Source organism: Carya illinoinensis, chromosome 8, assembly GCF_018687715.1.
Source record: "Carya illinoinensis cultivar Pawnee chromosome 8, C.illinoinensisPawnee_v1, whole genome shotgun sequence".
Taxonomy (NCBI): domain Eukaryota; kingdom Viridiplantae; phylum Streptophyta; class Magnoliopsida; order Fagales; family Juglandaceae; genus Carya; species Carya illinoinensis.
In genome coordinates, this window is record NC_056759.1 from 8,805,790 (window position 1) to 8,917,285 (window position 111,496).

Sequence of the window (111,496 nt, forward strand, 5' to 3'; positions counted from 1 at the left end):
GGAATATTGAAGTTAGAATATTATGTATGTAGGATGCAACAAATATAGCAAATCAACATGAGCTTTTTAGCCTTGACTTGATACTAGCAAATATCAATGTAAGTTGTTTTTAAATATTTTATCATACTTAATTTTTACCTTTATTTAGACCCTACTAAATTTTAGCTAATATATCTTTTTATTTCTATTTTAAATGGGACTCTAATTCATATAAGTATAAGAAAAAATTTAGTTCAACGATTTCGATCATTGTTGAATGAAAGGTTTACATATGCAATCAATAATTTTGTTGTTGAAAAATGTAAAGGGAAGTATAGTCCGGCTGCTACAAATTAAATTTGATGAATATATATATATTTATATAGGCAACTTTATGGAGGTCTACCGCACTACAAATTAATGATGATTTTTATAAGAATATTCCAAAACCATCTATGGTGGTAGTTACCTCACAAATAGTCAAGACATTTAGAGGTAATATTTATATTATTAAAATGAAAAATCTTCATAGAAAATTAATATTACTTTTGCATTTGTACTTAAAATAATATTTTTTTAGGTGAGTTTAATCTATCATCAACAAATGCGACAAATTTGTACATAAACCTTGAAATTCTTGTCGTATCAAGAATTTGAGAAAAGTAATAATAACATTTATTACTTTTTATTCTCTAAATATTTAACCATCTTATTATTTATATCTATTAACTTATTTTGATTGAAATAGGTTACATGATGTCTTACAGAGGGAAGTCAAAAACATGAAACTAGAGCAAACAGTAATACACATCTTCCAAACAATAATAGGAAAACGATAGCTGAAATTAAAGAACTCGAATGTACTGCAGAGACGAAGGTATTGATTTTTTGTTTTCAATTTAATATAATATACTATTCTTTAAGATTATACAATCTCTATAATAACTAATAAAAATTTTGTTATAAAACTATCGAAAGGAGAGAGAAAGAGATAGAATTCAGAGAGGTTATGAAACTTATGAATTTCTTAAAGGATTTAACGATATATGTAGGAGTACAAAGAGGACTATACTTTTGACGACTAGCACTATGCATTCTTACTATGCTAGCACTATGCACTATGCACTATGTATTTGACGGTTAGCTCACTATGCTAGCACTATGCACTGTGCATTTGACGTCTAGCTCACTATGCTAGTATTATGCACTATGCATTTGACGGCTAGCTCACTATGCTAGCACTATGCACTGTGCATTTGACGGCTAGCTCAAGGTGGTCATACAATTTATTTTATAACAATGTTATTTTACAACACTCCCCCTTTGGATGACCACATATAATGAATATGTCTCGTTAAAACCTTGCCAAGGAAAAACCTTGTGGGAAAAAAACCAATGGCGAAGGAAAAAGAGTACAATATTCATGTGTACCGTAAAATATTTTAAGATTGCCTCATTAAAACCTTGCAAAGGAAAATCCAGTGGGATAAAACCTTAGCGAAGGAAAAAGAGTACAATCAGCATAAGTCTTCAAGACATTACTCCCCCTGAAAAGTGCATGATAAAAGGTCTTCAAGTCTTCGCATTCCAATGTTCTGCACAATCTTCTTAAATGTTGCAGTTGGTAATGCTTTTGTGAATAAATCTGCCAGATTATCACTTGATCGTATCTGCTTGACTTTAATTTCACCTTTCTCCTGAAGTTCATGAGTATAAAAGAATTTAGGTGAAATATGTTTGGTTCTATCACCTTTGATATATCCTCCTCTAATTTGAGTAATACAAGCAGCATTATCTTCGTATAAAGTTGTTGGACTATCATTAATCACTGGAAGACCACACTTTTCTTGAATATGTTGGATCATCGATCTTAGCCAAATGCATTTTCGACTTGCTTCATGAATTGCAATGATCTCTGAGTGATTTGAAGAGGTAGCAGATAGTGTTTGTTTGACAGATCTCCATGATATAGCAGAATTTCCATAAGTAAATACATATCCAGTTTAAGATCTACCTCTGTGTGGATCTGAAAGATAACTTGCATATGCATATCCAACTAATTGTGGACTTGAACCATGTTGATAAAATAATCTCATATCAACCGTACCTCGAAGGTATCTAAGGATATGTTTAATGTCATTCCAATGTCTTCGAGTTGGTGCGGAACTATATCTTGCAAGTAAATTAACTGAAAATGCAATATCAGGGCGAGTGCAATTTGCAAGATATATCAGGGCTCCAATTGCACTGAGATAAGGTATTTCAGGACCAAGAATTTCTTCATTGTCTTCACAAGGACGAAATGGATCCTTCTGCACATCAAGTGATCGAACAACCATTGGAGTACTCAGGGGATGAGCTTTGTCCATGTAAAAGTGTTTCAAGACTTTTTCTGTATAATTTGACTGATGAATGAGAATTCCATTTGGCAAACGCTCGAGCTGCAGGCCGAGACAAAATTTCGTTTTGCCAAGATCCTTTATTTCAAATTCATTCTTTAAATATGTAGCGGTTCTTCTGATCTCTTCAGGAGTTCCAACAAGATTTAGATCATCAACATAAACCGCAATTATAACAAATCAGGAGTCTGATTTCTTAATAAAAACACATGGGCATATTGGATTATTCTCAAATCCTTCTTTCAATAGATATTCGCTAAGGCGTTTATACCACATGCGTCCGGATTGCTTTAATCCATATAAAGATCTTTGAAGTTTAATAGAATACATACTTCTGGATGTACTCAGATTAGAAGCTTCAGGCATTTTATATCCTTCAGGGATTTTCATATATATGTCATGATCTAATGATCCATATAAATATGCAGTGACCACATCCATCAACTGCATATCCAATCTTTTTATAACTGCCAAACTGATCAAATATCTGAATGTGATTGCATCCATAACAGGAGAGTATGTTTCCTCATAATCAATCCCCGGTTTCTACAAGAAACCTTGTGCAACAAGTCGTGCTTTATATCGCACAATTTCATTGCTTTCATTACGCTTACGTATAAATACCCATTTATATCCAACAGGCATTACACCCTTTGGTGTTTGTACAATTGGTCCAAATACCTCTCGCTTTGCTAGCGAGTTTAATTCAGCTTCAATAGCTGATTTCCATTTTGGCCAGTCATTTCTACGTCGACATTCTTCTACAGTTCTTGGCTCAATTTTTTCATTACTTCTGGTAATGCCAAGAGTCATCTTATATGAAAATATGTTGTCGACAACAGTTTTATTTCTATTCAAAATTTCTCATGTACTCATGAAATGTATCGAGATCTCGTTATTTTCAGGCACCTGTCCCTCTTCAAGGGAAGATGTGACGCCCCCAAATCCCCACGCCCGAACACGGGGAAATTGAGACGTCCGGATGGTGACAACCCGGGTCACCATCCCATCGACGGGTGCCGAGTGTGTGCAAGGCAACAGATGTGTACAGAGAAACACGCAGCGGATAACGAAAGTCGTAACCAAGTACCAGAATTTTTCTTAACGTAATACCAGCTGTTTAAAACATACATAGATAAAATATTACAAAACACAAATACAGTTTTAAACAAATATAAAACACCGCATCAGCAGCCGGCGGAGCCGCCTCCTCGGGCTCAGCCTCCTCCTCTTCTTCGTCCTCTAACTCTGCACCAAAGGCTACGGAACCAAAAATGGTACCGCAGGTAAGTAAAACCTAAACACTACCAGATAAAAGCACATAAAACTCAAACAAGATGCATGATACATGCCCAATGCACAAAGCCCATAAAATACAAGTTTTCCACACACGCCAAAAATCCATTTGGCCCAAAACATATCCTTTCCGAAAAACACGCCAAAAGTCACATTTGGCCGCCAAAAGTCCATTTGGCCCAATATCTCGCCAGAAGTCCATCCGGCCCAATATCTCGCCAGAAGTCCATCTGGCCCACGCCAAAAGTCCCATTTGGCCTCTCAAGCCATTATCCAATTTTAACCGTATGCACCATGACCTTCCCTAGGGGTCATCCGCACACCCTGGCTCCAGTGTCACACCGTAGAGTACCACCACGCATGTGACACCTAACGAGCGATGCCCAGTTCCGCGCCCCGCGCGTGCGTAGCCAAGCATCCTCTAGCCCTCGCCAGCGAAGGGCCACGGAGTCGGTGAGTAGGGCGATGCCCGGTTCCGCGCCCGGCGCGTTCGTAGCCAAGCATCCCCTAGCCCCGCTCCCGTCATCGCTCTCGACAACTCAGGGGACATCACTCAGTTTATTCCGCTCCCGAGTGACCAGAGGAGCTCCACCGAGATAATAACCCATCCCGGCTTGGGCTCGTGATACACACGCACCCGCAATACACTTACGCCAATACACAGGCTTTTCACATTTAAACAAAAACACACGTGCATGCACCATGTAATGCCATAACAATGCATAATAAAATAATCCAACAATCATAAATCAAATAAACAGGCAACTCCGTCCTCCATCCATCCGACCCCCGAAACTCCTCGGACTCAGTCCGGAATCAACAACCAACAACAGTAAATAATTGAATGAGCAATATATATTAAAATCTGAAAATAGGGTTTGGAAAATACTTACAGCACTATATGACAATTTTAGAAAACAAGCAGCGTCGCAAACGGCGTCGGAAAAGCAACGTCACAGTGAAAATTCACTGTGGTCGTGGGTTTGAAAAACCCACTTTTGAACGGGGACAAACTAGGACACGAGATTGATAGGGAATGGTCTAGGGATGGTTGTGAAGCTATTGGAAGTGGTGGTTGGCCGTGGGTGGCGGCGGAATCGCCGGAAATGGCCGGATTACCCAAAACGGAAAGCTAGCTCGTAGGAGCTGTTCTGGTGGTCGTTGGAGGCCGGAAATGGGTGGGTTAGGACGGCAAGGGACCGGTGATGAAGTGGTGAAGAAATGGTGGCCGGAGGTGGAGCGACGGCGGCGGATCGGAGCCAAAACCGTGCGGCTTTATTGGGCTTTTTCCGGCCAAATGGCCGGCCGATTGGGGGTGAGCTTGGGTGGGGTGGTGCACCGGAGGGAGGGGAAGAGAATGGGACCGGTGGGGGGTCAAACGGTGGCTGGACGGCGGCGGTCTGGGCTGTTGAAGGGTCGCCGGCGTGAGGGAGAGGGAGGAGAGAGAGAGAGCTCGGGGGGGTTCGGACGCGAGGAAGAAAGAAAAGAAAAAAGAAAAAGAAAGGAAAAAGAAAAGAAGAAGGAAAAAGAAAGAGGAAAAAGAAAAAGAAAGGAAAAAAAAAAGAAGTGTAGGGAAAAGAGGAGATCTAATCCTCATCCGGAAAACAAAACTAAACCGCCAAAAAGAGATTAAAACCACAAAACAACTAAAAGAAATAAAACACAACATCAAATAAATTAAATTAAAAACCAATTTTAAAACGCAAATAAATTAAAATAAATAACTGATATATTAATTAAAATAAAAACAACCATTTAAGCGAAAATACACTTAAAAGCGGGTCATCACATCCTCCCCTCCTTAAAAACAATTTCGTCCTCGAAATTGCAAATCAACCACCAACTTAAAGCAAGCCACAAAAACGCTCATAAACCAACTGAGATCAAGATTAAAATACATACCTTCATCATTCAAACAAGTACGGGTACTGCTCCCTCATGTCCGCTGCTTGCTCCCAAGAGAAGTCTTGTGCCAACGGATCTCCCCAAGCCACTTTAAACAAAGGTATCGTCTTGGACCTCAACTGTTGCTTCTTCCAATCCAAAATCTGCGACGGAACAACTTCGTAAGTGAGATCCGGTTGCAACTGAATACCTGCTGGGTCGACGAAACGTGGCTCTTGCTGTCCAAAGCTCTTCTTCAGGGATGATACGTGGAAGACATCATGAACATTCCCAAAATAATCTGGCAAGGCAACTCTGTAGGCGACGGACCTTACTCTCTCCAGAATCTGAAAAGGGCCGACGTACCTCGGATCTAGTTTCCTCTTCTTACCAAAACGCTTAACACCTCTCATGGGAGAGACTTTAAGATAAACCCAATCACCAACTTCAAATGACAATTCTCTCCTCCTGGTATCAGCGTAGCTTTTCTGGCGACTCTGAGCTGCCGCCATTTTATCTCTAATGATCCGGACTTGGTTTTGCATTTCTTGAATTATTTCAGGTCCAATTACCCTACTCTCCCCAACTTCATCCCAACACAAGGGCGACCTACACTTTCTCCCATAAAGGGCTTCATAGGGAGCCATCTGAATGGTCGCATGGTAGCTGTTATTGTAGGCAAACTCAATGAGCGGCAAATGATTTTCCCAACTCCCTTGGAATTCCAGGACACATGCTCGCAACATGTCTTCCAGGGTCTGAATGGTACGCTCTGACTGGCCGTCTGTCTGCGGGTGATAAGCAGTACTGAACTTTAACTTAGTACCCAAAGCTGCCTGCAAACTCTTCCAGAACTGCGACGTAAACCTCGGGTCTCGATCCGACACTATACTCTTTGGTACGCCGTGTAGTCGTACTATCTCTTTGACATACAAACGGGTCAACTTACCCAAAGAGTCGGTGTTGTTAACAGGCAGAAAATGAGCACTCTTCGTTAACCGGTCCACAATCACCCAAACAGAATTCTTCCCACTAGGCGTTCTCGGCAAACCCACCACGAAGTCCATCGTGATATCATCCCATTTCCACTCAGGAATAGGGAGGGGTTGGAGCATACCTGTAGGTCTCTGATGCTCGGCCTTCACCTGACGGCACGTGTGGCATTTCTCCACATATAAGGCAACGTCCTTCTTCATTCCATCCCACCAGTAAGTTTTCTTCAAGTCTCGATACATCTTTGTACTGCCGGGATGAACTGAATACGGGGCCGCATGAGCTTCCGCCATGATCCGTTCTTTGAAATCTGAGTCCTTTGGGACCACTCTGCGATCTCGGAACCGAAGTATCCCATCACTATCCATGCTATAGTGCAACGGCCCTCGAGATTTTCGGACTCTTTTCCTGATGTTCAGCAGCTTCGGATCCTTTCTTTGGAGAGCTTTCAATTCTTCAAAATCAGTTACCCGAATATCAAGAAATGAAGACAAAATCTCTACTTGCTGCGAACTCTCTATAAGGAGCCTTCTCATCCCACAAAGCAACGATTCCAATTCTGACGGCTCGGCTTCATCTTCCAAATGAGACTTCCGGCTCAAAGCATCAGCAACTATATTAGCCTTCCCCGGGTGGTACTTGATCTCACACTGATAGTCACTGATTAGCTCCAACCAACGCCTCTGCCTCATATTCAGATTTTTCTGGGAAAACAAATGCTTCAAGCTCTTATGATCAGTAAATACCTCACAAGCTTCCCCATACAAGAAGTGCCGCCAGATCTTAAGGGCAAAAACAATCGCAGCCAATTCTAGGTCATGCGTCGGATAATTCTTTTCATGGTCCTTTAGCTGACGAGATGCATAGGCTACAACCCGTCCTTCCTGCATAAGGACACAACCCACGCCAAACTTAGACGCATCGCTGAAGACTACGAAAGGCTTATGCGGTTCTGGGAGTGCTAACACTGGTGCCGTTGTCAACCTGTTCTTCAATTCCTGGAAGCTTCTCTCACACTTCTCTGACCACACAAATTCTGTATTCTTCCGAGTCAAAGCTGTGAGAGGTCCGGATAGGCGAGCAAAACCCTCTACAAATCTTCGGTAGTAACCGGCGAGCCCCAAGAAACTCCGGATCTCGCGCACTGTAGTCGGGCGTGGCCATGACAAAATGGCTTCTACCTTACTAGGATCAACTGCCACTCCGCCCCGGGAAATTACATGCCCAAGAAATTTAACTTCTTCCAACCAGAACTCACACTTGCTGAGCTTGGCGTATAGCTGGTGTTCTCTCAATCTCTCAAGTACCAGACTAAGATGATACACATGCTCTTCAACATCTCGGGAATAAATCAGTATATCATCAATAAATACTACCACAAAGGAATCCAGGTAAGGCTGAAACACCCTATTCATTAAATCCATGAACGCTGCAGGGGCATTAGCTAACCCAAACGGCATCACCTTAAATTCATAATGCCCATACCTCGACCTGAAAGCAGTTTTAGGCACATCCTGGTCTCTGATTCTCAGCTGGTAATACCCCGACCTCAGATCAATCTTAGAGAACACGGCTGCTCCTTGAAGTTGGTCAAACAAATCATCAATTCGCGGGAGAGGGTATTTATTTTTTATGGTCACCTTGTTCAATTCCCGATAGTCAATGCACATACGGAGGGTTCCATCTTTCTTCTTAACAAATAAAACTGGTGCACCCCACGGCGACGTACTAGGCTGAATAAATCCCTTCTCTACCAGTTCTTACAACTGAGTTTTCAACTCTTTCAATTCAGCCGGTGCCATGCGATAAGGAGCTTTATGCACAGGAGCCGCTCCAGGTTCCAAGTCTATAACAAACTCCATCTCCCGAACAGGAGGTAGTCCGGGCAAGTCATCCACAAACACATCGGGGAATTCTTCCACAACTGGAATGTCTGCCAAAGACTTCTTCTCAGACGGCGTGGACACCATCTGCACCAAGAATGCATCTGCTCCCCATGCAATCTCTCGTCTTGCCTGAATCGCCGATATAATTATCGGTTTCTCTTTTAATCTACTCCCCACAAATTCCAGACAATCACCATCTGGAAGCTGAAAGCTAATTATCCGACTTCTGCAATTAATACTCGCAGAATATCGGTATAGCCAATCCATCCCGAGGATAATATCAAAACCCAACAGCTTGAACACCACCAAATCAGCATCCAAGAATCTTCCCTCAAAATTTAACGGGCACCCCAAAGCAACCTTGGAACACCACACCATCTCGCCATCAGGTAGAGCTACTACCATAGCCTTCGGCAACGGTTCCGTGACCAAGTTACACACCCGAGCAAACGTGGAAGATACAAACGACCGTGAAGCACCGGAATCAAACAAAGTACAAGCATAAAACTCATACAAACGGACTCTTCCTGAACCAAACACACAACCCATGAAATCCAAAAAAACAACGAAGAAACCAAATGCACCAAAATTAAATCCAACTTAAAAATTAAATTAATCCATACCTGTGATTACTCCAGCATCATGGGTCGCTGGTGCCTCATCATCCACCTCTCCGGGTGTGACAGCATAAACCCGGGCTTGCACTGCTTGTCTCGGGTTGGTTCTTCCACCGTGTCTACCTCCACGGCTTCCTTGAACTCTGACGGAGCAATCCCGAGCAATATGTCCCACTTGGCTGCACCGATAACACTGGGGTCCGCTACTCGTCCGACACTCGCCCTCATGAGCTCTATTACAAGCTCCACAAACAGGCATACGTCCTCCCATGCGAACACTTGAGGATGCTTGAGGTCGAGTTCCGGTCCGCTGAACAAACTTCTGAGGCGAACCCGAGCTGCTTCCTTCACTAGAAAAACTCCGCCTCTTTTGCCCTGGAGGGGAGCCCATACTCAGATTATTTTCCCGCTCTATAAGGGTGGACACATCCACTAACTCCTGAAAAGTGGATATCCGATGGCTGACCACCATACGGCGTATGTCATGGCGCAGCCCCTCCTGGAAACGATCTGCTCGCATCTCCTCAGTGGCGACAAGGTGAGGAGCAAACTGCTCAAGTTCTATGAACCTCCGGGCGTACAGCTCCACTGTCGCGCCCCCTTGGACTAGATTGGAGAACTCTCTTGCCTTTTGCTTCCTTACCGATGCGGGAAAGAAGCGGTCATTGAACTCCTTCTTGAAACGCTGCCAGGTCACCGCAGCGAAAGATCCCAGTTCAGATTCCAACAGCACCCTCTTGGTATCCCACCAATCAGAAGCGGTACCTTGCAAGAGATAGCTGGCGTAAAGTACTTGCTGTGCCTCAGTGCACCCACACACCTCAAAAGTCTTCTTCAGATCTTTGATCCATTTTCCAGCCTGAAGTGGATCCTCATTTCCAGTGAAGTGTGGAGTCCGATGCGCTAGGAAGCGCTCATAGGTGCATCCGGCTTGCACCATGCTATTGGACCCTCCTGGATACATCCAAGGCCCTCCCTGATATGGCCAGGGACCTCCTGGTTGTGGCCAATACCCTCCTTGTTGCGGACAAGGCTCTCCTGACGGTGGATAAGGCCCTCTTGATGGTGGACAAGGCCCTCCTGATGGTGGCCAAGGACCCCCTTGTGGTGGCCAAGGTCCTTGTGGTGGCCAAGGCCCTGCCTGTTGAGACCTCGCACTCTGTTGCATAAACTCCGTCATCTGCCGAATTGCTTCGGCTATGGAGTCATCCCTGGAGGTATTGTCCTGTGGTTCTTGAGTATTTTTCCTTGGTCTCCCCATACTCTTGTCACAACACCACTCTTGACCCTCCTTTAAGAAAACAAATAAAACCATCATAAAACCAACAAAAACAAAAAAAAAACAGCACTACACAGCAAGAAACAAAAGAAACCAGCATGCCAAAACATAACTAAATAAAATAAAAACAAGCAAACAAGCCCAAACAAATAAAACAAATAAAACAACTATACTTAACATAATTTTCAAAACGCAACTTTAAAAACATTCTGGTACTACCTACGGGACATGTGGTTTTACCCAGAGCCAAACCGCTCTGATACCACCTGTGACGCCCCCAAATCCCCACGCCCGAACACGGGAAAATTGAGATGTCCAGATGGTGACAACCCGGGTCACCATCCCATCGACGGGTGCCGAGTGTGTGCAAGGCAACAGATGTGTACAGAGAAACACGCAGCGGATAACGAAAATCGTAACCAAGTACCAGAATTTTTCTTAACGTAATACCAGCTGTTTAAAACATACATAGATAAAATATTACAAAACACAAATACAGTTTTAAACAAATATAAAACACCGCATCAGCAGCCCGGCGGAGCCGCCTCCTCGGGCTCAGCCTCCTCCTCTTCTTCGTCCTCTAACTCTGCACCAAAGGCTACGGAACCAAAAATGGTACCGCAGGTAAGTAAAACCCAAACACTACCAGATAAAAGCACATAAAACTCAAACAAGATGCATGATACATGCCCAATGCACAAAGCCCATAAAATACAAGTTTTCCACACACGCCAAAAACCCATTTGGCCCAAAACACATCCTTTCCGAAAAACACGCCAAAAGTCACATTTGGCCGCCAAAAGTCCATTTGGCCCAATATCTCGCCAGAAGTCCATCCGGCCCAATATCTCGCCAGAAGTCCATCTGGCCCACGCCAAAAGTCCCATTTGGCCTCTCAAGCCATTATCCAATTTTAACCGTATGCACCATGACCTCCCCTAGGGGTCATCCGCACACCCTGGCTCCAGTGTCACACCGTAGAGTACCACCACGCATGTGACACCTAACGAGCGATGCCCAGTTCCGCGCCCCGCGCATGCGTAGCCAAGCATCCTCTAGCCCTCGCCAGCGAAGGGCCACGGAGTCGGTGAGTAGGGCGATGCCCGGTTCCGCGCCCGGCGCGTTCGTAGCCAAGCATCCCCTAGCCCCGCTCCCATCATCGCTCTCGACAACTCAGGGGACATCACTCAGTTTATTCCGCTCCCGAGTGACCAGAGGAGCTCCACCGAGATAATAACCCATCCCGGCTTGGGCTCGTGATACACACGCACCCGCAATACACTTACGCCAATACACAGGCTTTTCACATTTAAACAAAAACACACGTGCATGCACCATGTAATGCCATAACAATGCATAATAAAATAATCCAACAATCATAAATCAAATAAACAGGCAACTCCGTCCTCCATCCATTCGACCCCCGAAACTCCTCGGACTCAGTCCGGAATCAACAACCAACAACAGTAAATAATTGAATGAGCCATATATATTAAAATCTGAAAATAGGGTTTGGAAAATACTTACAGCACTATATGGCAATTTTAGAAAACAAGCGGCGTCGCAAACGGCGCCGGAAAAGCAACGTCACAGTGAAAATTCACTGTGGCCGTGGGTTTGAAAAACCCACTTTTGAACGGGGACAAAGTAGGACACGAGATTGATAGGGAATGGTCTAGGGATGGTTGTGAAACTATTGGAAGTGGTGGTTGGCCGTGGGTGGCAGCGGAATCGCCGGAAATGGCCGGATTACCCAAAACGGAAAGCTAGCTCGTAGGAGCTGTTCTGGTGGTCGTTGGAGGCCGGAAATGGGTGGGTTAGGACGGCAAGGGACCGGTGATGAAGTGGTGAAGAAATGGTGGCCGGAGGTGGAGCGACGGCGGCGGATCGGAGCCAAAACCGTGCGGCTTTGTTGGGCTTTTTCCGGCTAAATGGCTGGCCGGTTGGGGGTGAGCTTGGGTGGGGTGGTGCACCGGAGGGAGGGGAAGAGAATGGGACCGGTGGGGGGGTCAAACGGTGGCCAGACGGCGGCGGTCTGGGCTGTTGAAGGGACGCCGACGTGAGGGAGAGGGAGGAGAGAGAGAGAGCTCGGGGGGGGTTCGGACGCGAGGAAGAAAGAAAAGAAAAAAGAAAAAGAAAGGAAAAAGAAAAGAAGAAGGAAAAAGAAAGAGGAAAAAGTAAAAGAAAGGAAAAAAAAAAGTGTAGGGAAAAGAGGAGATCTAATCCTCATTCGGAAAACAAAACTAAACTGCCAAAAAGAGATTAAAACCACAAAACAACTAAAAGAAATAAAACACAACATCAAATAAATTAAATTAAAAACCAATTTTAAAACGCAAATAAATTAAAATAAATAACTGATATATTAATTAAAATAAAAACAACCATTTAAGCGAAAATACACTTAAAAGCGGGTCATCACAGAAGACATTTCATGAAATACCTCTTTAGGAGGTTCTTTCTCAGGAGATTTACTCTCTTTAGGAGCATCAATGACTTTTATGGCCTGTGTTGGTATTGACTTTTCAGGAGTACCAAATTCATTTTGTATTTTCCTCTTTCGAGGAATTTTGTCCTTAGCACCAATAGGCCGTCCACGCTTCAGGCGTATCTTAGACTCGCCTATTGCTATTTTAGCAACTTGTCCTTCAGGGACTGCAATCCTTGCTGGAACATTAACAGCAGGAATATATGATTTTAGCACACTTTTAGTGTAAGTAAATACATCCGGTAATTGGTTTGCAACACTTTGCAAATAAATAATTTTTTGAACCTCTAGATTACATTCTTTTGTACGAGGATCAAATTGGGAAAGAGCTTTATTTTCCCAAATAATTTCCTGTCGTGCTTCAGGCACCAACTTCTCATTACCCAATGTTGGAAAAATAGATTCGTCAAAATGACAATCCTCAAAACGTGCCTTAAACATATCCCATGTAAGAGGCTCAATGTATCTGATAATAGATGAAGAATCAAACCCAACATATATCCCAAGTCTACGTTGAGGGCCCATCTTTGTACGTTGTGGAGGTGCAATTGGAACATATACAGTACATCCAAAAATATGAAGATAAGAAATATTTGGTTGATGACCAAATGCAAGCTGTAATGGTGAATATTTGTGATATGCTGATGGCCTAACTCGAATTAATGATGCTGCATGAATTATAGCATGTCCCCAAGCAGAAACAGGAAAATTTGATTTCATGAGTAAAGGTCTAGCGATTAGCTGAAGCCTTTTAATCAATGATGCAGAGCATGGATATTCATTGGGTAGGATAATCTTCTGATTCTCTAGGGGATGCCCATACGAATTATCAATTATTCGTCTCATCATTATTGATCCCGGATGTCCAAGGCGATCATGCCAAGTCATAAATATTTTGGGATCAATGCACTTCTGGTGCATTACAACATGTGATTCAATTGTTCTCATTTCTGTATAATACAATCCAGATGAGAGGGCAGACAGTTTTTCTAATACGAGCTTCTGGCTCGAAATTATTTTAGTAATGAGAAGATGCTCTTTCTTGTCTTCGTTAATGGTTTCAATATGACAACCATTACGACGTATATCTTTAAAACTTAATAAATTTCTTCTGGATTGTGAAGAAAATAGAGCATCATCAATACAAAATTTGGTGCCATTAGGTAACACAATATAAGCTCTTCCGGAGTCTTCAATTAGATTCGATGAACCAGAAATGGTATGAATATAGGCTTTATTCAATGTTAGATTTTGAAAATATTTTTTATCCTTAAGAATTGTGTGAGTTGTAGCACTGTCAGCCAGACATATATCTTTATTATTCATCTCGGAGATAGAAAGTTCATCAATAAGACTCATGATTCTACAAAATATATAAAACTTTCATTACTACAAAACATTGCAGAATATAAAAATATTTTATAATAATATAAAGGAAATACATTAATTAAAAAGGAACACTTCCATGATCAACTCTACTACTAGAATCCTCAAAGAAATCAGAAACATCATAACTTATAATATCTTCTCCATCTATAGAATTTAAAGCATATGATGGTTCAGCAAAATTTGTTTCAAATTTCTTTATTTTTTCTTTTATAGAAGATTGGTATAAGTCAACCAAGTGCTTAACTATACGACAGGTACGAGCCCAATGTCCAGTCATACTACATCTATGGCATCCATCTTCATCTTTCTTTACAAATTTGTTTTGAGGACCTTTGCCCTTCTCTGAGTTGAACCACTTCTGGTGGTACGGTGTATATCTATTATTATCCATTTTAGTGTGGTTACTTCTAGGACCTCCACCATAATTTTTCTTACCACGTCCACGCCCTCTGTTTCTTTGAAAAGATGCACCATTCGCTCCTGGAAATGATGTAAATCTAGTATCATTCACTTCAGGGAATGATATAGAACCAGTAGGACGTGACTGGTGATTTCTTAACAAAAGCTCATTATTTTGCTCAGCTAATAGAAGACAAGATATGAGTTCAAAATATTTTTTGAACTTTCGCTCTCGATACTGCTGCTGCAGGAGCACATTCGAGGCATGAAAAGTAGTATATGTCTTCTCTAATAAGTCATCATCAGTGACTTTTTCACCACATAATTTCAATAGCGAGCTAATTTTAAAGAGTGCAGAGTTATACTCACTAACACTCTTGAAGTCTTGCAACCTCAGGTGCATCCAATCATGACGAGCTTTTGGGAGGATTACAGTTTTCTGGTGTTCATATCTCTCCCTTAAACCATTCCACAAAATAAGTGGATCTTTCACCGTTAGATACTCAGTTTTTAATTCTTCATGAAGATGGTGCCGAAGGAAAATCATTGCCTTAGCACGGTCCTGCAAGGACCCTTGATTTCCTTCTTTAATTGTATCTCCCAGGTTCATCGCATCCAGATGGATCTCAGCATCAAGGATCCAAGATAAATAATTTTTTTCAGAAATGTCAAGAGCAACGAATTCCAATTTTGTAAAATATGACATTTTCTACATATATAAATCAGGAATATAAGTATATTTAACATTTCATGTTTATTTTGAAAATTATAAAAATATATTGAAAAACTTACTTGAAGTAGAGGACTACTAGCTTCAAAATCGTCAGAACTTTCGTGCTGATAACGTGTTATAAAACTATCGAAAGGAGAGAGAAAGAGATAGAACTCAGAGAGGTTATGAAACTTATGAATTTCTTAAAGGATTTAACGATATATATAGGAGTACAAATGAGACTATGCTTTTGACGGCTAGCACTATGCATTCTTACTATGCTAGCACTATGCACTATGCATTTGACGGCTAGCTCACTATGCTAGCACTATGCACTATGCATTTGACGGCTAGCTCACTATGCTAGTACTATGCACTGTGCATTTGACGGCTAGCTCAAGGTAGTCATACAATTTATTTTATAACAATGTTATTTTACAACAAATTTAATATTGTAAGAGTTATTAGTGACGTGCTTATGCAAAATTGTAAAGATAAACAATAAATTTGGATGGTATTATAGGTCATGCCTTACATGCAAAACAAAAGTTAAATTCATTAAAGGATCTCATTGTTTGTGATCTTTTGACATACTTTATACTTTTACGAATTTTGTTGATAATATGATCAATCTCTTTTAACTCATCTTGTACTACCAAATTTAGAATATAAGCACAATAACGAAGATGAAAGAACTCACTATCACAAACAAGAGTTTTCTTAATGTTCAATTGAGTTCTTAACAATTCTACTTAAACATCATTAGAAGAAGTATTGTCTAAAGTCAGTGCAAAAGTTTTGTGTTGAATTCCCCACCCATAAAGCAAATTATAAATTTCTTTAGACAAAGAGATGTCATTATGTGGTGGTGGTATAATAGAAAAGTTCAAAACCATTTTTTGTAAAACCCATTTCTTATCCAAAAAATGTGTTGTGATGCACATATAACCATTAGTGATTATAGAAGTCCACAAGTTAGATGTCAAACTAATTCTACTAGGAGAATCATTTAACATGCATTTATTTATTTTTTCCTCGATTGTACATCTTTACCAAATCAACCTTAACAGTATTGCTAGATATAATTGGAACATCTGGACGTAAATATTATAATAAAGATCTCACCCTCGAATATTCAATAAATCGAAAAGGCAACTCACGCTTTATAATAGTGGCTACCAACATTTTTCTATATTGATCAGTATCAAATTTCAAATTACCTACCGAAATAGATCCATTTTTTTGTGCTAACATCAACTGGCCAATATCTCATGAACTTCTCTTAGGACATGTGTCAATATAACACTTTATATTTTTGGTTCCATATTTGCTCGCAGCCATGTAAGTAATTCCACACAACTTGAATCTGGTTCATGGCTTACCATCAGTTTTCTAAGAATCAGGAACTATTTTAAAAATACTCCACAAGTTTGACTGTTTCTTTTGTTTTGCTTAACGTCTTCATTTTGAAAACTTTTTTAGTCCAACGTGTCCAAATTAACAAAATCATCATTTTGTTCTATTGCTTCACTCATCGGACAACAAACAATAAGAACAAATATTGTAATATTTACTCAAAAAGAAAAGGAAAAAACTCCAAAAAATGGTCATTTGCACATATTCCTCTTAAATATATAAATGGCAAAAGGAAATGGTAGCCAGTCAGAAGGGACAAGGCTAATCTAGTTTTTCAGGGGATGAATTGAAAAGAACTTCCTAAAGTAGATTATTATTATTTTTTTATGAGTAAAACTATCTAAACTAGAGTATTGAACAAGTAAAACGTCCTAAAGTATAGCAGTTACAATGCTAAAAATGATGATTACGTAACAATAAGTAACTAATAAAAAGAAAAAAAAAATTCAAATGTCAAAAAAATTCTATAGAGATAATAAGGAAAGACAATCCAAATATTTTTGCTCATATTGGGTATACCTTCATGTAAAACTTCGCATAGGGAAGAGAATCTGGAACTGGCCAATTCTTGTAATGCCCCAAAGCAATCTCTAGATGATGCAGTTTGGGTCCAAGTGAAAAGTCTATAGCAGAAACATCTTTCACATTGACAAAAGGACTCTTCAGGGGTAACAACCAATTACATTGAAGTGTCAGGATATAACATTTATCAGTTAAATTTGGTTTATGTACACATGCCCCTAAATCAAGATCAAGTTTTATAATAGACATAAATTCAGTAGCAAAGGTATTGGGTGGTGGGGTATAGATAATAAAAAGAAAAAGAAAAAACCTTAGATGATTAGAATCATCAATCCTCAAATCATTAACCGCTTACTATTAAATTTGGTTTAATTGATTGGCTTCACTGGTTACCACATCACTGGTATTATGTTAGTGTTGCATTTAGGGTGTTATGAGTAGAATTTTCCTTTACAAATACTCAGTCTTTGAAATTTGCACTCTACCATGATAGAGCCTGGATGATGAAAAAAAAGTTCTCGTGATATCTTATGGCCATTAATGTCTGAGAATAAAATTATTGTAGTGACTAGAAAATGACTGTTTATAAATAACTTAATTTCTTTATAAATACCCCCTCCCATTGCATTTTCATATGTGAATCTTGATGGCTAGATAACATGTTTATCACAAAATCAAAATTGAAGATACTACATTGACATAACTGAATAGACCGTTATCGGCGTTTGACAAGCATTCCGCATGTTCCATAGCCCCAAGGGCTATACAAACATTTTTCGTTCAAAAAATCACTAGACATCATATATAATGGACAACAAAGTTCTATAAATAGAAGCTGATCCAAACATAATGCAACATTTATTTTCATAAAAGTTCATTGAAATAAATAGACCAAAGAACTTTTCTTCAGCTCAGCCAAGAAGTTCGAAACAAAAATATTGATTTCCGTTAGAGAGAGAGAAGAGATGACTGGATAAGCAACGACGTCGTGGATTGAAAAAGAAAAATAGATGTTGTGGGCTTAGGTTGGAGATGACAGGAGAAGCAACGACGCCGTCGAAGGTTGGGGCTGGGCTGCTGCTGAGATCGTGGATTCATGGGGGTTGGGGCTAGGGTTCCTTGTGGGTTGTGAGAAGAATTTGATTTTTGAGAATCTGAAGTGATGAATGAATGAGTTGTGAGGGACTGAGGGTTGGGGGGGGAGGGGCAAATGGAATCAGACTGAAGTAAAACGGTGCCATTTAACTCGTAAAATAGAGTTGTTTAACTCCAAAAACGGCGCCGTTTTACTAAGATTTATAATTTTCTCTGTTTTGGTCATTTTGAGCCCTTTCTTTTTTTTAAAAAAAAAAACCCTAAATCAAATTTTAATTTTTCTTTAACATAAATTTCTTTATTTATGGTTTTATAATCTTTTTTATTACTAAATGTAATTCTTAATATTGATTATTAACAATTACTATTTAACTCATATCTAATGATATGCTATTCTACTAGAGTTATATTTAAATATTCTTAGTATTTATTATTACATGTTATTAAAATATTATAATATTTAACTTATTATTCTTATGATAATATTATATATTAATTATTATATATTAGTATTACACGTTATTATACATTAGTAATTAGTATTATATGTTAATATGTTCTTACACATTAGTGGCTTAATGCTTATACATTATTAGTATTACATGTTATCATAGATTGATTACTATACATTACTATTGAATATTATTATACTTTAATATTTATATATTAGTTTTATATGTTATTATACATTGATTATTATACATTACTAGTAAATGTTATACAATAGTATTAAATGCTATTATACATTAATTATTATATATTAGTATTACATGTTAACATGTTATTATGCATTAGTGGCTTATTGCTTATACATTATTAGTATTACATGTTATTATATATTGATTACTATACATTACTATTAAATATTATTATATTTTAATATTTATATATTAGTGTTATATGTTATTATACATTGATTATTATACATTACTAGTACATGTTATTATAGTATAAGTGTATTATTTTAAGTACATTTATTCATACTAGTATTTAACTCACTATATAAGGTATAGTTATATAAAATATATAAATATATATGATTAATGTATAAAAAATACATATATTTTTATAAAAACATGTAAAATATAGGGGCCATGCTAGTATAAATATATTATATTATAATAATTAACCCATAGGCCTACTAATATATTATTGACTATTGAGTTTAACTAACTATATAAATATAGTTATATAAAATCTATATCATCAATAATTTAGTTATTAACTTATTATACATTAGTATTACATATTATTATAAATTTTTTATTTATATAGTTGTGTTTATCCATTAATTTTATATGTTATTATACATTAGTATTATAATATTACACGTTTTTATTCATTATAATGTTTATACATTATTATTTATTAAATGTTAATATATTGAAAACACATATTTTTATTAAATATGCACAATATCAGAGTCGGAGCGGAGCAGAGGCGGAGTCGGCACACTTCCACCTCCGACTTCGACTCCAACTCCTAATGAAAAAAAAAACCCCAACTCCGACTCGACAGTCGGAGTCAGATCGAAGATGGATTTTTGGATTTTTATTCAATCCTAAATACACCTAAAGTCACGAGGCACTAGCGATTCACTGTCAAATTGTCATTCTCAGGACTTTTGCAACAATAAAAAAAGTCCTTAGAACTTTCATCCTTGCAGAACTAAGAATTCCAAATATGCATTATTATCCTCTTTCTTTTCTTTTTTTTGCAAATTCGAACACATCTAGTAGGAAGATGGCATCGTGGAGTAAATCAGATACAAATGACAATATATTTGAAACTATAAGAAATAAATCTTTGTATTTTCAAGATCAAAGAAGAAAGAAAATCATGCACAAACAAATAAATCAAAGTGCTACTAAACAAATCTGAGTTACAATTTTACAACTTACTACTTAACCAAATTAGGACTTGTGAGTCTGTGGGAGTTGGGGCCATGATCTATACTGGGCAACGATACGACGGGCATGGCGATGTGTGACGGTGATTGTATTGGGTGATGCCGCAACGGGTGTGGGTGACGTGAGATGGTGATTGTATTGGGTGACGCCGCAACAGGTGTGGTATACGTGAGACCGTGATTGCGTGACTTTGTATTGGGCGATGTAAGGGTGAGACTGTGGCGTCGTGGCATCATGGGTGTGGCGGCGGTGTGACTAATGGGTGACGGGTTGAAAGAAAAGTGAGAATTGTGAAGAGAACTTAGAGAAGTTAGGGAAAAAAAAAACTCAAGGGGGGCATGTCAAGGGTATAAAAGTACATTTTATTTTCTTAACGGGTCATAATGGTTTGACCCATTAGTGACCCGTTAAGTAATCGTAGTTTAATGAGTCAACCTGTTTGACTCGAACCTGTTAAGGCTAAACCCTAACCCTCTTTTTATCTTGTCGTGTTTGTATTAGGTTAACGGATCATTTTGCATATTGATACCCCTAATAGAAAGTATAACAAGTACACTAAATATTAGATATACCATTATTATGACATATATATTTGTATTTGTGCATGACAAGAATGATGACGGTTTCCCAAATGATTTACAGCAAATTGTTTGCAAATAATACATCTTCCTACTACGACTTGATGAGTACAACTTAAAATATGGACGGGAAAACTATACAATTTAGCGAATATTTGATTCCGAATTTATAGAATCAAAGCCAATTAAAAAGGTAACAATAAATTATATGATTTGATATTTAATCATATTTTCTACCAGATTTTATATTTATAATTGTATTGGCTCTCACTGTTCAATCAATTCGTTGAGGGTGTTGATCAATAGATTGCAATACTATACTTAACTTGAAATATAATGATTAAAATGTTTTATATAATGTTTTATATATAGACATTTATTAACGATATTAATTTTATTTTAGGAAACTAATGTAGACATCAATCTCAACATCAACTCAAATAAAGAGGAATAGAATCATAAATCTCAGACTATCTAAGAGGAGAAAAATCCAAAAAAAAGTAGATAATATTATAAAATATAATTTTTATAAATGTAAAATATAAATATACAATCGTGTTTTATACTAACTGTATTTATTTTACATTGTTTTAAATTGAACAATCACATATATATATATATATATATATATTACATTTTTAATAATATAAATTGACCAAGAAATATTTATTAGTAAAGTGAACTCTTTTATATATGTATGCTCCATTATATATATATATTTGATATACTTTTTTTTTAATAATTGTGGTAGTAATTATATATAATGAACTATTTAGAATTATAAAATTCAACATAAACAATGGTCCGAGCATTGCGTAGGTTATAGGCTCGTATAGAAAATAACTAAAACTGTTTTCATAACAAAATATGCATTTTTTTTACAAAATCAACCTCGGTCAGTTTTAGACAAAGTCTAGAATAAGAGCACCGCTTACCTAACTTTTGCAGTGTACAAAACCAATCCAATTACATGTTGAACTTGCACAATAGTAGTATCATAACCTAATCAAAAAAAATTTCACTTTATGTTAATAACTCATATCAGTACAAAACCAACATATCTAACAAAATTCTATAACCCAACCCATAGCTCAAAAAGAGCCAAAATACTCCTTTAATCAATTACAAATATTCCTAGCACTACAAATATCAATCCTAAATTTCCCACTACTATAGGCATACACGATACACGCCTAAATTCACTTTTCAATACCAGTACACCCAAATTGCATAACCCCACATAACTTATTCTCCCTTTTTCTCCAAATACGCTCACTCCCACTCAAACCAAAACCGATCTCCAGTTTGTCAATGGACCATCGCTCAAACACTACCATTAACCCAACAACAATACAATAAACTCTGTGAAAACTCAGAATCGTATATTTTATCAATAATTCAAATTAGTCGTTTAGACAACAATAATATTGGCAAAAAGAGCATCATCTTACCGGCATGGTAGTGACAATGGGGCTAGGTGGTGGTGCTGCATGAAGCATGGTTGGCCTCATTGTCCTTCATTAGTTGCAGTGGCTGTGAACAACAGAGAGAGAGAGAGAGAGAGAGAGAGAGAGAGAGAGAGAGAGAGAGAGAGAGAGAGAGAGATTTACTCGTCACGGGTCGTTGCAAGAGAGAAGAAAGGCAGTGGCGTGCAGCAGAACAACGAAATCGAGGATAGGCAGCATGGGAGTGGTTGAGGTATGGTTGCATGGTGAGTGGTGTGGCAAGGGGGAATGAGGGCTCGTGCGGTGGTAGTTGTGTGTGGCGAAGGTGGCCACTACGAGGCGACAGTGCAGCATGAGAGTAACGAATGGAGAGAGAGAGAGAGATATGTATATATATATATATATATATATGAGTGGAGAGGGTAAGATAGAGAGTCGGATGGAGAGGACTTACTGGTATGCAAGTAAGGCAGTAGTTGCTCGGTGAGATTGGTCGTGGCAACCTTTGTGAGTGGGAGAATGGGGCGATGGACATGCGCTACATGCAAATATCGAAGGGAAGTGGGGATCTGGGGTGGGGGGAAGAGGGAGATAAGGAAGTTAACCCCTTTTGTCAAAATGGTGCATTTAGTATTTTTTTTAGCCAATTGGGCTTGGTGGGCTTCTGGGAGGGACTTGGTTGGGTCATGATATTACTTCATTTTCTTAAAACATTTACAATAGCGCTACGGACAGTCGGCAAGTTACAGTCGCCGCACAGTCGCCAAGTCAGCAGTCACGTGTTTAGAGCTTCACATGTGATGAAAAGCCTATTTTGCCCCCGAAATAGAAAGAACCCGAAATAGAAATAATAGCTTGAAATGTGCATTCCCGCTTCTAAATTCTTTCTGCAACTGAGCTCATCACGCCCAAAGGAAATCTGTGTGTACGACAGTGCGTTGGTGAGAAAGATTTCGTGTGGTTTGGTCTGGAAGTTGGTACTGGTCGAAGAGAGAAGAAATTTGGCATCGTGGTCTGAAGTTTTATCCTTCGTGGTGCTCTGGGTCTTCGTCTCGTCTGGGTCATCTTCTGAAAAGGTAAGCTTTCCTCTGTTTGTTGGTAGTGAAACATCAAAATGCAGCAAATCTGAAGACCCCGTAAGTTAGGGTGTGTTTTGGAGTATTTAAACATGCAAATGTAGCTTCAAAAACCCCAACAAAACTTCATCTTCAAGACCCCGTATATATCGGGTCTGTTTGCTGGTATTTAATATTAAGAAAATAAATTTAGTTAATAGAAAAGCAGTCAATTTAGTTCGAATAGACAAGAAAAATAGAAACCTCATTTTTAAGTATGTTTTAGACCTTAAACCGAGCGACAGGTCATGCATATAATCTTGTAATTAAACACATGCATATAGATATCATCGAGGAGTAGGTTGAATATTGACATGCATCTACTTCAACACAGAAACCTTGAAGACCCATAAGCTAATTTACTCCATGAAACCATCGATCTTGTTTCATGAAAGAAACAGACTTTTGGAATTTATTTGGGCCTTCTGTTCAAGTTCAATATTTTGGAATCAAACTTCCAGCTAGCTAGTTTGTTTAACTTGGAGTAATAAAATTCATGAGTTAGATAGGGACATTTTCAAGCGAAGTTTAGCTAGATGAGGAAACTTTTACTAATTTTCTAAGGAAGATCCAAGTTTCCACATCTGTTTTTTGGTTTAACAAAAATGGATGATTGACTAGACTCTTAGACTGATAAGTACTGGAGAACTAAAAGCAAATCTTGATTTAATTTCAACATATGGTCAATCTGTAATTTGTGCATGTTTGTGTTTGTCTCTATATCATGTATCTATATATGATAATTCTGTCTAGAAATAGACTGATTTTAGGTTTTGATATTATAAGAATATATTTTTGCTTTATTTGAAAAAAAAAATATATCTTCTTTCATCATACAGTACTTAATCATGTTGAAATGAATAAACTAATAGTTACAGCCGAAAAGCATGATCATCTCTATAATAATGCTATTTTTGGTATTCCTCGAAACCAGTTTGCATTTTATATTTGTAAACTTCTTTTAACAAAAGGTTAAATACGTACAAATTAAGGGAAAATTAGCAGACCTCGATTGGACATACAGAATGTTCCAATTGCATGCAAAAGTTCAAAAGTACTCTAAAAAATGTGTTAAAGAAGTGCTAACTATGTATTGGTTAGACGAATAAGAAAATGCTAAGACTGACCTTCACTATTATAGGGCATGGAAAAAGGGGAACAGCTTCCATCTCCGCTAACACCCTCTACCTCAAAGATCCCAACCCCAGTATGTTAATCGGAATTTTTAATAGTCTTTGGAAAGGGTGTGCTCGATGTGTATCATCAACTTCTTGCTATTTATCATTATGATTTTAATGTCAGGACATCCATCAAACTGGTTTAGTAGACTTTCCAGATTACATGCATGGCTACTATAGACCAATGCCTGCATGGTCACCACCGTTTCAACCATATCCAGATGGCAACCAAAATTCAATCAATATTCAGGTATTTGGAAACTTCATTGGTTGTCTTTTATAATAGAGATTGCATTTGTTGGAAGTTTAATTATTTTAATTTTATTGTTTTCAGGAAAATGCTTATTACCCATTTCAATATGGTATGAGACCTCTGATTCCACACATCGCTACAAGTTCCACAACGAGCGCAATCCAGGGTAGAGATGAGACACCCGACCGCAGAGAGACCGATGCATGTACCTCCGCTAGAGTTTATGAGGAAAATAAAGAGGATGCATTAGATCCACGAGAACCCAACGATGGCACTACCTCAAATCCAGATGAAGAACAAATAGATGGTGGTGAAATGATTGAGGAGCCACAGTCGGGGATGGAGTTTATTCATTTGAAGATTTGCTGAGTTATTATAAGGGATATGGTAAAAGATGCGGATTTGGGGTTTCGACACAAAGAAGTGAGAGGGGAGAGGATAATAGTATGAGATATGTCACTCTTGGTTGTGCCCGTGGTGGGAAGGCCCGGAATAAGAGTTTCAATGTCGCCAATCCACGTCCGACAGGGAAAACTGATTGTAAGGCAAAGATTAATGCCTTAAGAGTAGAGGGAAAAATGAGGATCACAACAGTTCACAATGAGCATAATCATGACCTCAGTCCAAAAAAATCCCGGTTCTTTCGTTGTAACAGAGAAGTGAGTGGGGCTGTAAAAAGAGTCCTGGACACGAATGACTTAGCTGGCATCCGAATGAATAAGAGTTTTGGATCTCTTGTCGTTGGCGCTGGTGGCTTCGAGAACCTACCATTTTTGGAGAAGGATTGTCGCAATTACATTGATAAGGCACGACATCTACGACTTGGTGCAGGTGGTGCTGGTGCACTTAGAGATTATTTTTTGAGGATGCAGTATAAGAGTAACGGTTTTTTTGCATCGATGGATTTAGACGATGACGGGAGACTGAAGAATGTTTTCTGGGCAGATCCACATAGTAGGGCAGCCTACCAGTATTTTGGTGATGTAGTGACATTCGACACTACATACCTGACAAATAGATATGTGATGCCATTCGCACCATTTATTGGTGTAAACCACCATGGGCAGTCGATTCTATTGGGAGCGGGCTTGATTTCTAGTGAGGACACGGAGACCTTTACATGGTTATTCCAAACTTGGTTGCAGTGTATGGATGGAATAGCTCCAAAAGCCATTATTACTGATCAAGACAGAGTAATGAAAAATGCTATTGCCATTGTGTTTCCAGAAAGTAGACATAGATTCTGCCTATGGCATATACTGAAGAAAGTCCCTGAGAAGCTTGGGTCATATGCAGCCTATAAATTTGGACTAAAAAATCACCTGATGAAATGTGTGTACGACACTCAATCTGTTGAAGAGTTTGACACATGTTGGAATGGGTTGCTTAACACATATGACTTACATGATAATGTTTGGTTGAAAAGTTTATATGTTGATCGTGAACATTGGGTACCGGTATTCCTTAAAGAGTACTTCTGGGCTGGTATGAGTACAACCCAGCGTAGTGAGAGTATGAATGCTTTTTTTGACGGTTATGTTCATGCGAGGACAAACTTGAAGGAGTTTGTCGACCAGTTTGACAGTGCGCTGAAGAAAAAGATTAAGAATGAAATGAGTGCGGACTTCCACTCATTTAGTGTCACAATTCCCTGCATGTCGAGATCTCCAATTGAAAAGAGATTTCAAGAGTTGTACACGAATGCAAAATTTAGGGAAGTTCAACAGCAAGTAATTGGTGTGCTCGACCTCGATCCATCTCTACTTAGATTGGATGGTGTAATGAAAACATATTTAGTAGCAGATGAAGTTCGTGTTGAAGAGTTCACTAAGCCGATTACTTATTCAGTGACATTTAATAAGGAAGACTGCAGTGCAAAGTGTTCATGTGGGTTATTTCAGATGAGGGGGATACTGTGTAGGCATATTTTGGCCATCTTCAAAGCTAATGGTGTAAAATCATTAGCAGACTAGTACATTTTGGATCGATGGAGGAAGGACATCAAAAGGAGATACACGTTAATCCAGCGGAGCTATGATGCAGGGGATCAAAGTATAGGTGGCAACAGATACTCTATTTTGTTAAACATGTGTTATCAGATGATAACTTATGCGGCATCTTCGAATGATAACTTTGAAGATGCAAAGACGAGGATACAACAGATGACTAACTCCTACCGTGATAACCCACACCCCCAATCTTGGACCCAAACAGGTTAGAAGTTCAAAAGTTTGTGAATATTCGCGTCCATTAGCAAGTTCGGCAATTTTATTTTGTTGTCACCCTCCGATATTCCTAAATTTGTTATTTGGTCTTTGATTCAATCAGGTTCAAATACTGGTGCAATTTCACTGGACACAAGTGTTCATCTTGGTAGTTCACAACAAGTCAAGAGTCCACTTGTTGTCAGAGGGAAAGGAAGACCTCCATCTTTGAGGAAAGCATCCAGGATGGAAACTGAAATGCGGAAAGTTAAAGCCAAGCAAAAAAAGGCACCAGTCAAAGGGAAACGTAAACAGGTGCGTTTATTAGTTTTAAACATGTTTATGTGGGTTAGAAGTTGGTAGTTAATTTCTCGAATTAGTAGATAAGTAATGGTTGTCTTATTTTTAGCGAGATGAAGGAGATACACCAATCATGAACACCTGCAGGAATTTATTTGGGCCATCAGAAGTATATATCACTGGTCCTACAGAAGTGCAGGTAAATTAGACGTTACATGGTTATTCATATATAATTAGGGAAGTCAAGATAGTAATATATATTAGTACTAATTATTTTAAATAATTAGTACTAATATTTACATTACATTAATATTCGCAATTATTATTAATAGATCAATGGAAACTGATATTAATCCTTTTTGATGCAGGTTGAGTTGGATGTTTCACAGCCGGTCCATGATGCATTCGATGAGTACAATCGCTGAAATGAGAACCCCCACAACAGTTCACAAATGAGTGCTGGAGATATTTTTAATGTTAACTGACAAATATTATTAATGTTCATCTTGGAACAATTGTAAAGCACTTGAGAATATTAATTGTAGTTTTATTGTGTATGACAATCTTTTTCACAATATTATGAGAGGATTCCTTATTTTTAATGGTGATATTTATGTTGGAGGCTTGATTTAATTTCAGCATGTGTAGGGATAGTTGGATTTTGGAAAGGTTCAAATGTCCAGTATGACATTTGTTGTATTTCTCAACATATTCCATAACAGGTTTCATTATTGTTGTATTGGAAATTATTCAGCACATGTTTCAGTTTTGTTTGTTTGGAAATTAATCAAAACAGGTTTCAGTTTTTGTTTTGTTTTGGAAATGAAACAAAACAGGTTTCAGATGCATTAGTTGTTATTTCCAGAATGAAACAAACCTGCATCACAGTTACAGGTTTCAAAATTCTGTCCAACATCCATTACTTGCATTCATTTATCAGACCCTGTCAATAGAGCAATAACAACAGACCCAAAAGGAGATAATCTGGAAAAGTTGCAGTTCATGCTGCAATCTCTTGCATTAAACCCAGTTTGTACAAGATCTTGAATGAAACAAGATCATGTATGCAATTCTGGAGCTTCCACAGAATGCAAAACAAAAAATTCAAGTCATATTTTTCCCTAGAAAATCAGAAAAATAAATACAAGAAAGAGGCAGTTTCCCCACAAAAGGAGATATCCGGATGACTAACCCAATATTTACATTGCCATTACATTATAACAATTCATAAACTTCTAATACTTAAACTACTTACACCAACTACACCACTACTAAGTCACTAAGTAAAAAAAAACACCAATTACAAAAGCCCAAGATACTCGCAGCAGCGTGCGTGAGCGTCTTATTCCAACTTCTTGCTTTTGAAGCACCAACTCCCAGTTCAAAAATGCCTCGGATTGCACCATCTCTTTCTTCTCAAACTCCGCCGCTCTCTTACGGAGCTCAATCTCGATCTTCTCGATATCGCTAAGTATCTTCAAGACCTCTTTCTCCTTCCTTTCCACTTCATTTAGTCTTGCTTGTAGATCCAACTCCCTGCATTGATCACCATCTGCCCACTTGAAATACTTGCAGTAAGGTAATCCCTGATTAGTTGAAACATATACGAGAAAAGAATGTTAGATGTACACATATTAATGAATTTAATAAATACGTTACATAATTTATTTTCTTTACCTTTGTATATAATTTATTTTCTTTACCTTTGTATTGTATTTTGGACAGCCAAAAAATGGACGCTTTGGATTCCTCTTCGTATTTGAGTATCTCAATGTAGAACCCAACTCGCAGAAGCACATTGGTGCAGGTAAATTACGTATATCAAATGATGAAGAACACAGTGATGACGACGACAACATTCTAACATATGATATAGTCATAATGGAAAGGCAGGCATATCAAAACACACCCGTTTTACAATTCCATATGATAGGGAATTCAAGAGTTCCATCTTTAGTTTTTGTTATGTTTATGAAATTCAAGGTTTTTTTTTTCCTTTTATAATAGCCCACACTGTTATCACTATTAAGAACTAAACTTCAGTCACACTATAATTCTCATGAAACTAAGGGAAGGACAAAAAAAAATCATTGTTCTAACAAACATATCACATTAGGGCATTCGGTATACAGGGCATATGTAGCACTAGCAGCAAAGATGCACCACACCAAATTAGGGCACAATTATGCACCAACCCAAATTAGGGCACATATATGCACCACACCAAATTCGGGCACAAAGATGCACCAACCCAAATTAGGGCACAACTATGCACCACAACAAATTCGGGCACAAAGATGCACCAACCCAAATTAGGGCACAACTATGCACCACACCAAATTCGGGCACAAAGATGCACCAACCCATATTAGGGCACAAATATGCACCACACCAAATTATGGCACAAATATGCACCACACCAAATTAGGGCACAAGTATGCACCACACCAAATTCGGGCACAAAGATGCACCAACCCATATTAGGGCACAAATATGCACCACACCAAATTAGGGCACAAATATGCACCACACCAAATTAGGGCACAAGTATGCACCACACCAAATTCGGCCCCAGATATGCACCACACCAAATTAGGGCACAAATATGCACCACACCAAATTCGGCCCCAAATATGCACCACACCAAATTAGAGCACAAATATGAACCACATCAAATTAGGGCACAAATATGCACCACACCAAATTAGGGCATCATCAAAACAACACGGGTTTGGATATACAGATTTCACAATGTCAAATACCAGATCTCAAACTAATATCTATGAACTAAAATAGTTGCAGTGAAACAAAATAACATAGAAAAATATAATATACATTACTGGTGTAAAACCCCTAAAAATTAATTTTACCTTTTTTAACATACCATCCGGGGAGGGCCGAGAGACAACCACGAGGGGGCTTCCGACGACGCCGTTTGAAAGAGGGCTGAAATACACATTTCCAGCTTCGGGACTGCTTCGGGCTGCTTCCAACGGAGTTTATGAGGAAAATAGAGACTCGCAGGGATATGGGGTGGGGAGCTCGGGTTCACGAAGGGAAGGAAATAGGACTGCTTTTTTCGAAGATTCACGAAGGATCGAAGGGATTATACACCGTTGGGGAGCTCGGGTTCACGAAGGGAAGGAAATAAGACTGCTTTTTTCGAAGATTCACGAAGGATCGAAGGGATTATACACCGTTGGGGAGCTAGGGTTCACGAAGGGAAGGAAAGAGGACTGCTTTTTTCGAAGATTCACGAAGGATCGAAGGGATTATGGGGAGCTAGGGTTCACGAAGGGAAGGAAAGAGGAGTGCTTAGGGAGTAAGGACAGAGAGACTCGAATGGGTGAGGAGCTCGGGCTGTGACCTAATACCAAAGGAGAAACGACGTCGCTTCTTCTATTAATGAAGCGACGCCGTTTAGTTGAAATAATTCCACGTCAGCAGCTCGGCTTAAGCCGATTGTACGCCGCTTGAGGTTGCCGACTGCATACAGAATTTTTCAAACACTTATAAGGATACATCTTGCAATTATCTATTAATAATTATATCAAAATGAAAAGTAAATATAATCAAGCAATTAATTGGGCATTCTTTGGTTTTACTAATATTTGAAATCAATCTCATCTCATTTTATCTAATTTTATGTTAACATTTAGATACCATTTAAATGTAAATATTTTTTAATTTCGAGTTTTCAATCATTTTATATAATCATTATAACTTTCTCAAAATTTTAAATAAAATATAAAAAAACAATTCAACATTTTCCAAATCCTTTTTAAATTTAGAATTTTTTTATTCAACTTTTTCTCTGTCATTTCTCAAAATTTTATAAAAATCTTAATTCAAAGTATTTTACTATTATTCATAAATTATCTCACTAATTCAAAGATTACTTATCTCATATCTATAACCAAACGAGGCCTTAATACCCCTAATTTGATTTGGGAAAATCTTAAGGGTCCGTTTGGTTTAAGGAATGAAAAATGATATTTATGTTTACAATTTTACTTACATAATTATATATATTGATGTGTCAACTATTAAAAATGGTGAAGATTTTAAAACCTAAAATTCAAATTTAAAAAAAAATACTGATAAAATGGGGTCACTACTCAAAACATAAATTTATGCTCTAATACTCTCCTTAAGGAATAGGACCAATAGTATACATTAAAAGTTGAGTTTTGTTCCAAAAAAAACCTACCTACACCACCATAACTTAAAAATTAAAAAAAGATCAATTAATTTTTTGGATAGTTAGGTGGGGTTTGGGTAGTGAGATAAGTTAAGGTAGTTTTAGATGACAGTTGAATAAAATATTATTAGAATATTATTTTTTAATATGATCATTATTTTAAAATTTAAAAAAGTTGAATTGTTTATTATATTTTACTTGAGAATTTATAAAAATTAAAACGATGAGATATTTTTATTATCTAAATTCAGCCTTAAAGTGAAAGGTTTCTATTTCATTATATATAGAGATTCGAATTTAAATATATTTGATGGGAGAAGAGGCAAATATCATTTGAATTGGTTTATGAGCAATTGTCTTTTTGATTTAGAGTGTTGCTATTTATCAGCTTCACATATTATATATATTTTTAAAATTTTTAAAATTTAATTTAATTTAATTTTTTTAATTATCATCTATATATCATATATTGACAAAAAGAAAAAATTGTGATATGTGATATGTAAAAACGGTGAATATAATTTTCGTTTGGCATTTGATGCACCTAAACGGTGGGCCGAGTTGGTTCGAATTGGGCTTGCTCTAACCCGAAACCCGACTCCGCTAGATGGTGGTTCGCTGACCGTCCGAGCGAAAAGAAACACAAAGGAAAACACAACACGGAGAAGATCGAAGAACAGCAAGCTTAAGATCTACGCAGCCAACGGAGTTAAAGCACAAGGATTCATGACGTGTCATAAATTTTAAAATCCCGCCTAAACCCCCTAATTTCATTTCGTGCGCAATTGAATTTCAATTTAAGCCCCCCGAACTTAATATCTCTGCCTTTCGGCATCTCAAGGCCCCCTCCTCTTACTATCAATCAATCAATCCCACTTATACCTGTCTCTCTCTCTCCCCGCATACGAACCCTAGCTCCAAACCTAACCCTAACCCTAGTTCCAGATCGTAAACTTGTAAGCCCCGTCGTTTCCGGTCAATTTTCATCGAATTTTCTCGTGTTTAGGTTGATTTTTGCTGATCAGATCGTGTGTTCGCAGGACTCGCCATGAAAGGAGGGAAATCAAAGTCCGAGTCGAAGAGAGCTGACCCCAAGTAAGTTTTATTTTTTCATCAGCTTTCGCAGAGAATATGTTCTTTTTTTAATCCATTCCGACTTAAAAGCCCGTTGATCAAGGTCGCTCAGATCTCAGATCTGAAAATTGAATCAAATAAATCTCTGTCTCTCAAGTAATATATATTTATACGATTATTTTTTGCGTGATCGTCTGTATGGTGGTAGGCTTTCGGTGAATAAGAAAGGCAGTGCTTCGACGAAAGCGGGAAAGGCAACGACTAAGAAGGGAAAGGCAGCGAAGGACCCTAACAAGCCCAAGAGGCCAGCCAGTGCTTTCTTCGTTTTCATGTAAATGCTTTTCGTTACCCTCAATTATCTTTTACTTGGTCACTCCGATTTTTACGACTCAAAATAAATGCTTGCCGAGGGAAAAGGGTAAAGTAGGTCTGCCATATGTATAACATGTGTTAATGTCAAAATTCACGTTAAAAATCTTTATATATAAAATGCTATAAAAGGCCTCTAAAGCATTTGGGAAAGAGAAGTTACGCATAACGAACGGAGGATTGTTACCTAAGATAATTTCTATCAATATTTCTGTCTCTCTTTCTAAATTTCCCAACTCGACAATAACAGGGAAGAATTCAGGAAGCAGTTCAATAAAGATCACCCTGACAACAAATCAGTCTCCGCTGTAAGCCTTGTCGATCTATGCCTCATTGGGTAGAGTAGATAAATAAGTGGGTTGTGCTCACGAGTTTGAAATCCGTTCTTGTTAATGTTAAAATCATCAGGTTGGTAAAGCTGCTGGAGCTAAATGGAAGTCCATGTCCGATGCTGTAAGTTGTTCACAGCATAAAAGTCGTCTAGTACTTTGAACCTGTATAAGTGTTATTTTACTAAAATAGTATTTATGATTTTAGGAAAAAGCACCTTATGTAGCAAAGGCTGACAAAAGGAAGGTTGACTATGAGAAGAACATGAAAGCTTATAACAAGAGACAGGTAGGTTCTTTAAAGTTGATAGATTTGTGTCAGTGTGTTGTGAATCTTTGTAACCTGTGAATGAATGATTTCTATGCTTGTTTTGCCTGTTGACTCAGGCTGAAGGTGCCACTGCTGCAGAGGAGGAGGTTGAGTCTGAGAAGTCAGTGTCTGAGGTGAATGATGATGAGGATGGAGATGAAGATGGCAGTGAGGAGGTTTGTTGGAATTAGTTGATACTGATTATGTATAATTAGGTTTGAGTTTTATTTTACTTGATTATTTTCATTTAATTTGCTTGCAGGAAGATGATGACGAGTAGCAAATGGCATGAAGTATAGGATAGTCATTTAGGCTGTCAAAATGTTTGATCATCCCATGCCAATGGTTTGGCGGTGGATCTTATGTCTAAACTTTTGCTCCCTTTTATGAGGAAATATATCCTTCCTCCCATGTCAATTTGTTTTGCCCTTTCAGAAAAATGGGTAGTTATAGATTGGAAGCTGGCCTCTATTTGTACTTTTTATTTGAATTCTAATGATTTAGCAAAGGTGTTTTTATCTATTTAGGTTATTGGATGCCTGTCTCCATGATTTAGCTTTTGATGATCATTCACTGTTATTTATTTCTATTTTCTACAATGTTTTTTGTTCTCCTTTTCCTTCATTGATGTAAGGTTGATTGTTTTTTTGTATATATTCCTTATGTTTATGTGGAGTTTTAGCCTTTTTTTCTCTTCCTTCTAAGGTTCGGTTTGGCTGTATAAAATTATCATTTTATCATTACAACTTTATCAAATTTTCATATAAAATATAATAAATAATTCATTTTTTTAAAATTTTTCAAAATATTTCATATTAAAACTCAAAATTCTCATATCAAAATTTTTACTTAGCAAACTGAACCTTAAATGACTTGAATCTGATTTTTCAGTAATTTCTTGTATTTAGCGCTTCTATGCTAGTTTTGTGGAAGATTTGGAATGGTATGATTGGAAAAATTGCATGTATGTCATTTCTTAAGATTTTAGGTTTTGCTATAAATGTTTGTTTGTTCCAATTTGATAGAAGTGTGGTCTTTTTAGGTTTCTATATGTATTTCTGCATGAAGAGAATACATGTGGCTGACTTTGATGTTCTGATGGCATCACTGATCCTAATTGGTACTAAGGTTCAGTTGCGAATCCACGTTCTAATGTATTTTTATCTTGCCAGTCCGTAGTTATGTATTGTGATTGATTTAATGAACATTGCTCTGGTTTAGATTTTATGGTTGTGTGTGACTTTGAATTGTTTTGGATTCCTTAAGGTATTCAGGGTACTTTTTTGTGTTATTATGGTATGTCAACAGAATTTTTGATGTTCCTCTTGTAGGAGAGTTTCTAGTCTTCTTTAGATTTTCTTACTTTTTGATTATCTAGGAGTTTTGTTCCAATTTGGTCCTTAGGTGCTATAATTTCACCGGTATTGATAATGGTACCTTCTATGTTGGTGTATATTTTTTTATAAGTTAGGTAAAATCGTATTTAAAGTTCAAAGTGGGAGCAACCTAAGTTGCTGGAGAATTGTGTTCCTGTCAAAGGCACCGCATTAGGCATTATTGAATCATCTTTCGAAGTTAGATTCTCAAGAGTTCCGATGTTAAATATAATGTTTGTTAGAACTCGGATCCTGTCAGTCAGGATCACGGTAATATTTTACTATAATTGGTTTGGCTGTATTAAATTTTCTTGCTAATAGGTGGTGTAGCGTGCGTGACCTTATTGTCTCTTTGACTAATTTGTGACGGTGAGCCATAAATAGATAAACACTCCTCAGCAATTGAAATCTTTTCTTTATTTAAATTCTAAAATGAAAAATTTACGTAGATGGTGTTATTTGAGCAAGGGCACAATGCATGCTACCTGTTTTATATGTGGCACGAATGAATGAATGAATTCATTTTGTGTTTTGCCATATTTTATATACTCTTGTGGTATTATTCATCAGACATTTGATTAATATTTAGTTTTTAAGATGATAAATTCAGGATGTTATATTAACATGATGGGATGAATATCGGTGAAATAATGCAATAGCATATAGTATTTTTGTTTCCTTCGTTAATTAGTTGTTGTGAGGTAAACAATTAAGATGTCTGAAAGATATTATACGAAATTTTGTTGTCTATATTTTTAAACAAAAATCTGAGCACATTTGATCATTGTCGAACCACAGACTGCATTGTCCTTTTGCGAAATAAAGTCAAGGTGTTTGGATTAAGCAGTGCTTGTTCTGCGGTCTACAATTATTTTACGACCCGTCTAATGTCTATCACGATCAAATAAAGGATAAGTAATTCAAATACGTACATACGTACATATGTATTCTATTGGATTAGGTATGGCCTTTTCATATGTAATCGAGGATATGTATTCTAGCTTGAATACACACGTACACGTGTGAACATAGCCATTCACATTCTCGTTTTTGCATTGACTTTAGGTCTCAAATTTAGTTTTTTTAATTTATACATTTGTCGGTTGTTGAACTTCACAATCAAGCCTCTAAATAACCCATTTGACTAAAAAATTAACAGGTTTCCACGCAATAAATTAACGTTGGTTAATTAAACAGCATATGAGATCATAAGAGCATCCATGTTGATCTATGCACATATATATATATATATATATATTTTTTTTTATTTTTTATTTTTTTAAGAAGAGCCGGCAGCCACCCACATAGCAGTCCCGTCCCAAATTTATTAATGAGCCATCACTTATGGCGGAGGAATACCGTGGTAACATCATGACACTTGGGGGCTTACAAAATAATCGCTAAGAAAAAAAGACCCAAAACCAAGTGTCCAAACAAACCAAACCAAACAACAAAACAAACAAAAGACCAACTCTAACAGGCCTAAAAAACAAACCAACTCAACGTAAACAACAGAAAAACCAGGACCCAAACCAAAGCACCTGCAAAACGAGAAGACATCATAAAATATGCAAGAATAAAAACAAAGAAAACGTACCAGGACTACGAGATGCGCAAGTAGGGGAGACCAATTCTGTCCATACGAAGCAGACCACGGAGCTGATCGGGTAAGGAATCATTAACAGACCAGTCCATATTTAAACCCCCAGCTCCCTTTTTGGCTAGAAAGTCGGCGACTACATTACCTTCACGAAAAACATGTTGCATGCGAAACTCCATACCGCCCAAGAGACCCCACAATTCCTCCCAAAAATCTTCTAGGTACCAAATATTACATTCACCCTTAGTACACCAGCGAACCAGCAATTGGGAATCAACCTCAATCTCAACCCGACGAAAGCCCAGCTGATGGCACCTCCTAACCCCTTCCAACAAACTACGCAACTCAGCAAAATTATTAGACCCCTGACCCAAGAAAACCGAGTAAGCAGTATGCAACCTACCAAGGCTGTCACGAATAACCCCCCCAGCACCAGCCGGCCCTGGATTCCCTAAACTACTACCATCCGAGTTAAGTTTCATCCAATCTTGTGGTGGCCTCTTCCATCTAATCACACGAGTATGCCTAGGCTTAGGATATACAACTGGGATCTCCAACCTTTTCAGAATAGCCTCATCATGGGCAGAAATCCTAGAGACTTTCATAAATAACGACATAATCCTTCGAATCCACAATTTGATAACATGCCAAACTGACTGAACTGAGTCCACTTTTTCTTCAACCCGAGCTTTGCAACGTCTATCCCAAAGTCGCCAAGAAACAATGGATGGTAGAATACCAAAGATAGACCTTAACTGAGAAGACTTACCCGCACGACGAAACCAAAAATTAATTTGCTCCTTCCAAGTATGGAAAACACCCATATGGACACCTAAATGGGTCACCGCCAACCTCCAAATACATCTGGCAAATTCACCAGTGCAGAGTACGTGGTTTAAATCCTCCATGTGACCCCTGGCACAACAATTACATTTAGAAACAAAAGGGATGCCAATATTCATGATCTTCTCATCCACACTCAAACAATTGTGGTACGCCTTCCACATCATAATAGAAATTTTCTTGGGGATATGAGTATGCCAAATCCAATTTGCCCAAGGTAACGATGGGGATCTCACACGGATACAGTCCCAAGCACTTCTAGTATTAAAATTCCCATTATTATCCCTCGTCCAAATAAGGATATCCTGACCATCCTTCCTAGTAGCCAAAAACTGAAACAAATCTTCGGCTTTTTGTGGACCCACTAATCTTTCCAAGAGAGAAATATCCCAACCATTCTCAATCCTACACTCCTTGACTCGAAGCGAAGGGCTTTCAAGAACCGGCAACTGATCACCAATAGGGCCCCCATCCGCCCAATTATCATACCAGAAAGAAACATTTCCTTCTTTCACAAGCCACTTAGAATTATTTAAAACCTCCGGGATGCAATGCACAACAGCTTTCCAAAACCTAGTTCCTTTAGTAGGGCTCAAAAGGGATAGATGACTCCCTTGCACATACTTGCCTCTAAAGAACTCTGCCCATAAAGAATGCCCCTGAAGAAGATTCCAAGCAAATTTCATATGTAAGGCCCTCTGAACCTCCTCAAAGTCCCGAATACCCAAACCGCCTTCCTCTGTAGGCTGACAAATATGTTTCCAAGCCACCCACTTCCTCTTACCTTTCCCTTCAAAATCACCCCAAAAAAAGGAACTCATAATCCTGTTAAGCGCCACGTAAACACCATGGGGAACATGAAGAACAGCCATAAGATGAGTTGCCATGCTCGATAAAACATGACGTAAAAGAATAACACGACCCCCAGTAGAGAGCAGTTTCATTTTCCACCCTGCAACTTTCTTATTAAATTTACCAATCAGGTCCCCAAAATCACAAACCTTCAGACGACCCATCACAATAGGAACACCCAGATAATTAAAAGGAAAGGAGCCTTCTGAGAAACCAGTCATACGAAGAATAGAAGACTTTCTTGGATCAGATATCTTTTTAGAAAACAAAATAGCACTTTTATTTTTATTAAGAATCTGACCTGTCCAAGTCTCATAAAGATTAAGCACCTCCATCAACCCTCTCATAGACTTCTTCCCACCATTAGCAAAAATAACAATATCATCCGCATACATAAGGTGGGAAATAAGGGGGGTACCTCTAGCTTGAGAAAACCCGACAATCTTGCCATTCTGAAAAGCATGCTTAAGAAGCCGAGATAGCGTCTCTTGCATAATGACAAATAAATAAGGAGAGAGTGGGTCGCCTTGCCTCAGACCACGCTCGCCCTTAAAGAAACCCAAAGAGGTGCCATTCATCATAATAGAATACCAAGGTGAGGAAATACAAAGGTTTATCAAAGCGCAAAACTGAGAAGAAAACCCAAAAGAATCTAGCACATGAATAAGAAACCTCCAATTTACTCGATCATAGGCCTTGGACATATCAAGCTTAACCAAGACATTTCCCCCATTAGTGGTTTTATTAATAGAGTGGACCATTTCCTGCGTAAGACTAATATTTTCAAAAATGCTACGACCAGTATATTTGCATAATATGAGTTTAAATTCATCTATATTGGATCATGCATCTTTAAATATTTATATAACCATAAACAGTATATTTATATATTTGAAGATTTACTATTCACTTTTTAAAATATATTTTACTCATTCACTTTCAAAAAATATTTTATTCAAATATTTTACACATTTGAATAACAAACCCGTGCATTTCTCTCACAGGTTTTGAATACATGTATTGGGTGCTAATGGAATTTATTTAGGTAATAATTACATGTATTAATCCAATACATGAAAATTGCAAACTTAAAAAAAAAGTAAAAAAAAAATAATAAAATGATAATATTTTATTATTATTTTATCTTAAACTTATATAAGTAAATGTGAAAGTTTTACTTATATGATAAATTAAATCTTTAAAAGATGTGATTTTACATATACATATGTATAAATGAATGTGGATGTTTTAACAAAACAATTTTTATGCGATTATTTTCCAAGATATGTTGAGGCCACCCTTTTTCATCTTCATATTGGATTAGGTATGGCCTTTTCATAACTAACGGTCAAGATGATCTCTCTAAATTCCTAATTACATCTGTTGAAAGTTTTTGCATCGGTGATTTTTAACTGATATCAGAAATGCATTTATTAGCAACTGAGAAATCAGAAATGTTTACCAACCTATCATGTTGGGAGGGAAGATAGATCCTAGGAAATGGCTGACAGTGTCGTTTCATTACTCCTAGAGACTCTCAACCAGCTGCTAGACCAAGATTCTGATCTGCTTTACGAAGTTGGGGATGCGATTAGATCGTTTCATGCTGAGCTCAAGTCGGCAAGTGGCTTTATTCGGAACTCTGAGGGCCAAGGGAATGCCGAAGCCGTCAAAGAGTTGGCCAAGAAAATCAGCGGCGTTGCTTACAGGGCTGAGGATGTTATCGACACGTTGGCTGTCAATGTCGCAAAGCAAAGGACCAGAGGCGAGTTTGGGAAGTTTATTCATGTGTTTGGCCACAGAAAAATGCTTCAAGATGCTGCGAAAAGGATCAACAACTTCACGAGGCAGGTCAAAGAAATTTATGGTGAGAGGGTCTCAGAGGGCAACCAAATCGCCGATGCTAGCAGCGATTCATTTTTAGCCGGTGAAAGGAGCACAAAAAAGGAAGTTTATCGGCCAATCTTTCCCAAGGTGGTTCAGACTCTGCTCGACGAGCTGGTGAAGGGAGACCGGCGGCGTAAATTTATTTCAATTGTCGGAGAGGCTGGCGTCGGAAAGACTGTTCTTGCCAGAGAAATCTACTCTGATGTTTCTGTTCAGGGTCACTTCAAATACCGTGCATGGCTACACGCATCTCAGCACTGCAAAGCTAGGGAATTGTTGCAAGAAATTTTAGAGCTTTTTCGGCCGATGTCTACCGGGGAAAGGCAGGGCATGACAGAGGCACAGCTGCAAAAGAAGCTGTCGGAGTGCTTGAAAAAAAACCAATATCTAATAGTCGTGGACGACCTGCGGAAAATAGAAGGGTGGGACATGGTAAAGCAAGCCTTTCCGGATGATTCGAATGGAAGTAGAATCTTGCTCACTTGTCGCCCTGAGTATAGGGATTCAACTGGAAGTCAAACTATCTCCCATTTTCTTAGTCCGCTCGATGATGCAGGGAGTTGGGACTTCCTCCTTTACGGTCTCTTCCCTTCAGGAATCTGTGCTCCAAAGCTGGAAGCACCCGGAAAACAGATGGCAGAAAAATGTAAGGGGTCACCACTCTCCCTTTCATTTCTAGGTCGTTTGTTAGCAATGCAGCTGCAACATGTTGAAGCATGGTACAAATTAGCAAATTATTTGAACACATCCTGTATTCAGGGTAGCCTGCACAGCATAGACCTGCTTCTAAGCTTTGTCCATGAAAATTTACCCAATCACTTGATCCTTTGCTTTCTCTATTTTGGTATGTTCCCAGAAGGGGCTGAGATCCCAGTAAAGCAATTGATCCAATTTTGGATAGCCGAAGGATTTATTCGGAAAAAGGGCAGTAAAAAGGAGGAGGATGTTGGGGAACAATACTTAGATGAGCTCATCAGTCTAAATTTGATTATCCCTATTTCAAGGCGAACAGATGGTGGAGTGAAGACATGCAGCATCCATGATCTTTTCCGGAAGTTTTGCATTTTCAAGGGTAGAGAAATGAATTATCTTGAAACAACCGAGAGTTTGAGTGATGCCCATGAAAATACAAGAAGGCTATCCATTCAAGTTTCTTCTATGAAGGGTATTCTCTCAAAACTCCGCCACCGTTCAGGAGTTCGTTCTTTCCATTTTTCTGTCCAAGATACCCAAATTGTGCTTCCCGCTTTCCGGTGGAATGCACTTTACAAAGGTTTCAAATTACTGAGGGTGTTGAACCTGGGGACGGTGGATGTCTCCGGAGTTCCCAAGGAGGTTGGAAGGCTGATTCATATGAGGTACCTGAGGATAAGAGCTCCAGGCGTCAGGCATATTCCTTCCACCATATGCAATCTTCTTAATTTGCAGACATTTGACATGAGAGAGTCTAGCTTGAGCTACTTGCCGGATGGGATTTGGAGGCTCCAGCAACTGCGGCATCTATACTTGTTTCTACTGAGTAGTTTACCTGATCATCGGGGAGCTGATGAGAAGTCTTTTGTCAACCTCCAAACCCTGTCTTGCATACGTCCCCATAAAGGCATGAAGCGCCTCATGGTGAAGTCCAAGTTCCCGAATGTTAGGAAACTAAAAATAGCTAGCCAGAAGAAGGAGGAAACAACTGATTTCCTTGAAAGCCTCGACCATCTGTACCACCTACATTCACTCAAAATTGTTTCAGCTTCCAAACTTCCAGACCCAGATGCATTCCCATTGAAACTCACCAAGTTAACTTTTCAGGGCGCCTCTCTGGAGGAAAGTTGCATGAAAACACTGGAAAAGTTGCCAAATCTTCGCGTGCTCAAACTATTGCAAGATTCTGTTAGTGGAGAGAAGATTGATATCAGTGCAGGTGGATTTCCTCAACTTTTAGTCCTCAAAATGGTGGAACTGAAAATAACTGAATGGGCACTAGGGATAAACGCAATGGGAAATCTTGGACATCTAGTCATCCATAAATGTGATCTGTTGAAGACGATGCCAGGTAGCCTTTTGAGCTTGGATACCCTGCAAGTACTGGAGGTTATTTTGCCTTCTGCAAATCTGAGAGAGAGCCTTCAACAGTTTGAGAATAAGGATGGGCTGAAGATGAGGATAACTCCACAGGCCATGTTTTGATGCATCATCTTGAGAACGTGCTGGTTTTATTTTCTTACACATCTGATGTTGTTAAAGTTTCCATGCACTCTCTCTCTCTCTCTCTCTCTCTCCCCAGTATTGGGCAAACTTCTTCAGGCATTTAATGGAGTTGCGGTTTTGGCCCAATCTTCTCTCATGAAGCCTGTTCCATTAGTTGTTAGAAGTTTAGAACCATATTATTTTTCCTTATCGGTTGATTTGATCCTGTTCAGTTATTGTTATTGTTCATTCTTTTAGGATGAAAGAAAGAAGGAAAAGCTTTTGAATTAAAATTAACTAGTCGCAAATCCATGCCATGCACAGGAAAATTAAGTTTATTAAATGAAAAAGACCCAATAAGTTGAAACATTTTACAATAATGGAACCTTTTAAAGACTCTCGATGTTAGCATTTTGGTCTAAAAAGTTTATATTGAGCAACTTGATCTTCTAAGCCGTTACTCTTCTTTATTTCTTTCACAGATTTTATTTGAGGGAAGAGAAGAACAAAGCAGAAAGACATAAGTAGAGAACGTTCAAAATATCCTATGAACATAGTCTACTTTTTATTCGTTCAATGTGCTTTTATAATTAGCTAATCACATATCTCAAAACATGTCATTCTAATTAGGACTACAAAATGAACATACTAATCGACAGGCAACTCGAATCGAATATTAAATGGGATGTTTATAAATATAGAATTATGCTCGATTATTAATAGATACAAACTCGTATAAAGCTCGACCGGCTTGATTAATGTTCGTGAATAAACTTGTATGAAGCTCGACTCGACTCGACTCATGAGCTCGACTTATATATATTTATATATATATATATATATATATATATATAATAGCCAAAAGTTAGATATATATATATATATATATATATATAGATATAATTTTTAATATTCATAATTATCTATATAGACTTAGTCTTACTTATAGTCCACTACATATACTATATATAAATTTATAATATTAACTTCTAGTCTTATAGAACTAGAAGTTATGATGAATGCATGAGTCCAATAAATATATAACATTTATAAGTTTACAAGTTATGATGAATACATAAGTTTTATACAAAAATAATATTCTACAAAATATTTTATATATAAGTTTTATATATGATAAATATATATATATATATATATATATATATATAAAGAACAAAAATTCTATTTGTAGTAATTTTTACATATTCTTTTGTGCACTCTAATGATGCGATTGATTGTATATTAAAAAATAATTAATGCAACCAATTATATCAGTGGAGTGCACAAAGAGTACACAAAAGTGAGTGTACATAACATTACTCTATAGACTATAGTTATACTTATTATACTAAATCACTATAACTAATACTAATAGTATAATATAGACTATATATTAGACTATAGTTATAGTTATACTAATATAGTTATACTAAATCACTACAACTAATACTAATAGTCTAATATTAATACTATTATATGGTTATACTAATCACTATAACTGAATCAGTATAATCTATAACTTTATATATTTAGTATCATTGTATTATTATAGTGATACTTATCACTATAACTAAATCACTATAGTCTATAACTATGTATTAAATGTATTACAAATATATACAAATATAATTATCAACCAATGGGATGATGACAACTATTAAAAGGATGGACAACGCTAGAGCCACCATGGGGAGCTACTGTTAGTGGTTTTAATGTGTTTTTTTAGTCTTTTTATTATATATATTTTTATCATCTTTAAATATATATTTTTTTAAAAAAATATTCACAACATTATTAAAAAATATTTCTTTAGTCACGAAATAAATTTTTTTTTTATAAAATAAATAAAAAGACCAGTGGTGGGTAGTTGGGAGCGGGGCCTTCAACATTATTATAATAGCCCTGCTACGTAAAGTCGCCAGATACAGTTGCCGTGCAGTTGACTGACATCAGCATCTATTAAAAACAAAAAAAGAAAAATCTCATTTACCGTCTTCTTCCCATTTCGTTTAAAGAAAACAAAAACAAAGTTCATCGCTGCTTCTTCCCATTGCAGCTTCTTCCCATTTAGTCCAAGCTATCCATCGAGAAGTAGTGGATTCTGTGTTATTTTTTTATTTTTTTAATTCTCTAAAAACCATTATGTGGGTTTGAGCTGATGATGTCAGTTGGCGTTTGGGTTTAAGCTTAAATGAAGCGGAAGAGAGTTTCAATTGTTTGGCATCTCTTGAAGATGGAGATTCGATCTGGGCAGTCCGTCTTTGGCTATGGCTTTGGGGTTGGCTATACATGGCCTTACCAAGAATAGCTTTAAGATTGTAATTGGAAGAAGATGAAAAAAAATCAAACAAAGTCTAAAAAACAGAGGAAAATCGAAAGTTTGCCAAAAATTCTATGATCGATTTTACACAGATCTATTCCAAAAAATTTTCAAAAAAAGTTTCAATACATGATGAAAAGAGAAACAAAACATTCAAAAAAATCTCCTACCCAGGAAACCCACGGTGAACAAATTAAAGAGCTCACCCAACGTCCCTCCTCCTTCCTAACCCAGAGAACTCTAATCAAAATCTCCAGAGCCACTTGAATGCGTTGTTTCTCTTCAATACTCAAAATTTATGGTCTAAAAAAATCACCCCTTTCTTGCTGCTTTCCCCATCGAAAGTCTCCTCCTAATCATCATTCTTCACATCTCGATCAATACCCGAAATGGGTTTTCCTCTAACACGAACGGATCCACCAAGAACCCCTCTTCTCCTTGCCGACCACTACGGTCACATGCCAGCCCAGTGAGCCAATCAGTCTTCGTATTCTCCTTGAACCCACAAACCAAATCCACGAACCCACTCGAATTCAACATGATCTGCATAAATGAGAGCTGCAATGCAGTGAATCAGATGAAGAAGGTTGTAATAAGCAAGGAAAAAACTCAGGAGCTGTAGTTCTTCTAGTTGGGCCTCATTTATGTCGGCGCTGATGAGTGAGGAAAGAGAAAGGTCAGACAAAGATGGAGATGCAGGGAGGGAGGGAGGGGGGAGCGAAATTGAGAGAGAGATGAAGATGGAAGGAAATGGAGAGTACAAAAATAAATAGATGAAAACGCACCATTTTATTAGATGATGTAGGCAAGCTGCTTGCAAGCCGGTTACACCTGACGCTTGCATCCAGCATTTTTCTTATTATAAAAGGATATAACAAACATTACAAATAGAAAAACGATGAATACAGTCGGTAATCTCAAACGACGCACAATCAGCTCAGCCACGCTGCTGACATGGCATTCTTTAATGAAACAGCGTCGTTTCATTAATTGGAGAAATGATGCCATTTCATCCAGATCCTTACTGCCCGAGTTCCCCCCCCCCCCCCTCTCATGCCTTCGCGATGCTTCTCTTGTATCTTTGTCGATCTCCATCAGACCAGTTTTCTCCTCAGCAACCTGAAGCCCTTCTTAGTTGTCTTTCAGCCCTCTTAGCCCTTCCCTCTCTCACGTAGCGGCCCCCCGGAAGCCCTCTCTTGGTTGTCTCTCAACCCTCCCTTGACGCAGCTGTCTCTTACATTTCGACGGTATGTAAAATATCAGGACTTAATCATTTATTTTTAGGGATTTTACACCGTTTCTAATATTCTATTTTTTCCATGTTATTTTGTTTCATTGCACTTATTTGATTTCATATATATATATATATATATATATTAGTTTGAAATCTAGTATTTGAGATTTAGGTTTTTGAAATCTGGTATCTCATGTATGAGCTTGTGAAATTGTGAAATCTGTATATCCAAAATAGGCACAAATTCTGGTTTCTCTAGTAGATACTTTTATTTACAAAAAGTTTCCATATCTCGGTGTTCTATCAGCCCTCTCCTGACGCGGAACAACTTAAAGAAATCACAACATGTGTTTTATTAGTTACTAGCAGCAAATATAAACAACTTAAAGAAACACAACAATAATTTTTTTTATTTGATATAAAAGAAAAAAGAAAAGAAAGAGGGAGTTGGGAGAGAGATATTATATGTTCATTTGAAAATCTTTACCCTACTTAATTACATAGCCATATTTAATTTGTTCTTGTTTCACGGTTAATTTCTTCAATGTAAGTGAGATCGATGCCCATATCCTTTGGAAAGAATTATTCCACTTTTGTGTTGAACAAAAAGAAGTAACTTTTGTTGGTCTTTTTTGTTTCTTTGTTTTATTGAGTGATATGATGCAATGCTGAAGTATATACAATTAAAATAGGATTTCGTATCTCTTTTTTATTGAGGGGAGGGGTGTTAATATCTAGGAACTTGATAAGCAATTTTGTCATTTATGGTCTGGCATGCATAAGATTTGCTTGGTTAATTTCAAACTTGTCATTACCATGTTGCATAAAACACCAACAGCATGGAAGAATGCTATTAGTTTCCTTAGGATATAAACTTGTCTATGTATAAAATAATCAGGGATTATCTTACTTCAAGTATTTCAAGTTGACAAATAGTGATCAATAGAGTTGGATCTACAAGCTAGAAAAAATGAAGTGGAAGAGACTCAGCGATATCAAGAAGATGGAGATTGATCTCTGTAAGAGAGCAGCTAAGATTGAGAAGAGAGAGATGGTGCAATTCATTAAATATGAGTCATTTTTGAAGGAGTTGGTGCTTTTGAGCAAGAAGGTGGAATAATACGCTCACGCACACTACTTCGGGTGTATTGCACTTTTGTAGTTGATGTTTTTTTTACTTAGTGACTTAGTAGTGGTGTAGTTGATGTATGTAGTTTAAGTGTTAGAAGTTTATTTAGAATGTAATGTAAATATTGGATTTGATGTTTGTTAAGCTTTGTAGAACACAATTATATTAGCACTTCATTGATTTGTTTTAATATTATTTGCATTAATATTAAATTGTTTAGAAATCTTCACTAAAACAAATAATATGCATCACTTGTAATAGTGCTTTTCCAAAACACACATATGGATCACCGTTAATAGTGCATCACATTATGCTTGTCCAGAAAACACATATGCACCACCTGTAATAGTGCTTTTACAATTTTCACTAAAAGAAATAAATCAACTCTCTAGAAATCTCCCAAAATCAAGTCTCCAGCATTCAATTCTCCATAAATCAAGTCTAAAATAAATAATGATAGTCTCATCAAATCTTCACTAAAACTTGCACGTCAAGTGCTTTACAATTGTTCCAAGATGTACATACAAAATAACAAGACTCTTTAACATTTTCCACTTTTAACATTTTCTCCAAATTGTCCCGTCTTGTCCACAGAAATATTAATTTGAAGGCATACAAAAGAACAATATTGTTGCCTGCTATAAGAATATCAATGCTCAGGATGTGCCAAGGTATACGACATCACTAGATAAACAGTGCTATAGGCGTGCATGCAGTGAGCAGAGCCCTCTTTGTTGCTTTCTCCAAGCAAGCTTGAAAAGCCACGTCCAATTTCCTCTCAGCAAAATATTCGTGCAAATGGAACCCAAGGAAAGCTCTCCATGAATCGAGAGCTATAAATCTTGTGTCTAGAGAAAAGCATATTGTCATAACATGAGAAAATAAGGCTCCAAAAATTTCTTTCTTAGCAGCAATAGCCCTCATGTGATGACAATTACTGGAATTTCCATCTAGCTTCAAACTTTTGAGGTTTGAGGAGGTATCAACATATTTCATTATATAAGAACCAAAGGTATATAAAGAATCTAGAAAAACTGATATAGGGCAGGTTTCTACATTCATTCTACAGAACCTTCATAGGCCCCATCGCCTCTCTCCATGTGTGGATTTTGAGTCCATGAATTATCTGAACTTCTATTAAAATCCCAACAAACAAATAGTTTTTTCTTTTTTTTGATTAAAAGGAGGACAGAACCTCCACCAGCTATATATATACCCTCACTTTAAGTGGAGGAAAACCTTTACACAAAAGAAGCCTTTACAGAAGAGAAAGACTTTACAAAAAGCTAACACAAAATATACACTATCATGTGCATCTAAAACAAGCAGTCCCCATAGAGTCAAGTCTCGCCAGTCCTCTCGTTATCCTTGGAAGTTGCTTCCATTATGAGAAGAAAGCTGACTCACCCAAGGCACCCCTTCTAGCCAAAGAGTCTGCCACAACCACCTTCTCTATAGTAGTGTGATATTGTGAAGTCAAAATGCTATAAAACAGCCTGCAGTTCTTCCCAGTAATCCCAAAGGTACCAAGCTGTGCATTTTTGCTTCCGGGACCAGTTCACGAGTACTAGAAAGTCACACTCAATGTCTATAGCTATGTGTCCCAGGTGTTGACATAGTTTAATCCCTTCCAGTAAACTCCTTAGTTCAGCTTCCATGCTTGAGGCATTCCCAAAATGTTTTGAAAAACCATAAACTATTTTTCCCCACTATCCCACAGAATACCACCCCTACCAGCTAGTCCTGGGTTGCCGAGGCTGCTTCCATCCACGTTTAGCTTTAGTCTACCAGCAATCGGCCTTCTCCACTTGATAATCTTCACCTGTTTCTTTTTCACTATCACTGTATGAATTCCTAAATTTCTGATCACTTTAGCATCCCAACTGGTTAGTTTCCGGGCTTTGATGATTGTATTGGCTATGGATCCTATCCAGAATTTAATAGCTCCCCATACTTCCATGATGTTTTCAGAAATCCCCTCCATCCTTGCTGCGCAGCGCCAGCTCCATATTTTCCAAATTATTAAACATGGAGTTAATCCCAGCAGGAAACCAAGCTGAGTTTTGCGTGATGCCCTGTTAAACCAGATCTGAACTCTCTCTTTCCAGCTCTGTTGTGTCCGGAAAGGGACTCCCATCTCAGCTGATGCCCTTTTCCAAATACTTACTGTTAGTTCTCCTTTGCTAAGCAGGTTCTAAGTCTTCATTTTGCCTTTCTTTGCAGCAGTTGCATGCCGACGCAATAGGAATTTCAATATTGCGTGTTTGTTCATCAACACTTAGACAGTTAAAAGCTGCCCTCCACACATATATAGCTATCTTTTTGGGAAGAAATTTATGCCAGACCCATTTCGCCCATTCGAATTTTGGGCTCTTTAATCTCACTTCATTCCAAGCTGATTTTGTGGAAAATGTTCCACTTTTCTCTGGTAACCACACTAGCATGTCCTTTTCATCTTTTAATTTTCCTACAAGCTGTATTACTTCATTTGCTGTCTGTCTATCCATCAATCTTTGTATTCTCTCATCTTCCCATCTGTTTTTGTCTAGTAGGTCTTTAAGTCTTGTGTTTGGCTCATCCACTTGTGATACCATGTCCGAGATAGGACCCCCTGGTAGGAAATTATCAAACCAAAGAGAGATGTTTCCTTCCCGTACTTTCCACCTTGATTTAGCCAGAACTTCTTTAATTCCTTCTTTAACTTTTTTCCAGAAATTAGACACCAGCTTGTTTTCAGGTCTCCTTTCTATGTGTCCATTTTTCAAATATTTGGCTCTGAAAAAATTTGCCCATAGAGATTTTTGGGTTAGAATATTCCATCCAAATTTCATGAAAAGAGATTTTTGCACTTCAGCAACGTCTCGCATACCTATACCACCCTCATCCTCTGGGGCACAAAGCTTCCTCCATGACCTCCACTTTCTTTTACTCTTACCCCCTTGTTCACCTCAGAAAAAATTTGCAAAGAGACTATGCACCTTTCGGATCACTAGTTTTGGCATATGTATTGCTGAGAGCAAATAGACTGGCATGCTAGATAGTACATGTCTCATAAGAATCAGTATTCCCCCTTGTGATAGCAATCTGCTTTTCCAACCGAAAAGTTTCTTCTCAATATTCAAAATCAACGCGTCAAAGTTTCTAGACTTCAATTTGCCCTCCACTATTGGGACCCCCAAGTACTGGAAAGGGAAATGTCCCTCCTTAACACCCGTTTCCATCAAGATCTCTCCCCTCCTTCTTCTTTTCAGTTGCTTAGAGAAGTATACTGCTGATTTTTCCAGATTAACCTTCTGACCAGACCACAGTTCATAAGTCTTTACCACCTCCATTAGGTAGCGTATGGATCCCCTACTAGCATTGGCAAAAACCATTATGTCATCAGCAAATAATAAGTGAGAAATAGAAGGGGTTCCGCTAGGCTGAGAAAAAGTTAAGATCCTCTTCTCCAAAGCCTTCCTCTTGAGCAATCTTGAGAATACCTCTTCCATGATGATAAACAAAATAAGAGAAATAGAGTCCCCTTGTCGTAGCCCCCTTTTTGCCTTGAAGAACCCTTTATAAGTGTCGTGCATCATGATAGAGAATCACGGCGATGTTACGCAATTTTTTATCAGCTTACAAAAGAAATTCGGTAAGCCAAAAGCTCTAAGAGTATGATCCAGAAATTTCCAATTTACCCTATCATACGCCTTGCTCATGTCTATCTTCATCAAAATGTTTCCTCCTCTATTCTTACAGTGTAGCAGCTTTACCATCTCCTGGGTGAGGGTGATGTTTTTCAAGATATTTCTTCCTTTCACAAAAGCCCCTTGTTCTGGCGCAGTAGCATCATCAAGTATCAAGGATAGTTTATCCACTAAAATTTTAGAGAAGGCTTTATAAATCACGTTACATAAGCTTATGGGACGGAAGCTATCGTAACTCTGAGGATTTTTAATTTTCGGAATAAGCACTAGAAAAGATGAGGAGTAATATCTTGGGAGAGTTTGACCCGAATAAAACTCTCTTACAGCAGCCATTCCATCTTCCTTGATAATGCTCCAGCATGATACGTAGAAAGCGGATCTGAAGCCATCGGGTCTTGGGTTGCTATCTGCTTTTATGGATGTGAAAGCCTCAAAAATCTCCTTCTCAGTTGGTTCTGTTCTCAGATTTTGTACTATGTTTTCCGACACAGCAGGTTGGATCAGATCCTCCAAACATGGTATTTTGACGTCATCTTCTATCGTAAGGAAATCCTCAAAATACTTGACCGCCCCCTCATGTACTAGTTCCATCAATCCCAAAACTATTCCGTCTGGTAAGTTCATGCTTTTAATACATGCATTCCTTCTACGTTGAGCCAAGGTAGCATGAAAAAATTTAGTGTTCTTATCGCCCTTCTCTAACTAGATTTTTTTTGCTTGTTGTGCTAGTCTCATGTCCTCTCTTTTATACCGAATTTCCAGTTCTGCCTTGGTAATAAGAAATTCTTGCTCAATATCCTCCGAGTAATTTTCCTGGAGGATCTCCTCATAGATTTCTTCCCTCTCCTCCAGTTCTTTGATTATTGCATCAACTTGGCCAAAGATCTCTCTATTCCACTACCTCATTTTCTGTTTAAGCCTTTTTAGTTTCCCGGCCAGATTCAGTAGACCTGGCTCCCACCTTATCGGCTCATTCCATGAAATCCGTACCGTTTCTAAGAAACCGTCATGTGATGTCCACATATTCTGAAATCGGAACGGCGCTGGTCCATACATTTCGTCTTCCTTTGTAAAGTTTAAAAAATAGGAGAATGGTCCGAGATTTTTCTACTAAGCAGCCTTGCCGTGGCTTGCCCATGCTCGTGCCCAAAGGAAGTGTTTATTAGAACCTTGTCAAGCTTTGCCCAGCTTCTTGCTAAGCCTTACTGCCCATTACACCAAGATAGTTGTTTCCCAACTAAAGGTAGATCCATTAGACCGCAGCTATTAATGCACTCGTTAAATTCTTCCATTGCCGAAGAGGGTCTAGGTCTACCCCCCACTCTTTCCATGTCATAACGAATTATGTTAAAATCCCCCAACACCATCCAAGCATCATTGGTGTTCGACATTGCTTTCAGATTGTCCCAAAGAGCCCTACGCTCAGCTTGGGAGCACTTTGCGTATACAAAGGTAATCCTCAAATTACCCCCTGGATCTACGACTATTGCCGTCATCGACTGCTTATTAATATCTAAAAATTCCAAGTTTAGTTCATCCTTCCAAACGACCCACATCTTTCCTCCTTCTTTTAAGTTAGAGCAATAATTGGAGAACTGTAAACTTGCCGCCCACTTCTGTAACTTTGAGTCCTCCTGGAAAGGCTCTGATACAACCAATACCGAGATCTCATATTTCCTCACCAAACTCCTTAGTCTTCTTCTCGATGTGCCTAACCTCCTAATGTTCCACACTAGCATTTTTTCAATCATAAATTTAGTTTTTTTGGTTGGGCTTTGGCCCTTCTAGATTTCCTCACCAGAGTGTCATCTAAATTTTGTACTCCTTGCTCACTTGTTGGTCTTGTCCCTAGATCTGAACGGTAATCTTTTTATGTTTCCCTAACTATTTTCGTTTCTTCTTCTGAAAGTATTGCAAAGCTATTCCTGCAGATCACAGCATCCTCTTCTTTATCGCTTTCGAAGTCCTCCACGACAACCGTTTCCGTGTCTAGGATAGAGTTGCTCCCCACCTTTCGCATTTCCCCTTCTTCCACTTGTTCAACTAGTTTCATGTATTCTTCAAGAGATTTGTCCTATCCCACCACCTCCTCTATTCTTATGGAGTTGACAGTTTCCTGCACTCCACCACTATCGGGCCCCTCTTCAACTTCCTGCGAGACTCCCGCCTCTTGTTCCTCTCCATCTTCTACTACCATTCTAATATTAGAAGCTTGTTTTCCTCTTTCCTCTCTTAGTTGAGAGTCTTGTTTCTCTTCTGGCATAGCATCCACACTTTCTTCTCCCCCCAAGTTAGAATTCTTTTGTTTCTGTCCCACTTCCTTCCATACTCTCTCCTCTCCCTCCTTTTCCAAGACTTTCTTTCCTTCCCTTCTACTCATTCTGTTCACTGTCTCTCCTGTTCTGCAAACCATTTCTGTGTGTCCCTGTCTAAAACACTTTTTACAATAGTATCATTTTTTCTCATAAACTACACGTTGCCAGTTCTGTGTTTTGCCTGTAACCAGCGGAAATCCAGCCACTGGTTCTTCTAGTAAATCTACTTCAACACACATTCTAGCCCCTGTTGCCCTCGTCCTATATAAGGTGGCATTATTCGTTCCTAAAAATCTACCAAAACGAGAATAAAAAATATGCAAAATATCCATTCTGTAAAGATGTAGAGGCAAACCTGGAAGATAGATCCACTGAGGAGCTATGGACGGTTCCTTTTTCACGTTGAAATCCGTAGTCTAGTTGAACAATCTGAATGAGCATCCCGCCACATATCTTCCCTCCCTCGCCCAAGCATGAAGGTAGTCTTTTTCATTGGCTAGGTGGAGGAGCACGTGGAGTTCATCCATGAAACTTATCATCGGCACTTCAGAAAAATCCCAAGATTTGATGATTTGCAGTCTTAGTACGTCGATAGAAGGCCTCTTAGAGAAAAATTTGAGAACCAGAGCATATTTTAGCTCTTCAGCAACCCTTGACATTTCCACCTCCGAGAAAATAAAACCCAGCTCTCCAGAAACCAGTTTTGGCTTCCTCAACGGTATCCTGAACTTTGCTGTCGGAATCGGTCTTTGGAGGGCCTGAGCAAAGGATCGTCCACCCCCTCTCGTCTCAGCTCTGTCACCATCCTCTCCAGCTCCGCCCGTCGCAACAGCAAGCTCCTTGAGTGGTTCAGGGGTCCCTCCTCCACTCCCATAAGCTCCCGAATGACCACCTATCATGGCCATTGGCTGCTGTCGCACCCCTTAACCCAAACCCTAAACGGGTTTAAAGCCCCTTTGTGTCTCTCTGTTTTCGCCCTCTCAGATTTCGCCCAATCGCTCAATCGCCCTCTCTCAATCTCCCGTCCAGCAAACAAATAGATAAAGACACCAATAATATACATGAAACAATGAGTCAATTCACGCACAACCTTTAAGAAAATAGAGCTGTCTGGTAAAAAATATTTCAACCATTATACTGCATCTAAAGCATCAATAATTCAATATAACCTCCACGTTTACTTGGTACCAAAAGAGAGATTTTTTTTTTTTTTGATAAGAGAGAGAAATAACAGAAGCAGTTGAACCCTGCCATCTCCCAATCCCATGATTCTATAGGAAGCAACATTGTGATTTAACCAAATTTACGTTTAGAAAGTAACATTTGACCTCATTATTGATGTCATCTAGAATTCTTTGACCATCAAGAACCTCATGTTGTCCTTCCCTTCTAGTAGTAAGCCACGGAGTACGTTCAGAGCAGTTCTCTTTAACGGAAACTGCCTTGAGTATTGGACCTGCTGCTGATACACCACTTGACAATGTACTATGCAATTGGAAATCTCCAATACCTTCACATTCATGGCAAACAAAAGGAAAAAAAAAAAAAAAAAAACTGATATATAAGTGATAAAAAAACATCACAACGTCAAGAGAAAGGGAAGTTGGCACTAATAGTGCAGAGCAATGATCACCTACATATTAAAGATTTATGAAAAGGATAAATAGTGACATAAATAAGTACAACAATTATACCGATTAAGTTTACTTATAAAAACTTTCCAAGCTTTTGCAGCAAATGCAAAGAAAGGCAAAATATTGGGGCTTCCAGGATTTTCATACTAAAGCAAAGAAAGGCAATTATGCAAGAAAATTGTAGAAAATGGGAGAGATTGGCTTTAAGTAGAGTTGGGTGAGGAGGGGAACAGGAGTTAAGAGGGCTGGATGGAGCCTGGAGTCGGTAACAGAGAGAAGGTGTGGGTAGTATCTGCATGAGTATTGTCTAGCTCAAGTTGTACATTGTGATCTGAAGCCCAGGTATGCATGCGATCATTAGCTTATAATGATGATGCTTTGTTTCTTCCTCTACCTCGTCTAACATATAATATGAGTACTAATAGTAGAGTTACTACAAGTTTTACTAGTCTTATATGATCTCGATTCTTTCAAATTTCTACTTCAATTTGATGGTTCTAAGTGGGAGAGCGGTAAACATATTAGTGGACTCTACAATATTAGAAAATATTAAATATTATCATAAAAATTGTTGAACCCATTTCATATATCAATCTCTCTCTCAATTTGAGGTTTTTCAGTGCTCTTTAAGAACCGAGACAACACAAAATGCTTTGTTGATACAAGCAACAGTCATTCCCGTTTTGATACCCTTTTAATAAAAATAGTTTCAGGATTGTGAATTCTTTCCAAGTCATTGTCAGATACCAACTCAGTTTCGTTTCTCTCAACGTGGTAATAACCCCAATTCTCAACTTAATGGCATGAATGATTCGCCAGATCCTTGGCCTACTAGGTACATATATGTGCAACTGTTATATCTGTGATTACTAGAATGTCATTTCATTTGTTTTGTTGCCCAAGTAGCTTAGTCTTCAGACAACCATATTATAAAAAAGAAGACAGAAACTGAAAATAATTGCAGAGAGATTTTAGTACAAAGGCATCTTCTAGCACACAGGACAAGAGATGTCAATTATGCATATAACCTTGAAGTTAGAATGCAACAGTTGTATTTTAAATTTTAGGTGCCCCTTGTGACCTTATAGGCTGAAGTATGTCCAAACGCCAGTAGTTGGGAGAAAAGCTTGTTGTGTTTCCTGTATTTTTGTTACTTTTCCACAGAGATGATAACCTTGGTGTGATTGATACCAAATTAATTGCTTTCATTCTCAATATACTCCAAAAGTTGTCAAAATGAGAAGATGTTCTTTCTTCAGTATGTCATGCTTTGTCCCTCTCAATTATGAATTAATGGATTTTCACCCAATTATTTCGTTTATTTTACCAAGACACAATTTGTCCCACAATGAAGCAGGGTCGGAACCATCATCGGCACTAAGTACCACGACAACACTTGCAAGCCAGAAAGATCTACAAACATTTGCAATGATCATTGAGATTTTGAAGCTCAGTAAAGCTTTGCAACAATTTGAAGAGGATTAGGAGGAAGAAGTAGAGCAGAAGGCAGTTGTGTGTGATTTATAGTTCTGTCAGATTCGACAGTTAACAACTAACTTGAACTTAGCAGCTGAAATGCCAATTATTTCAAGAATTTAGCATTACAAATATCTTAAGACCAGTTGTCTTCAAGTACAAAAATGAAAATCTGTAAAATTTGAAGTCGGACAGTTTATTGATATCTTACCAATCTGTAAAATACAATGCTATATCATAGCCATAACATTAGAACCAAATCATTCGAGTCGAGCTCGCACACCCCATACTCGCTCGAGCTTGGCTCATTTACAGCCAACTTTATTTCTAATGTCTGCTTCGATCTTGGACTTGATTACTGCAAGTGCAAGGGGTGGAGATTGTTTTGAAAGCTATACTAATAAATCCATTTACATGCCATGTAATTGGTACTAAAGAAAGACTACCAAGAAACCCAGCAACGAGCGTCATCTTAAGCTAAGCTGTCTTAGTGGAAAGGAATAAAGAGGGAAAAAGGAATTTTATTGAAAAGTCAGCTATATTTCTTACCTGGAGTTAATGGGAAAAATGGTGTCGTTTACTGACAGAAACTCAATCTAGCATTAAAAGTTAATTTTACTTTGAAAAAAAGTGTCATTAGCTTGTGCATGAGTTCAGGCTCTCACTACTTAATTGTTGATTTCTTCTTTAATATTTTGTCTTTGATGCTACATTGCAACTGCACGTTTTGGTCTGTTTCAGATTTGGAATTTGATTACTACAACTACTTGGATTACTAATTCAAGACAGACTGTCGTATGATCCCATCTATTCAATAAAGAAAGACTGCGAAGAAACTCGGCAACCAAAGAGGACAATGTCAAGCTGTATAGAGATTTATAATCAACCACTTTGACCAAAGTGTCAGTAGTGATTTGATTACTGCAAGTGTTTGGAATTGGATTATTAATTATGTGTTGGTGAATCATTGATTAGGTAATAAAGAAAAACCAAAAGAAATATTTTGACTTGACTCTCTAGCAGGGCAGGCGGCTAAAGGCATCTTAGTCCAATCCAAGAGCCATTTGTATTCCGCCACAACTAGTACACAAGCAATAAAGCGCCCTTCCTGGTTTGGTTGTGTAAGGAGAAAGCGGATACGAGGAGGAGAGAGAGGCTGGAGAGAATCAATGGATGTTGGGGCAGTTGTCTCTCTAGTCATAAGGAAACTCACAGACATGCTTAGTCAAGAATCAATCATCTTCAAAGAGGTGATAGATGAGGTAGAGCTGGTCAGAGTAAGTCTTAGACAGACCCAGAACTTTTTAACTGATGCAGAAGATAGGAAAGAACGCGATTACAAAGTTAAGAAGTGGTTGGAAGAATTTCTTGATCTTGTTTACAATGCAGAGGATGCAATTGAAACATTTGTCCTATATAGAATGCATATAAGAAGTATGGGCTTCTTCTCTAGGAGGTTGACTTTCATCTGCAAGAAGTTGAGGCATGGTGCAGAGTCTGCAGACCTTCGCGGTGAGGTAGAGAAGATCAAGAACAAGATCGAGGATATTAAGAATAAAATCGAGGAGATCAAGAAGCGAAAACGTACTAGCTATTCTGGGAATAAAGAATCAGACCCGATTGGGTTCAAAGAGGACAAAAAAAGGCTAGTGGCCAGGCTAACTGACACTTTCCTCGGAAGGCGTCCCATCATCTCTATTGTAGGTCAGGTTGGCTCTGGAAAGACTACCCTTGCTACAGCACTATATGATAGTAGTAAGATTAATCGTCATTTTGATTGCCGTGTGTGGGTTTCTGCCTCTGAGAACCTTAGAGATATTCTCATGAGCATTTTGCAGCAGATTGAAAATTCAATGGTTGGTGAGGAAACTGCTATTACAGAGTTGGAAGCAAAGATTCAAGAAAGGTTGCGTGATAAAAGGTACCTGGTGGTGTTGGATGATGTGCGGTCACGTAATGCTTTGGAGGCCCTGCGTGCCTTGCCAAAACAAACTAATGGTAGCAGGGTTTTGTTGACTACTAACAAAGAAGATGTCGCTTGGTTTGCAGATCCAAGCCGATTGCCTTACCAACTCAAGCCACTAAAAGATGATGATGCCTGGAATTTGTTTTTGAAAATGATACGTTTGCCAAAGAACGTTCAGTTCTCTGAATTGGAGATATCTGAGCTCAAAACAAGAATTATAAGAAGATGCAAGGGTTTACCTTTAGCAATCTTAGAGCTGGGAGAATTTCTGTCCACAAGAGCTGCGAGCTATGGCGAATGGTTGAAAGTTCTTGACCATCCAGTTTGGCAGCTTGATAGAAAAAGAGATCTTCACAGTGAGGTAGAGGAGATCAAGAATAAGATCAATGAGATCAAGGAAGAGGAAGAGCATGGGGAGCCCCTCAGGATTCAAGAATATTTAAACGTGTGCAAATCAAGCAATCAAGATGAAGGGTTAAGGCAAAATCAACAGAGTAGTTCAAGCTATTCTGTGGATGAAGAACATTCAGATGTCATTGGCTTCCAAAAGCACAAAAGAAGGCTGGTGACCAGGCTAACTGACACTTACCTCCGAAGTCTTCATGTCATCTCAATCTTAGGCCAGGTTGGCTCGGGCAAGACGACCCTTGCAATGGAACTATATGGCAGCAATGAGATCAGATATCATTTTAATTTCCGTGCATGGGTTTCCTCCTCCGAGAATCTTAGAGATGTCTACCTGATGCTTTTGGAGCAGGCTGACAATTCTATGGATTATGAGGAAGTTGCTACAACAGAATTGGTAGAGAAGCTCCGAGAGAAGTTGCATAATAAGAGGTACCTAGTGGTATTGGATGATGTGTGTTCACGGGATGTTTTGAACACTCTGCGTAATGCCTTGCCAAATGAAACTAATGGTAGCAGGGTGCTGTTGACTACTAGCAATGAAGGCGTCGCTAGGTCTGCTGATCCAAGACGAATGCCTTACCAACTCCAGCCACTAGAAGATGATGACGCATGGAATTTGTTCTTGAAAAAGGTTCGCTTGTCAAAGAACATTCAGTTATCTGCTTTTGAGACATCTGAGCTCAAAAGAAGAATTCGAAGAAGATGCAAGGGCTTACCTTTGGCAATCGTAATGTTGGGAGGTTTTCTGTCGACAAAAGGTATGAGCTATGAAGAATGGTCACAGGTTCTTGACCATCAAAGCTTGCAACTTGACCATCAAAGCTTGCAACTTGATAGAAATGGTGTAGAGTTCTTGAAAATCTTGGCCTTGAGTTACAATGATCTACCTTTCCACTTGAGGCCTTGCTTGCTTTATTTTGGGCTTTTCCCAAAAGGATATGAAATTCCTGTGAGAAGGTTATTGCTGTTATGGCTTGCAGAAGGGTTTGCAAAGCAGTCACTCGAGAAGACTCCAGAGGATGTGGTGGAAGGATATCTAGATGAACTTATTAAACGGCAAATGATTCAAATAAAAAAATGGAGAAAAGATGGGAGTCCCAAAAGATGCCTCATGCGTGGTGAGCTTCACGAGATCATCTCCTCAAAAGCAGAAGATATTGGCTTTTTGCATATCCAGGGAATTATGTCAGGCCGTGAAGCAAATGAATCTCCTAAGCTTAGTGTTCGTCGAGTTGCCGGGTATGGTGATATCAAAGAGTATCCATGCAAAGAACTATACATTCAACATTTGCGCTCTTACTTGTCGTTCAACACTCAAAACAAAGATATGCCTGCGAAGGAAATAAGGAACTTCCTTAGCAAAGTCGTTGGCTTTCAAGGCTTTGGATTACTCAGGGTGCTTGATCTAGAGCGAGTTTACAAACCTAAACTATCCGAGAATCTGGAAAAACTGTTTCACTTAAGGTACTTGGGATTAAGATGGACCTTCTTGGATACCCTTCCCGACTCTGCTGGTAGGTTGCCATACTTGGAGACCTTGGATGTGAAGCACACCTACATCAGTTCTCTACCAATTTCTATTTGGAAGATGAAACACATACGGCATCTTTGTTTGAATGAAATATGCTTTGACATGTCTGTGCAAAAACCTAACAGTTTGCTTCCCCAGCTTCAAACATTATATGGGGATTACTTGTGGACAAGAAGAGTCCAATGAAGAATGGTTTGAACAAGTTAGTAAATCTGAGGAAACTGGGTTTGACCTATCATTTAGACTCCGTTCAAGAATTAAATGAGTGGATTGCAAGATTGGCAAGTCTTCAATCTTTGAGGTTAAGATCCAAAGACAAAAATGGTCGACCTTCAAAGCTTGGATTGAATCCTCTTTCAAGCCTTGAGAATCTCACTCACTTGTATTTGCTTGGAAACTTACCAGAGCTACAAGATGGGTTTGAATTCCCTCCAAGACTTAGAGTTCTTACTTTGTCAATCTCAAAGCTAGAAAAAGATCCCATGCCAATCCTAGCGCAGTTACCAAACCTTGTTGTCCTTAGGCTGTTGGCTGATTCCTACATTGGGAAGGAAATGTTTTGCCCTCATGGAGGCTTCAGTAGGCTTCGAACTCTGAAGCTGTGGATGCTAAAGAAATTGGATAAATGGACTGTGGGGGAAGGAGCAATGGAGAATCTCCGAGAATTAGAGATCCGATGCTGTGACAAGCTAAAGAAGCTCCCACAGAAGTTGCTAGATCTCAGCACCATTGAGGAAATACTTCTAACGAACATGCCCAAGGAATTTGTAGACAATGTTCAAGCCGACAAGCAAAAGAAGAAACTAATCACCACCAAAACATTGCAGTTCTGAAGCCACCAATTTGCTAGCTTCTTGGTGTTACTGTTGTTATTGATGTTGGCATGTTGCGTTGTTCTTGTCCTTGTTTCTTGTGTTGTTGCTGCAGCTGTTTTGTTAAAGTAATTGCTAAGAGATTGCAGTTCTATCCCATGCATGCTGGATGCATTGAGTGGGTGTTTCATTCTTTGAGATTTGTTTCTCTAAATTTTGGCATGCTATCTTGGCCTCAGGGTGAGCTCCAGTTCTCTAACAGCTTGGCACAACCCATGCTTTTTGATTCACAGCTTGGGACAACTGGTTTTCTGAAAAAAATTTAGAATGGATGCTCGTGTGCGCCCAAAACAGCCAGAAAATCAAAGACTCTTGCGTCTGAGACTCTGACGTGTGCACTCACCACTTTTGGCGAAGCAAATTCACCTGATTCCAGAGGTAGAAACCAGTTTTGTGTAAAGATTACATAAGAAACACAAAAGAAAATTTTGGAAATTTATTACAAATCATAAGAACACGGTTTGAGCTACCTGAATAATTAAGTAATTATTCTCGTTTTTAAAAAACTCATATTAAATAATGTGCATGCGAACGTTTTCTGAAAAGCCGTGTGATCCATTATTATTAAGTTGGTGGGTAGAGTACACTATCTATATCATTTAAATTGTAAGATTTTATTTATAAGATTTAAATTTTAAAACTTTTCTTACAAACTAAATTCTGTCATTTAAATACTTTATTAGATATGTTGAACCTATACAAATATAAATTAGCATCAAGGAACTGTTGGTAAAAGATGTTAGAATTAGGAGTGTAACTAGTCCGTTTCAATTTGGTTTTAGACAATTTTTAGAGCCGAACTAATATATATTAATTTTAAAAATTTAAGAATTGATTCACTATTAAAATTGGAACTTCCATTTTTTTGGGTTCGGTCCAATCCAGTTTTATGAATAAATAAAATGACATTCCAACAAAATTTTAGCAAGTGATTGATCCATATCTCTATTTTATATTATCTTAATGTTATATTAAATTTATATGTTATATCAAAATTCAAATATTATATTAAAAATTATAAGATTAATTTATGTTATATCATAATCAAATATTATATTAAAATTTATAAGATTAATTTTATGTTATATCAAATGTTATATTAATTTTATATTATAAGATTAATATACATGAATAATAAGATTTTAAAATTTCATGTCATATTAATTAGCATTTCAACATATAATATATATAATATAATATAAAAAATCATATAAAAGTATTTTATATATAATATAAAAAATTATACTGGTCGAACTGATGTTCTAAATTTCAAAATTGGAATCAGACTAATTTTCAACCAATTTTATTGAGTAGAAACCGATCCGAACTAGATGGACTAACTAGACCAAACCCATTGATTTAATCTAGTTGGATCCGGTTCATCAATTTTTTAAACTATTTAAATATTTTTTAAAAATAAAAAAAATTATAAATCGATTTAAAAACACTTAATTAATTATTAAGTATAAAAATTAAAATAAAATTCGGTATAAAAATTTTTCGGTGAAGTAGAGGTTCTTTTGTTTGAAAAATTTTATGTACAGTCACTTTTGTGCACTCCTTTGTGTACTTCAATGATATGATTGGTTGTGTATTAAAAAAAAATTAATCTAGCCAATCATATCAATAAAGTGCGCAGAGAGTACGTAAAAGTAACTGTATGTAGCATTACTCTTTTTGTTTTTGTGTTTTTAACGGCTCTAGTTAGAAACTTGGAAGTTGGAACCATTTGTAGGATATTTTGCTCGTAATGCCGTGAAGCTAAACGTGTCGTCGCATGTCTCTGGTCTAAAACGGCGTCGCAGGTTGTAGACGCGACGCCACTTTAGAAGCTCCCTTCGCTCTCTGTGCCTTGATTTTCCCTCTCGCATTCCCCTGTCATGGCGTTTCTACCCCGCCGATATCTATGGTTTCTCGTGAAGTTCAACAATGCCAGGTACCATTCGCCCTACCTCTCTTCACCAAGTTCGTTATTTTCATTTCCCTGTTCAACCCTCGATTTTCCATCAAGTTCCTTGAATGACCGGCCAGCACCGGATCACATCACCTGCAAAGCGAATCTCGAAGAACGCTTGGTTCTTGAGCAACTCTCTGACCTCTTACCAATCTCACCTGGTAATGCTTCCGCCCCGAACCTATTTAAAGATTACAATCAAAGTAAACAAATAGCACAAGTTAGGGCAGTTGACGGGTTTTTGTTACCCGAAGAGAAATTACGAGGGATCTTCCTTCAGAAGCTGAGAGGTAAATCTGCAATTGAGGAGGCTTTGACAAATGTTGGTGTGGAATTGAGTCTTGATGTTGTTGCTAAAGTAGTGAACAGAGGAAACTTAGGTGGCGAAGCAATGGTTTTCTTTTTTAATTGGGCAACTAAGCAGCCGGCGATAACTAAGGACATTAATAGTTATCGCGTGATAATAAAAGCGCTAGGGAGAAGAAAATTCTTTAGATTTGTGATGACAATGCTGCGTGACATGAGGGTCGAAGGCGTTAGCATTGATTTGGAGACGCTATCGATTGTGTTGGACGCTTTCGTTAGGGACCATCAAGTGTCAAAAGCAATACAGATTTTTGGGAACTTAGAGGAGTTTGGATTGAAATGTGATACCGAGTCTTTGAATGTGCTTTTACGATCTCTCTGTCAGCGGTCCCATGTTGGTGCTGCAAATTCATTTTTGAATTCGATTAGAGGGAAGACACCGTTCGATAGTATGTCATACAATATCATTGTTGGTGGGTGGTCGAAATTTGGTCGAGTTAGCGAAATGGAGAGTGTTTTGGAGGCAATGTTGGCAGATGGGTTTAGTCCTGATAGCTTTACTTTCAGTTATCTTATTGAGGGTTTAGGAAGGGCTGGTCGGATTGATGATGCTGTTCAGATTTTTAAGAACATGGAGAAGAAAGGTTGCTTGCCAGACACTGGAGTTTACAATGCAATAATATCTAACTTTATATCTGTTGGAGATTATGACGAATGTGTGAAATATTATAAGAGTATGTTGAGTAATAGCTGTGAGCCTGATATTTCTACTTTTACCAAATTAATTGCTGCTTTTCTTAAGGCTCGCAAAGTTGCTGATGCACTGGAAATGTTTGATGAGATGTTAAGTCGTGGGATTCTTCCCAGTACGGGGACTATAACCTCTTGGATTGAACCTTTATGCAGCTATGGTCCGCCCCATGCTGCTATGGTCATTTACAATAAAGCAAGAAAATTTGGATGTAGAATATCTCTGAGTGGTTATAAACTATTGCTTATGCGGCTTTCTAGGTTTGGTAAATGCGGAATTTTGTTAAATGTATGGGACGATATGCATGAATGCGGTCATTCTTCGGATATGCAAGTTTATGAGTATGTCATCAATGGCCTTTGCAACACAGGGCAACTTGAAAATGCTGTACTGGTTATGGAGGAGTGTTTGCGGAAAGGTTTTTGCCCAGGCAGGCTTATATATAGCAAACTAAATAACAAGCTATTGGCTTCGGATAAAGTTGAGAGGGCTTACAAGCTGTATTTGAAAATCAAACGTGCTCGTCGTGATGAAAATGCTAGGATATATTGGCGTGCTAATGGCTGGCATTTTTAAACTGGCATGTTTGTCGGCAGCAAGTGCAATTTGTTTGTCCCTTGCTTTGTCCCACTACGGGTTCATTACTTGCATGCAGTATGAAATAATCCCTCTAGTAAGTACATGACTGACGTTCTTTTAATAATATATTTTAGAACACCCACGAGATTAGTCAGGATGTTGTTCCTGGACACCCCTTGCCAATAAAAAGAAAAATTATATTTTAGAACCTGGTTTGTACACTCTTTCCAAGAAATCACTTTCTCTGCTTTTTGAAAAACTATGTTTTGAGAAGCTCTGTTTTCTGATATCATTATTTCTTTATGTAATCTTTTATGCGTATCTTGCTAGGATAGCTGTCACAGTAGTATATTTATTTTCAGCTTCTTAGGTTGGCGTAAGGTTTCGCTGTGCTCATGCGAATCCTCTAGATATTAGGCATATGCAAATGATCTGAATAAGTCATCGGCTTTTAGCTTCAAATTGTCTGAAATTCAACTTGCTAATTCACGTTAAACATAATTATGCATGATGCCCTTCAGATGACAGTTTGGTGAAGGTCCAACTGATGATGCCCTTCACAGTCAGTTGTCCATAAATGCCTTCGATCTTTGATTATTAAATGTAGTTGATTACACACTTTGTTTCATTTTAGTTATTTATATTTCAACCCTCGATTTTTCTCTGTAAAACTAAATGTACATAATTTCTACTTCGTTTAGCGTTCTGAATATCAGTTGTTCATCATATAGTGTGTTCCTTTTACTTTACATGCGAGCCACGATCTATACAAACTTTTATTTCATGTGTTTGAACATTACATTTAACTTCCCTTTTCTTATCCGCATCATTGTTCATAATTTCCAACCTTCTGTCGTCCTGGTTTGGCATGTTTGATTCGTACCGTGTTTTTTAATTTCCAGAAATATCAAAAAGATGAAACAATATTGCCTGTACTCGGATTGTAAGATTTTTTTTTTTTTCCTGTGAGTGTATTTTGTACTCACATGTGATTGTTTGTTAAAATGCAGTCTGTTGTAATCATACCTGAAGCTGGAGTGCAACTTGAAGCTCACCATTGGAGGTAGTTCTTTCATCAAAAATTATACTTGCGGTTCCCTTTATGAATCAGTGTATGAAATCCGTTTCAATTGTGAGTAGCATCAAAGAGATATGAATAGATAGCTGCGAGGCCTATCCTTTACAATTCTAAAAGTTTTCTTTCTGGCCTTTTTTTCTAATCTACAGAGAAATATGACACCGTTTACTTATTAATGGAGACTGGTAAGATATGTTGGTGCATGCCCATTATATTTTACAGCTGGATATCATTATCGTTAGACATTGCTAAAAGGACGACGTTATATCTTCTGTTCAGGGCATTGAAAACTTGTGAAGCCACATGGATGCTTGAATCAAGTCATAACCAAGGAGAGTGGTGATGAGAAATCTAGCAAACTGTGAAGCAGAAGATACTGAATTGGGAAAAATAGAAGGGTGGGGGTTTAGGTGTCTATCTTGAATCAGTTGGGCACCAATAAATTGGTGAATGTGAGCTTACATGCCCCTCCAAAAGTTTAAAAAGGAAGAATTCAGCGTTGAAGTCTTGAAATTTTTTTTGTTGTTTGTTAAATTTAAGAAATTTGGAAAAGCCACCTTGTCTTAAGTGAGGTTTAAATATTGAGTTAAGATAAGAAAAAATAAGTTGAGGTAAAAGTTAAAAGTTGAATAAAATATTGTTAGAATATTATTTTTTAATATTATTATTATTTTAGAATTTGAAAAAGTTAAATTGTTTATTATATTTTATGTGAAAATTTGAAAAAATTATAATAATTATATGAGATGAGTTGAGATCAATTCTGAATCAAAATGGGATAAAAGTAATTCTTGATTAGATGAAATGTGATGAAATATTTTTACTATCCAAACAGGATTTTAGTGTGCTTTTATTTATTTTATATAATTTTATTTTAAATAAGGAATATTTTTATAAAATCGCTTATTATAATACTACCTAATTTAAAAGAACAACCTCTACTGTTATAGGAGGTTCAACTATATATAAATTTTAATTACTAAAATTTTTTATTATTTAATTATATAAATTTTAGGAAATCACTTGATAAAATACGGACAAGAATAGCGTTAATCCTTATTATCTTCCTGTCATTGGCTCTGTTTCCGTCGATCGGGATCGACAAGGTAGACAATAGTCAACAGTACAATACGCCATATAACATGCCCATGCGTGTTTGCGAGGAAGAGAAGGCTGCTCTCCCTCTCCTCTTTCCTTTTCCACGCTCCAAACTCGAAATTCGTATAAAACTAACTCTGTTTCTCTCCGTCTCTCTCCTCGACCTAACCATCTAATCCAACCAATTCCTCGATCCGACGAAACTGTTTCGATTCGTGCGTATACTCTTTCGCCCACTCCCACTGTTTCGATCTTCTGTTTCGCCATTCGATTCACCATTCCCTTGAATTTTATGGTTTCTTGATCGAGTTTTGAAGTTGTGGTCTGCGGGAACGTGAATCGAAATAATTGTTGTAGAATATAAGGGGAAATGGCGGGGCAAAATCAAGGGCCGAATATGGATCAGTTCGAGGTTTACTTTAGGAGAGCGGATTTCGACGGCGATGGAAGGATCAGTGGAGCTGAAGCTGTTGCTTTCTTTCAAGGATCCAATCTGCCCAAACAAGTCCTTGCTCAGGTTTCGCCATTTTTCAACCTCCAATTTCCATTTTATAATGCATTTTATGGATAAATTAAGCTATTTTGCATTTAGTTTGAATGAATGACGGATTCAGATTATGTACGAGCTACCTCATGTTCGATTAAATTATTTTTGCTTCCGAATTGGGTCAAAACTGCGCTTTCTGATACTGTGTTGAATATTTCTGGTCTTTGCTAGTGAGATTTGTTTATTACTTGATGGATGTTCTCTTACGCATCGGAAATGACCTTAACGTTATCTGTCTCTTCTTGCTAACTAGACGTGAAAGCATTGGGATCAATCTTGGAGACTGCAATAAGTTACTGCTAAGTTCTCTGTCTATAATGGTCTGGTTTACTTAATGCGAATATATATGCGATTGGGGGATAAGGATACCGTTATTTTTAAAATGAGAACAAAGAAACTAGTAAATTAGTATATCCCTTTATTGGCGAATATTGGAATGACTGAAATGAGGCAAGACTTCGAAGCGTATTTTTTTTAAATTTTATTAGCGACTTCTGAGATTGATTCTCATCACGCGGTTGCTTTCATGTTTTGGGGTGATTATAATGGTGTTGAGCATTTGACACTTACTATGGGGCATATAAGCCGATGTGAGGAGATGGGAGACTCAGATTTCAGGCTTTCAAGTTTGAGATCTTCAACAACGTTCTCTTCATATGGTCTTTGGATTTGCTCACCTAAGTATGCAAAATTTATATTCTGCATTGTTACTGTGCTGGTTCACAACATGCAAATTGTTATATTTTGGTATCTTTTATATCTTAGTCCTTTTTTTCCTGTCAATATACTTAGTCCATGCTTCTTTGTGATTATGCCTTCCATCTTTTAGTCCTTCTGTGCAATGGATTTTAATACCTGATTGAGGATGCTTTCTTTTTAATCAAACATTAGGGATGTGTGCTGATCATAATATTCCAAGTAATTGCTTGCAGATATGGATGCATGCTGATCGTAACAAAACTGGTTTCCTTGGTCGCAACGAATTTTATAACGCTCTCAAACTTGTAACTGTGGCACAAAGTAAGCGAGAATTAACTCCAGATATTGTCAATGCTGCGCTATATGGTCCGGCCGCGGCTAAAATTCCTCCACCACAAATTAATCTTGCTGCCACGCCTCCACCTCGACTGAATTCAATGGGTGCTGCATCAGCTCCGCAGATGGGTGCAGATGCGCTAGCATCTTCTCAAAATCTTGGCTTTAGAGCACAAGGAATGCCAAATCCTAGTATGAACCAGCATTATTTTCCTTCTCAGCAAAATCAGGTCATGAGACCATCTCAAGCTATGCCTGCTGTTACTGCTTCCCATCCATTACAGGGTATTGCTAGTCCACACCTCACAACGGGAGGTAATATGTCAGGTCCCAATGTCCCAAACTCAAATATATCAAACGATTGGCTAAGTGGAAGGACTGGTGCAGTTTCTAATGGACCCAGAGCTGTTGGTCCATCAATTCCCTTGCCTGCTTCACAGCCGCAAGCTTCTGTCTCTATGGCATTCCAGCCAGCAGTTAATGCCTCTAAGGACTTAGTTGTTTCAGGAAATGGGTTTGCTTCTGGGCCAAACCATTCTGTTAGTAGCACACCTGCCTCTTCGGCCATCAATCTTGTTTCTGGTGCACCTCAACCTCTAAGCAAGCAGAGCTCTCTTGATTCATTGCAAAGTGCATTTTCAATGCAACCTGCTGGTGGTCAGATTCAGCCAGGCCAGTCATCATTGAACCCAAGTCAACAGGTTTCAGCTCTAGGTTCTTCCTCACTTGCATCACCTGGAATTTCAGTTGGACATGGAAGTCCTACTCCTGACAACGTGCAGCTTCCTTGGCCTAAGATGAAACCCGCTGATGTTCAGAAATATGCAAAAGTGTTTATGAAAGTAGATGTCGACAAAGATGGGAAAATCACTGGTGAGGAGGCACGAAATCTATTTTTGAGCTGGAGATTACCAAGAGGTAAGGGTGAAAGTTTGTGGAAAACACATTTTGACCAAACTATTTTCTGAAAATTTCAATCTTGGATCAGCATACATCACAAGACCATGATTTTGATTCAAGAAAACTTATCTCATGATTCAACCCAAGTGTGTTGCCTCACAAGGAATACACGCCCTTCTCTGTGTGTTTTTTAAGGGTTTTCAAACACTAAGAAATAGTGCTTGGTTCTCTTCAAATACTTGAGGATGTGCTTTGCCGGGATCTAATGTTCTTTTTTTTGTTATAAATAAAAGTTTTATTGAGACAAGTAACAAGGCAAAGCCAAGTACACCTGAAGTATACAAAAACTGAACCTATTACATGTCATGAGCTAGAAAAAGAAACAAGAAAATCATGGACACTAGTTCCACTAAATACAATAGCCGAAGCCCATTGAAATAAGGAATTAAAGAAAAAACATCTAGGTTCATCCAGCGAGTGTTCCTTATTTTCAAAGCATCAACCATTCCTCTCAACCCAAATACACCATACAAGGCATAAAGGGATCATTTTCCAAACAGCAGCAATTTGCACATTACCCCTCCCTAGCAAGCAAAAAGGTCCTCCACCCTCCTAGGCATCATCCAAGCCATACCACACCTATTGAACACTTCAATTCATAACAACCTGGTCACTTCACAATGTCATAATAGATGATCAACTGATTCTCCAGATTTCTTGCATCAGAAACACCAATCCAAAACAATTAATCCACTCTTCTTGAGATTATCCAACGTTAAAATCTTCCCTAAAGAAGCGGACCAGCCAAAGAATGCAACCTTTGAAGGGACCTTACTCTTCCAAATACCATTCCAAGGAAAAGAATGAACCCCATTCAGCCTTGACAGCGACCTATACCAAGAACGAACTGAAAACTTCTTGTTACCAGTATGCATCCAGACCATCTTATCTCTCATATCCTTCCCGCGCTGAGTAGCATATAATAAACCAGACAATTCAGAAACAGCCCCCATTTCCCAATTGTTCAAAGCTCTAGAAAATAGAACATTCCAATGAGTAGAGCTGCTAGAACAATCCAAAAACTCAGCCACAGAAGCATCTGGATACTGAGAAATATGAAAAAGATCTGGAAAAACAGCACAATGAGCCCTACCACCACACACTGACTGCTTGACTAGTAGTCTGGACCTAGGTTGGATTTTATCCACTCACAACATTGACTGCTTGGCTAACATTTGGTCTTGTACAAAGCGATGAGACTTCCTACAGCCAAAGCATGAGGACAGTCTTATTCTCTCTTTCTGTGTTTTTTCATATCTGTTTAAAAAGATGCATTCCATGCCTTGAGGGTAAAAACCCTTTCTTGGAATCTTGCAAGCAAAGTCTAGCCGATATCATGCATTGTTAAAAGTCCCAAAAATATTTTCCTCCCGTCTTTATACACTCAATTCCAGGTGTCTATGATGCTTCACCAAGGTCTTTGTAACACCCAGTCCTATATTGGTAAAAAAAAATAATTCACTCAGAGCAAGTACCTTAGTAGTCATGAGTGCTAAGTCACATGGCTAATTCACCCAGGGCCATGAAATTCAATGCTCTACTATTATTAGGTGGTTATGATATGATATGTAATAGCCCAAGAGAAACTCAAGCCACATTTTGACTTATACTCCAAATGGACTGGTCAAAATTATAATTGAAGCCCCTGGAAATCATTATAAAGAGCAGGAGCTTCTACCTTCCGGGTATTACAATCTCTCTACTTAAATCCCTAAAGTCCTCGTTAGATCATTCAATCTCTCTCCTTAATGTGTCTAATACTTGTTTAAGGCCATAAATTGATATCATTAACTTGCATACTTTTGTTTCATTTCAATGAGATATGAAACCTTCTAGCTAATCCACGTGAAAGTTTTCTTGGATGTACTCATTAAAAAATGCAGTTTTAACATTCATTTGTCATCTCTCATAACCATAGCATGCAATAATGGATATAAGAATCCTTACCGACTTTAGTATGGCCATTGGCAAAAAGATTTCTTCATAATCAATGTCAGCCTTTTGAGTATAACCTTTTGCCACTAGCCTAGCCTTGTAGGTCTATACCTTTTCAGTAGGTCCCAATTTCCTTTTGTTGATCTGTTTGCAACCTGCAGGCTTAATACCTTTTGGTTTGTCTACTAAGGTCCATATCTCATTGGAATACATTGAGTCCATATTTGATTACATGCCCTTCTCCAATGATAAACGTTTTTATCACTTATTGCCTCCTTGAGGTAAAAGGATCATTTTTTAATTGATTTGACTTAATGATCTTATTTTACAAATTTGAGTCTCATTGGAGGTCTAATAATCTTTGTACTATGCTGAGGGTTATATTTTTATCACTAATAATTGTTTTTATCACTTATTGCCTACTATGTTGTAATTGCTTCATATTTTACAGCAGGTATTGGTACTAGCTCATCATTCTTCTCATTACACCCAATCATTGGATTGTCAACTTGTTTTTCAAGAGAAACTTTATATCTAATTTTCATTTCTACTATAATTTTCTTCAATAAAAATAGAATTCTTACTCACAAAAACCTTTTGTTTGCTAGTATTATAAAAAGAGAATCCAGTCTGACATTTTGGGGTAACCAAAAAATAAACATCTTTTGCTTCTAGGTCCAACTACGTCCATGTTAAACCTTTTAACATGTGGAGTTTGTGCATGTGTGTGAAGCAATGACCAAATTTCATATTTTTGCTAAGTCATCTGTTGCGCTTTTAGGATGATGGTATCCCTAGAATGTATTATGGATGATTTTATCTGTTAAGTTCTTTACTGCACCCTGTGTTCTTTTTGTGGAATTATGCGCGCGTGTGAAGGAAGGACCAAATTTCATCTTTTTGCTAAGACATCTGTCACAACCTAGGATGATGGTATCCCTAGAATGTATTATGAATGATTTTATTTGATAAGCTCTTTACTGCACCTTGTGTTCTTGTTGTGGAATTGACCTATACTCCTGTGTTTCTTAGGGACTCTGTTTTTCCCAATAGGATGATGGTATCCCTAGAATGTATTATTGATGGTTTCATTTGATTAGTTGTTTACTGCACCCTGTGTTCTTGTTATGGAATTGATCTGTACTCTTGTGTTTCTTAGGAACTCTTTTTGTCTTTTCAGAAGGTTCCTGGGGAGTTTGTCGTGTTATGCTAACTTATTTGTTGTCCTTTCTCAGAGGTCTTAAAGCAGGTGTGGGACTTGTCAGACCAGGATAATGATAGTATGCTGTCTTTGAGGGAATTTTGCTTTGCTCTCTATTTGATGGAAAGATTCAGGGAAGGTTGCCCTCTTCCAGCTGCGCTGCCACCTAATGTCAAGTTTGATGAGACACTGCTGTCTATGACAGGCCAACACAAAGTCCCTTATGGAAATGCAGCTTGGGGCCCCAATCCTGGTATAGGCGAGAACTACTTTTAATATGCTTTAATTTCCTTCCCTCTTTTCCACTAGATTTTCTCGATGAAGCATTTATTTCTATAATTAGGTTTTGGACAGCAGCAAGGGATGCAAGGTGCCCGGCTGATTGCACCTTCAACTAATATAAGGCCACCTGTCCAGTCAAGTGGCCCCCTGGTTGATGGTGAAATGCAATCAAATCAACAGAAATCCGGACCCCCTGTATTAGAGGATTCCTTCTTAAACCAAATTAATGCGGGAGGATTGAATTCAGCAAACTCAAAGTCTCAAGTGGCAACTACTGCTGGGAAAAAGGCATCTCTCCTGTCTTTTTGGTTCTCTTACCATAAGTGTTTGAATTGTGAATAAATGTTTGGTGAAAAAATATTCATACCTTATAGGATTATTCTTGAAAAAAAAAAAAGCAATGAAATGAAAACCTTTTGTTGACTTAATGGACCAAAAAAATGGCCATGGTACGTTAGGGGTGGCAATATGTTATACAACCCATTAACCCAACACGAACACGACACGATAATAGCGAGTTAGGATTTGATCTTAACGGGTTCGGGTCAAAACGGGTTGACCCGTTAAGACAGATTGTTTAATGGGTTGATAACGGGTTAATCCGTTTTGACACGTTATAACCCATTATGACACGTTAAGAAAGTTAAAATTACAATTATGCCCTTATATCTTAAAGTAAAATTGTTAGAATTTTAATTTCGATATTTTTATTATCTAGATTGTAATTTTATACTTGTAGTTAGTTTTATAATTTTTGTTAATATTCTGATTTAAACATTTATATAAAATTTTGTTAAATTTAATCAAATTAAACGGGTTAATTTTGGGCATATTCAATCCATTTACATAAACAGTTTGAAACGGGTCGTATTAACCTATTTCATAATATTTACTAATGGGTCAAAACAGATTGACACGACACGACCCGTTATGTTAATGGGTCGTGTTAGGGTTTGAGATTTTGACATGATAAGTTTAACGGGTCGGGTTAGGGTTAGAGCCATGGAAGATTGTCTGAAAAGTGGGAGGAAGGGTTTCTATACTGCACATCGAGAAGGAGGAAGAGGTTACACTGCGCAGAGATGCTCCAACTTCAGGGGTGGATACATGGAGGTGGTGGCGTATGGAGGAGGTGGCCATAGAAACTCTGTTTGTATACCAGAGGACAAAGATGGTAGGGGATGGAGGATGTTGATGGAGGTGCTGAGGGAGGTGGGAAGAGGCCCTGCTGTCCTACCACCACCAGAGAAGGCTGTGCAATATGCCTCTCGGTCGTATAGGGAGGCTCTTCAACAGAGGCCTAGTAACCAACTTTCCAATGTTAGAATAGGGGACAAACCGAGAGGTAGGGTAGGTCTGCCGAGAGTAGTTTTTCCAGCTGCTACCCAGAGTGTAGTAGGAAATGGCAGAGAAAATGATGGCCTTAATATGGAAAGGGAGGGAGGCGTGTTACAGGAGCTGATGACACAAGTCAAAGCCATGCAGGAAAAAATTGAATGGCTTATCAAACGGGCGGAAGAAAAATGAAACATGGGCTTGAGCTTGGACCTGGGCCATGATGCAGAAGTACCGGTGGGTCAAGACTTGGTGGCTGGGCTGAAAGGTAAAGGGTTGGATCTCGGCCCAAGCCCGAGAAAGAAGTGGGTGGATACGAGGAGGAGGCTACCCGCTTCATCCGAAATTTTGGCCAAGCCAAAATCTTCAATATCGAAGCCAATATTTGGGCCAAGGGTGACAAAGTCAACCCAGATTTTTTCGGTGGACTCAGAGGAGGTAGACGGTGGTCTGGTGGAGGCCAGCTTACTAGTGGTTACGGAAGAGGGGGAACTTCTGGGCAACGACGAAGATTTCCTGGACTCTGCGTGTAACCCGACGTCTGTGGATGAGGAGCTGACCTCGCCAATGGGACAGAAAATGCCGAAAACTTCAAAACTGACTTTGTGCAACCCGAAGTCACTGCAGGAGATCTAGAGCACGACGTTGAGTGAGCCGAGAACTGCTGGAAGGCTGATGAGTGCAATGGAAAGCTTGGGTCAGACACAGACCATGACGTTGGAGGAAGAGGAACCCCTAGCAAGTGAAGAACAGCCTAGGCCTGGGGAAGAAGCAGAAATTCCAAATGTAGAAGGGTTTAAAGCCTCTTGGGTAGGGGAAAAAGTGGAAGAAAGGGAGAGAAGGGAGGTGGAGGGGGAAGGTTCAATGGTTCTGTTTGAGGGAGAGGATTTCTCAGAGGAATATCCTTCTCCAATAAGCATGATAACTCCCTTACCTCATAATTGGGTCTTGAACAAGGTGATAGAGATGCAGAGTGTGGTGGGGATCTCATGTGTGGGCTACGAAGACCAATTTAAGGCGCTGCTAACAGCCATTGAGGCCAGTCACTATCAACATGGTGCTGTATCAAAAAAAAGTAGGGAGTTGAGAAGGCTTACTTGGTCTATCAATTATGATGGCAAGGATGGAAAGGAGGGGAGTACAAGTCATAGTAGAAATAAGGTAAGGGCCGTTTTAGTTGTTAAATGAAGCCAAAAATTCTGAGCTGGAATGTAAGGGGGTTGAATGAGGTTAACAAACGCCTCCAGGTACGATCTTTGTTGAGACAATGGAAGCTGGACATTATTTGTTTGCAGGAAACAAAATTGAAGATTATTACAAGAAGAGTCATAAGGAGTTTATGGAACTGCCAATTTGCAGGATGGTCCTATTTACCTTCGAAAGGGGCCTCGGGGGGAGTATTAGTTATGTGGGATAAAGGGGTGGTGGAGAATATTGATGAGTTTGTGGGAGAATATTCGGTGGGGTGCTTGTTCAAAAACTTTGAAGATGGGTTTGTGTGGGCTTTCGTCAGCATTTATGGTCCTAATTTGGATTGTGAGTGGCGGTTGCTTTGGGATGAACTTGCAAGCATGACTTCATGGTGGGAGGTTCCATGGTGTATTGAAGGAGATTTTAATGTGACTAGATTTCCTAGCGAAAGATCGGGGGAGGGTCGACAAACTCTTGCTATGAGGGAATTTTCAGAAATTATTTATGAGCTGGAATTAATGGATGTACCACTAATGGGGGGTGATTATACTTGGTCCTCAAACCAAGCCTATTCAAGACTAGATAGATTCTTAATATCTCCTTGGGAGGAACATTATCCAGATCTCTCTCAGAAAAGGCTCTCTAGGATTTGTTCGGACCACTTTCCCATTGTGCTGGATTGTGGAGGGATCCCAGGGGGTAGAAGGCCTTTTAAATTTGAGAATATGTGGTTAAAACCTGAGGGGTTTGTGGAGCTGGTGGGACAATGGTGGAGCTCATATCATTTACAGGGCAACCCGAGTAATGTATTGGCTGGAAAGTTGAAGGCTTTGAAAAAGGATTTGAAGTTATGGAATGAGCAAATATTTGGTGATGTTACACTACGAAAAAAAAAAAAATCTGTTTCAAGAGTTACAGAGCTTGGAGGGAGGTGGAGATGGGAGCAATCGCAAAAGGTAAGTCGTTGCTGATCTGGAAAGAGTGATTCTTATGGAGGAAATTTCGTGGCAACAAAAGTCAAGGGCGTTGTGGCTTAGGGAGGGAGATAGGTGCACAAAGTTTTTTCACCGCATTGCAAACTCTCACAGGAGGTTCAATACCATTGAGTCCCTAAACATGGATGGCGGTGCACTTACGGATCAAGCTGAAATTAAGAATCATGTGGCTGGACACTTTGAACACTTGTTATCAGAACCTCATGATTGGAGACCTACTTTAGATGGATTAGCTTTTGAGCACATCGACCAAAGTAGTATGGTTTGGTTGGAGAGACCATTTGAAGAGAAAGAGGTACACATAGTAATCAAGAAAATGAATAGAGACAAAGCACTAGGCCCGGATGGCTTTACTATGGCTTTCTTTCAGAAGTGCTGGGAGGTGGTGAGAGAAGATGTTATGCAGGTTTTCCAGGAATTTTTCACATATGGCAAATTCAAGAAGAGTTTGAATGCTACTTTCATCGCACTGGTCCCAAAAAAAAAGGTGCTATAGAGGTGCAAGATTTCAGGCCTATTAGTCTGGTGGGGAGCATTTATATGATAATCTCTAAAGTCCTGGCTAATAGAATGAGCACAGTTATGGATAAAATTATTTCTAAGACTCAAAATGCTTTTGTGAGAGGGCACCAAATACTGGATTCGGTTCTTATAGCAAATGAGTGTTTGGACTATAGGATCAAGTCGGGAGAGCTAGGTATTTTATGCAAATTAGACATGGAAAAGGCCTATGATAATGTCAATTGGGACTTCTTGTTATACATGTTGAGTTGATTTGGTTTTGGGACAAGATGGAGAAAGTGGATGAGACATTGTGTGTCAACGGCTCATTTCTCAGTGTTAGTAAATGGAGATTCGGTGGGCTTCTTTAATAACTCGCGGGGACTATGACAAGGTGATCCATTATCACCCCTTTTATTTGTCATCGTAATGGAGGCCCTAAGTCAAATGCTATCAGCTGCGGTGGGGGGCGGGGGGGGATTCTTGGCTGGTTTTGTAATGGGAAACATTAACATCTCACATCTATTGTTCGTGGACAACACATTGCTGTTTTGTGAGGCAAATGCAGGACATGTGCAAGCTTTGAAGGCCATTTTATTGTGTTTTGAAGCGGTATCGGGGTTAAAAATTAATCTTGCAAAGACGGAGATGGTTGCAGTTGGTGAGGTGAGGAACATTAGAGGGTTGGCCAACATTTTGGGTTGCGGAGTCTCTTCTTTGCCATTGAAGTATCTTGGCCTCCCCTTGGGGGCTACATTCAAAGCCAAGGTAATTTGGGAGGAGGTGTTGGAGAAATTAGAGATTAAATTGGCCGGGTGGAAAATGTTGTACTTAACTAAAGGGGGGCGGACCACTCTTATCAAGAGTACACTATCCAACCTTCCTACATACTACTTGTCTCTATTTCCTCTCCCCGCCAGCATAGCAACAAAAATGGAGAAACTTCAATGTGATTTTCTGTGGAGTGTCTTAGGCGAGGAGCTCAAATTCCATCTAGTAGGGTGGAATAAGGTGTGTACTCCGTTGAGATATGGGGGCTTAGGGATTCGGAATGTGAGGGCCTTTAATGAGGCATTATTAGGAAAATGGTTATGGCGTTATAACAAGGAAAGGGGAGCCTTTTGGAAAGAAGTGATTGATATGAAGTATGGAACTAAATGAGGGGGTTGGTGCTCTAAGGAAAGTAGGGGGACTTATGGGGTGGGGTTATGGAAGTACATAAGGAAATATTGGTGTACCTTTGCTAGTAACACTCATCTTTGTGTGGGAATTGGCATGAGGTTCGGCTTTTGGAATGAAGTGTGGGTGGGAGACACGGTTCTAAAGGAGGTTTATCCTAATATTTTCATAATTGCTCGGGACAAAGAAGCAATGGTAGCTGATTTGAGGGTAATAAGCAATGGTGCACAGGAGTGGAATATAAGTCTTACCCAGGATGCACATGATTGGGAAGTTACTGGGATGGTGGAGTTTCTCAGCTTGCTGTATAACACAGTTATTGATGCGACAAGTGAGGACAAGATAGTATGGAAACCTTCGAGGAAAAGGAAGTTTTTTGTGTGCTTCTTTTATGATACAATTACTATGCAGCGAAGACAACAATTTTCCTTGGAAGAACATTTGGAGGAGCAAAGCACCTAAAAATGTTGCATTCTTTGTATGGACAGCAGCATTAGGGAAGATTCTTAATATGGACAATCTAAGAAGAAGAGGCATAATCATAACCGAATGGTGCTATATGTGCAGAAAGAATAGTGAAACGGTAGACCACTTACTTTTACATTGTGAATTTGCTCGGGAAATCTGGAATTTTTTCTTCAGCATAATGGATATAGCATGGGTCATGCCGGGAAGAGTGATAGAATTAATTGCAAGCTGAAGAGGAATTGCGGGGACACCACAGATTGCGGCTGTATGGAAGATGGCTCCTCTTTGTATTCTTTGGTGTATTTGGAGTGAAACAAATGATAGACTTTTTGAGGATCAGGAACGTTCCATAGAAGAGTTTAGGAGCTTTTTTTGGAAGACTTTATTTATGTGGGCCATCGTTCTAGAGCTGAATGGTCTCAGTTTCCAAGATTTCCTTGTATCAGTTACTAGATCCTAAATAGGTGTATTCACATGTATACCTCCAGTGTACCTGGAATATGCTTATTAATAAAATTTCTTATTACTTATAAAAAAAAATAATATATATACTTTGACACGACACGAACACGACCCGTTAACACGATTTGACACTCATATGGTACGTTTTAAATGTTGTAAAACATGGAATTTTGGATTTTGGTTTAAGCACTTGTTTCATCAAATTATCTCAACACGTGTACTGAACTCTTCTATGTTTCCCCATTTTAGAAATGAAATTGTTAGAAAAGATTATTTTAAAATTGTCTGTAAAGTCTTTATAACTTTCAATTCCGTACTCTTCTGGCTCATAAAGAGCTAATTCTGTACTCTACACCTCACTTGACTTTCTTATGTTGTATCTTAATACAAATCGGGTTATCTTTATCACCATATGTGTGTGTATGCTCCTTCTACTTATTCCTCTTTTTGGTCATATATGTGTGTGCGCTTCTTCTTCTTATTCCTTTTTCACTCTCTCAGATCTTGTATGTGTATCTTTTTTTTCTTTTAATATTTAATGCTTTAACTTATTCTTCTTATATTCATTCGTTTTCATTTAACCATTTCAAGAGTGGCATTTCTTTGGGTGGAAGAGACTGAAAAGATAGTGGTTCAGTTCATTTAACTGTATAATTTTGGTCTCTAATTATCTCTCTTCTATTGCTTTCTCGCAAGATTGTTTATATCAAGATATTACTTAAGTCTGTGACTTCTATAACTTTTTGAACTCACTAGTTATTTGTTTTCATCTTATTTTTGTGAGCTATGTTATTATCTAAGTATACTATTTGAGCGTTCGAGGGATATTGAAATATTTTCTTTATTCATGGTAGGTTGAAGAAACACAAAACGTGATATTGGATTCTAAAGAAAAGCTTGAGTTATACCGCACCAAAATGCAAGAACTAGTGAGTAGTTTCTGTCTACTATTCATTTGCTTTAAGTTTTTTCATTGGTACTCAACCTTTGTTTCTCTTTACTTAATGGTCAGTAACCTGTTCAGTATTTGATAGGCCTGCTGCTTTACTTTATGTGTGGAGTAGTTAGTGATGCTAGAACGGCTGTGTATATTAATGAAAAAATGTCCTGTGTACATGAGCTTTGCCTATTACATTCGTTGAATAAAATTTTTACTGATATAAAAAAAAATATCAATGAAAAAAGTTCATCAAAAGATCAAGTCAACCTAATTGGAGTCCAAGGACTGTACCAACTCGGATCTTTATTTCAAATTCAGTTGGAATAGTAAAAAAGTAATATACTTACAAATAGAATGATGAAACCTAAACTTCCTGAAATTCCTGTTGGAGTTGAATCATGAAATGGTTAGTTGTCATGAAGAATTATTAGGATCCTTAATATGTTTCGTGTAGTTTGATCTTGTATAGATACCACTGCTTGGTATATCCATAAAAGGTGCAGCCTTGAAGCTCATTGTGAATATCATGTTTTTTGTCTTTTCATTTTATTCGCTGGTTGTCAGGTGCTATATAAAAGCAGATGTGATAATAAGCTAAATGAGATCACAGAAAGGGCATCTGCCGATAAGCGTGAGGTATTCTCTATGATATAAAGAATTGTGCTGTATTCATCTGAAAAGAAGTAGATTTTTATTCTATACATAACAAAAATTTGTATTGCAGGCAGAATCGCTGGGTAAGAAATATGAAGAGAAGTACAAGCAAGTGGCAGAAATAGCATCTAAGTTAACCATTGAAGAGGCTAGATTGCGTGATATACAGGTGACAGACATTCTTTGCTTTTATGTGGTGATGGCCTGGATGGCCTGGACCAGGTTATGCGAGTGTGAGGCTGTGAGCTTATAGCATGCCCAACATAGTTTTTTGCCAATTTCTTAAATTAGAGATTTGGTTGATCCGACCAAACCAGTAAAATGTAGTTATGAACATATGGGATACTACAGAAATTTATTTTGCGTCATTGCTCAATTAGAGCAGCAGTTTCTCATACATCAATGGTTGGTGTGATGTTTTTTTCACCACAATTGATCCCCCAGTTGCAATCATAGAATAAAATAATTTCTTGCTGAAGACATCATGAAAATTTTGCTAAAGTGGAAGACAATTCATTATCCTATTTTATCTGTCATTAATTTGTCAATTTGTCTGATTCCTCTTGCCACTAGTGAGTCTCAGCATAGCTTTTTTCTCTCTTGTTTTTGGAGGGGAGGGGAGGTTTTAAGTAAGGAAATCCATGCAATCACATTATTAAACATGCCAATTTTCGAGATGCAGCTCATTGGTGACGTTCATTCCTTGATTGAGAATTTATACCTTTCCGTCTGTTACCTTATTATTAGAATTTGTTTCAAGGGCATTTGTTGCATGATTTTGGATTTTACTTGATTCTTCTCTTTTAGGAGAGGAAGATGGAGTTGCATCAAGCAATAGTTAACATGGAAAATGGAGGCAGTGCTGATGGTATCCTTCAGGTACATCTACTCATTACTACTATGAGTCAATGTAGATTCCCTTTGATTCTGTCCAACAACATTGCGTTTGCTGCTTCTATAGGTGCGAGCTGACCGTATTCAGTCAGATGTTGAGGAGCTACTGAAGGCACTAACTGAACGTTGCAAGAAACATGGATTAGATATTAAGTCAACTGCATTGATTGAGCTTCCAACTGGTATCTTTGATCTCATGTTAATTCTTTGTTTAGACTCATCCCTGTGGCTTCCTATAAATACAATTAATTTCATGCCTTTTCCCAATCTCCTCTATATGAGTTTTGGACTCTTCCCTGTGTATTGAAATGTGCATTTCCCATTTATGCAACCTTAGTGATCCAAGTTCTTGAAATCTGTTATGGCACTCATGTTCTATTTTAGGTTGATTATTGTCCAAATTGAAGGATTGAATTGATTGCCAAGAAAAAAAAGAAAAGCATCAAATGGTTTGCAGTCCATTTCATTTCTTGCTTAGAAGACATTGAAAGAGTCCATGTTCCTTAAAGTGGGTTGGTGACCAGCCACTGTATCCTGGGTGGAGTTTTGGGGTGACAATGTTCCTTCCTCTTGTCCATTAATCCATTAAATGTGTCTTTTTCCCGACAGTTGAGGAAGCCTATAACTCACTCATTACCTGATCTAGGAATCGAATGTGCTGTTGATTGGCCTTCTTAATCATTGAGTATAACAATGATTATGTAGATTTCTCCTGAAGTGAGGATTCCATTTCTCATGTTGGTACTTGGATCCCAAATGCACACCTGAATTAACAGAAACCTTTCATTGTTTTTCCCATGGGGATTTAATTGGTAAACTCTCTTTTGGTTTCATTCTAGAGATCTATGACTAAATTCTCTTGGTGTTAGAGGGCTTGGACACGACCAGCTGCTGCTATTATGTGGCCCATATGCATGATGGCCCTCCAATTGACAAGAAACAGTGGCAAATAGTGTGTACAGATAATGTTTTGTGAATATGATGAGGAAGCAGGTGTTGCTGTCCACTTTTCAAAACAGTGGATTTCAAAACAGATGTTGATGTTGTAGGAGTAGCCACAGTTTCCCGCCATTGACTTGTACTAGAGCATGCTTATTTTTTCTTAAACTGCAAAACTTATATGGTCAATTTGCATGATGGATTTTGAAGGTTGGGAACCTGGAATTCAAGAGGGAGCGGCTCTTTGGGATGAAGAGTGGGATAAGTTTGAAGATGAAGGCATGCTCCTTGCTTCCTACCCCACCAGTTTTTTTTTTTTTTTTTTTTAAATAAAGATCTTACTGTTTCCCTTTGTTTTTCTATCTCCAGCTAGTGCTTTCAGCTTTGCTTATACAGTTTGAGAAAAAGAGTCTTTTGACATTTATTTATGCATATTTATTATGCGTGTTAACTTTCAGGTTTTGTCAATGATCTCACTCTTGATGCGAAAAATGTCTCCGTCTCTCCTAAACCAAAATCTGCATCTGTTCACAATGAAAAAGCTTATGGTGATGATAGTTCACACCGTGATCCATATGCTAATGGAAAACCAGGGAATTCTTTGAGTACCAGTGAACCCGCCTTTGAGAGTGAATCTGCATATTCCCACAGTGAAGATGAATTGGCCAGAAGCCCTCATGACAGCCTTGCTGGAAGGTCTGCATTTGAGAGTCCATCTAAAGAGTTTTCAGATATTCATTATGGAAAAGATTTTGAAGCAGATACAGAAACACATAGGTATAGGCATTGATTCTTTGTTTCACCTACTTTGCTGTTTCATCTCTTTCTTTCTGCTGTGCTAACTGTGTTATATATCTTGGTAATGCTAAAATGGTCTATTCATGGTTGCAGAAGTTTTGATGAATCAACCTTGGGGGCCTTTGACAATAATGATGACTTGGACTCAGTGTGGGGATTTAACAGTACCAATACCAAGGTGAGCGAAAACATCCTTAAGCACATGGATATATGTTGGACTTTTTCCTAATAGGTGTATAATAAACTCAAAAGTGGAAAAGATTTGTGTTGTTTATAAACTCCCTAGGATTTTGTTAATTTATCAAAATTTACCTTGAATTTATGTAATAACATAAAAATTGCACGGTAAGACAAGCAATGCCCAATGGAAAATTGTTTCTGCCTTCAACAACAGAGGCTCAGCCACAATGTCATTTCCACAACTCCTAATATTCGGCTCTTAGATGGATCTCATACGTTAATCTATACTCATAGGCTGGTTAAAATCAAGGTTCCACCTAGGTAAAGAGCTTGAGCTTGAAGAAAACTAACCATTTGATACATAAATTTTGACTGGGAAATTTATTGATAGAATCTGTAGAATAGGTTAACGGGTATTATCTATTCCATTTGGAGCGAGAAAAACGCTTTTATTATCCTTGGCCCATAAGAAACTAGGAACGCATATGATGCTTCTATCATGGAGGACTGACTGCTTAATTCATATACTTGCTCTTTCAAACCACTTTGTTGCACATGGTATCTTGTTAATGCACTGTTTAAATTTCCTTCCATGATGTCATCCTGCAGTACCCAGATACTGAGAAGCACAAAGATATCTTTGGATCTAGTGACTTTGGTATTAACCCAGTAAGAACAGGATCCTCACATGCAAAGAGTACATTTGCTTTTGATGATTCTGTTCCTGGCACTCCGATGTCCAAGTTTGGTAACTCTCCAAGGTACAGTGAGGCGGGGGATCACTTCTTTGAACACTCCTCGAGGTTCGATTCCTTTAGCATGCATGACAGCGGATTCTCCCCACGGGAGAAGTTTACTAGGTTTGATTCCATGAGCAGCAGCACAGATTTCGGCTACAATCGTGAGAGGCTTACAAGGTTTGATTCTATGAGCAGCACAAAGGACTTTGGCCACAGTGGTGCATTTGCTTTCGATGACACAGATCCTTTCGGCACCTCTGGCCCATTTAAGGTCTCATCGGAGAATCAAACCCAGAAGAGGAGTTCGGATAACTGGAGTGCTTTCTAGCTCGGCCAATTTACCATGTTTTTCTACTGCCCCAAGTTTTCCCCCCATTTTGTTTCTGGGATTGTTGATGGTAGCCATTTTTTATTGTAATGTATAGCTTGGAACTAAATCTCGACGGTCGTATTGTTGTTTTTTTATTTTTTTGTCCGTATTGCTGTATGGTATGGCCTTATTGTATTATTTCCACTTCTGTTTTTTTTCGGTGATGAAAGAACACAGGAATTAAAAAGCTTGTTCTTTAAGTAACAAACCCTCAGTCTCTGGATCGTTGAAATTGTTATGACTGGCACTTTCATGCTGTTCCAGAAGTGACTTTAGTTCAACAAATTAGGCACATAACTCACAATTGTTTGAGAACTTCGATTTTTAATTTTTAATTTTTGACAATTCCCCTGATTGAATGCGAGCTTTTTCTTGCTTATCTTATGAGGAAGATCCCGTAAGGTTGAAAAGCATCAACTCTCAGATCATGGTATCATTGTATTGTTAAATCTTATGAGCCTATAAAGTACTTGTTTGACTCTTACTTCTCATCCTCGATGAATGTAAGACTTTAGAGACTTTCTGAACCTTATATTTCATATGACCAAACGGCAATATCTCCACGGTGAGAGAGTTTGGTCTCCTCTAATGTCTCAATAAATTCATTTGGCAGCAATTACCTTATATTTCATATGGCCAAACCGCATTAATCTCCACAGTGAGAGGGTTGTCTCCTCTAATGTCTCAATAAATCCATTTGGCAGCAAATTGCTCAAGGGGAAAAATAAGGAAGGAAGAAAGCAAGGTTGAGGATGTTGAAGTTACATTTCATATTGCTGCAGGCTTCAATACTTACCTAAAACTTGTAACGAGCTTAACCCTTACATATCTTCCTATCTCAACAAAAAAAAAAAGACAATTTCATATCTCGATTCGGCACCACATTGATCCAATGAAAACCTTTAGGCTTTAGGTAATACAGAACCTATTGGTACTAGATTTTTTATTTCCCATTTCTAAATTCCAAGGCTGGATGCAAAGATTAAAAGTAAGCATAATCATCATAGTATCATTGTTACGTTAGATCCAGTCTGCCACTGCTGCTATTTTGTTGAAGTATATTGCCTGGTTGAGTTGTGAGAGAAACCATGCTGGGGTGATGCATCTAAGCAATAGGGTTTTATAGACCTCCTCTCGTCATCCCTCGGTGCCTTCCAGTTCTTTACGGACTTGGTCAGAAGTAGAAAGCATTGTCAAACGCACATTTGCTATTTCTACAAGTGTCTCCAGAGCTGCATGAAAATGATTTTTGGCATGAGTCATCTCCTAGCACCTAAAAAAAAGGATTTGAAACCCAAATTGTATACAAGTAACTACAATGTGGGACAGTAGGTTGTTGTGCACATACAGATAAATAGAGAGAGAGAGAGAGAGAGAGAGAGAGAGAGAGAGAGAGAGTTTTGTTTATCTTAATGAGCAACCGTGTTGAGTTGTGCACCTGTCTCAAATGAAAGTTGAGCAGCTCGAAGCTTTGGGGAAACCAAAGTCCCAAACATTGATAGTGATTTAGTTCGCTCCTTTTGAACCTAGGATGGAAGGGATAAGATGTAGACAATTTACTCCATTTACACTTCTAAGGGTACTGGAGTATGAGAAAGGTTCTAAAAATGAAAAATGCTAAATTTCAAATCTTCCTGTCTTAACAAATATCAAAACATTAATGATCATGAGATGCTTACTTGATCATCAACTATAAGAGGAGCTCCCTTTGTTTCTGGAATTTTCTCTGGAGTTCCTTCATGCAAATAAAAATGTAGAAGTTAAAACATCACATATTCCATTCAGAAGATGTTATGGCAGAAGTAGCCAAGTAACCTTTTAGGTTATCCGGTATTACATAGAAACCGGTTGGTAGAAGGTTCAGCTTACACAATTTTATGGTCAATGATTATCATAATTTCATTGTACGGGGACAACAAAACCATACCAGCAAACTGGGATCGGTGTCTAAGCTGTGGACCATCAGAGTTCGTCTGCAATTTGTTCTCCCTGAGCTTTTCGTCTCCATATCCATTTTTAGAGGATGCCCATTTGCACAATGTAAAATGTGGTTGGTTCAAAATTTCATCTACACAGATCATATATCACAAAAGTTAGTTTGACACAAGTTCAAAGTAATGAAAAAAAGTTGGATCACTAATATGGTATGTGCGAGCATGTGCGGTTGTAAACCTAGGATTGTCTATTGGTATGCTTTATCTTAAACCCAACGCATTTTGTATCACCTATAGTGACAACAAATGGCAAATATATGCCACCAATCATCAGTTGCATGCAAGTACATTCTCCTTAGCCTTTCTTTTTCTTTGGATAAGTATATGCTCCTAAACTGAGAGAAATGCCCACAAAACTCTTCAGATTCCATGTCCTTTGTCATTCTTGGGTAAGAATTTGGAGTGCAGGGCCAAATGAATAACAAGTAATGACCCTAAAATATCTTAGTTTAACCCATACTAGAAATGTGCCAGTTCAATTTATTGATGTCTTAATGGCCGGAATTCCCCACTCAACATAGAAATGATTTTAAGGGGAGAAGCACAGAAACAAAATTACCATCATGATGAGTTACTTGCAACGATGTAGCAGCAGAGTGGAATTTCAGGTCCAACAAAGCACCATTGATTCGTGACGCACCCATGGATTGTCGAGCACTGGCCAATTCCAGCCATCCCTGTCGAAAAACTCGTAAGGATGTTCACGAAAACCCTAGGCCCAAGGTTCCTTCACGTATCATTAAAATTCTAAAGGAAACAAGATTAAGTGCATAAAACAATCAACAAGTCTGTCACTAAGCACTTAAAAAGGCTACATTCATGACAATTTTATGTTCCTATATTTCAAAGATACATTCTCTGCTTTCCAAAAATTGTTTCCAAAACCGATGCATAAGTCCTCGATCATCCAATTCCCAAAAAATAACCCAAGATTTTCTTTTCTTATCTCCAAATTTGATTGCGTTCTTTCTTTGTTTGAAATCAATTTCCTTTAAGTATGATCAGGAACAAATACGAACTAGTCGTAGTAGTAACAGGAATATGGAAAAGATCAATATCATCAGATTAGGGTTAGGTTAGGAATGGAAATTCACTTTACCTGACGGAGTGTCGAGGACAACGAATCTAACAGGGTTACGTAACTATCCAACGAATCCAGAAATCGCACTACATTCTCTTCCTCCAAACGTTTTCCTTCTCGTTGTTGTTGTTCTTCTAATTCTTCTACTTCTATGGAGCTCTGCATTTGGTCTTGTTCTTCCATCGAAAACACAGATTCAGCTCTACAACACGACTAAAACACCACCTTCTCCCTCCCCACCCTTCCCCTAACAGTCCGTCCGCTCCACAGTCCACAGATCGTAACTTCGTGGAAGTTACTATTAATTTCAGATGTTTGGGGGGCTTACTTGTCATTTAGATATTACAAAATAATGAAATATATAAAATAAATTATATTTGTAAATATTACCAAATTATTGACTCATACAATTTAAGATAATGCTATATCTATTATCTACGCCGAGTGGCACCGGCAACCGAATGTGTAATTTTTTTTTTAAATATTTTTTAAATCTTCTTCAATATTTAAAAAAATATAAACTTATTATAAAATACTTTTTTAATTATTAAATAAAAACAAAACCATTCTTTACCGGTGGCCACTCTCGATGGACACAGCATTTTTCTATAATTTAACTACTCTTCTTCTATTTTATTTTAGAGAAAATCTAGAGACTAGCTGGTCTGCTCTCCGGCTCTAATTAGTTCTCCAATCTCATTCCACCACGTTAGCATATTATGTGACTAAATATACACTTGTCTATATTAGATCTCATCCCTTATCCTAAGGTTAGATTTGGACGTTGAATTGAATTGAGTTGAATAAAATATTATTAAAATATTTATTTAAAATATTATGAGTGTGTTAAAATTTAAAAAAGTTAAATTTTTTATTATATTTTATATAGAAATTTGAAAAAGTATATAGAGATTTGAAAAAAATATAATGATAAAATGAAGTGAGTTGAGGGTGGTTTGGTAACCAAATAGGGCCTAACTCTCCCCACTCAGTGGCATCACTCGTAAAATAAAAATTATTACAAAATCATAAAGCATAAATAAAATTAAATCTCAATAATTTACTAAATAATGTTGAAATAAAACTTTAAAAACACAATTTAATGCTGTTTTAAATTTTTGACGACAATATTTTATAGAATAATATTCATCCATTATTATTTTTATAAATATGCAATATTTAGAAATTATTTTCTTCATATAAACTATCAAGTAATTTTTTATAATGTCATATTTCATTCTAATGTTTAAGCTAGTTTATCAAATTTTATGTAAAATCTATCTATTTTGGTGTCACATTAAGTATAGAATATTACAATTGTGACTCAATAAAATTTAGAGGATAAATCATCTCTATTATTTTTCATATAAATAATCAATTTTAAATAGTTTTTCTGATATTTTTACTTTAGAATTAATATTGTATAACAAAAAACTTTGATATCAATGTTAATAATTTATTATTTCTCCTAATCTTAATTTTAATTTAATTTTAATATGGTCACGTCCTTGAATTTAATTTAATTTAATTAGTTGCTTTCCGTTTTATTGTGCTATAAACCCATTTATTTTAGAGTTTTACTACATACAAACACAGTCGCGCATTAATCTGTGCACCAATACTGATTTATTCATACTTAAAATTTAAATTAACACCGTTTTTAATAAAATTTATTTTTTAACCAATCACATCATATTGATACATAAATTAGTGTACAATTATACTTACAACTATATTTTTCCTTTATTTTACGTGTAGTAACCAGCTCGTTGGTGGGTTGTTTTTTGCCCAACAGTAACATGGATGTTGCAAAGCTTTTCTCTTTAATTTAATCAATTGCTTTCCGCTCTATTCTGTTATAGACCCCTTTATCTTACGTGTAGCCAGTCCATTAGTTGGTTATTTTTCGCTTAACAGCAACAAGACTGTTGCAAAGTGTTTCTCTTTATCTTATTTGTAATGTCAAGTATAAAATTTTCTTTATTAGTATAAACCTCATCATGCACTCTTTTAGAAAAACTAGTTAAAATATAGCAATTTAAAAAGTTGATGAACAATGACTTCATCGTAATGAAATGCAAATTGTACATGTAACTCCTCTTTCTAGTTTTACATTACTTCAACAAAAATAGTTCATACCAATAGGTTTTTTTTTTTTTTTTAATAGTAATGTTAGGTATAAATTCTAAATAAATAAGTTTGGTGTAAGCTTTTCATAAAAAAATGAGTTCTACTAATAAATAATAATTTTTTACAATAAAGGTTTACACGAAAGTTGTTTATTTGATATTTGTACAAATAATTTCTCTGTTATGAAATAAAATATTTTATAAAATATTTTATAGCGGAAAGAGAATATCTATTTACAAGCCTTATTTTTTGCACTCCTAACATATTGTTAATATTTTCACATTAACTATGCTAAAATATAATCAGTATTTTAACTAGTTTAAAGTTATAATGTTTCCGGCTATAAATAATGTGTTAAAACACGACTTATGTGCATAAAAACTCTATAATTCAGTCAATTTTATCAGCATAATATATCAGCACCATCGCCAACGCGAGGTTGACAACAAAACATACGGATACAAAACATTAAAGATAATATCTATTTCTTTAAATGAATTACATTAGGTGGGTGAAAATACACAATAATATAAAAAAAAAATTATAATAAAATTTATACTCAAACGAAATCAGCTTAGATTGAGATACGGAAATCTCGTTTTTTTTTTTTAAATTCAAGTCCTATTCAGTATATAAAGTTTCAAATTAGTCGGTATAATAGAACTGATTTTAACTAAACTCTCACAAGATATAAAAGTTTAACCGATTGTCGTATAACATACGGTTGACAATCTTTTAGAAATCGATGTTCATCTACGTCATGAGGGCATCATCGCTATGCATGAGATAGGGGCAGGCCTCCCCTCAATCCATAGGTTAATTTGTTTATGTCAAAACATACCTTGACTTTCAGAATCAAAAACTGTTAGATGACCAGAAATAGAGAGAGAGTAGGGTAAAAGGATAGTAACCCCATCGACAATATGACGTACTGGAATGTTTTTTTACTTCTTGAAATCAAATTTGGTCAATAAAACTAAAAGGTTTCATAACGAAAAAGCACAAAATTCTCAGAGTGCTGAAGGACTTTTCTCTACTTTCCAGCGACACACTCGCTTTCTCCTTTTTGGACGAGTTAACTACTGCATTACTCGTACAACGCACGACAGTCCACAACCATGCACTCCGCTTCTTCTTCTTCTTTCTTCTTCTTCTTCTTCCTTTTTTATTTTATTTTATTTTTTTAACTTAGTGATTAAGAAGCATTTTTAAATAATATTATACATTTTTTTAAAAAATATTAAATATATAAAAAAATGTATAGAAAAAGAATTATCTGTTCGTGGCTTCTCTTTTTTTATTTTTACCCTTAATTTTGTCAAAATATAAAAAGAAACAATATTTGCAGTCTTAAAGTGTATAAGACTCGTGTATTCTTTAAAAAAAAAAGTAAATATAAAATTTACATGAAAAATTATTTTTTTTAACGGTAGATTCTCTTTTTTAAGAGGAACATACGAGACTTACGTATCTTAAAACTGTATGTAATATTATTTAAATATAAATTATACAAGAATAATACTGTAGGATATTTTATATAACTATGTTTTAAATTGAAGATACTTTTGTAATATAATCATACTTTTATAAATTATTTTTTTTAAATATCTCTAATTTAAAACAGAGTCGAATAAAAATATTGTAAAAAAAATTATATTTTTATATTTTTTAATGTTAAATATAATCTTAAAATATTTATGTCTTGCTGCAAATTTTTTAAAATAAATGTGGAGCAACAAGTTCCAGAGAACTTTTTTTTTTTTCAATAGAAACAAAATACGGGACATACTTTTTTATTCCATAAAAAGAATTTTACAATTTAATTTATAAGTAATTTAACATTTCTGTATCTCAAAAAAAATTATAATTTTAAAATATATAAATTCATTTTTTTTTGATAAATATGAATAAATCTAAAATTTATATAAAAAATAATTTTTAATATTAAATTTTATTTTTTAAAATAACTATACTACTGTAACCTTTGTTCATTTTTAGAAAACTCTCATCTTATTTTAAAATAATCATTATAATTTTTTTAAATTTTTATATAAAATAAAATAAATAATTAAATTTTTTTAAAATTTTAATATAAAAATAAAATAAAAAATTTAAATTTTTTAAATTTTAATATAAAAATAATATATTTTTAAAATATATTATTTAATTTTTAATTTTTAATTTTAACCTCATCTTATTTTATTGAGAAATACTTTTTGCAGTCGGGAGATGCAATCGGCGTGCAGTCGTGGAGAAAAAAGTGAATTAATATGAGACCTACATAAAAAAAAAATTATTTTTATAACTTTTTTTTATTTATGTAGGTCCCCCTGAATATAAAATAATTTTTTTTATAATTTCTTTTTATTCATTCTGTATAACCGACTACATGCCGACTATATTTATCGACTGTATCTAACAAAGTCCTATTTTATTTCATTCTTAAAAATAAATTAAGGAAACTCCACGTAACGTTAATATAAAATAAGTACAAATTGTTGTTCATATTTTGACGTGGAACTAGCACTTTCCTGTTTGTTGGCGCTGGGTGTCTGCCTGGTGGGGTCAGTCATCGGAAGATAAACCTGGGCTCCACTCTCTCTCTCTCTAGACATCTCTCTCTCACGACTATTCTCGTCCAGTCAACCTTTTTCTCTCTTCCACGATATTTACCGGCCTCTATTATCAGATTACTTTTTCCTTGCTCTTTCTTTTGCCTTTGGGCTGTCCTGTTGCTTTCCTGATCGCCACAAAGCCCCCCCTCTTTCCTTCTATATCTTCAAAACTTTCCCACTTCCAACAACAACACAGTCTTTAATACCAGTCTCTACCAGTGTGTCAAAAAGTCTATGGAGCTAGAGCTGCTCATCGGAATCTTCTCTGCTCAACAACGTCTCCACCAAGCGATGATTGCCTACGAACTGTCAGACTAGGATTAGGGTTTCCTCGGAGAGACTCTTCCAAGAATTTAAGGCACAGGTATGGTTCTTTCTTCATATACCCTTTTTTCTTTTAGTTGCATTTCCCTTTTCGTTTTGTTTTCTGGTCCTCTGTGTGCGTGTGCGCCTCCTTATACTTCTCCAGGTTGCTCATGATCGCTTTGAGAGCACGGCAACTAATCAGGGATGGGTTTAATCTGAATATCCTGGAACGCACCTTGGCCTGGATTCTTTGAAATTAACAATTAGGATTAACTTCGAGTCAATTTTTTATGATCAATTTGTGAGGGATGGTTGATTAAATTTAGAAATTTTTTCTTCTAAAATTTTATTTGGACGTGATGTTTTAGAATTGGCACCGTGCTGTTGTTCTTGCGGTTGAATGTAATTTGTAATTTTCGCAAGGTTTGGTTCAGTTTTACCTCTGTTTATGTAGTTGAAAATTGAAGTGACACCTTATAATTGAGTGAATAATAAGATCTGCCTTTTATTTAAAATTGAATAATCTTTGGCGATTTGGAGGATTTGAACCCAAGTTTCGAAGTATGGGTCCAACATGGTATTTACAGCACACAAACTTAGTAACTTTCTCTACAAAGTTTTCGTTTCTGTGACATGTTGCTGCCTTAAAAGAAGCATCTATAAATGCTGAGTTTTTTATGTCCCTCTTCCTTCCATCTCCTTAAACTACGAAATTAAGTGTAAAGACCACGCGGTAGTTTTCTATGTGCATTTTTTTTTTTTTTGGTACACGATTGGGCACGCCCCCCATTTGTTGTTGTCAAGAAGCTTCCTTCCTTCTCCCCCCTTTGACAAATTGATTTGGTTTAATCTTCTTGCATCACTTCTATGGTAACTATTAATTGTCAAGCTATGGCTACACTGGTTTTACATTCTCTGCAATACTGCTTTGTTGCAGGGGTAATTTAGATGAGATGGCCGATAGTTTGGATAGGACTCATGGGAGTTATGACCTTGGCAGCTCGTCAGATGAGAGCAATCATTTTGAAAGACTGTACCTCGAGCCTATTTATGATGCATTTGTCTGCCCATTGACGAAGCAAGTTATGCTCGATCCTGTTACCTTAGAGAATGGACAAACTTTTGAACGAGAAGCAATTGAAAAGTGGTTCATGGAATGCAGGGAGAGTGGAAAAAAGCTGGTGTGCCCATTAACGCTAAAGGAATTAAAAAGCACAGATCTGAAGCCTAGTATAGCTTTGAGGAACACTATTGAAGAGTGGACTGCTAGGAATGAAGCTGTTCAGATTGATATGGCTCGTAGGTCATTGAACCTGGGGAGTTCAGAAAGTGATGTTCTGCAAGCTTTGATGTGTGTTCGGTATGTCTGCCAAAAGAGCCGGTCAAATAAGCATATTGTACGTAATGCAGGCTTGATACCCTTAATTGTTGACATGTTAAAGAGCAGCAGCCGTAAAGTTCGGTATAAAACTCTGGAAACTCTTCGAATTGTGGTGGAGGATGATGCTGAGAATAAGGTTGTCACTTGTTTTATGATTCTCTACAAAATCTTTGACTTAGATAGCTTAGCACCTCTTGTTAATTTTTGTTTTTGTTCCATAGGAAATGTTGGCTGAGGGAGACACCGTGCGCTCTATAGTAAAGCTATTGTCTCATGAACTCTCCAAAGAGAGGGAGGAAGCTGTATCTTTGCTCTATGAACTCTCCAAATCTGAAACATTGTGTGAGAAAATTGGCTCAGTAAATGGAGCAATTCTTATATTGGTTGGAATGACAAGCAGCAAATCAGAGTATGTTTTAACTGTTGAAAAGGCTAATAAATCACTTGAAAATCTGGAGAAGTTTGAGAACAATGTGCGGCAGATGGCTGAAAGTGGCAGACTGCAGCCTCTTCTGACACAAATCCTTGAAGGTGCTTGCACTGTCACTTTCTTTTTTAAAAAAAAAAATTATGCTTGCTTGATTTATTGCAAAAACTATACTCCTTTAGCTAGGTTCTTTTTCCTTAAAAAAAAAGGACCACAAAAATGTTGCTTGTCATGTTTGTTTGAAGTAGAATTTGTATAAAATGATATTCGAATCTCTCTCTATTACCATGCTCCCTAGATTTGTTTGAAACCTGTTAGTACAAAATACATATATAGATAGAATTTAACTTCAATCAGGACTTACCGTAAGACCAGGTTCTTTACACCCTTTAATAAGAAGCTGGCACATCAGTTTTTGTTGAAAAATAAAAAAACACACACTCACACTGAATCACAGCTAATAAAAAACACAAAAAAGAAAAAGAATCTAAAGTAAAGAAAAATAGGGATAGTTGCCCAGGTTCGGCCACCACCCCCATGGGTGTTTCTCGCTACCATGCACAGGGTGTTTTGCCGCCACTCTGCATGAGATGGATGTCCAATCACCTAGAGGGGTGGCGGCCACTACTGCTAGAGTTTTTTATTTTAAAAATTTTTAAATACATTATAAAAATAATTAAGTGTGGTGCAATATTTTTGAAAGCAGTATAATCTTTAGGTGGTAATATGCAATTGGAGAGTGTTAAATTAAGTTTTACACCACATCCTGACGGTACGTGCTCCCAAATAGATATTGCTCCCCATGGTAGAAAAAAGGGTAAGATGATTTGTTATATTTATATCTAAATCCTGAGATTTCATAGTTTTGAGAAATTGTTGAATTACAAAATTCGCCTAGACTTCTTCATAGGCAAGTATCCTTGTTGATCTTACAACCATGTAGGTCATACTGTAGATCAGACATGTGCTGCTTCTTGCTCGGGTAGAGCGAGGAATATTTTATACTGTTTGCTGAAGTTAACTGTTTTTTATAAGTAATAAGAGATTTTATTCCCAAGAATAGGCATAAGCCCAACTACACAGGACGTATACAAATGAGAGAATTTATTTTTAATTTTTTTGAGGACTGTAAAGATATGCATGTCAATTATGACTTGTATTAAATAAACTCCTGTCAAGGTGCAGCATGATTGTGAAAGGCCAGGCTTGAGACAAGCACTAGACTCGGGCGTCCTAGGTTCCCCCAGATTACCTGATGCATGGTTCTGACAGGTGGGGTTGTGCATCCAGGATTTACTCCCCAGGGGTGGGACTTTGGTGAGGTTCCACTCATCAGGGGAAAAAACGTTGATTCAAATAAACCAAACTTGTATGCATTGCCAAGTTTTTTTTTATTGGCACCGGGCATCTGAGAACCAAGTCCTGACTAAGCCCAGGGGTGCACAGGCCCTCGGTAAGGAGTTTCCTACTGTGCACCTTGGGTAATTTAAGGGGAAATTTCCCTAATCCAATGGTCCATAGAAATTGTTTGCACCCAAAAGGATTCGAATCTTAGACCTAGAGGGAGCATACCACCAAGCCTAAGGCCTTTACCACTTTAGCCAACCCCTAGGGGTTGTATGCATTGCCAATTTATTAGCTAGATAAGGTAGCTCAGTTTTTAATATCACATTTTTCTATTTCCAATTAAAAAATACTGTATCATGTTCTTTCTTTTAATCTTTTTACTTGAAGAGTTGTTCATATATAGTTTGAATGTATTAATGGGCATTCCAAATGCTGAACATTATTTGCTGAAATAAGAGTTAGAGAATTTCTTTTAGGGGATCTATAATGCTGTCTTCCAATCATTAATGGTTGGCAGCTGTGAACGGCAGCAGTTTGTAGAGTGGTGGGACCACCTTACAATGGAAGAGTTTAGAAACAGCATGATTTTAATCATGTAATTTTTAGAAGTTCAAGTAATTCAGGGGGCCAATGAGCTCTTGCTATATGGCACGTCTCCCCCTCATAAGGACTTAAAGAAGGGGTTGGAGGGTGAAGTTATGGGTCTAGTTTCACCAGGTGCATAACCAAACAAAAAAGGGGTGATCTTCTCACTGGGTTTGTTGTTTGAGTGTAGATTAAACCTTGTCTCTAATTTGTTGTGTTTTATTTGTAATCTTAGGTATTATTGTTTTCATTTTTTTTATTAAGTAGGCAATGTTTTATTAACCTGTTTTATGTAACTTTTTACTTATCAAAAATTAAGTAGGCATTGTTGATATCATTATGGGGAAAATCTATATTGTTCCAGTCATGTGGTTAACGGTAAACTGTTCCATTGTGATGGTTGTAGGGCCACCTGAAACCAAACAGTCCATGGCTGCATACCTCGGTGAGCTGGTCTTGAACAATGATGTAAAAGTCCTTGTGGCTAACACGGTTGGTTTGTCTTTGATTAACATCATGAGAAATGGTACTATTCAATCGAGAGAAGCTGCTTTAAAAGCTCTAAACCAGATCTCATCTTATGAGGCAAGTGCCAAAGTGTTGATAGAGGCAGGGATACTTCCTCCTCTTGTGAAGGACCTTTTCACTGTTGGTGCCAATCAGCTTCCAATGAGACTAAAAGAGGTTTCTGCCACAATTCTTGCTAATGTTGTGAACTCAGGTTATGACTGCGATTCTATCCCAGTTGGATCTGACCGCCAGACTCTGGTCTCAGAAGACATAGTGCATAACCTACTACATCTCATTAGCAACACTGGTCCAGCAATTGAGTGCAAGCTTCTCCAGGTTCTTGTTGGACTCACTAATTCTCCAACTTCCATTCTTAATGTTGTTGCCGCCATAAAAAGTTCTGGTGCTACTATCAGTTTGGTTCAGTTTATTGAGGCTCCACAGAATGATTTGCGTTTAGCTTCCATTAAACTTCTACGTAACCTTTCCCCACTCATGGGTCAGGAACTGGCTGATGCCCTTCGTGGCTCAGTTGGCCAGCTCAGCAGCCTAATTAAAGTCATATCAGAAAATATAGGAATCAGTGAAGAGCAGGCTGCAGCTGTTGGCCTTTTAGCTTATCTCCCTGAGAGGGACTTGGGCCTTACCAGGCAGATGCTAGATGAGGGTGCCTTTCGGATGATCTTCTCTAGAGTGGTTAGGATCCGGCAAGGGGAGACTAGGGGCAGTCGCTTTGTCACTCCATTCCTAGAAGGTCTTGTACGGGTTCTTGCGAGAGTTACATTTGTCTTGGCTGATGAACCTGATTGCATTGCACTCTGCCGTGAGCACAATCTTGCTGCAGTATTTATTGAAATGCTTCAGGCCAATGGACTAGACAATGTACAGATGATCTCTGCCACAGCATTGGAAAACTTGTCTCTTGAATCCAAGAATTTGACGAAATTGCCCGAGTTGCCAGCAACTGGTTTTTGTGGCACAATATTACCATGTTTTAGCAAACCACATGTCATAACTGGATTGTGTAGGCTTCATCGAGGGACATGTTCACTAAAAGAATCCTTTTGTCTTCTAGAAGGACAGGCCGTGCCGAAGTTAGTAGCCCTTTTAGACCACACAAATGAGAAGGTGGTTGAGGCAGCACTTGGGGCATTATCTACTTTACTGGATGATGGGGTTGATGTTGAACAAGGAGTAACAGTGCTCTCGGAGGCAGAGGGAATCAAACCTATACTTGATGTTTTACTTGAGAAACAGTCAGAAAATCTAAAGAGGAGAGCAGTTTGGGCCGTTGAAAGACTTCTGCGAATTGATTATATTGCTTATGAAGTTGCTGGAGATCCAAATGTGACTACTGCACTTGTTGACGCATTTCAGCGTGCCGACTATCAAACCCGGCAGATTGCTGAACTTGCCTTGAAGCATGTTGATAAGATACCTAACTTCTCTGGAATCTTTCCAAACAAGGGATAGGCCCTTTGTAGATGGTGTACTCATTAAGTTGATGAGTACAAGGACCCGTATGTAATTCTTCTTTTCTCCCATTTTTATTTCATGGCTGGCTTGGAAATCATAAATATAAAGGTAGATATTGTTGTATACAGATTTTCTTATTTCCCATTTGTAGGGGGTTTTGAAAGCTGTTGATTTGTTCTTAAATAATGATTCTGTTTCTATCAACCTTCATTTCTCTACTTGAACTGCACTGCATTTCCGTTGAGATTGGAATTGTTAAATATTTTCTTTTGCTATCAATGTACAAAATAGTACACCCTCGAGGCTCCATATGAAAGTGTATTTTTTTTCATCTTTTTCTGAGATGTCTTCCCCAAATCACATGAGAGCAGCAGGCCAGTACGACCTACAACAGACCCTGGGATAACCTGAAGAGACTTGGCAAGATGAGATGACATTAATTGGAAAAAAATTTAATAAAAATATTATAAAGTTAAAATATTATTTTTTTAAAAAATTTAAAAAAATTATATTATTTTTTATATTTTATTTTGAAGTTTGAGAAAGTTATAATGATTTTTTTATTTAATTTATAATAATTAGCTGAAAAAATTGAAGATTTTAAAAAGTTAAAAAATAATTATTTATCTATCATCTTCCCTCTCTTCGAGCCTAAATTCAAAGATGATCTATTAATTTTCTATTTTAATTTTTGAAATAGCATTTTACAGTCCGGAAATGGGCCGGTTTCAACTTTCGAGTGAAAAAAAAAAAAGAAAAAAGTAAAAAGACTTTCAAGTCCATGGCCACAGAATGAGTTGAGGCGCGTGTATAATACATAGCACCATGTAGCGTCACTTTCACTTCAAAGTCTCGCCGTAAGATATCGTCGCCTATACCAACGTCAACGGAGCTCTATTCTGTTCCGAATCCAAACACCTAAGGAAATGGCAAACTCGACGGCATGGGCGTGGCTGCTTCTGACCCTGTTCGCCGCTTTCTCCCTCGCTTCTTGCGTCGACGACAAATGCGCAGCTTGCAATGCCGTCGCGGTATCCTTCACGATCCATTTTTTTTCTCTTTTCTTTAAACATCAATTGGATTTGGATTTGCCTCCCTCTCCTCCTAACCATGTTGTGATCTTGCAGGAGGAACTAGAGATTGGCCTTTCTAATGTAACAATCTTCTCTTCTCCGCTTATTTCCCCTCCCCTTCCCCTTTTTTCTTTTAATTTTATGAGCCAATAATGTCCATATATTAACAAATTTTATAGGAAAAACCGAGGAATCATCTAGATATGAGACACCGTCTAGACTCTAAAGGCGAACGTAAAGGAAAGGTAATTGATTACAGGTACAGGTTCCGTATCTCCATTCTGAGTCATTTGAAATTCTTATACTGATATCTGCTTTGATGGGTCTCTTTGAAAAAACTTTATCGAAGTCGGAATTTTTAGATCTTCATGTTTAATCGAACTCATGTTAGGGTTCTGAAAGGCGATTGGAGATCTGACATCATGGGTGCTTTTTTCTAAAAGTTTTCTTGTGAAATACTTTGCCATCTATGATCATTTGGGAAAGTTGTTTCTGTAGTTTCTTTACCAGTGGTTCAGTCTGACCACATAGTTCTGCAATTTATTTTGCATTAGAGTCAGTGAGCTCAGAGTCGTTGAACTCCTTGATGGCCTTTGTGAAAAGATGCAGGATTACACTCTTCAGAAGGTAGTTTCTTCTCCAAATGTCTTTTTATTGTGTCCATTCTCCCAGCTTTTTCCTAATTCACATGCGCGCACACGCACACACACATATATCTCTTTTGCATCGTTTCCTATGATATTCAATTTAGCAGCTTCGATAGAAAATACGTTTAAATACTCATTGGAATCTTATTCGGCGGCAATTATCTGGCCAGTCAATATATAGTGACTACCTGACATTCTTAGATATGCGGTTGTGAGTATGTTTTATTTTGTGTCTTCATTTTGCAGATAGATTCAAACAGGCAAGAGTGGGTCAAAGTGGATGACTGGGATAACCTCACAACAAGTACGTACTGTTTTATAATGGTTTGGGTTTATAAGCTCAATTTTTAATTTGCTAATATGCTAACATGCAATGTGGTTTGTGCTTAAGAGGCTGGTGTTTCCCTTCTTTAATAAGTTCAGATATTTTCTTTAAATAAGTAATTTACTGGCTGATTTGTCTAGTTTAGAAGTCGGACTTTTGAATTGTGGCATACTGCTGTAGGCATTTGTGATGTTCATTCATTTTCGTTCTAAGACAAACCTTTTGACATCAGGTAAACAAGATGGACAAAGGCTTGGTTTACCTGAATATATTCATCTGAAATTTTGAATCTTGATGTGTTGGAGTGATTAATATTCTTTAATCGTTAATCCTTTGGACAATGGTGACTTTAAAAATTAATTATTTTGAAAATGGAGAGAACTGGTTTTCCAAACATGGAGCTTGTCCTTGATGCATATTTTATTACTTACATTGACTTCCTGAAGATCCATTAACTCCTATTGTCTAGTAATAATCTGTGTACTGAAGAATTGTGGCGCTTTCTGAACAACTGTATTATTCTTTTTTTATGATAGATAAACAAGAAGCTCGAGCATACTCAAAAGCTATATCATCTTATTGTGGAAGGTGAGGCATTAGACGGTACCAGTATACCTCTTCTTGTGGCCAGAAGTCAATCTCGTACTTCTATGCTTGTTTCTTTTTGCTCTAGTGACAAATGAGGGCAATACGCACCTCTTAGTGTCTTAAATACTTTTGATTAACAGAGTCTGACCTGTCTACAATGGGGCAGGTTACTTGAAGAAACGGAAGATGATGTGAGTTTTTATGTTTTGCTTATTGAAGATCATTTTTGTTGGTGAATTGCATCTGGCTTTTTCAGTTTTACTGATGCCCTTTGCAGTTGGCAGGCTTGATAAAGAAAGGATCTGTTGAAGTAGGAGATGTAAGCAAGGTTCTTTGTCAAGATTTAAGCAAGCACTGCAGTCAATCAAGGTAGTGTTGAACTTCAAAACCTGTAATTCATCCCTCCTTTGCTTTCTCCAAGAAAAGGTGAAGAGCCCAAAAAATTAAGTTCCAGGGACTTTGAGCTGTATTTACCAACAAAAACTTGGAAATTGAATGCCTAGAAGTGGGACAAACAGGGAGATTTAAATGATTTAATTTAATGTTTCTTGCAGTGGCTTCCAACAGGTGGACGGCAATGATCATGGATCAGATCGAGAACTCTGATTAACTCTCAAGGAAAAAAGTTTCCGTAGTTTTAGAACTTTTAGTTGGCATCACTCTCAAAGTGAATAAGTTATGCTTAACTTGTAACCCAAAAAATTTTGCTTCCGGTTGTTCTGGCCGGATGTACCAATGTGTTGAGCTTCGCATGCAAACATATTTGAAGAACACTTAATGATAGAATAGCCTGTGTTTGCATGCGAATTTGTGGGCTTGAACTGGAAATTTAGTACAAGCTTAAATTCCTTATTATTCTTAAGGATGATTGGTTTCAAAATTAAATAGACATTTCCACATTTGACATTTCAAATCTCTTCTGTTTGATCACATACAAGGTGCAAGCATGAAACTATGGTCGAAATTGCAACATAACATTCACATTTTTCGGGTGACGCAGGATATCCTCAGTAATTTGTTTGTTTTGGATTCTTTTACTTTTTTAAGCATGCCAATGATAACTCCAGTACGGTATGGTTTGGAAACGAGACGAGAATTTTTGGTTTTAAATGGAAGTTTAAAGTATTATATTTTAATATTATTTTTATTTTAGAATTTAAAAAAGTTAAATTAAGATTTGAAAAAGTTAAATTGTTTATTATATTTTATATAGAAATTTAAAAAAATTATAATAATAAAATGAGAAATTTATATTTTAGTCGAGAATTTTCAGTGGTCAAACAGAACATATTGTTCCGTCGGTGATATGCATAACATGTCAAAAACATTAGTTAACTTGCAAAGAATTAGAGATATAGATATAGAACTTGATCAGACATGAGTCGATACTTCCTAGCCAATCAAATGCATATGTTATAGAGAATATTCTACTGCATACCATTCCTCATTAGCCGAAATTCATACTTCCTTGTCCACTCATAAACGCAGACTCTGGACAAGGAAAAGAGTTTCTCGATGTTAGGAAATGTATAAGCTTTTATGGTTAATAATAAAACCCGTTGTTGCCAAGTAAAGATGCCGTGCTTGGCGCAATCAGAAGCAGATAAAAATAACCTCAGTTGCTGTCTGATTCGACCCAAAATTGATATTCTTTCTCGTGTTGCTATAGTTTCCTTGGTAGGCAAGGAAAACCAGTCTTTGTCATTGTCATGCATTAGCCATACTTTTCTCGTTGTATTATTATTCATTTACTATTTATTAACCTCTCAAAATAAATGATAAAAAATACATAAAAAATAGCGTCAGTTAAGTCTTAAACCTGGCTATCCTGAGATGGATCCCTTCCAAGTTCCAAATCTTGGTAGAGTTATGCTGGTGAAACAATGAATTTTTCTGATTAGAATAACATAAACAATGAATCTTCCAATTGGTACAAAACAACTATCTTGGGATGTACAGGGTTTAGAACTCAAATAAAGTGAGTCAAATCCTAAATAATTTTATTTCTATGAATGAGACTGAATGTCAGCCGTGGAAAAGGGAACAACAACAGCAACAGCTACAACAAAGATAGTGGCAGCAGCACAAGTAAAATGGCAGTCGCAGCAGCTTGGGGGCTAAAATGCCCTGAACCGATTGTCACCTCAATATATGTACACCCATCTTATAAGCATTCCACTTCGTTCTCATGAATTACAGTCCAATACACCCTTGAGTAAATTCAGGCCTTCTGCTGATATACTCCTCATAACTCGGGTTTGAGGTATCTCTATCCGAGGGGGAGGATCTGAAGAAAAGCAAACCACAATAACTGTTAAATTATCACATGTGTTGCGCTTGAGTGCCTCTCTGACCAGCTCTCTCGAGCATCTTTCAGGGTCATTGTGGAGCATCAATTCTTTCCTTGCCATAGTCACAGCACATTGGCTGCTCATTACATCCCATAAGCCATCGCAGCCCATTATCAAGAACTCATCATCATCAGTCAGGTGTGTCTCCTGCAACTCTGGCTCTGCACTTAAAGGGTAGGTAGAACCTTTGGGGCCTTTCATGTGCCAGTCTCCTAATGCACGTGCCACAGATAATTGACCATTCAGGTAGCCATCATAAATGACACCACCAAGTTTCTCAATTCTAATTCTTTCAGATGTGCAATTGGGTTTATGGTCTTTTGACATCTCAATTGCTCTACCTCTCCTCCCTAACACTGCACGACAATCCCCAGCATTTGCAATTATCATTGTCCTGTGAAGGGTAAAAGTTTGTCAGAGATAATCAGCTGACTCTAATACTTCCAGCCATTCAAGAACAATGTTTTTATTTTTTAAATTGGCACTGGGTGTCCAGGAACAGTGTCTTGACTAATCCCGGGAGTGCACAGGCCCTTGACAAGGAGTTTCCCGCAAGTGCACCTCAAGTAATTCAAAGGATAAGTCCTCTAGTCTGATGGCCCCTAGAGATTGTTTGCACTCAAGGAGATTTGAACCTTGGATACTTACAAAAAGAAAAAAGATTTGAACCTTGGACTTGAGGAGAGCATACCCCCAAGCCCAAGGCCTTTACCACTTGAGCCAACCCCTAGGGGTTAAATTCATTCAAGAACAAATGATGTAACACTAGACTTGCATTGTAGTAATTTTCCGGTATAACATCACTACTCAAACAAAATTTTATTATTAAAACAAACAAGCGAACGGCACAGCCCAATGACACGGGACTATATTCCCTTTACACCAAATTAAAATTTTTATGCGACTCTTTAATTTTTTTTTTTTTTCACAGAAGATTGTTTATAGCACAAAGGCAATGCCATAAATTATCATTTCCCAGCAACATATAATCAAGTACAGTTAATGATATTATTATACAATGTACTGACACAATCTTTAGAGGTCACTGACTAATTAATGCTGGATGTTGGACATGGGGGAGTTGCACATTTTGCCTAAACATGATAACAAAAAGAAAAATGAAATTTTTATCATGATCAATAGTTGGATCTAAATCCCCAATTACTTTATAAAAAAATATTTAGATCTAATCTCAAAACAAAATAGAATTAAAAGTAGCTCTGGATGTCACATACCTGCCAAAAATAAGGGCAGTTAAAGCAGTGGTGCCAGAGGAGATATCAAGAGAACTAGCGTCAGAAAATGCATAATCAGCTTTCACAAATGCACTTTTAATTGCCTTCTCCACACAATTTGAAAATTGGGAATCCTCAACTATGAATCTAAGAATGTTATCTCTGATAAATGATGCCGCATCTGTACCTCCATGGCCATCAAACACCTGTCCATGGCAATAAAATCAGTTAATGAACACAGCCACCTAAAAATGGAAATAAGCAAGCTCCAAAATCACCGTATGTATATTAACTCCATCTATTAGCCACTTTACATGAAGTTTGGATATCTTCACACGTTTAAGTTACTTCTTCATGATTGCACTGATTTTGCTACATCACAATCCATCATTGTGATGGTTTAGTGAATTGACTACCAAGTGGATCACATGCTTTTGAGCATCGAGTAGCAATTATACCATATGATCGAGAGGAAGTTCATAGACATATACCAAAATTGATAATATATCTCCCATTATCTGTCCTTTCATGGAAGAGGAGATCCATTGATAAGCTATTCCTCTAGTCAAGGACCAGGTGTACAGATGGTGTGGTAAAAAAGCGACAGGCTTACCCCATAGAAAGCCCCAGGAGAAGGGAAGTCTGCAGTTGCCCCTAGATGTTCAATAAGATTATCTATACATATGTGTTCATCTTCCATGTACTGTTTAGGACCTCTTTCTGCACAACTTCCTGAGCGGAACACGGGTAAGAAATCTGAATTTTCATCACCGAGTGATTTACCAGCAACAATACTGACATCCAAATCCTGGAGAAGGATATATGGAAAGCAGGAATAGTTAGTTCAAGTGCATCAGCAAAAATGCAATAACAAAGGAAAATTTATATCACCGTTGCAAAGAAGTTCTGAATTTGAGTTTTCTCGCCTCAATAGTTGTGACAGCACAAAATGAGCTCACTCAAAATGAGGATTGCAATCTTTGACAGATTACATTAAAGCCAGAATTTCTAGTTAGAGAACAAAATTAAAAAAAAAAAAAACAAACTACGCCTCCCCTCCTGGCGGGCAACTGATTTGCAAAATGACATCAAGGATTCGTCTAAGTGATCTTAAATTTTAAGCAGACACTTACAGGCTTCAGAATTTTGATGATTTCCAAAACTAAGCGAAATTTTTAAATCAGGATGTAAATATTTTAGGATAAAACTTCCCAACAAATTAACAATATATCCATTTAATATCATCCTACAAGATGAGATTATCAACTTCTAATGATTAGAAGTCAAAAAGCTGGGGATTAACTTACCAACTCAGCTGTGGCCAGCAGCCTTTTAGAGCTCATGCTATGACACGTAACCGAAAGATGCTGCGGAGGTTTCCAATTTGTTATTTGTTTCAAATTATTCTCTGAGGTCTGCGCTTCCACAGTTGATACATTATCCTTATTATTTTGACCACCTTCTAATATAACAAACAGAGGCGAAAAATCCATACTCGCAGCCATGATCCCATACAAATCTAATTACCTCAAAACAATACCTTAAGCCTTAAGGCTTAACTCAACCAAACAAACCGCTTTGCAAGATTCCCCTAAATAACTCAAGTTTAAGGGGGGTCAAAGCAAAACACACTTCAAAATTGCTTTGTGGCAACACAATCCAAGAGCACCAGCTTAAAATATTTGAATCTATCCAAATGGAAGCTTCACAAGCAGCCAAAATTTGCAAACTTCACTCCACGAGGTACAGAATTCCTTTTAAGTTATCGAACAAAAGCAGAAAGAAGAATATCTAGCAAGGAAAGTAAACGCTTAAAGAAATTCTCAATTCTACCCTATCTGATTTTTGAAGTTTATAGTTCCTTGAAGGTAAAAGAAAAAGAGTCGGAGACGAACACGAAAGTATAGAAAGCAACCCTCAAATTTCAAATTTTCAAGCTTCCCACTGATCCCCAAATCTCGAACACGCCACAGAACCTAAATCAATTAGCATATCAAACCATTAAACCGCCGGTAATTTACAAAAACGTGTCGGGGAAGAAGAATCACAGTAATTACAAATCTTTCAACAGAAATTGAGCACGGAACCCCAGTAAAAAGCTGGATAATTTCTCACAAAAGACGATGACGATCCTGATGCTTATGCCTTTCTCTTTCGCGGTCGAATAATCGAAGAAACCCTAAGAAGAGGGCCACAGAGAGAGAGAGAGAGAGAGAGAGAGAGAGAGATTACTTGTTGGAATGTGGTTGGCCACCGAGGATTCAGGTAATCGGGTGGATCTACGGTCTACCAGCTGTATTGGTGGGGATGGGGTACTGACACGTGGTTAGACTTGGTTGGATATGCTCTGGCTCACCGATGGGCCTTGTGGTAGTTGGTGGACCGGCGCCGCCAGTTCTTCCCAACCTTTTGATCTCCCAAACAAGGAAATGGACGGTCCAACCATGTCACGTCGTCCTTAACTCCTTCCAGAATCTGAGTGGTCAAGGGTCGTTAACGGGCGTTAAAGGGCCGAGTGCTACTACAGTCACCGAAACATTCTCCCTAATTTCTACCGAATGAAGCTATTTTTTTTTTTTTTATTCTTAAATATTTTTTAAAAAAAATTCACAACACCAATTAAAAAAATTTACTTAAACGCTAAGTTAAAAAAAAAAAAAATTCGGTACATTTTTGGGATCCCAAATTCGGGATGTCAAGCATTTCTCTAAAGAAAAATCTAGCTGCAAGTATAATTATATATTAATTTATACATCAATTTAATGTTATTGATCAAAAAGTAGATTTTATTAAAAATAGTGTTAATTTAAATTTTAAATATAAAGGAATCAATATTAGTTTACAGATTAATATGCAATTTTGCTTGTATATTGCAAAACTCTCTCTCTAAAGGGCCGAGTGCCTCCTGTTCTAAGTTCCACGAATCATTTTGCAATGAGATTTTTTTTTTTTTTTTTGATAAAGCAATGAGAATTTACTTAGATACAATTATTCCCAATTTTTCATAAAACTAGGGGAAGGGAACGTGCAATTTGCTTAGTTTATATTTAATTTTTTTTTAAAATTTTTTGTTAAGAACCAATTTTTATTAATATGGATGTAATGTTTTTGGTTAATTAAATAACGATATAATATTTATGTAATTCATAAATAATTACACGTTGTGATATATTATAAAAGAAGAGTATTAATAGAAGCAATAACATGGTCCTATAAATAAACATCACTCATCATTTTATGAAAGTTGTTTGAGATAATTTTGATTTTAGAATGATGATCCAACATTTTCCTCATCTTACATTACCTCAATAGAGAGTACATTAAAATGACTATATTTTTTCTCCTCCAGTTTCTCTTGATCTATATAAACTTGCATCTTACATTTTTTTTTTTATAATTTATCTACAACGCTTTTAATATATGGTCGATGTTCCTATAAAATAAGTTTTGAATAGCTTTACATAATTAATAAAAACCCAATTTCTTTTTTAATTAACTCATTATAACCAAACTCAATTTTTGAATAAAAATTTTAAAAGATTCTTCTCCGGCATGTTTTTTCAACTCAATTGCTTAACAACCAAATGTCTCTTCTGCTACTTTACCAAACATAATAGCAGCTAGCTTTCCAGTATTATCGTCCACTTCAACATATGCCTTAGCACTTTAAATGCATTGAATATATTATTTTCAATTTAAATAGTGTTAAATTCTAAATTAAATTAGATATCAATTATAAATTAAAATTATAAGATGCATACCGTGGTTTGCAAACCTCTTGGCTTTTGCAATATATACAAACGAAGTTTTCATTGTATTTATATCAAGTTCCTTTATTACAACCAATATATGACAGGTAATAAAATACTTGAGCCAAGGCAATCACATTTATTTTCGCATTTATCTAAAATTTTGCTTTCTACTTTAAATCATAATTAATTTTCAGAATGAATGCTTGTATAAATATTTTAATTTATTACTAATAAAATAATATTTACCGCCATGGGTTGCAAACCTTTCATCAACTATGCAATATCGCAATTCTTCACAATTTCTCAAATACCAATAGATGACAGAGGGGCAAATGGGTATGTCAAGCATCTTGTAAGAATACTTTTAATTATCAAATCATTGTTCTCAGTCCTTAAAATTCAGACAAAAAGAATAATATAAGGAAATGAAATATATAGATAAATTACATAAATCACGTAATTAACTCTAATAGAAATGCATTAATATGTAATTGTTAATTTATGAGAATTACCATTGCTTCATTGTAGCTGGCTTAGGAAAAAGATGATTGATTGTAAAGGTGCTTGATGGACATGATGACAGAGATAATCATTTGTTGAAATTGAGATCAATATTAATGCAAGTATATACAATATGGGAAAATATCTAAGTTGCTTAATTATTAAAAATCCCGTTATATGATCCAACATATATTTTTGTTTCAAGTATTATTGGTTTATCTTCAATAATTTCTTATATATTCTGACATTTGTCTTGAACAAATTGAACCCACATAGTCAAAAATATGAGGTTTAAGTTACAAAATTGGAATAATTAAAAGAATTAATAGAATTTTCCTAAATTAATATTGGAATTCAATTTTTAAAAAAAATGAGAAATTATAAGAATTTTTTGCCTTTCATCAATAACATATATATCTTGGATTGTTGTTGGTCCAAATGTTGTCGTTACCTTTTTAGTTGGCTTAGTTTTGATTGCAACAGCTAAAATATCTAAATATTCAAATATGAAATGTTAATTTATTGATAATTAATTTATAATAAAATTAAAATTAAATTATATATTTCTCCAATCGACCCTTTATAAGCCTCTAAGTCATTGAATGGGACGATCTCATATTTTGGCGCCTATTTGCTCTTTATTTTGTGAAACATCTTCTATTATTGTTCTTGAGTTTAGAGTTCATTGATATTAATATTCTCCAAATTTTTACTTTGGATCTACTGGTTTGACATGTGCATTGCTAATATAATACGATTGTAAAATATTTAAAATGTCTTCCCGGGGTCAATATCAGTTCTAAACATTGCTGCCTGCATTCGATTTACCTAGACCAACAATAAAAATAATTGTGATTAATAGTGTATTACATAAAATTTTGATGATTATTTTACTATAATACTTTTTTTTAATAATTTTTGTTGCTAAGATAACTAACACAAGAGGGAGGTGCATTGGGTTGTATTTAAAAATTATAAATTATAAATCAAATACACAATATAAAATATAAACAAAATACGAAATAACAATAAATATAAAGAGTAAGAGTAAGAAAGAAGCAAACTCAGTATGTTAACGAGATTCAGCCTACTGCCAACGTCCTCATCTCAAGCTACCCCTTGAGGATTCTCAAATTCACTATTCAACCTCCTTCATGTGGAAATAGAAACTATTATACTTTTGAGTAACACCGCTACAAAGAATATGTGTAGAACACCCTCAACATTTACAGTTACCTAACACATAGTGATTCAACTATTCCCTATGTAGAATACATTCTACACTCACAAAAGTTATACACACCATTTTACTGATACAAGAGCTGATAATGAGTAGGTTATCAGTGAACACTCCTCAATGAGTGAAATAAAAAGAATACAACGTAAACTATATCTCTCTCAAAATGAATAAGGGTTAAAGCTCAATACTTAGAGAAAAAAGAATGAAAACTTTGAATAAATGTTGTATGCTCTTGTTGTCAATTTAAAGCTCTCAATTGATCTATTTATAGGCATATGAGACTTCATATTTAAATTTAAAAAAATTCACATGTCAATAACATAATTCACTTTTCAAAAAATTCAAATAAAAGTTTATCCCTTTTTATAATTGTCAAAGACAATGTCATCTACTTTTCAAAATATTCAAACCTATTATTTTACTGTTAGCATATGACAAAAGAAACATGATTACTTTTCACAATTTTCAAATAAAATCATATACATTTTGCATATGTAAAAAAAAGCATGAATCATTTTTTAAACTTTTTAAATCTACTCTTTTACTTTTCACATATGATAAAATGAGTATTATTTACTTTTCAAAATTTTCAAACAAAATCATCTACATTTTACATAAATCAAAAAGAGTATCAGTCACTTTTAAAAATATTCGAGTAAAACATGCATATGTGAAAGATAACAATCAATAATTTTTAATATTTTCAAGATTCAAACTTTTAATCATGTCATACACATGTGAATGATGACAATAAATCATATTTCAAATTTTCAAATTTAATTTTCAAAATATTGATGCACATGTGAAAAATGTATTTTAATGTTTTATGCTACAAGATTAATTTTGAACCTTAATCCTAATTTTAAATTTTTCAAGAGATGTACAAAATTACTCTATGAGCTTTAATGTGAACTTGTTCCCTTTCTTACTCATACTTAGTTTATTGATGTGCTTAGCTCCATTTGTGTAGAGAACTTGAGGTTAAGACTCATTTATATTTAAATTTATTTGTTATCATCAAAATTTATATGTAAATATACATAATTATACGAAACTTGAAACATTGGATTCAATAATTTTTTTATTTTTTATTTTTTTAAACAAAATATGTTGTAAAAAGATAAACAAATAAATGCAACATCATTAATATTTTTATATAATATGATAGAATATAAGAACCTCCAATTTCAAAGAATATAAAAAATTGTAAACATAGTATATGCTAACAAATATTATACCTCTTGATCAATTAATGGCAGATTTGGGTACTTTACTGTTGTGTGTTGGCTTATTCGCTTAGGTGACTTCTCTGTAACGATCATCTTAATTTTTCAGTTATTTGTATTTGAAGTGATATTCTTTATTGATATATACACCGTTCGCATTTTTTCTCACTTTTAAATACAAAAATATCATATGCATAAGTATAACAACTCTTAATTTAAATTCATGAACTACCAAAATAATTGACGAAAATATTTAATTAAATTACTGAATATTAGACATATAGAGATTAATATTATAATAGACAATAAATCGAAACTATATAATTAAATCTAGTTACTAGTATTACATTAATTTAAACATGATAATGTTAGTAATTCTGTACACACAATATTTTTTGTACAGT

At 37.1% G+C, this 111,496-nt stretch overlaps 10 protein-coding genes across 14 annotated transcripts; 8 read left to right on the top strand and 2 right to left on the bottom strand.

Annotated features, from left to right (window-relative positions):
- The first annotated feature begins 25,279 nt into the window (after positions 1 to 25,279).
- On the top strand, positions 25,280 to 26,806 carry LOC122274373 (protein FAR1-RELATED SEQUENCE 5-like). The gene has a single exon (XM_043083414.1). The coding sequence runs from the start codon at positions 25,280 to 25,282 to the stop codon at positions 26,804 to 26,806; it is 1,527 nt and encodes a 508-aa protein (XP_042939348.1).
- Positions 26,807 to 32,331: 5,525 nt separating this feature from the next.
- Positions 32,332 to 34,151, top strand: LOC122318072 (HMG1/2-like protein). Its single transcript, XM_043135205.1, has 8 exons — positions 32,332 to 32,494; positions 32,579 to 32,633; positions 32,821 to 32,943; positions 33,232 to 33,289; positions 33,390 to 33,434; positions 33,519 to 33,599; positions 33,698 to 33,796; positions 33,883 to 34,151. Exons 2-8 carry the CDS (start codon positions 32,587 to 32,589, stop codon positions 33,898 to 33,900), a joined length of 471 nt encoding a protein of 156 aa, XP_042991139.1. The 5' UTR covers positions 32,332 to 32,494; positions 32,579 to 32,586; the 3' UTR covers positions 33,901 to 34,151.
- Positions 34,152 to 39,614: 5,463 nt separating this feature from the next.
- Positions 39,615 to 42,588, top strand: LOC122318073 (disease resistance protein RPP8-like). Its single transcript, XM_043135206.1, has one exon. It carries the CDS (start codon positions 39,792 to 39,794, stop codon positions 42,354 to 42,356), a length of 2,565 nt encoding a protein of 854 aa, XP_042991140.1. The 5' UTR covers positions 39,615 to 39,791; the 3' UTR covers positions 42,357 to 42,588.
- A 14,252-nt stretch (positions 42,589 to 56,840) lies between these two features.
- On the top strand, positions 56,841 to 61,029 carry LOC122318074 (putative disease resistance protein At1g50180). The gene has a single exon (XM_043135207.1). It carries the CDS (start codon positions 57,323 to 57,325, stop codon positions 60,242 to 60,244), a length of 2,922 nt encoding a protein of 973 aa, XP_042991141.1. The 5' UTR covers positions 56,841 to 57,322; the 3' UTR covers positions 60,245 to 61,029.
- A 1,615-nt stretch (positions 61,030 to 62,644) lies between these two features.
- On the top strand, positions 62,645 to 66,177 carry LOC122319108 (putative pentatricopeptide repeat-containing protein At5g43820). The gene is made up of 3 exons (XM_043137015.1): positions 62,645 to 64,614; positions 65,531 to 65,783; positions 65,878 to 66,177. Exon 1 carries the CDS (start codon positions 62,811 to 62,813, stop codon positions 64,515 to 64,517), a length of 1,707 nt encoding a protein of 568 aa, XP_042992949.1. The 5' UTR covers positions 62,645 to 62,810; the 3' UTR covers positions 64,518 to 64,614; positions 65,531 to 65,783; positions 65,878 to 66,177.
- A 404-nt stretch (positions 66,178 to 66,581) lies between these two features.
- On the top strand, positions 66,582 to 84,510 carry LOC122319107 (epidermal growth factor receptor substrate 15-like 1). Its single transcript, XM_043137014.1, has 13 exons — positions 66,582 to 67,213; positions 68,176 to 69,196; positions 72,409 to 72,627; positions 72,718 to 72,944; positions 79,642 to 79,716; positions 80,292 to 80,363; positions 80,452 to 80,550; positions 81,189 to 81,260; positions 81,343 to 81,457; positions 82,425 to 82,493; positions 82,673 to 82,991; positions 83,106 to 83,190; positions 83,802 to 84,510. The coding sequence occupies exons 1-13, from the start codon at positions 67,067 to 67,069 to the stop codon at positions 84,258 to 84,260; spliced, it is 2,979 nt and encodes a 992-aa protein (XP_042992948.1). The 5' UTR covers positions 66,582 to 67,066; the 3' UTR covers positions 84,261 to 84,510.
- A 538-nt stretch (positions 84,511 to 85,048) lies between these two features.
- Positions 85,049 to 87,654, bottom strand: LOC122319109. 2 transcript variants are annotated; one of them, XM_043137017.1, is made up of 6 exons: positions 87,396 to 87,654; positions 86,856 to 86,973; positions 86,230 to 86,370; positions 85,982 to 86,028; positions 85,741 to 85,828; positions 85,049 to 85,534 (listed from the first exon to the last, which is right to left on the bottom strand). In XM_043137017.1, exons 1-6 carry the CDS (start codon positions 87,558 to 87,560, stop codon positions 85,440 to 85,442), a joined length of 654 nt encoding a protein of 217 aa, XP_042992951.1. In that variant the 5' UTR covers positions 87,561 to 87,654; the 3' UTR covers positions 85,049 to 85,439. The 2 variants fall into 2 exon arrangements, with proteins under 2 accessions (XP_042992951.1, XP_042992950.1); XM_043137016.1 differs by having other exon boundaries at positions 85,982 to 86,037; positions 87,396 to 87,653.
- Positions 87,655 to 92,153: 4,499 nt separating this feature from the next.
- On the top strand, positions 92,154 to 98,358 carry LOC122319110 (U-box domain-containing protein 44-like). The gene is made up of 4 exons (XM_043137018.1): positions 92,154 to 92,486; positions 93,366 to 93,945; positions 94,031 to 94,340; positions 96,575 to 98,358. The coding sequence occupies exons 2-4, from the start codon at positions 93,382 to 93,384 to the stop codon at positions 98,149 to 98,151; spliced, it is 2,451 nt and encodes an 816-aa protein (XP_042992952.1). The 5' UTR covers positions 92,154 to 92,486; positions 93,366 to 93,381; the 3' UTR covers positions 98,152 to 98,358.
- A 621-nt stretch (positions 98,359 to 98,979) lies between these two features.
- On the top strand, positions 98,980 to 101,700 carry LOC122319112 (protein canopy-1). Its single transcript, XM_043137023.1, has 9 exons — positions 98,980 to 99,185; positions 99,282 to 99,308; positions 99,407 to 99,486; positions 99,782 to 99,854; positions 100,121 to 100,178; positions 100,736 to 100,787; positions 100,954 to 100,978; positions 101,065 to 101,156; positions 101,342 to 101,700. The coding sequence occupies exons 1-9, from the start codon at positions 99,081 to 99,083 to the stop codon at positions 101,391 to 101,393; spliced, it is 564 nt and encodes a 187-aa protein (XP_042992957.1). The 5' UTR covers positions 98,980 to 99,080; the 3' UTR covers positions 101,394 to 101,700.
- A 960-nt stretch (positions 101,701 to 102,660) lies between these two features.
- On the bottom strand, positions 102,661 to 106,622 carry LOC122319111 (probable protein phosphatase 2C 27). Of its 4 annotated transcripts, none has more exons than XM_043137019.1 (5): positions 106,489 to 106,622; positions 105,681 to 106,349; positions 104,987 to 105,181; positions 104,374 to 104,579; positions 102,661 to 103,532 (listed from the first exon to the last, which is right to left on the bottom strand). In XM_043137019.1, exons 2-5 carry the CDS (start codon positions 105,876 to 105,878, stop codon positions 102,974 to 102,976), a joined length of 1,158 nt encoding a protein of 385 aa, XP_042992953.1. In that variant the 5' UTR covers positions 105,879 to 106,349; positions 106,489 to 106,622; the 3' UTR covers positions 102,661 to 102,973. The 4 variants fall into 4 exon arrangements, with proteins under 4 accessions (XP_042992953.1, XP_042992956.1, XP_042992954.1 ...); XM_043137022.1 differs by having other exon boundaries at positions 106,269 to 106,349; positions 106,489 to 106,615; XM_043137020.1 differs by having other exon boundaries at positions 106,269 to 106,593.
- Between the last annotated feature and the right edge of the window lie 4,874 nt (positions 106,623 to 111,496).

Coding starts and splice junctions, on each gene's coding strand:
- LOC122319110 (XM_043137018.1), top strand. CDS start 93,382: ATGGCCGATAGTTTGGATAGGACTCATGGGAGTTATGACCTTGGCAGC. Junction 93,946..94,030: donor AGGATGATGCTGAGAATAAG/GTTGTCACTTGT, acceptor TTTGTTCCATAG/GAAATGTTGGCTGAGGGAGA. Junction 94,341..96,574: donor TCTGACACAAATCCTTGAAG/GTGCTTGCACTG, acceptor TGATGGTTGTAG/GGCCACCTGAAACCAAACAG.
- LOC122318072 (XM_043135205.1), top strand. CDS start 32,587: ATGAAAGGAGGGAAATCAAAGTCCGAGTCGAAGAGAGCTGACCCCAA. Junction 32,944..33,231: donor AGTGCTTTCTTCGTTTTCAT/GTAAATGCTTTT, acceptor CGACAATAACAG/GGAAGAATTCAGGAAGCAGT. Junction 33,290..33,389: donor ACAACAAATCAGTCTCCGCT/GTAAGCCTTGTC, acceptor TAAAATCATCAG/GTTGGTAAAGCTGCTGGAGC.
- LOC122319108 (XM_043137015.1), top strand. CDS start 62,811: ATGGCGTTTCTACCCCGCCGATATCTATGGTTTCTCGTGAAGTTCAAC.
- LOC122318074 (XM_043135207.1), top strand. CDS start 57,323: ATGGATGTTGGGGCAGTTGTCTCTCTAGTCATAAGGAAACTCACAGAC.
- LOC122319111 (XM_043137019.1), bottom strand. CDS start 105,878: ATGGCTGCGAGTATGGATTTTTCGCCTCTGTTTGTTATATTAGAAGGT. Junction 104,580..104,986: donor CTCCTGGGGCTTTCTATGGG/GTAAGCCTGTCG, acceptor TGCCATGGACAG/GTGTTTGATGGCCATGGAGG. Junction 103,533..104,373: donor ACTGCCCTTATTTTTGGCAG/GTATGTGACATC, acceptor TACCCTTCACAG/GACAATGATAATTGCAAATG.
- LOC122274373 (XM_043083414.1), top strand. CDS start 25,280: ATGAGATATGTCACTCTTGGTTGTGCCCGTGGTGGGAAGGCCCGGAAT.
- LOC122319107 (XM_043137014.1), top strand. CDS start 67,067: ATGGCGGGGCAAAATCAAGGGCCGAATATGGATCAGTTCGAGGTTTAC. Junction 72,628..72,717: donor AGCTTGGGGCCCCAATCCTG/GTATAGGCGAGA, acceptor TTCTATAATTAG/GTTTTGGACAGCAGCAAGGG. Junction 72,945..79,641: donor CAACTACTGCTGGGAAAAAG/GCATCTCTCCTG, acceptor TATTCATGGTAG/GTTGAAGAAACACAAAACGT.
- LOC122319112 (XM_043137023.1), top strand. CDS start 99,081: ATGGCAAACTCGACGGCATGGGCGTGGCTGCTTCTGACCCTGTTCGCC. Junction 99,487..99,781: donor GGAAAGGTAATTGATTACAG/GTACAGGTTCCG, acceptor ATTTTGCATTAG/AGTCAGTGAGCTCAGAGTCG. Junction 100,788..100,953: donor ATATCATCTTATTGTGGAAG/GTGAGGCATTAG, acceptor ACAATGGGGCAG/GTTACTTGAAGAAACGGAAG.
- LOC122319109 (XM_043137016.1), bottom strand. CDS start 87,560: ATGGAAGAACAAGACCAAATGCAGAGCTCCATAGAAGTAGAAGAATTA. Junction 86,974..87,395: donor TGTCCTCGACACTCCGTCAG/GTAAAGTGAATT, acceptor GTTTTTCGACAG/GGATGGCTGGAATTGGCCAG. Junction 86,038..86,229: donor ACACCGATCCCAGTTTGCTG/GTATGGTTTTGT, acceptor ATTTGCATGAAG/GAACTCCAGAGAAAATTCCA.
- LOC122318073 (XM_043135206.1), top strand. CDS start 39,792: ATGGCTGACAGTGTCGTTTCATTACTCCTAGAGACTCTCAACCAGCTG.